The sequence below is a fragment of the Balearica regulorum genome, chromosome 1 (assembly GCF_011004875.1).
Source record: "Balearica regulorum gibbericeps isolate bBalReg1 chromosome 1, bBalReg1.pri, whole genome shotgun sequence".
NCBI lineage: Eukaryota > Metazoa > Chordata > Aves > Gruiformes > Gruidae > Balearica > Balearica regulorum.
Genome location: NC_046184.1, coordinates 206,779,623 through 206,913,714, shown reverse-complemented (window position 1 = coordinate 206,913,714; position 134,092 = coordinate 206,779,623). Strand labels below are relative to the sequence as shown.

General features: G+C 47.8%; 1 protein-coding gene across 6 annotated transcripts; it reads left to right on the top strand.

The window, feature by feature from the left end:
- Positions 1-42,365: 42,365 nt before the first annotated feature.
- Positions 42,366-113,375, top strand: AMOTL1 (angiomotin like 1). 6 transcript variants are annotated; one of them, XM_075742370.1, is made up of 14 exons: positions 42,366-42,477; positions 44,976-45,026; positions 66,313-66,459; positions 68,647-69,532; positions 81,735-82,026; positions 87,068-87,212; positions 88,045-88,134; positions 94,888-95,033; positions 101,303-101,452; positions 105,099-105,289; positions 108,530-108,655; positions 110,503-110,729; positions 111,437-111,706; positions 113,022-113,375. In XM_075742370.1, exons 1-14 carry the CDS (start codon positions 42,393-42,395, stop codon positions 113,123-113,125), a joined length of 2,910 nt encoding a protein of 969 aa, XP_075598485.1. In that variant the 5' UTR covers positions 42,366-42,392; the 3' UTR covers positions 113,126-113,375. The 6 variants fall into 6 exon arrangements, with proteins under 6 accessions (XP_075598485.1, XP_075598486.1, XP_075598487.1 ...); XM_075742371.1 differs by lacking the exons at positions 42,366-42,477; positions 44,976-45,026 and adding an exon at positions 54,552-54,658; XM_075742372.1 differs by lacking the exons at positions 42,366-42,477; positions 44,976-45,026 and adding an exon at positions 59,619-59,673.
- Positions 113,376-134,092: the final 20,717 nt, after the last annotated feature.

Sequence of the window (134,092 nt, the reverse complement as noted above, 5' to 3'; positions counted from 1 at the left end):
GGACTCAGCAGAAAACAGCTCAAACTCAATGGGTCTGGAGCTTCGTACAGCACAATGCTGCTACGCATTCCTGTCGTCCAGCCTGTGTCTTGTGTCCCTAAAGTGTACATATAGGAGCCTGTGAAGGGAGAGTCACCAGGCTGCAGGTAGCAGGGTGCTAAAATTGCTACTCATAATGAAGCCAGTGATGTTTTGGGTATGAGGAGTGGATGGGACTGGGTAAGAGCGTTAGGTTCAGCAGGCTTTTGCAAGTGCACGAGGGAGAGTGGAACAGCTTGGCATCCTGCAAGTAGTAATTAATGTCTGTATGTAGCTGAGGACAGGCAGGGGAAGCGAGTTTAGCCTCTTCCCTCTCTTTATTTTTTTCCCCTCTTTAAGCTTGCAGTTTCACCAACGCAGTGTGTATTGAACATTTGTTTTGTTACCTCTTTCATGTCACTGCTTTTACACTCTCTTGGCTTTGGGGCACTAAAGCTTTCAGTGAAGAGCAAGGTAAAGCTGGGATTTGATGTTCTTGTGCATCGTTTCTTTAGTGTCCTGTATCTATAGCTAGAGTGTGAGAGTCCGGATGGGAGGAGGGAATCGATGCTCACATGTTTTAGCAGAAGGTGACACCAGAGCCAGCCCTGTTCCCCTGTTTCTCCCTGGTATCACAGAACCCAGATCCAGACAGATAAAGCAAGAACAATATGAATTAGGACAGTGTTAATATATAAAAATGACAGTCCTAATTCACTCTCTTGTATTAGTCACTGACGTTATGAGAAGGTCCACTCTACATTCCTCTAACTGCAAAAAATGAAAATAGCGTATTAATTTGGGGTCGACTCACTTTTCTTGTAACTCTTGAAACACGTTACTGTACTGAATATACAGTGAATCTTGTGTTTTGTCTGTGCTGCACAAAAATATATATGAAGAATGGCTATTTATCATCCTTTAGCATAATTTAGCCATGCCTCTCTAGCCAGTTATTTTTAGGATGAGATGAATCATGGCCTGTTTCTGCCCAGTGGTTATAAAAGGAGCCTAAAATGACCATCTCAGATGCAGGTGTCTTTTGTAACCATTTTTGTTGTACTACTCTTCCTTAATTTAGTTTCACAGTTACACTTGGTTAGAAAAAGCTGTTCGTAAACCAGAAGGCATCAGATCTGTTATGCCAAAGCTGAACACGAAATTAATTTATTTTATATAATAAAATATGATCCGGAGAGTATAAAAAAATGGGAGGTGATAAAGTAAGATCTCCAGAGTCGTGATTTCCTGAGGTGGGTGCTGTGGCAGCGCTTGCGTGCAGCGGGTGGTGTGTGGGTACCGGGGCTCTCCCAGCCCATCATCTGGCCGGCAGTGTGCCTTCCCAGCCCCAGCAGAGGAAACTCTCCCAAACTCTCCTGACTTATCTTAGGCATCTGCGCTGAAGTGAGATGAAGTTGCTCAGAGGGCTCGTTCCCATCCCTCTGGGCTCCCCTTGCAGTTGGGGACCACTGTGGAGGTGAGGTGTCTGCAGCATCAGCATCCCTCTGCGACGTGATAGACCAGGTTGCGTCCTTAAGGAGCTTGCATGGGGGAAAAACCACAAGGTGCAACATGGTGGGATGGTGCTGGCAGAAGGGTACGCACCGTACAGCACAGATGTGGCCAGTTGTTATTCGTGGTTTCAGGGATGGATGAACAGCATCTTGCAAGATCACTGCAGAAGTGCTGAACCGGTGGCTGCTCGGGCTTTGCAGCCTGAGAAAGGAGCTTCCACAGGAGAGGATCAAACCTGACGCCAAAACGCGGGCATGCAACCAGCCACCCCGCTTTGCTTAAACAAATTAGTGGTCAGCTACATTATAAGCTCACTGGGCAGGGATCATCTTTTTTTTTCTCTGTTTTTTTTCTGCTTTTTTTCTGACATTGTCACAGTAGAGATAGCAATGCTTTTATTAAAACATATTACAAGATCAGTGTAATGTATCATTTTCTGACCAAAGGTATTGGTATTTATGAACATTAGGCACAGAATGCTGTAAATAAATTAATTTCAATGTATATAAAAATAAAACACTGGGGTTTTCTTGTAAAATAATTTCTTTGTTTTATAAAATAATTTACTATTGTTTATTCCTTTGTAAAATTTTGTGAAGTATTTTGTAAATGAATTTATCTTTGTTTTGTAAAATAATTTATCTTTTGCATTTTTGGAACAAGAATTAATAGATTATAATGCCATACTAGTCATTAAGCCGATTGGGACAAGTTTAGTAAGATTAATTTTGCATTCTGAGGCTGTGTACTCCCAAATGAAAAGCAATTAATTACAATGAACCTTCAGATTTGCTATTCATTTTGCAAAACCAAGAAAAACAGAAGCCTGCAATGCTACCTGTGTCTAAACTTCATTGATCCCACTGGACCCGTTAAGAATGAATAATTTTAGGCTTTTCTCCATATTTCCATTTTCTCCATGCACTTTTTCCACACTGCAGGAGAGATCGGATTCACGATGCCAGAGAGGGGGAGGAAGGCTCACTGTAAGGCTCAGGATTGAGAAATAAATACCAGAAAGACAATATCAGATATCAAAGATCATAAACCAGGTAGAATAAACATTTTTTACTGCATTACTCTGCATTTCCAGGATGCGATGTGGACAGTGGCTGAGCACCGGGAGGAGAGGACCTTGCTGGTTTTGCTGTGAATGGCTCCTAAGGCTGAAGCTTTAAATCGGCACTTGGAAATGGAAAAGCACGCTTGTGCAAAGTGCTCATCTCTGGCTTTAGGTAGTAATTACCCCCGAGAGGGTGCTCAGAACATGTGTAGGAGTTTCCCTCTGCCAAGAGAATATTTTGAGATGTCTGGGTTTTGACATCTCCATTTGCATTGCATGCTTCGACTCATTGGCTTCACTTCCTGACGAGACAGTTCTGTCAAGCATTTGCAATCTTTTTGATTCAAAGGGATTAGTAAATCTAAGCAGGGTGAAATCCTGCTAAAAAAATAATAGAGAAGGCTTTCTATTTCATTTTAGAAAATATTATTTGTCTTTTCAAAATACAAATTTAAAATACACTTTTTTTTTTTTAAAGCCACAGCTGCATGTCATCTTGTCTGTCTCCCAGCATCGCTCAGAATTAAGAAGGAGGTACCAGGATTATTTAGACGTACAGCACCAAGGTGGTCCCCTGTGCATCACCCACCTCTCCCTGGCAAACACCAAGCACTTCCCAAATTCATGAGGCACCCCGGTGCTGTTAGCCCATCAGCAACCTCTTTGCTCCTTAAAAGCAGATGACTGCTGCTGTTTGGCCCCTTGCTTCTACACCAGCACAGGGAAGGGGTGATGAAAAATAGCTGTTTAGAGAAGGTCTGAAGGCTGCGCTGAAGAAATGGGGTTACTTTCCCCTGCTGCTGGCATGCACACTCCTTCTCTCCCTGCTCCTTGCCTTGCCTTGCCTTGCCTTGCCTTGCCTTGCCTTGCCTTGCCTTGCCTTGCCTTGCCTTGCCTTGCCTTGCCTTGCCTTCCCTTGCCTTCCCTTCCCTTCCCTTCCCTTCCCTTCCCTTCCCTTCCCTTCCCTTCCCTTCCCTTCCCTTCCCTTCCCTTCCCTTCCCTTCCCTTCCCTTCCCTTCCCTTCCCTTCCCTTCCCTTCCCTTCCCTTCCCCTTGTCATCCTCTCAGCTCTATGAATATTCCTTCGTTCATATCTCTTATAATAGGTTTTAAATCCGCTCGAGTTATTTTTTTTCATATGGGAATTGTGCAGGATGAAAATGTAGGGCCCATTGCTACCACCAGCGGTTAGCTGAAGGACATTTTGGGTTAGATCTTTGCAGGAAGGTATCTCTAAAAATCACCGTAGGGCAAAAGGGTATCTTGTAAGGAAGCACATCAGGCTGTTTGCTGCTGCTGACTTTGCAGCGTGAGATATTCGGATGGGAATGGCCCCTCTGCGCCTGTCCTAAGCCCTGCTCAGCGGATTATGGCATTGCGCTTCGCGAGGGATGTTGGTTGGTGTAATCCACTGCTACGTGAGAGATTTGCTGTAGGATGATGCCGAAATGCAACGCAGTATTTTTACTCAAAAGATGCTGTTATGTTTCAGCAGGGCTGTTGCATTTGGGGCTATGAAAAAATCCGTGCAGCGTAACGATGTGCTGCTCGTTACAGTGAGTATCAGCTGGAATTTGAGTTTTATATTGCTGAAATTCAGCCCAGTTTCTCTGTTATATTTTAACAATGTGACAATAAATGTTTTACAGCATCTGCCTCCTGTTTGCAGGGCTCTGGATTTCAGCGCAGTTGGTGAGAACCTCCCCATGTTTTTGATCCTGAGTCTTGTTTCCATAGTCCATAGGGCCCTGGAGGCTAGCTCAATGTCCATTTCCCACATTTACCTGTCATTTTAGAGTTAATTTTTTCCATTTCTTCACTTATTTTCACTATCATCTTCATAATTTCCTTAAAGTCATACACGTTGACAGCGGAAAATTAATTTTTTGTTCTCAGTTCAGGTTACTCATATTTTCTTATGCTTCACCAGAGGATACTGGCAGCAAAAGTCAGTAGGAACTAAGATGTTAGTATCGACAGTGTCTTAAACCAAAATGTTTCATTTAAAACTGACATCTGTAGTGGAATTGCAGGGAAAGTGGACACAAACCTCTATAGTTCAGGTGTCCTGAGGATGCTGCAGCTGCATCAATACCCCGTAATGTTTGACTCAAAATTAGATTCAAGGTGCCTGCTACTTGCTTTGCTTTGCAACCCTGAGGAATTTCATGGAAAAGCTGAAGCATTTTTCTGTCTGTCCTGGTTTCAGCTGAGAGGATTGATTTTCTTCATAGTAGCTAGCGTGGGGATATGTTTTGGATTTGTGCTGGAAACAGCGTGGATAATATAGAGATGTGTTTGTTCTATGGACCTGTTATTGAGCAGTGTTTACGCGGGGCCAAGGCCTTTTCTGCTTCTTGCACTGCCCTGCCAGCAGGTGGACAAGAAGTTGGGAGGAGACACAGACAGGACAGGTGACCCAAACTGACCAAGGGATATTCCATACTCTGTGACGTCATGCTCAGTTTATAAGGAGCTTGGGGGAAGAGAGAGGGGGAGCGGCGGCATTCGGAGCGATGGCATTTGTCTTCCCAAGTAACCGTTACGTGTGACAGAGCCCTGCTTTCCTGGAGATGGCTGAACACCTGCCTGCCCATGGGAAGTGGGGAATTAATTCTTTGTCTGTCTTTGCTTGTGTGCATGGCTTTTGCTTTACCTATTAAACTGTCTTTGTCTCAACCCATGAGTTTTCTCACTTTAACTCTTCCAATGCTCTCCCCCATCCTGATGGGGGGGGAGTGAACGAGCGGCTGCGTGATGCTCAGCTGGGTAAAACCACGACACTGTCACAAAAGCTAGAAATTTTTAAGCCTGCTGAGGTAGATAAATAGGCCTGCAATTCTGTATGCATGTTTTGCCTAAAAATTAAAAAATGACGGCTTATCTGCTTTGCGAGTGCCTTCTTAAAAATTACACTTTCTGGGCCTGGGTGTGTGATGGTGCTATTGGCCAAAATGCCCCCGTGCAGCATCTCCCATCCTGCCGAATTCTATAATGTGGCAGTTTTTCCCAACTGTTTTTCTCCTCTTCAGAGCTGACTGTGTTTTATCACGAATGGGCAAATTTTGAGTGTGCTTAATTGAATTCACTTTTTTCCTGTTTGTGTGCTAAGGCACATAAGCTTTAATTGCCAGGGCTGCCTGTCTTTTATTTTCATACATTTGAACCTATCTCAGGATACTTTTAAAAATAAAAAAAAAACCTTGCAGGGGTATGATAAATCAATCAGAGCTGTATCCCATAATTTAAAATGGTGCCACCATACCAGGTTACAGGGCATGGCTGTTTTCAGCTGCTTGCAGGCACTTTTCTTGGGTGGCCTCACCTCCTTAGGAGAAGACAACGGTCCCAGAGCTGTGGTGCAAGGCCTCCTGAGACAGTGCTCAGGAAGTTTGCTATCTATATGTAGTTATTATCACAGACAGCATTCTAGGAACAATCTCAATTTATGTTTAATTTGATTCAAAGGACATTAGTCCTAATATGGACAAAATTTTAAATATATAAGTGATATAAATATATAAAAAAATTTTAAATATATAATCATAAGTGATTTTTAAACCATTGATCTCAGTGTGATAAGTGCAGGTAGCATACAAGAGTTAAAATGTCACTTTTACCCATTTTTGCGCCAGTGGATAAGTTTAAGAACAGACAAATATTTTTTCTTACAGCAGACATTTGTTTCTAATCGTATGTTTGAGAGAACAGAGAAAAAGAATTTCCCTGGTTTATCATGAAAAAGGAGATTAGCATAATGTTTCCCAGTTTAGTAGTAGTAGCAAAATACTCCTTTCATTTCAGTGAAGTCTCCTCTAACTTACATTGATAAAACAGATCAGAATCCTGTCTGTTCTCTGATTCTCCTCACATGGACGTAAAGTATAGCTGGCTAAGAAGATATATTTGATTATATCAACAGGAATAAAATATCTAAATTTTCAGTGAAGATTTTTGTCTGTATAATGAGGTTTGCTGAGGAGATGATGAATTGAACTTTTGCTTAACGAGTACCTGTAAACACAGGGAAAGTCTGGAGCAGCCGCATGTTGACAGAGAAGGCAGCTCGGTGTCTGGAAATGAGTCATTTTCTATCCTTTGGAGTTAAATATAGGAATCTTTAAGCAACTGTTGCCAACTGCCAGATCTTTTTCTGAAGAAGTACAGCCTCGTCTCCAATGCAGCTATGTAAAATAGAGAATTTTTTTTTTTTTTTCTTTTTTGGCTACCTTCAGCTTGCTTGTTGAGAGTTGCTCCTGGATGGTTACCTGCTGACAGCTACAAAGCTGCCTGCCAAGTGTTCAGAAATTGTAGTTGACTGATAACAACATGGGGAAATCCCCATCTGGTACATAGCAATATCATATTGCACCTCTTTCTAATGGGCAAGAGTTAATTTTTTATCTCAAACTTCATGAGGCAGCAGTGTTGATACTCCTCTGCCTTTGTGTTTGTGGTAAAACAGAAGGTGGCCCTCCCCAGCTGTACATACGTTTGGACTCTTACACATACCAGGTTTCCAAAACGGGCATGCCTGTTGCCATAAGCCATGACAAACACAAAGCAGGCAATTCTGAGAGCACTTGGATCTCCTCTGGCTTATCATCTCCAGTGCTAAAAGACCATGTTCCTACAAACGTATAAAGACTGTCCGAACAAGAAGTAGGATATAGATTACATGATAAAAATCCTCCTGAGGATGCAAGTGCTTTAGTCTAAGCAAACAGATTGTAGCCAGAGCATGAAATGAATTCTTTGTATTATTTGTGAGGTTTAAAGAGTGGCCTCTTCCCGTTATAACATCTATAAAATGGATGTGTGTCAGCCTGCAGACCCCTAAGAAGGTGCTGTGCAAGGGGACGGGTGTAGGGCAGGAAATCCCAGCCCCTGCCTGACCATCCGTGACTAAAGTCATGCCATGGTGTGTAAAAAATGCAAATTTCTACATGAATGCAAAATAATTGTATAAATTGAAATGGCTTCCTGTATGAATGTGTTTCAGGAGGCATTTTTTGTTGGTGACATTCAAATGATAATAATACATATTAATTTGTACGCACATGATGCTGGACTTCAGGCTGCAGAGTTGCTATGTGACTCTTGGCATGTGTCTCTGTAGGTTTCTCTGATGTTTTTCCGATAAGGGTTTGGTGTACGTCAGGTTGCTCGTCCTATTTGGTCAGGATTTGGCAGTCACATTTTCTTCTTCCACAGAGCTACTTAAATATCAATGAACATGGTGCTGTCATCATTTATGCTACTGATGTAAAGGCTCATATCTTAGGGATTCAGAAAGGAGAAGATACCTTTAAACTCTCCGTGCAGAAAAGGGGGCTGTTACCTGCAGTCTATATACAAACTATTACACTTCTAAAAATGAACCTCATGAAGGTCAACAGGGCAGAGTGCAAGGTCCTGCACATGGGTCGGGGCAACCTCCGGTATCAGTACAGGCTGGGGATGAAGGGATTGAGAGCAGCCCTGAGGAAAAGGACTTGGGGGTGTTGGTGGAAGAGAATCTCAGCATGAGCCGGCAGTGTGTGCTTGCAGCCCAGAAAGCCAACCGTGTCCTGGGCTGCATCACACAAAGTGTGACCAGCAGGTCGAGGGAGGTGATCCTGCCCCTCTACTCCGCTCTGGTGAGACCCCACCTGGAGTACTGCGTCCAGCTCTGGGGGCCCCAGTACAGGAGAGACATGGAGCTGTTGGAGAGAGTCCAGAGGAGGCCACGAAGCTGATGAGAGGGCTGGAGCACCTCTCCTATGAGGACAGGCTGAGACAGTTGGGGTTGTCCAGCCTGGAGAAGAGAAGGCTTCAGGGAGACCTTACAGCAGCCTTCCAGTACCTGAGGGGGTCTATGAGAAAGCTGGTGAGGGACTTTTTACCAAGCCCTATAGTGACAGGACAAGAGGCAATGGTTTTAAACTAAAAGATGGTCAATTTAGACTGGACATAAGGAAGAAATATTTTATGCTGAGGGTGGTGAGAACAGGTTGCCCAGGGAGGCTGTGGATGTCTGATCCCTGGAGGTGTTTAAGGTCAGATTGAACAGGACTTTGAGCAATTTGATCTAGTGGAAGGTGTTCCTGCCCATGCGAGGGGATTGGACTCAATGATGCTTAAAGGTCCCTTCCAATCCAAACCATTCCATGATTCTATCTTTTTCAGAAGTAGTGAGGTCCAAAGCGCCCATGCATCATATGAACTGAAGACTTTCACTGGCTGCAACTGTACTCAGTAAAGTCTGGGGGGAACAGAGGCAAGAGGGACATGCACTGTGCTCCTCAGTGCTAATCCTGATGTGAACAGAAGGAGCTGAACATTCATTTTCTGAAGTGAGGTTTAATTTTACTTTTTCATGTTGTAGCAAACTGTTCTGCATTCATGGGTTTACTGGATTTTTTTAAAAAAGAAATTGTTACGATTGTGTTTAACCAGTTTAATCCTTCTCAAAGTATTTGATTTTGTATAGCACACACTTAGGTTTATATATAACCAGTACTTAGTGATGGCAACAGGCAGGGAAAATGAAGACTAGAGTAGAACAATACATGGCAAAATTAGATGAAAAATGAAAAAAAAAAAGGGCGGGGGGTGAGAGAGATGTAGTGCAGGTAAAATTAGGAGGTTTTAAGAGCTGTGCAACAAATCAGTAGTATGGAAAAGGGGGGTTTGGGGCAGGAGCAATGCTATCTTATTTAAAAGTGCTGCCCTTCTCACCTAGCGCTGGGCGGCCAGCTGCACATGCCTCTGGTGAGCTGAGACGTGACTAAGTCCCCTAGATGGTGTTAGAGCACTGTAGTTCTTGGTTACCTCTTACTGCTTGCTCTGCACTCTCAGGGGACTAGCTGATAAAACAGGCAATATCCTAAGCACGCCTTGGCTTTGGAGGGGTCATATCACGGTGGTAAATGCCACCCAATCTAATCAGCTAGTATTGGGCTGTTTTTCTCAAGTAATAGAGTCGAATACAACCAGATTCTTTGAAAACTTGAGTTTGCTTATTTGATAGCTGTTTCTTTCTGGATTTGGTTAGTGTGTACTTAAATCCCTGTCTTTTATATCAAATAAAATGCTCCTGCAGAAGCAGGAGCTTGTTTGTATTGGACATCTGGCCATGCAGCTTGTGTGCCAAATATCTTCGAGTGGACAAGCTCTCCCAGCTGAGAAATCTTAATAAAAGAGCAGAGAGTAAGTTCACAAACCTAATTGTCACTATAAATTGCATATTTCTGTGTGTCTCCGCAGTCTGAGGCTGCCCATCAAGTGTTCTTTGTGGTAACACATCTGGGCTTTCACACCCTGGGGAGAAAATCCTGCTACTGGAGAAAGGCCAGCTAAGTCCCTGTCTCAGTTATAAAGAAAAAAAGATGGTCTTTAAACAGCCATAGGGGATTGGTGTTTAATGTTATACAGTTTGTATCTGCAGTGTACGTTCCTATGAACAGAAGTTCCTTGGCTGGAGGAGGTGGCCTTTCCATGCAGGTGTTTAGCTATCATCATCGTGCCTGGGCAGTGCAGCACATTTTAATGTGAAATGATTGATCCATATTGGGAAATTTCATTGTAAGCTGTTGATATGAAAAAGTCAGCTGTGTGCCTTAAGAAGAAGAAAATAAAAAAGGCTTAGAATCACAGAATGGTTTGGTTGGAAGGAATCTTAAAGCCCATCTAGTTCCAGCTCCCTGCCATGAGCAGAGACACCCTCCACTAGACCAGGTTACCTAAAGCCCCATCCAACCTGGCCTTGAACACTTCCAGGGATGGGGCATCCGCAGTTTCTCTGGGCAACCTGTTCCAGTACCTCACCACCTTCACAGTGAAAAATGTCTTCCTAATATCTAACCTAAATCTACCCTCTTTCAGTTTAAAGCCATTACCCATGTCCTGTCACTCCCTGCCCTTGTAAAAAGTCCCTCTCCATCTTTCCTATAGGCCCCTTCAGGTACTGGAAGGCTGCTATAAGTTCTCCCATGGAGCCTTCTCTTCTCCAGGTTGAACAACCCCAACTCCCTCAGCCTGTCCTCATTGGAGAGGTGCTCCAGCTCTCTGACCATCTTCGTGGCCTCCTCTGGACTTGCTGGAGCAGGTCCATGTTTGAACAAGGTGTCTGCAGAGCCTCAGTTTCCAGGGTCAGTGGCTAAAGTGACTGCTGCCACCTCTAGAAGCTGCTGTTGGACACGCTACAGCATGCAGGTATTACTGCAGCATCCTTTATAGACTCATTCTGGAAGCAACTTGTGCCTTTTAAGAACTAGTTACCCCAACAAATCAGATTTTACAAAAAAATCTCCCACCAACCCTGGTAGGTTTCTGAGTATTGTTTTGTGTGGTATCACACTGGTGACTGCTCCTCATCTCATCTCGGAAAATGAACAGCAAACTGATATGTGAGAAGTCAGCATGGCTGGATATGTTTACCTCACGTGTTTTTGTTCGGATTACAAGTGCCTGAGCGCCGGGTGGCATTCCCATGGGCAACACAGCTGCACGTGAATTTTGATGCACAGCTGGGGTTACTGTCTTTTATTTGCTCAAGCACCTGTTTGTACTGCATTTGAAGAAGATGCAGCCTGACTTCTGGCCCTTAGGGAGGGGAGATGGAGAAGGATTCCAGTGTTGACAGCTCAGAGATTGGAAACCTTAAAGCAGTTAGTTTGGATACTGGTACCGGCGTGACTGCAAGGGAGGGGAGCTGCATTTTGCCCTCCAACCTGCACTGGAGGCTTTGCTCCCGTAGTTAGGCTGCGTCTGGTATTTGGATGAGCTGGTTGAAAGCTATATAAGGCATATTTGAGCAAGGCACAGTCATTTTTTTAGGGTAGGCATGAACAGGCTGTGGAGGGAGTGGGGTGGAAGTGCAGTAGGGGCAGAGGTGGCAGCCTGGGGAACACCACGTCCTGCTGCACATCTTCTAATGAAGTATACTTGGTTTTTTTCCCCCAGAACTGGGCTGAAGTAAATGTGCTGTATTTGCTCCCCAGCCTGGTGGTGTTGCTATCATGGGGGTCTCACCCTCTGGTGCTTTGGGTCATTAGATCCTGGCAGGATTTGGCCTGAGGCTAAGTCAATGGTTTATTCAGCATGGTCCATTTAGGCAGATACCTTCAGCCCTGTTATATGGATCTCACTTTCCAGCTGTCATCTTGTATGAAAAAGAAGTTTGCAGAACAACTAATTAAGACTTCATAAATTCTTCCCATTTCATTGGAAAAACTGTGTATGTATTTAAAAAAGTGGAAAACTCTCAAGCAGGAAGATATGTGTGGAAGTGGAGCACCGCTCCATCACCTCCATGCCTCCTGGGGAGGGACATGGATGCTGAGAAATTTTTATGTGTATCTAGTTATAATATTGCTTGAATAATAAAACTGAAGGCATCTAAGACTACCAATGTGAAGGGGAGTATGTTGAGAGCAGCCCTGAGGAGAAGGACTTGGGGGTGTTGGTGGATGAGAAGCTCAACATGAGCCGACAGTGTGCGCTTGCAGCCCAGAAAGCCAACCGTGTCCTGGGCTGCATCACACAAAGTGTGACCAGCAGGTCAAGGGAGGTGATCCTGCCCCTCTACTCCGCTCTGGTGAGACCCCACCTGGAGTACTGCGTCCAGCTCTGGGGGCCCCAGTACAGGAGAGACATGGAGCTGTTGGACAGTCCAGAGGAGGGCCACGAAGCTGATCAGAGGGGTGGAGCACCTCTCCTATGAGGACAAGCTGAGAGAGTTGGGGTTGTTCAGCTTGGAGGAGAGAAGGAGACCTTATAGCAGCCTTCCAGTACCTGAAGGGGTCTACAGGAAAGATGGAGAAGGACTGTTTACAAGGGCAAGTAGTGACAGGACAAGGGGTAATGGCTTCAAACTAAAGAGGGTAGATTTAGATGAGATATTGGGAAGAAATTTTTCACTGTGAGGGTGGTGAGGCACTGGCACAGGCTGCCCAGAGAAACTGTGGCTGCCCCCTCCCTGGAAGTGTCCAAGGCCAGGTTGGATGTGTCTTTGGGCAACCTGGTCTAGTGGAGGGTGTCCCTGCTCATGGCAGGGAGTTGGAACTAGATGGTCTTTGAGGTGCTTTCCAACACAAACAATTCTATGATTCTATGATGATGTTTGGAGTGATGGCATTCGTCTTCCCAAGTAGACATTAAACCGTTATGCTTGATGGAGCCCTGCTTTCCTGGAGATGACTGAACAGCTGCCTGCCGATAGGAAGTAGTGAATGAATTCCTTGTCTTGCTTTGCTTGTGTGCACAGCTTTTGTTGTACCTATTAAACTGTCTTCATCTCAACCCACGAGTTTTCTCCCTTTTACCCTTCCCATTCTCTCCCCCATCCCACCGGGAGTGAGTGAGTGGCTGTGTGGGGCTTAGTTTCTGGCTGGGGTTAAACCATGACACTTAGACAATTAGACAATTATTTAGACAATGTTGTAGATTTTATCAGTGCATCAGTAACAGAAAAAGTTTGTCCCTATGTTATTGACACATCAGCAGTAAATCTGGCTTTCTTTACTCTTTTTCTCCCCATCTTAATTATTAAAAAAAGGATCGTTAGCACTGTAGAGGTTCAAACACCAGTATAATTGGGTCACACAATTTGATTGAAGTGACCTTCACTCATTATTGGCCTCATTACTGAAATCTGCCCATTTGGTTTGACTTCTGTGCATGGGGACATCACAGGTCAACTCCAGAGTCCCACCTTGGTTATAGCCATAAACCCAATTATTTTCTTCAACCCCTCTGACAGCATGCAGAGATTGTGCAAGGTGCAGGAAGTGGCATCAGGCATTATAAAAATCATAATGTATAAAATGTAATAATGTATTAGCAGCTCCTAAACCCAGTTTATCACTAAATCACTCCAAATTTAAATAAGTTATTTCACAGCTCACATCACTCCTGGTGATTGATGCCAATAAAGACCCCGTCAATGCAGAAGTCTGGGTAATGGAGTTGGTGGCCCGCCCTAATTCCAGCATCGTGAGGTAAGGCTTTTCTAACACTGCTGCTATTATCACCGTGTCTGCCTTCCTTATTAGGGCAGTCTGACGTTTAATTTCTACTTGGACTGCCTCAGACAAATCAGACATCACTAAACTGGAAGACTGCAAAATCCTTACTGGTAACACTCACAGCTGACCCAAACCTCAGGAAATGCTTAAAAGAAGAGGGAGAACAGGCTGAGAGGCCCAAATTACCTCTGGCCATGGCCAAATTCTTGCTGAAGACTGGGAGGTAGTGATTCATCTGGTGAGTCTGGTTATACAGCATGGGACTTCTCTCCTGCCCAAGAGCTTTGGGAGGACCCAAGGGCAGCCCCAGTGCCTATGGGGAGGGCATAGAGGAGCTGGAGCCAGGCTCTGTACGGCGATGCAGGGCAGGAGGATGAGAGGCAATGGGCACAAGCTAAAATATGAGAGGTTTGGATGTTTTTTCCCCATGAGGACACCCACCCAGCCACCCAGAGAGGCTCTGCAGCCTCCCTCCTTGGAGGCTTTCAAGACTCAGCCAAGTGAAGCTCTGAGTGGCTGGGACTGATCTTGGAGCCAATCTCCTGAGGTCCCTTCCAGCCTGAATTTTCCTCTCGTCCTATGGAAAAGCCTAATGCCACCAGGGAAAATGCAAGCAGGCAGGAAAACATCAAGTAGGAGTAGATGAGTTAGCATACCTCCTCATTTGGCAGTGTTGTGATAATTCTTGAGCTGTGTTGGTTTCAGTAACCATTTAACACTGGGACAGTTTAAGGGTGAGTCACAGATTTAATGAAGTATTGGGAAAAGTGCCTTTGTTGTGAGGATCTTAATGAGCTCATCTACTTATCTTCAATGAAGTGAAGATTGAGAGTCAGCTTTGATCCCTGTAGCTGTTTATTTAAGGAACAAATTTGATTATGGATTTTCCAGTGTATCAGCTAAAGTCACAGCAAAATCCAGTGGCTGAAGTCATTGTTAATCATTAATAAATCATTTTAAAAAGAGATTTGATTTTTGGAAAAAATTGCTGTGGTCATGATCAGTCTTCCACTTCCATCTTTAAATCAAATATTTATTTGACAGATATGACCTACCTTAAAGGAGAATGCATTCCGGGGAATCCCATGCCCCACAGGATGCAAGCTGAGGTGGTCGAATGGGTGAACCTGAGCACCTAGTGCTGGCCTCGTCCCCTGGACCGGTGTGACCCAGGGAAGGCACACAAAGCTGCGCTCGGGAGACTGGCACAAAACTGCCGCTTTGCCTCTGATGCTCTGTTTAGTCACTTGGAAGGAGATATAGCAAAATACTTGGCCTTGCTGTAAGAGTGTAAATACTTCCATCATCAAAACCCAACTTAAATTACGCTTAGTTCCCTTGACTGGTCGCATGGACGGTCTAGCTTTCCGTGCTTCACTTTCTACAACTGTCAGATACAGATAATGACTCACTACAATGCAGCATTTCATTATTCATCTCCATAATTCACAAAATGTGAAGCACTTTTGATGAAAACCACATATGAACATTACTGTGTTGCAACTAATTGACAGTCACAGGCTTAACCTATAGTTCAAATAATACAAACTTAATGTGAGCTCACGGTAGAAAACGTATGCACTTTGTCCTCTGCATATTTAACCAGCGCTCACTTTATAGAGCAGTTTTCATCATGAGGTTTAAATACATTTAAATATTAACAAGTTGCCTGCCCAGCATTTCTATGAGAAGGATGAGCAATAGTAAGGTAATGGTTTGATTTTAAAAGCATGTGCTGAGGACCAGCAGTACACTGAGCAGAATTCCTGTTGCTAATACTGGTCTATGCAGCCCTGGGCACTATCTTTTCAAGAGGTTTTTTATTTAGAAAAGTGTATTTAAATTTTAATCGACCAAACGTTGGCTATTCTCACAATAATTGTCAGCTAACAGTTGTCAGGGTGCTGCCAGCTGAGGTGTGAATGGGTATTGAGAAGCAGAGATGGATAGATAGATTCACGAGAAATTACTCATCTGGAAGTTGAGGGAGCTAGGAATAGAGCCCTAAACAGGGATCAGACCTCCCAGGCCACCCGCTCCATGTGTTACATATCGCCACCTTCCATGCTGATGGAGAAACATGAAGACATTTTCTTCTTTTAGTCCACAAACAACTCCCATCATTGTTGCTGAACACAGAGAAGTGATTTCTAATAAACTGAGGGCATCAACTTAAGTGATGAGAATGTCTTAAATGTCATATGTAACAGTGGATAATCTCACATATATTATACACCCATTCTGTTCTTTATCCCAATAGTAAAATCAGCCAGAGACGGCCATGGGTGTTGAGGTTCCCCAGCTGGTAAACGTCACCACAGGGACAGGTATCTGAGATTTCTTCTTTTCCTCTTCACACTCTAGGAGCCTGAGCAGGTTCAGCACTTACCTGCTCTGGGAGGGTTTTTCCCCCAGAAAATACACATACAAACACTTTAAAGTTTTAATGTTTCTGATTTCTGTAAGGAAATTGGATGTACAGAGACACTGCCTAGATTTATATCAGTGGATGTCTGTCTTCTCCCAAGTCTAACAAATTGCTTAGCTGCAGAGCTGCATTCGCAGTGAAGGCTCACGGTGTCACAGACATCGAGTGCCTCTGTCTCTGCTCTTAGTGCCACGTTCACCTCCCCATCTCCTGACACACAGCTCACATAACTGTATGAGATGTGTGGCTGCTGTAGGCTCCACCATTAGACGGTGAAGACAACCATGCAGCTCCAGGAAGGTAGCCAGATCTTACAAGGACTGACCCCATCTTCAGTGATGCTCAGCTCATGCAGTGACTGCAGGAGAGGATCCCAGGACTTAGCTGCTTCAAGTGCATCCTTAGGTGAGATAAATCTGAGCTTAAATTCATGTGTATTTAGGAAGTATAATACATGTAAATACGTGGATATATGTGCTTTTGTCTTCTCTGTTGTTTCAAGACCCAAAGTGTCACAGCTGTGACACTCCTGTGGTCTGGGAGAAATGCATCCCTTGGTTCCTTGCACATACCCTGAATGGCAAGGAGAGATTTACATCATGCTGAGCAAATGTTTGGCACCTACATACAGCCCAGAGTAGAGAGCCAAGCTAAGGGGCAGTAATGTTATTCAGAGGGTATCTGCCATCACTCAGTGTTATGAGAAAATGTTCAATTCAAAAACAGGCCATATACCTGGATTGAATGAAGAAGGGTATGGCTATTTTTAGCATTTCTTCATCTAATAAAACTTGTCTTGCCTTACCTATTTTACAGAAATTCTCGTATTTTTAAAATTACAGCTGTATATTAAAATTCCAGTATGGAACTTGCTGACAGAGTCGTCAGTTACATTGCAAAGGGTGCACAGCAATCCATGTTAACTTTTTTATTGCTTTAAGATGATTGCAGTTCATTAAAAATAGAAGACATTGCATATAGACCTATTTCACAGGGTAGTCTTAGATTTTAAAGGTAATTCCTAATACATGTCTCTCCTGGAAGAGAAAAATACACCTGTAGAATTTCTCTTAAAGTAACTCACATAAATCTGATTCCCCAGTTTCTTACAGCTGTTCTGTGTGGCTGCCAATGCAATATGAGACTGAAGTGTAGCAATAACCTTAATGGCCAAGAAACTATATTAAATAGGCATTGCAACAGATAATATATTCTGAAATCATACATGGAAAAAGTCTGCAGTTGGATATTTCATAACATTCAAAATCAGAAATGAAGGCGTCCTGGACAAGAAAGGCTTTCCTAGAATATAAACAAGAGGATTTAATGCCCAAGTGCATGAAAAGCTCTTCCACCTCCTGCAGTGTGCGTTCAGTGGGCACGAGCACTGCCACCTGCTCAGAAGCTCCTTTCTGATGCCCGAGGGGTTCAACGGAGCCTTGAAGGAGCTCAGCAAGATGCAACTTTCTCCATGTGGTTCCTGGTGAATAGAAGGGTGCTGAAAAACTGCTAAACATGCTTGTGGTCTGAACCTGTTGTTAGCATGTCCGTGTCATGGCTTCTGGCTGTGAAGGGCACCTCTTGTAGTCACAGGATGGGGGCTAACAGCTAATGTCTGCTCTTTCTGTGCTAGCGTTCAGGGAAGACTGAAAGGCTCGGTGAGGCCTTGCCTGGAAGCATGGCTTTGGACCCCAGCCCATCTGGGACCATTCCTTCTGGAACAAGACAGAAGCTGTAAAAATAATTATTTAAACATATTTGCATATCTGCACACAGCACACACACACACGCACTATGGTGAAAGAAAAAAAATGACAAAGATTTAAATGCTTGGTCTCACTTGTCTTGAAAGATGACTAAGTGGAGAAGGCATCATAGCAGGCATCCCACCACGGCGTCTCAATGCACACCTCAGCAGGCACCCCACCAGGTGTACTCCAGTACACAGCACAGCAGGCATCACCGCAGGCACCCCACGAGTGCATCTCAGTAGGCATGAGAGCAGACATCTCACCAGACATCACTCCACATCATCTCACCAGTGCATCACAGCAGGAACCACAACAGGGTGGCTCTTTGCTGCCAGCCCTGCTTTTGACCATGGTGGAGGCAGACGGATGAGGAAGGCAGGACCATTGCATGGGCAGAAACAGGCAGCACAGGTGACATTACCCACCAAGTTAGCCTGAGTGGGACAGGGAAGGGCTTGGGGAGGGAGAAGCAGCAGCCTCCAAGAGCATCCAGTTGTTGTGTGGTGCAAAAAAGAGTCCTGAAGATGTCATGCCTGCTCCTCAGCTGACTTTTAAGGAGCTTTATGCATGTTCAGTCCAAAAATGGTAAAAAAAAGGCTTTTCTTCCACCAAGTGTGTATATATACATATCGTGCCCCCAAATATACAGTTTTCATAGTGAAATCAAGCCTCTGGCTGAACATGCAGAGTGTGACTTTGGGCAGCTCATGTCAACAGTGATGGGAAGAGCAATCCTGCGACAGCATTGTATATAGGAATGGTATTTCCCTGAGGCTTGCCTCTCTCAGAAAAAAAAAAAAAAAAAAAAAGAAGCAGCAGCAATGATGTAGATCAGAAGTGACCATTTACTTTCTTCAAATGCTTCTTTCATGGAGTCTGGTCGGCTTGTGAGCGCCCCATCCCCACGAGCAGGGGGATGGAGCGGCCATGGGGAGCCAAGCCTGGAGCTGCCTGACCAGCTTCTCTGTCTAGTGAAGGGAATAACTTCATACCATAAAAATGATTTTCAGAAACCTTGCTGGAATCTCAAGGCTGCCAGCACAGTCTTGCTCCAACTCTCTTTTGCATTAGAGAGGGGAAAATATTTTGGTTTATATTTAAAATGAGGAATAATCTGTTCTCTGCATTAGGACAGCTGAGGACTTTTTGTGCCTGGTGTAGCACAGCGTCAGGAATTATGATATTTAAATTCGCATTCTGGTGTCCAGGAGCAAACCCCTCACTAATGCCCTGAGACGTGGGCCATAAATAAACCACGTCTTACTCTGCAGGCACACACATTTAACTTCTGGGTTCCTTTTCAAGGTCACTTCTCCATTTACAGAATTTTTTTACTGTCTGTTTACAAGAGACTTCAAATGGTTCTTTCAGAAATAAAGTTTCATTGCATCCTAGGAGTATTTTTGCTACATAATATGAACGTTGAATTGCTAAAAATATATTACGCTGAACTTTTTTCTGAGCTCATTCTGTTGTTAATATTGATACTGAGGTAATCTTGGTAAGGAAACAGGCATTGGCACAGATGGTTTGGAAAATGAACCCTCGTGTCGATGCAGTGCAGCGTAGGAACAGATGAAGACATTAAAACACACTGACACACGGGCTGGGAATGGAGGAAATGCTCCAGGTCTTGCTCTGGGCTCAGCTTCTACAACTCAAGAGAGTCATTATATTCTTGGTGTCTCCCCACCACGGTTACTTGAAGGACGACTGTGCTTAGGCAGTGGCTGCAGTGCAAATTTGGCTCCCCAAAGACATAATTTGTAATGATGAACTAGGCCTAAGCCTTTTTTGCAGGGTGTTTATACATTTCCAGTCCAGCCTTGCTGGACACCAGTGAGTTTCTGTCCAACTGTTTCCACATTGTATTGGAGGAAAGCACAGCGTTTGGCCGTGCCAATACGGCGCTGAGTAACACTCCTACTGTGGTTTGAATTTTATGTAGTGCAAGCATTGCTGTTCAGGTAATGAGTCCAAGGAGCTAAAAAGATCAGGTCACACATTTCAAATGGTGGTATTTTGTGGATTTCCTGTTTATATTTCAAATATTAGGAGGCTAACAAGTTGGTCATTTCATTTATAGATGGTTTGGCTGATGCTGGCGTCCAGTATTTGTCCACCCCTGCTGTTTTTGCAGTAGTCGTTTCCTGTGTTTGACAGTCTCCCTGTGTTTTATCCACATGCTGGGCCAAGCCCTTTCCCCAGCTCTTATCCACAAGGTGGTTATAGGAGAACCGAGCTATATGTGACTGTGAGTTTAAATACTGACACGTGAACGGCTGACATGCCGTTAAACAGTAAGAAAACTTTCTGGAAATTATTTTAAAGGAGTGAGTGGGAAAGGATCGCATAAGTTTGTTTATTTGAGGGCGGGGAAGAACTTTCAGGGCCAAGGAATACCTGACTTTATTAATACATCAATAAGAGATCTTTCAATATCCAAACTTATTTCAGTTCTTAGTATCTTGCCATACCCAGTTGCATCTGTTGTTCTTTAAATCAACACGTATTCTTAGTGCAAAGGCGATACCTGCACTTGTGTGCTTTCTTTTCAAATTCTTTTCAAAAGAATTCCTTTAAAAATAGGTAAATTAATTTCAAAATAGTGGTGGGAGTGAGTGGGAGTTTTAACAGGATAAAACTGGATTTTACTCAATGTTTTCAGTCTCTGATAACATTGCAGCATAGTAATTTGTGGATCAAGGAAAGCTATGTGATCTTCAAGCATCAGTATCCAATACTTGATGTTTTTTTTGAAAGAACCTACTTTTATAGCAAACAGCTAACTCAGCCGAGGTGGTTGTCACCTTGCAATATCCCACCTTGCATTTTTTTATCCACAGCCTGAAGGCCCACACGTGGCTCTGGACTCTGCCTTGGCAGTCCCAGGACAAGAGCTGGGTCCAGCAGCACCGACTTCTGGGGACCCTCACTCTTGCCTGGATCGAGCCCCTGTTGGAGCCGCCCGCGTGCGCAGGCACAGCAGCCACTCTGCTTTCGACAGCAGGTTTCCCCATGCAGTAAATTGGTTAATAACTGTAAAATTTCAAAAGCCTTTTTTTTTTTTTTTTTTAAACCACAGAGAATAAATAAAGCCAAGAATCCGAATGTGAGGATGGTTTTATTCAGGACAGGTTTGAATCCAGCATCTAATTTAGCCAATATACTTTGAATTATATATAGATTTAACATTTACTCTTCAGAAGCTTAAGGTTCCTTAAAAGGTCATATTTCATTTTGTATTAGAACATGCTGTGTTGGCTTTCTGCTCGTGTTTTTTTGCACGTATGAGCGCTTAAGGTAAAATGTTTTCTACTTCCAAAGGCAGCAAGTGTACAGACACTTAATAAATTATTTTTTTTTTATATCCATTTCTGGTCAGTAGGAATTTTTCCTCTCTCTATCGAGCAGCAGGGTAGAGGAATTCAGGCTGATTTCTTCAGGTTTCCATCTCAGATTCTCCAGAGAGCAATGAATATCATAATAATACAAAATTATTCTTCATGTTCAGCACCATCCCCAAACGATTTGCCTGTCTAACTCATCACGCCACTCTCAGCTGCCCACTTTGTTTTTATGAGTTCTGTGAAATCAAAACACAAACCAATTTACTTTAGCAATTGTAACTTCAACCAGACAAGAAACAAAGCGTAAGTCCTTCTCCCTTCCCCATCAGGTTTAGAAGAAGCGTGACTGAAGTTAATGGAGTAACACCTGCTTTATATTTATCAGAGTAAGCCAGAAGAGAATGACACCCATGATATTTACTCAAAATTTTACAAGATTGGTCTGGCTTTGACTCTGTTAAACCAAGTATGGACCCATGTCATGTCAAAGATTCAGTGCTAAACCGAAAGACGTATCTGCTTAAATGTGCAGCATTGCACTGGTTGCATTGAACTGGTTTCATTAAAGTGGCACAACGCTGGTGGGCATACCTCTGAAAAAAGTAGCTGTAGTGTGGTTTGAGGGTCCACACCAATTTTTAGCTTTTTCAGATTTAAATGTGTCAAATAGTAGAACTTTGCCAATCATCTGACCTCTTTTGGTTCAAGTGGGCCGAGGGACATCTGCATGTAAGTCCCAGCTGGCAGATGCGGGTGGTTGTGCTCCTCAAAGCAGGGTGCTTGCCCACATGGTCTCTCTGGATGAGGTCATCTGTTTGCAGCCGAGCTACAAAGCTTCGGCTCCTGCATTTGAAGCGGCTCTTAATGAAGCTCCAAAGTAAAGCGGCAGGAAAAACCGGTACAGTCCCTGCAGTCATGGAGCTGTAAAGAAAAAGTCAACTCTAAAGCTGAGAAACCATGAAGTGTCTGAACTGAAAGTGAAATCACTGTTCAGTGATTTACAATCGTGTAAAGTGATGTGCAGTCATGCAAGGAAAGGAACTGGACAATGGAGAAAGAGGAAAAAATGTGTGTGTGTAAGAGGGAAACAGAGATACAGCCATGCTACAAAAGGAGATGCTGTCTTCCACCCTATCCATCAGCAGCAGATAACTTCAGGTTTATTGAAATAGGTAGCACCTTCTGCTAATTGCAGTCCAGAGAATAGCCACAGTTTCCTACTTGCTTCTTTAGAGATTTGTGGATGATTCAACTGAAACATGACATTTTTGTTTAATGTCAGACAAAGGAACATAATTTTTCCATCACACCAGGTGTAGGGAAGCCTTTGGAGCTGGCTGCTGCCTTGTGCAGATGCAGCTACCGCATGGAGCATCCCTCTGTCATGCTCACCGACACATCGGTCTGCCTGAACACACCAGCAGGAAAAACAGACTGAGGAAATGCCCAAAGGGAAAACACAGAGCATCTAAAACTCCAAGAGAAAATGAAATTTGCAGAATGCTGTCTCTTCCTGGGAAAACCCTCGTAGCTCATCAACACGCTTCAACTAGCAGGCATGGGAGAAACACACGCATGCCTAATTTAGCTTTGAAAAGATGTCAGTGGGCACAGGATGGAAATCTACCTAAAGTTTAAGAAACTGAAAGGATTTAAGAGATCCTGGGTTTTAAACACAAGAAATATAAACCAAAGCTGCCTGTAGGTGCCCCAGCTCCAGCCCTATAGCTCCTGGAGCACAGGTACTGCAGGGAACCAGCTACAGCTCATCTAAACTGGTCATCTGAGTGCTGGTGTCAGTGAAGTGAGAGAGACACAGCTTTTGAGGGTGAATCAGCCCATCCCAAGTCAGGAATTTGGTGTGATTCATCTCATCCTGAAAGTAGGCACCTCCGTTCATGTGGGATGAATTTTACTGCTTAAGTCAGGTGAAGCTAATACCATCGATGTACTACTTCTAGATAAGAAAACTTTGAAAGTAGTCTGCAGTTGTAGATCCATTTGGGTGGGGATCACCTCCCCTCTTTAGGACATTCAGAAATCAGATATCCAAGTCTGAAGTAGTTGCTTTAGGCTTTCTTTGTCATCAGTGGAGAAGAATGGGCACATCTGGAGGGAGATTCATCCATTTTAGGAGAGCTGGTAGGCTGGTTGGCTGAATCATCCTCTGGAAATGCTCACTGCCTTCTGTTAAGGCAGGTCACTGAACAAAAATTGCTTAAAAATAAGAAAAAAAGGCCTTTTTGGTATACAGAAAATATTTTATGAGCTAGAAATACAAGGTTTTGCTAGCAAGTGGAGAACCTGCACTGGAGATGCGCTGCTGAAAGCACTGGACAGAAGTGCAGTGGAGGGTAGTGCAGAGATAACTTACACACATGCTGAACAAGTAAAAACCCACAAGTTCTCTGATCTAGGACCAAAACTAGGAATGTGATTCCCAGGGTAGCCTCTGAGGATGGGACTTCAAACACTGTGCGATGAGGCTATTCATGTAGTGTTGGATGCAGCTTCACAGGGCTGACACCTGAGTCGAGGTGTCTACCTGGGAGCTGGCTGTCTAGCCCTGTGTATATATATATATATGTATTTGTATGTGTATACATAGACATAGAGAAAAGTCAAATGGACTGACATGGAAGGAGCTGATGAAGCTCACTTTATGCTCCAGCTTACGGGTTAAAAGAGGAAAGAGCTCAGAATGGTTGCACAACACAGACAATTTTCTCCGCTGAAAGCACTGGGTTGGTTGATGGGAGGAGAAGCTGCCGTGCTGTGCCATGTGTAATTCATATTGCCAGTTACTCCAGGCTGAGTCTGTGCTTGTGCGCTCAGAGTTAGGAATTTTTATTGGTAAAAAAAATCAAAGCTGTTTTATCTAAAATAGGTATTTCTGTATCAAATTTAATTGGCATGTGGCAGAATAATTTAGTTTTGTGCCCAGGTATTGTGTAGGTGAAGCTGGTGGGAGGTGTTAGTTGCCCTATCACTCAATAAATGCATTTGGTTGCTACTAATGTAGTTAAAAATGGTGTATGCTCTAATTTAATTCAGATGTGGCGCTAACTTGGCTGAAGGTTTCTTAGCTCTTTATTATTAAATTGTATGCGAAATCCATATATAGCAATCAGAAATGATCGAGAGCTGCATACCGAGCAATGAGGTACTGTCATTGTTAAGGCTGCGTATCCTTTGTCCTCTTCTACATCTTGCTGGATGAAGGGTTTTGCTGGATGAAGGGGTTTGGGTTTGCTTTTGCATTACTCTTAACACAAGTTTATTGAGACAGCACTACAGCTTTAGATATGCTTGTAACATCTTAAACCTAAGTAATTGTATTCATTTGCCACAGAGCTCTGTAATGTCATCATGAAAGAAGACAAATTAAAGGATATTTGTTTCTATTGACACAAAATGCATATTATAATCCTTATGAAAAGCAGCACAGACTTTTTAGATGCAGACTACACATAGATGCAGTTAATTACACAGCCAGTTTTCCTGCAAAGTTATGCTTCATTTATTTCTGAGTAGTCCCTTTAATTTTAATAGGGCTACATGTTAGAATAAAATTAAGGAGATGAATGTTTGCATGTCACAGCCTTAGGGGCCAGTATATAGCTGCCAAAATGTATAATACAGCTCAGTGCTGTATATACGGGTTGTGACTGTTCTTTTAAAAATAGATTCCTGGGATAGGAGAGGCGATGGGACTGAACTATTTAAACTAAAAGAGAACATAGGCTTAAGAACAAGTGGACACAAACTGCCCAGGAATGTATTTAGATTGGAAATGAGAAGAATGTTTTTAATCATCAGAAGGTGAGAACATCCTTCTAACAGGAAAAACAGAGAGGATGAAACTAGCTGTGAGGTATATATACCTTGGTTAGTTTAGCACAATGTCATGATGTGATTCCTTGTGGCAGATAGCAATGGAGTATGATGACCCAGGAGCTCTGCTCCAGCCATCTTCTGGTTCTAGTATAACAAAATGAGTACTTTTTATGTAAATAACCTCCATGGTTCTTCACAACAAGTGCTCGAATCCACATTAATCACCATCGAGCTCATTATGTTCAAGCACTTCAACATGAAAGCTGTGAGGTAGAATCAGGTCCTCTTCTGCAGAGGAAATTGGGATGGTGGAAATGACTGACAACCTTCAGTGACTGCAGCAGGAGTTGGGAAGATGAGAAGATGAAGGCGCTTGCAACATGTCCCTGAGTGTGAGCGGCATCAAAGAGAACACATTAATCAAAGGAGGAACAAAAGAGGGTAGAAGAATGACTGATCTGAGAACACCGCGTCTTGCTCATTAGTTGGAGAGTCAAATTGCAGCAAACATTCAAAGCAGTCACAGACTGTGAAAACCTGGGCAATGATGCACAGGTTGTGAAATAGGTAAATTAATGTCTAGATGCACAAATAGCAACGTTGGACAGAAAATGAAAGTGATGGTATCTGATCCTTGAAGATGTCAGGTGTTTGTACCTCAAGAGGGAAACATGAGCTTTTCTGTGGAAAGTATTTGAATTTTGCAATGAGAACTCTTCCAGATTTTTGAGAAGCAGATCAACCCCTGATGTGGTGAGCATATTATTCACCTGTGCAGTGCTCATAAGGGCCCATCTGGGCTCAGCTGTGTGGGGAATATCCTGAATGTGAGCCTACCACATCCCATGGGCATGGAGGACCTTCACAGGCTGAAGCTATGGTGATGATTTTCTTCAAAACAGAGAAATTTGGAAATGCAGTCAGCAGCACTTCCACATATCCAATAAATTTGATTAAAATCTGAAAAAAAATTTAATTATACTAGTAATAAGCTCTACCACTTGTTGGGCAGATTACATTAGTGTACTCTTAGGCATCATTAATGTCAGAAACAAGAGGCTGGACTTGAGGACTGTCAGCCTGCTTGGCTCCACTGACTTTTGGCATTAGCATAGGCGGAGGACCAGTACTGAGAAAGCAATTAAGGATTATCTTGTTGCTTACGACCTGGCTTGGAATTAGTTTCTTCCCGTGGCTGCCATTTCACTGGCTGTTTGGTGGCTGCAGAGCTATTCCTTCAGGAAAGCAAACAGATGGCTCCTTCTTCGCACCCAAAATGCTCCAGTCTCTGTTATTCAGGTGCCACACGGCTGCAGCAAAACAAGGCAGTTGCTCATGCAAGATGGTACGCTCAGAAACAGAGAGATGCTGCTTCTGGTCATGTCAAACATGGGTGTCCCACGATCTCCGTACTGAAGGTATGTGAAAATTCAAGGGTATTGCAATAGCTTCCTGGGGTGTTGTTCACACAAGGAATAGAGAGGGATTTGCAAGAATCAACAAGGAATCAAGAGAAAAAAGTAAAGCGTCCACGAAAGAGATCATAAACTGTAGAAGCCATCTTCTGTAAGTACTGAGGTTGCCAAAACCAACCTGAATTGTAATTACACAGCTACAGCTTCCACCCACCTCTACAAACAGTAGACAGACTTGGGATTCAAAGACTCTTTGTAGATTTTAGAGTTTCCTCTTCATCTTTTGAGGGGAGCTGACTCTTTTGTGACTGTTTCCCATTCCTTTCCTTTGGAGGTATGTTCCTCTTGGGGTTGGGCTGGTCGGTGAGAGCTGCAGCATCCCCTGGAGAGGGGACACAGTGGCTGCAGGAGGCTGTTGGGGGAGACCGTGGGCTGGGAGCTGCTCGCCGTTACCTCCTCTCCCACACCACCACCACCTCAGTCCCTCCGCAACCTTCCACCCTGACCAGAGCAGCAGGACCAGCGGCTCCATGGAGCTGTGTGATTTCAAGAGGGTTCCTGGCAAGCCCAGGGAGGCCATCTGCTTTTGTGCTGCAGCAAAGCACGGCGCACATTCCTGGGGGGGTATTTCTGAAGGGGTGACGCAGAGGAGCACTGGGGCAGAAACTCCCAGCTCCAACCCCTGCCTTGTGCTTGGGGTGGGAGATGGTTGCAGGGTGCTGTCTCTCTCCTGCCAGACTGGCAGTAGCTTTCCTCCAGACCATTTTAGGACTGTGCTAATCCCCTAAATTTAACTGGTGATGTCAAAGGCTCACGTTAGTTCCCTGCACCGAGTCCTGTGCCCACACACACCGTGGTGAGCCAGGAATAACTCCACCACCATGTAGATTTGAATCCTGTCCCAAGCAATGCCGCCTGACGCCCGTTTTCACAACACAGACCCCTGAGCCATCGCCGTGCAGGGGGAGCAGCACCAGAGCTGGGGGGGGAAGGAGACGCTGGGGCCGGGCAAACTCGTCGCAGGAGAGCGGGGTACGGCTGACGGGGTGAGGAGAGACCTCTCAAGGTAGGCTGGAGACAGAGCGGTGTTATTTATTGATCCAGTGGTGCCCAGAGAGCAGGCGTGGGGACGCCTGTGTTTGGTTTGGCTGCTGAACTGACAAATTGGAGGAGGAAAGAAAACCCTCTCCAGTGTGGGTTTAAATATATGTTACTTGTTGTTGTTGTTGTTGATTTTGTTATTGAAACTGCAAAGGAAAGAAGAGAAAGTTCTGTTCAAAACAAAATGTTGGATGGGGCTGGAGATGACTGTTCCGGCTTCGGGTTCTGGTAAGGGAAAACAAGGGAAACAAAGGGCTCATTTCACAAAAATGCTGGGCGGGTGGCAGCCCCCCCAGCCAGTGTCCCCTCACCCCCCCTTCCCTTCCCACCCCCGAGAGGCAGCGGTGCAGCACCCCACCAGTGTTTGGGATATGGACGAGTTCCCACCCAGCTCCTCCATGAGCTGCCCTGCCAGGTGGTGCCCAGAAAGACTTTCCTAGCAAAAAGTGTCTGTTTTCAGACAGAATGTGCCAGCCACAGTGGGATGGCCTTTCTCATCCCATTGCCTGGTGTGACCGTCTGTCTCCCCTCACCCCGCTCCTTTCGGGGAGCGCAGTGCTTGCAGCAGAAGATAGGCCCCAGTGTGAAAACCTTTCCCCCCCTGCCCCAGTTCAGAAGAACTGGTGAGCAGGACGAGCTGAGAAGAACGGGAGTTTTGACATGAAGGTGTTTGGGTGGAGGGCTGTCATTTGTGGGGATGTACTTGTTTGGTGCTGTTACGGAAAAGCTGGTCACAGCCATGCATGGTGTTTTGCTGCCTGGGCAGGACATGGATGGGCAGAAGGCTTGAGCCGAGTTAGCACAGGACAACCATCACCTCCACGTTTCAGTCTGGCCCCAGGCTGTTAAACACCCACTGTAGCCTGTAGCGCCTGTAGCCCTTCTCGTCTCCCAGAGCCAAGTGGCAGAGAGCAGCCGCAGCATGGGTGGTGCAATCTCGGCTCACGGCCCACAAACATCATGGAAACATGTGGAGATCATTTCCTGGGAGTAAAACAGCCTGAGCTAGGGCTGGAAAGAAACACTTTTCTAACTTTATCCTTTTTCCCAACTTCTCAGGAGGACCAAATTTCATCTTTGTATTTTTTTGATTTATTGATTTTATTGGGAAAAGAGTTAGAGGCCAAGATCGTAAGCAAGGGGTTAAGGATGTGGGAAGCTCAGGTCTGAGGTCCGCATTTGAAACAGGCCATCTGAGGTCCCACCATCGCTCTGCCCTAACCACTAGCTGCTGGCACCTCCCAGGTGGCTTTTCCACATGTGGACTAAAAATTCCAGCCTGAGAAACTTTTCCTGGCAGAAGTTTTGTTGAAAGTGGTACATCCCGAAAAAAAAAAATTAAAAAATTTGATATTTTCCAAGGAAATATCAATTTCCCTGGCAACTGGGAGGCAGCAGGGTGGGTGCAGGGGCCGGGGGAGCAGCTGCTGACCCCCTTGTGTGCAAGCGTTGGGTGGACGAGGCTGTGCCATGGGTGGGGAGCAGCCCTGGGCCCCCCAGGGCCCTGGGTACTGCTGACACAAATGACAGCCCTTTGGAAAACTGCGGAGGACGGTGTGCAGGCTCCAGCGCCTGGGAAAAAAACAGCAGTGGAAACCCCACCGGCACAGCCCAAGCCACAGATGGCTGAGAATGAGCTGTTATAGCTTGCTCATGGGCAACAAGAGGTTGGTTTTTGTCTCCTTCAGTTCCCATCCAGGGCACACATGCAAGGTTTCATTCCTCATGAAAAAGTCTTGGAGGAAAAGCTTAACTCTTGGCTTTTCAGATAACCCAAGCTGTACATCTGATGTGGTTCACTGTGCCCATAGGAGAGCAGAAGGTGGCTTTGCAGGGGACCCTGCCTGCTCAGTGGGGAGAGAAGGGACCAAGATATGGATGGAATCATGGAGTGCCATCATTTTTTTGAGGGGAGCTTGGGGTTAGTGGTTACTGGAAGGAGGGAAAAGGGAAAAGGCAACCTCTGTCACACCATCTTTTGGGGAGGAGCCATGGGATTCCTCCATGCCCTAGAAGAAGGTGCCTCCAATTTGCTCAGACCCACTGCCCATGATTCCAGTGTGCAGGTCTCCGCAAGCACAGAAAAAGGCTCAAAAGCAGTTGCTTTCTTCGGAGGAGAGGGAGTCAGGCAAAATTTAATGTATTTAATGGAATTTAAAGCTTATTCTTAATTTATAAGTGGTAGCAAAAAAACCCTAAACAAACCTCTGAAAAGAGAATCATAGTGACCAGCATGGATAGGATTGACTGTGACAGTGAACTGCCTGGTAAAGCCACAGGAAGGTTTTTTTAGTTTATTGGCACTATTACAAACATGTCAGTGTTAAAGGAGGTGTCTTCTTGGCTATGACGAAGCGTAGGTCCATGGCTGTGTATCATACAGTAAAAAGATACAGCTATCCCCATACACTGACTTTGTTGCAACTGGGGGATCTGGTCCGTCATCTCTTGAAGTCAACAGGGAGAACATCGTTGACCTGAGGAACGCTCTTTGCCCCACACCTGGAGCTGTTTCCATTTGAGAAGTGCTACCCATTAATGTCGGATTGCTGATGAATTTTTCAGTAATGTGCATGTGAAAGTAATAATCGGCTGTGTATTACCTCAAGGGATGATTAAATCACCCAGTGTCTCAGTCTCCGGGATGCCGCCGGATGGATCCTGTTAGACACTGTTCTTCTATAATTGACCTGAGCAGACTTTCTTTATGGTTGTTTCTCACCAATAGCTCATACCGCTTACACGGCATCACTGTGTTCGTCAGAGTCTCCCATGAATCACCAGACCAGGGGGTGGATAATTGTTACTTTGGTTCCCTGCTGAGAGTTTAAATAACATGCACAAATCAAAAGCCCCTTATTGGTACAAAATGCAAGTCTAAAGAGTACTCAAGCAGTAACGTGAAAGGAGAAGAGGAGCTGGTGTGCTTCACACTTCAGCTAGAACAAATGCCACTGCAATGCTGATATTTTTATGGTGGAGGCAGTTTTGTTTTCTTAAGCAGCAAGTAGACCTGGCTGGAAAATAGCATTTCTCTTTTATGAGTGTCGTGGTTTTACCCCAGCCAGCAGCTGAGCACCACGCAGCCGCTCGTTCACTCCCCCCCCCATCAGGATGGGGGAGAGAATTGGAAGAGTTAAAGTGAGAAAACTCGTGGGTTGAGATAAAGACAGTTTAATAGGTAAAGCAAAAGCTGCACGCACAAGCAACGCAAAGCAAGGAATTCATTCACCACTTCCCATGGGCAGGCAGGTGTTCAGCCATCTCCAGGAAAGCAGGGCTCCATCACGCGTAACAGTTACTTGGGAAGACAAACGCCATTGCTCTGAACGCCGCTGTCCCCCCCTCTCTTCCCCCAAGTTCCTTATAAACTGAGCATGACGTCATATAGTATGGAATATCCCTTTGGTCAGTTTGGGCCACCTGTCCTGTCTGTGTCTCCTCCCAACTTCTTGTGCACCCCCAGCCATCCCGCTGGCAGGGCAGTGCAAGAAGCAGAAAAGGCCTTGGCCCCGTGTAAACACTGCTCAACAATAAGTCCATAGAACAAACACATCTCTATATTATCAATGCTGTCTCCAGCACAAATCTAAAACATATCCCCACACTAGCTACTATGAAGAAAATCAATCCTCTCAGCTGAAACCAGGACAATGAGATATTTAGAAGTTTCAGCTTTTGGGTTTGTTCTGATGTGGAGTAAAACCAAGGTCTTCTCTAGTTTTTCAAAAGAACTGCAGAGAGACAGGCATTTGGTGACAGGTACTCGCTCTCCACCATGCCGTGTCTGAGACTGGTGGCTAAACCCTTGCTCAGTGTAATTACTGGTGGTGACCATTCTCCCACCGTGCCTGCAGGCAGAGGGGACATTGTGTCAGGTGGGGCTGAGCCCTGGATGCATCCAGGTCCTTCTGCAATTAGACCTGCAGAGGATGTGGGGTGGGATGTGGCCACAGCATCCCACTGCACAGTTTGCAGGTAAGGGTGGGCAGCCAGGAGAAAATCGGCTGCATTACCTTGATCCCAGCGGCAAGACATTAGGTGTCTGTGCCATGACTGACCCTGGAGGCAGAGATCATACCCTCATAAATAGGCACAAGCCTCTTGAGGGAAAGAAGACTTATTTCTCTTGGAGAAAGGAGGAGGGAGATTTGTTTCTCTTCCCACCACCATAGCAGGGCTTTCACACTCCATGTTACGTGGTAGCTATGAGCAAGCTTGCATCTTACTGTTCTCTCGAGGTCCCATTTGGTCTGCTTTTTAAATATCCCAGCCTACCCAAGCAAGACTTTAGTCTTCCCTCTTCCACCCACGTGAAACCATCAATGAGCATCTGTCTGTGTGTCTGTCCAACAAGCATGCCACAAGGCCAGGTAGGTGGTCGGCCAGGACCTGGTGGCCCCGCACCAGCACCTCCCGAGTGCCAGCATCTTTCACTGATGGAGCTGGGGCTGGGGAGCCCGGCGGCCCCGCTCCCGCAGCCCGGGGAGAGGCTGAGCCGGGAGCGAGCGTGGGCTTGCCCTCGGATGGTGAAATATGGGCCTGAGGGACGTCAGAGCTGTGTGTGGGTGAGCCGCAGGGAGCAAAGGTGCTGGCTTAACCCTGAACTGGAGGAGGATGGATTAGGAGCCAGACCAGGTGCGGGATGCCATATCCCCTATATGCAGCCAGATAAGGAGGGAAGGACAAGGCATCCTTCACACGGGCCACTGAAGTCTTGTTTTGCCATGTAATTCCTCCAACAGTCACCACCACCACCACCATTTTACCAACCCCTGTTCTGCTCTTGTCTGATCCTGGGGAAACCATTCAATGAGAGACCAGTTGGATTCCTCTTTTTTTTTTCCTTGCAGAGCTCTGATTTTTTTTTAGCACAGAATGACATCCCCAAAGCCAGCTTCCTCTGAAGAGAGAGCTGTAAATATTTTATGTCTAACTCAGTCCTCTGAAAAATAGTGCAGCTTAAACAAAAAGCTAAAGTGTTTCCCATCTGCCAGCAGAGATCCTGCCTGAGCCTCCACTGCATTGAATGACATGCTTGGGTTTTTGAGCCAAGAAGCTTCCTCAGCCTGCTCTTGTCCTTCACCAGGGAGAAAGTTATGATGATTATGGCTGTGGTGTCCGTCGGGGTCTTGGTGAGACAGAGACTGCTCTGACTCTCCCATGGCCAAGTGACCCAAGAGCTGCTGCCTGTCCCTGCCTGCCCCACAAGTAACCCCAGACTCCCCGCTGCCTGTGGCTGGCCTGGGACTTATATTCTTCCTCCCACCAGCCACCCTTCCCTCCTCTCCCTCGCTCAGCTCAGGTAACCCAGCAGTGTTACTGAATTGGAGAGCATGCTGAGCAGGGGGCAGTGCCCAGGGCATGGGGACGTGGGACAAACCTCAGCCACAAGGTTCTGCTGCTGCTTGAGAGGCAGCGGTGCAGCACCCCACCAGTGTTTGGGACACCCATAAGTTCCCACCCAACCTCATCCCTGAGCTGCCCTGCCACGTGTTGCCCAGAAAGACTGTTTTCAGACAGAATTTGCCAGTCAGCCACAGTGGGATGACCTTTCTCATCCCATTGCCTGGTGTGACCCTCTGTCTCCATTCACCCCGCTCTTTTGGGGGAGCACAGTGCTTGCAGCTGGGCAGATGTTTAGCAGAAGACAGGCTCCATTGTGAAGAGTAGGACAAGCTGTGAGGGACAGGAGTTTTGACATGGGTACCTGGGTGCAAGGCTCAGGCGATGTGGCTGAAGAAGGGACAGGAGGCTGGTGACATCCACCACCACCCCAGCACAGGGTGGGAAGAGAGGAGAGACACCCCCTTTTGTGGGTAAACCCTCCTGCAGCGCTGCAAAATGACCGCTCATCACTGCCTTGCCCCATCGCACCCAAGAGCTTGGCTTGGGCTGCAACTGTCTGCTCCATTTGTGTCTGAGGCAGATCAGTGCCGCTGGCTCTAAATCTGCCAGGGAGCTCCTGACTCACAGTGTAAGAGCCGTGGAGCACCGTGAATTACGCAATGCTGGCCGCTCACCTTTCTGAAGGTAGTTTTGGCTCCCCTGGATGTTCGTGCAGGAGAGAACGAGCCTGTGCCCGGCGGGACGACCACAGCCCCGCACGGACACGCCAGGAGGAGGGTAAGAGCGTGCCCCATGTCAGCAGGCCTGGAAAAGCCATCAGGACTCAGTGTCGCTGTAATTACAGGCCTGCTATGTAGGATTATTTTATTTTTTTTTAAAACAAGCTTAATCCAAAGCCGCCATTGCACATTGGTTGACTTCTGTCCAAGTGGAGTGGTTTCTCCAAGTGTCTCCCTCTACAGAGGCAAAGCCTCGGGGCATCCCCATCCTCAGGGTGCATCCTGGGGCACCAGTGTCCCGGCGGCATGGTGGGAGAGCTTTGACGCTGCCAGGGCTGCTCCTCATGCTTTGCAGATGTGGTGGGTGAGTCTGGACATGAGGATATCCTTGGGACATCCTGGGACAGCCAGGGCTCCTCATCTGGGCGCAGGCAGTGGCACAGCCCGAATCTTTCACTGCCCCACACGCTGGCTGCAGCCAGCACCATTGGCACCGCACTGGCAGTCCCAGAAATGCCTCTTGGTATGAGCTCGGATGCTTTCTCCTTCGTGGTCAGAGCTGAGACATGCCTCTGGACGAGGCATGGGAACGTGGGGTCTTTGAGGATCTTTGCTCCCCAGCTGATGTCTGCTGCTCCTGGACCTGCTGGCTCCCTAAATACACAGGCAGCCTGCGACCCACCTCATGCCAGTGTCCCAACCTTCTCACGCCACACAAAGGTGCCAAGCATAGCCAGATACTGTCAGAAGCATTAGGCAATGCTGGCCAAAGCTGGGATGGGGTGATAAAACCAAGACCCAGCTGGAGAGGCCACCAATCAGAGTTGCCTTAAAGGCTGCACAGAATATTTCTCTTCGTCATTCAGTGCACGTGGGTGCTTGAAGCCCTCCTGGTCCTGGGAATGCGAGCTCTTTGTGTCCCAGGTAGGAGGTTTTCTGTTTAACCTGGTGGCTGGAAGTCCTTCACAGCTGAGCTCATAATTTTGAAATCACCTCCTGAGTACCATAATCTGTCAAGAGAGATGATGGATGGAGTTGGTCTTTTAGGAGATGGAGCAAAAACCAATATCCATTCACATCTGTCTCAGGTGCATGGACTGCCTACGCTCAAGTGAGCTTGCTGCTGTCATGCACAAATTGGAGCTTCACTTCTGAGATGTCCTTGTTATAATTCATCTGGGAAAACTGGCAACTCTGACAAAATGTTGCAGGGTGTGAACATCTGCTGGAGTCGTTTGCTCTATGGTAAACCCATATTCTTCCTTGTGAAAATATGATGTAATTAAGACCCCCTTTGCTGTTTGCTCTCCGTTCTCAGCCTTCCCTCCTCCCTTATGCTTGGCACAAGGGGCTTCTCTGGGAAGCTCACCAATGTGGTATCCCATTCTCTTGTGGTATTTATTCCTCTTCTGAGACTGCCTGCGGTGGCATTTGATCATGGCAGAAATCCCTTTTCTGGTGTCACCTTTTCCCCGGTGCTTCTGACTCAACGGAAAACCCAGGAAGATACCTGCCATCCTTATCAAGATGTAACTAGCCCAGACACTGCTGCATCACATCATTTTTTCAGCCTGTATCACCGATGACTCACCCTCCATTTACACCAGTCAGGGACTATTTCACTCTACTTTTCCTCCCGGCCAGAGGCCACCCCGCAACCTGTGCAACCCACCAAGCTTCAGATCAGCTCTTCCAGTGCTGTGGACGCTTTCAAGACCGTGCCACTCCTTCTCCTAGGCACTCCCTGTACGTGCTGCTGCAAACCACCGAGAAAGGCAGGATTGAAAGCAGGCAGCCCAGCATCTCCGTTAGCTTTGATGTTTGGGACATATGAATTAGCAAAGCCTCTCTTCGAGGCGATCTCCTTGCAGGGCCACTGCTGACCATTGAGGTATTTATATGGCCGGTTGGTGTTTTTTTCCTCTCCTGCACTTCCGCAGGTTACTTTCCCAAAGATAATTATATGACTCAGGAAGACAAACGCATACCTTGCATACTTGTGGGAACCATAATGCCGATAGTTGGTGCAGAGCATTTTGAAGCCCTTTGAACACACAAGAGCAGCTGAATTCCCGTGACTTACCTACCCAAACCAAAGCAAGTCCAGGCAATGGCTGCATAGTTTTTGTTGAGCCCTTACCCAACAGAGAACAAGCATCTCCCCAAGAAAGCTTTGGTCTTGCAGCACCGGGACACGGACGCTTTTTGTCACCAGAGAAATCACGGGTATTTTGTCAGGTAAGATTTACCATTTCTATTTTACTGGTTTTTGAAAGATCTTGTCCAAATGGAGTCTGGAACAGGAACATTTTCTACTATGAATGCAAAAAAAAGGCAGTCGTGTGCTTTCTGAGAGGTCATCAGAACAGCACAGAGAAATATCCTCTCTTAAATAGATAAGTGATTGTTATGGGTAAAATTACCTGGCAGCTAAATGCTTGTGAAGATAACTGGCAAAAAATAAGGTGCGGTGGCATCTGGTATCGCTAGTTTAGCACAGACAGGTCTGCAAAAGACACAAAGGGAGACGCAGCCTTTTCTTCAGGCACTTTAACATTTGAATTGTTGAGCTGCTCTTCAATTTTCTGATTTTGGAAGAAAAACAGAGAAGTAAGAAAGAGAAATTTTATTCCATGCAGTAACTTGGAGGACCTTACAGATCTTAAAACCACCCCAAATCAGGGTCGATACATACACCCAGCATCTCCTGTACCTTGCCATCAGAGCAGTGGTCAGTGGCAGCAGCACTGCGAGGTGGCTCCTGGCATCCTGTTGTGCCTGCGGGATGGCTGCTCTTCAGGACTTTTTTGGGGTGTACCTCTGCTCAGGAGTGAGCTTGACTGCAACTGAAGCTAGTATTTTTAAAGCTTTTCGAGCTTTTTTTTCTGGTTCCTGGCTATCTGTGTAGATGTGTGTCCCTAGCTAGGGATGAGCTATTTGAATGAAATCATGACGTGTAAAGAGGGATGTATGTATTGATTTGCCTCCTACCTTTATATCCAAGGGGATATAGAAGATATAGATGAGCTTCTAGGAGTCCCCATCAGTGCAGGTGACTTGAAACTACCCACCTGCCAATATCTGCCCTGATACCAGATAGGTCCTCCAAAAGGACTTCATCATACAGAGGGCTTGTCAGAAGCAAACACCCTGAGGTCCCCGAGCAATGCTGGGAGCCTGCCTGCCACGGCCCCCGAGCCCCTTCCTGCTCCGGCCATCCTCGCAGCCCTGAACGATGGCAAGGGAATGGTGGCTGTGCTTTTGGGAAGGCTCCTTTTGGGGCAGATCATGTGTTTCCAGGCTCCTGAAGGCTTTTGTTCATCGGGGTGAGGGGAGCGATATGACTTGCAGCTTGTCCTGACATGTGTCTGCTGTGTGTAAACCTGCAACTTTTATAAAAAGGGCTCCTGTCCTGGGGACTGTGGAGCCTTCAAGTGCCTCTTGGCTCTGGGCTTCTCCTTTAGCTGTCGTAAGATCAGATTTATGATGTATTAGTTCAAGATAACTGCATGAGATCATGTAATTACCTTGTGATCATGCTCAGTGCCAGTTGGCTGAAACTCGCCGCTTTTAAAAAAACCCCATTTCAGACCAGCAACAAATAGAGTTTTTTGAATGATGGCATTAACAAATAGCTCATTAGTCACTTTTTGGGCTAATTAAGGGAGAGCACATCCAAGGCAGTAAAGAACAGCAGCGGGTGATTAAAGGCAGCCGTCAGGCTGAGCTGTGCAGAACGGGGGAAGCAGTTTATCACCTTGGGCCCTTCGCCACGGCCATCGTGCTCCCAGGTACACAGGTTCATGATAGACCCCTCCAAGGCCTGATCTTGCCCTGCTTGGCTCCATAAGGGTCAATCAGACCTTCTTGTTCCCACTCCTGTTGCCCTTGGGCAGATGAATAGCTGCTGAGAGGCAGGTGCAGAAAGGAGATGCCTTTGCAGGGCAGCAATACCCACCCAAGAGCATCTGCTGCTTGCCCCTCACCTCGGCACCGCTCCCACGTTTGACATACGTGGCCTTTTTGACACATAAAAGTTTTGCTCTGAGCAAAACTGAGGGTCAGGGGGTGTTTTAACTCCTCTGGACTCATTGGGAGTGGGAAGAGTCTGGGTTACCGTGTAGGCACCGTAAGGATGTATATAACATATTGGTGAACATGAGGCTGGACATTTCCAGCCCATGCCTGACAAGAGGAAGGCTGTGTAGCTATCCCAGTATTTTTTCATGGCTGAGAAGCAGCCCAGGGAAAGCGGTCTTTTCTCGTAGCATTTAATCCCATGTGTGGCTGCTGCAAGACTGCTGCTCGAGACCTCCCGCAGTCTGCCTGAGCTCGCTCCCTCTTCTCCAGCTGGAACAAGGTCCTTTCTTCAGTCCCCACTTCTTGCCTCAGCCTCAGTCCTGCCTTGGCTGCCCACCTCATCCCTTTGGCATGGTGAATGTCTGTCCCAAACCCCACAAATTGCCTGGAGGCACAGGAAAGGGTTGGTGTCCTCTCTTGCTGGAAAACACACTAGCAAGGGCCAGTCCTTGCTGCAGGGTTTGCAACGTGAGCAGAAGAAGAGATTTCTTTCCCCCTTCCCACCCTTCCTTGCCAAACTGATGCCCAGCCTCACTGTTATTGGTGTCCTCCTTGGTGCCCCGTCTACCAGTTCTCCCATGGCTGGTGGCCACCTCAGCTGTTGTGCAGCTCTTTCTCTTGCCCCTGTCCCTGCTGATGCTCACTCCCCCTTTACACTTGCAACACACTAGTGGTGGCTCTGTGGTCACCTGCCCTGGCCTGATCACCAAGCCCCATGATGGCATGGCTTGGGACTGCTCCGCTGCGCAACTCCGCCAGGCCGGATCCTGCTCAGTAGGGTTCACAGGTATGAGCTCTTCTTAGGTGCTACAGGGGGTTGGAAAGGTTGTTCATCTAAACAAACAAGTTATTAAGCACAAAGTGCTCCTGTGTGGCAATTTGGGGGCTCAGACCAAGAAGGTGGTATGTTGTTGTCACCAGCCCTAGGTGATCGCCAGCCCTAGGTGGTCACCAGCCCTAGGTAGACACCAGTGCTAGCAATGCACAAGGTCACATTGCGCTAAGCATCTCACGAAACTGTGCCCTCCTTTATTCCTCACGGAGGACAGAAGAAGTAGCTGAGTCTGCATCTTCTGGAAGATGCCACTGATTTTTCCCCTCAAAGTAGGTGGATGCAGCTAGAGCTCTGAATTTGAACCGTATGCAAGGAAATTCTGTAGCTCAGAGAAATGGGAGATCCTTTGTACAGCATCTGCATCTCTGCTCAGCAGCGCCTGGTTTTGGTGAGCCACGTGGACAGAGGCAATTTTGAGGGCAGTGCTTGGGCAAACACTGCCAGCATCTTCTTGTTCTCCAGATCAAGCCCCTGCAGGCTGGAGAGTTTAGGGTTTGACACTTTAACCTCTTATCTGTCTGGGTTAGTCTCAGGTCATTAACTTTTATTTTCCTGCTGCTCTAGCCATGTGAATTCTGCAGTTTATGATACTAAAAAAAAAAATAAATCCCCATGCAGCTGCTGAGTGCCCAGAGAGGCTGCACGGCAGATTGTCTTAAACTGGGAATGATCCAGAAGAGGAGCTTAACTGGGGCTTGTCCTCTGACAGCCACTTCTTACAGATTAGAGAGGTTGTAAAACATGGCTGAAATGGTCATTTCAATGTTACGATATTTAATTCTGCAGTTTGGAAGAGATTTGCAGATTAGGCTGAAAATGGGCAGTGGTTTGTGACCTGTGCGGGTGTTACTGAGGCACAGTGAAAGCTGTGAAGTGAAAGGGGTCTTAATTCACACCCTCCCATTATGTGTTTCTTAGAGGACTGGTGGAAGTTTTAGGCACGTAAAATGAGCTCCCCTGCCCTGAATGAAGACTGAACACAGGATCTGAGTGCAGGCACTTTGGAAAAATCTGACATTTGATTTGTCTTCTTCTTAAAAGATGGAGGTAATAGGCATTGACTATTGACTGCAACAAGTCTGAGTGCTTCATACAGCTGGAGCATACCTCCTAGCCCTCGTGAGGCACCAGGCTGAGCAGCAATGCCTCTTCTTCCAGCTTTGCATGGTAGCGAGAAGTCCATTACACAAACATTAATGCAGCTAGTGGGCCTTGGTCTGTGTTTGTACCCATCCCTGTACCTCCCACCCCATCCTGCTGGTTGTCCGCTCTGGAGGGTGGGTACGACGGATGCTCTGCGGTGAGACAGGGCACAAACCCATCCTTGTCCTCTGCTGGCTCCAAGCTCTGCTGTGCTCTCACGTGAAGGGATGGATGTCCCAAAGCTACAGCGATGACTGAGGTTTATGATCTTTTAGGTGTTTCTCATTGCCAGAATTATTGTCCCTAATAAATTTTGGCTTTTGCTTTCTCTAGTATTGGTTGGACCTTACGTGTTGGTAAAGTCAGAAGTTTTGCATTTGCAATTAATCTTCTGTGTGACAGAAGCTCAGGGCCCGTGTCTATATGATTTCATGTCTATGTGACTCTGAACAGAGGGGGACAGTGGGCAAAGAGCTGAGGTCCGGAGATTTCCTCTTTTTTCTTTAGAAATGAGTGAATATGGAAAAGCCGTTTTATTTTCTATGTTATATTGGTAGATTGCCCTTTCGTTCTCTCTCTTTTATTGAACTTGCAGACAAACCTCTCCCTTGGCAGGTGGGAAGAATAAATTGCCAGTAGTACACATTGACAAGATGCCTTTCAGTAGTGGAGCTGTACAAATAATAGGTTTTTCTTTTCAGTGGCTGAATGGAAAAATTGAAAATAGTTTTTGTTTTGGGTCACCCTCTAAAGGAGAATGTTTCTTTTCTTTGATTTCTTTTCATAAGCATTGCATGAGACATTCTGGTTTGAGATTATTTAGCACTTTTCATAACTTAAAAAAAAGATGAAAAAAGAAAAGAAAAAGCAAACTAGGTCACTTAAAAAATGTCATTGGAAAGAACAACAAAAAAGTTTCATTTTTTAAATATCAAAATGGAGCTTTGCAGGTTTCTCAGAACTTTTTCCCTTCTCTTTCAGCTAAAACTAATTATATATTCAGCCAAATTCACCCAGAGTCTTGGTACCTCTTAATTGCACTTCGGGTGAATTTGCTACATCAAAAATCCCCGGTCAAGCTCCGCCTGCGTGCAGCAGTGACTGGTCCTGTTTGCTGCTCAGCAAACGTGTACGCGCAAGTATTTAATTCTCCTTAATTAAGGTATTGAGCAAGAGAGCAGGTGAAATGACCTCTTGCAGGCCTGGCCAGCCAGGGAAGCACTGGCACAGCCATGATTTGCCCTGGTGAGACCTGGCAGCACGCCGGGGCAGGGGCTCGAGTTGTGCCGTGCCAGGAGCCAACGGGGCTATACACCAACGTGGGGTGCTGCCCCCCCCAGCTTCGGCATCTCCCCCCCCCGGCCCCCGATGGGATGGTGGCTGGGAAGTACCAGTGCTTGGGAAGTGCAGTGGTGTGGCTTGGCCATGCTTCGCTTCCCCATGGAGATAGGGCCCATCCATCTCTTTCTTCACCCGGTTTCCTAAGGAAACAGCACTGGTATGATGGTGTCCTTCCATCACTACCTGCCCATCCGTCCCAGGAGCGCTCTGAATTCAGGGCCCTGGCAGCATTAAATTCCAACAAATTCCTACAAATTATGATGATGAAAAACAGGGGTGGAGTAGAGATGCACAGCTGCCAGTGTGGCAGGTTCCAGGGGCTTCACCCCACCATCAGTGCCATTTGGGGTCTGGGTTTGCCTCGGACAACATTAGGGAAAGTCCCTGTTGTTACCTCCTCTTCGGCATCTTCCCACAGAGGCAAAAAAGCTCTGCAGTACCTTTTTGTTGTGTCTCAACACTGTTTTGTGCTTCCTTAATAAATTAGCAGTTGTTGATGCTGGAAGTACTCCATTCCCTCCCAAATCCATGTAATTCTGAAAATGTAGGGATGGATGAAATGCCCCTGTGTGCCTGCCCCACCAGGGATACACAGGTCCAAGGGGTCAGGGAAGGAAAATGCCTCCATGTATTCCCGTGGACTCCCAGCTGCAGCAAACCTGTAGGTAGCACCGAATGGCTGATAGACAAGAAAATGATTCAGTGTCTACACCAGAAAGGGAGTTTTTGGGGTTAGGAACTCCAGCTTTAACTGCTCAATAATCTATGTCCTCCCCAGCAGCTCACAGCCACAGCTCCAAAGCTGGGGCAGCTGTGAAAGCTGAGCAGCCGGTGGTGGCACCGGTTGGTAACACACGACTGATAACCCCCGGCTTGTAACTCCTGTCCATGGAGGGGTTGAGATGCGGGAGTGAGGGCCAGCATCCTTGCCTGCTGCCCCAGCCAGCCAGGACCCCAGGGCGCAGTCAGGCTGGGCACGCGGAGCCAGGACACACAGACCTGATGGATGCCCTCATGGCACATCACCCTGCTCAGAAATAACCCCCCATTCCTGTAAATATTGTGAGGGATTAGGAATTTCTCAGCATTGGTCAGACTAACAACAGAAAATGGAAGAGGTCCAAGCATCAGTGGCCTTCCTACACAGCAGGGACGCTCATCATTGTGATAAGACAAGGCTTGGCAGAGTCAGCTCTGCCAAGAGTCAGCTCCTCCTTGGTCCAACAGTCCCCTGTAAGCCATGCGATTTTTTTTTCTTGAATTTTTTTTCTTTTCTTTTTTCCTGATATATTGACTAGACATTTTCCTCTGCTGAGGGAAGCTTCTCAGCAGTTGCCCATGGTGTGGACCATGACAGGCACTCAGAGTATCTTCTGGTTATTCTCCAGAGAGAGCAGCAGGAGGCATTGAAAGCAGATCTTTGATGCCGCAGATCAGAGATGGACCCTGGTGAAAACTGGAAGCTGGATGAAACCAACTGGTTGTCTCATGGTGGGATCCATCCCTTTGCCAGTGTGAAAGGAGGTAGGACATGATTGCTGGTTTTTAGTCCACCCAGTGAACACACTGGGAGCCTTCCTGCTGTGCTGCTGCCCTTCACTGTGCTTGCAGTGGTCCCAGGGGTTTTGCTGGGCTGTGTCCAGAGCAAGGCAGTACTCACTGTGAAGGTGGGAAAGGTCTGACCCAAGCTGCAGTGTCTTGCCAGAAGCTGGCAGACTGACACAGGCACTCAGTCTCCAGCTTGCCTTCCTTCTCCAGACTGGCCTTTTGCCAATAAAACTCAACCAACCCACCCCACCTTTGGCAAGTTAATATGCCATTTGTGCTGGATGTGACCACCCTCATTCTCCACAAGCAGGACTCTGCAGATGAGAGCGGTTGGGGAGGAATGAGGAGGAGAGCTGGTAAAATATCTCCTTCTCTCTTCAGTTATATTCATGTGGGACAATTTAGGATAGCTCCAGGGAGGCACACTGTCCCAGTGGTGACAGGAGGGCCGAGGGCTGTCCCAGCTGGGCTTCCCTGTGCAGGACCATTCAAGGTTTCAGCCCACTTTACCATGACCCCAAGGCTGGGATCCATCACTCTCCAGAAATTGCCAGCCTCAGGAAAGCACTGCGGACAGATGCAATGGGAAATAGCTGGCAGAGCTTTTTCTTGTATTGATTCATCTCTACCTCATTTCCAGCCAGCTGCTGGGACAAGCTCACCCTTGTCACTGGAGGTCCCTGTCCCTGGGGCCAGCACAAGCTGCGCCTCCTTGGGCAAAGCTCCTTCTTTGGCTGGGACACGCTGTGCCCCAGACTAAAACCAAAACAAACCCACAGCCTTCCAGATGACAGCACCTTGGGAACGGAAACATTTTCCTTTGGTAAAATGCTTCCCTTATCTCCATCTGTTTCCCTCAGCTTCCCGCTGATAGCCCAGATGCCTGGGGAAGGGGAAAGGGACAGTCTGAGATGTGGCATCGCCTCCTTTTCCGTGAGAGCTGAATTAGATAAGGACGTTTATGCTGTCGAACCCGGCAGCCCTGGGTTCAGTGTCCCCAGCCAAGCACCCCTGGGTGGCATCCTTATGACAGCACATCTGCTGCTTCTGCAGGTACTCAGCCCAGGGTGGCTCAAGGGACCAGCACAGGGATGCTCGCTGCAGTCCATCCTTTTTCCTCGTTAGGACAATCTCTGCGTCTGTTATTTTTCTAAACTCTTCGCCACGTGCCATGTGGCATGTGTTACTCTTTATAGGTTGGGTTATACTGTTGGGTTTGGAATCCCACCGTGCTTGAGTCTATAAAGCAGAGGAGGGTGGTCACTGCCGTCAGAAGTTTACAAAAATCTAAAAGTTAAATGTAGATATACATTGGCCTTTGGTTTTGTATGCAGCCCGTTGCTATCCTAAATTAGTGACTCACAGCCTTTTCTAACTGATAGGCCTAACAGCATTTTATAATAGAGGGCGAGATCTCTTAGAAATGTCACAGGTATGGATTACTATATGATGTCATGCACATACATTTCTTAAACATCCTCCTTGAAACCCCTAGGAACAGTCCACAGATCCCAGACCAGAAGTTGGTTTTTTTTTCCTTCAGTCTAGCCCATGCATTGAGCAAATGCCATGAACCTGGAAAAAAAAAAAAACAAACCAAAAACCAACAGGAAAAAAACCCTCTCTGCAAATTTCTTTTTTTAAATTGCATTGAGTTTCTGCAACTTAGCAGCATTTTGACATTGAAATAAATGTTTGAAATAAAGAAATCCCCACCAACTCCAAGGCACAAATGGCATTTAACGCTTGGCTGCAGATCCTCCTGGCAGTGAGAGATGCCTGTGTGCTGTGCTCTGCAGCTGGGAGCAGCAAGGATGGGTGGGCTTGTGGTGGGATTGGGTTTGGGATCCAAGATAATCTCCCATGAGCTTTTGGTGAGAGATGCCACCAGTTCAGGGGTTTCCAGAGCCCATGATCTGACCTGTCACAAGCACTGAGTTACAGCAGTATTATTATCAGATGACTGAAGGGTTTGCTCAGCTTCTGAAAAATCCTGGCTGGAGCATTTTCCTGCTCCCGCTAGTTAAACCTACGCCAGCTGCCATTGTCAGAGGAGACTGTAGCATGCAGGACAGCTTTGCTGTGGGCAGGATGCTCCTGGCTGTGCCCTGAGTGCTGGGTGAGCTGGGGAAAGGGAGTGGAGAGCCATGGCACAGCCGAAAAGGGGAGCGTGGCCGGGGGATCCCAGTGTGGGCAGAGACAGGACAGCAGAGCTCTTGCTCTTCAGCAGTGCTGGAGGGAGAAAAGGGTTCATCCTGCCAAGTCTCTATCTTGAGCCGATTCCAAGGTTTTTCAATAACAGCTGGATTAAAAAAAAAACAAATGCACAACACATATAAAAGCTGTCAGGGGTGAAGTGGAAGCAAGCTGAGCAGGGGCTTAACTGCAGTGTGATTAAAACAGTGCTGTCACCCCAGCTCTCCACACCTACCTCTCCAGCTGACCTTTCTGAGCATCTGTTCTTCTTCCCACAGACAATGAGCTCTCCGAAGGTGCCCCAGCCCTGTTTGCTCTGGATCAGCTGGGTAAGTCCATGCGTGATACATTTTCCTCTTCCTTTTTTCCTATGTAGAGTAATTAGGAGATGACTTAAAACACAGGGCAGCCACTGAATGCTTTCCGCTGCATAAATTCATCATCAACGGTGCCTCCTTTCTATGCTGCTTTTGAATGCCATCCATCAGAGGGATGGGAGAGCTCGATGCTAGATGTGTTTAGTACCTTTCTGTATTAAATTGATGCGGATTTTTTTCCCCTGGGAGAGAAGCTATCACCTTTCTGGTGCAGAGCACTCTCAGATGCTGCTGCTTCTTGACTCTTGAGGTTTAGCCCACGGCTGGCACTGGAGCTTCTGTGACTTCCTGGTGCCTTGCAACATGATGAGGGTTTTGTTCCCCCTGGGAGGCAGAAGTATAGGTGTGTAAAGCAAGAGTGAAGAGTAAGACATCCAGGGAGAAAACAACCTTAAATGGGCATGCGAAGCTGAAGCCTTCAGAGGCTGAATCCATGGGGGAGCCCTATCTGGCAGTGATGTCCCCTCAATCCTAGGGCCAATGTCAAAAAAGATGTGGTGCTCAGGAGGAGTTAGAGGTACTCAGGATAAGGTGGGAGTGAGGACCTGAGTTGCACGCTGAGAAGCTTCTGCAGGAGGTCTGATGTGTGGGGAAGGGGGAAATCAAGCCCCCAGCCCCTCCTGAGAAAATGGGGGAAGGCTGGAGATGGAGCATGAGGGAAAGTGCAAATTAGATGTGTTGGGAGAGACACCGGGGTCAGGTCTATGCACGCTGCCTTGCTCTTTGCAGCATGGTGGGACCACCCCTGCACACCTTACACGACCGTCACCTTACACGACCAAGCACCAGCCCTTTCTCCCAAGGAAAAGGCACCCTTCTCTTCACTTTCAGGGAAATGAATTCTCCATCCTTGGAGATATTCAAAAGCTGTCTGGACATGGTGCTAAAAGTTGCTAAAGCGACTAGCTTTAGGTGGCCCTGCTTGAGCAGAGGGGTTGGACCAGATGTTCCCTGCCAACCTCAACCAGTCTGTGATTCTGTGACTTCCCCGCTGCTCTGGAAACCCACCTTGTCCTCAGTAAGGATGCTCTGTGTGTGCGCACCAGGCCGCTCACCACGTGCAGCACTGGTGGAGACTTGGGGTAGGAGGGTAAAAACTGCAGGAACCCAGAATGAAGATTTTTATCATGTGCAACTATCTGTGCTGTGAACCTTTGCTGCTAAGAGCCAGGATATTGAAAAAATTCGTATAAATACAAAAATACCTATGAACTGTATGATGGCCCGGTGGCGCTAGGAGGGGCGGTTGGGCCAGCAGCTGCCCTCACGGGCAGTCTATTCACTTCATCGCATTTTAAAGGAGTACTTGTGAGCTCTCTCCACTTGGTGTCAGGATAGAGACTGCTTTGACATGCGTTCACCCAGAGGAGTGTCCAACAGGGAACGGGAATAAATCCAAGAGCCTTCCCTTGGCTGCCTTATTCATTACCCGATTGCTGTTAAAACAGGTCAAGTAACTTTAAAATGCATTTTCTGTGACACAGCTTCCACCAGCTCCTTTTCTTCTTGATCTTCCTCTTCTTATGCGTTGACGGGTGACATAGTGACACATGCCCATTTCTCCAAACTTTGGCAAACTCTCCAAGTCCTAGCAAACTTATTCAGTGACAAAGAACAAGCTCCCTCTCCCAAATAATGAGATTTGGTTGGTTTTAGTTGAGTAGCAAAGAAATGCATTAGAAGCTAGACAGATGTTTTAGATGTGCAAAATGAGGCTCGTGGTGACCCCTGGTCAAGGGGCAGAGATCAAGGCTATAACATGGGACAAGTTCCTGGCATCCTTCTTGTGCTAATCGGGACATAGTCTGTGCCATCCAGTGTGATCCATTGCCTCCTGAGGTGGTGGCTGGCATCTCCCAGGGCTTCTGCACAGCCTTGTTCCCAGCTGAGGGGCAGCAGGAGCTGCTTGGACCCTGCTTTCCTCTGCAGCAGTAGTAGAAATCCCTCAGTCTGGAAACAATTATTCAAACCAGTGCTTGTATCACCTTACATTTCCACTCTGCCTTCCAAACACGGCACAAAACGTGATTGCTCCATCCAAGGTAGACAAGACAGACAAAGGATGTGACATAGCAGAACAAGTAATGGAAATCTGATCTCTCCTCCTGCCTCCCTCCCGGACGGTGAGTTTTCAGCTGGATCAGTCTCCTGACCTGAGTCATGCGCAGCTGCACAGTCTGCGGTGCCAGGCAAGCGAGGGGGTAAGAGCAAGCACATGTTGGAGGGAGAGAGGACGAGACCATCCCAGTAGCAGCTCAGATTTATGCTGTGTTGAAGTGATCATCTAACCAGAGCCTGAGAATACCAGGTAAAAAATACTCATCCCTGGTCAAACAAGCCACCTGACCGGCAGGAGTTATTAGTAGAGGAGCAGAGAATAAAGCAGCATTATAATAGCAACATCCTGAGACAAAACGTCAATATCGTAATGAAGCATCATCACCATGTACATCACAGAAAGGCAGGTCTGAGCGGGACTTTAAGAGGTCAGCTGTGCCTCCCTCCTGCCTGAAGGCAGGGCTAGGGGCTCCTGTTCACCCATCACCCCACATGGAGGACCAACCTGTCCTAGCAGCATTCCCAGGCAATCCACCCCAGCACTTCATTGCACTGGAAGGGTTTTCTTGGTGTCTAATTCAATTTCTGTAATTTAAGCCAATTACACATTGTGCTGCCAAAGGCAAGCATAAGCAGGGAAAAGCCCTTTCATGGGTCAGACTGAGAGTTTCTTGTCCTCTGCGGGGGCTGGAGGAGGATCCCAATGGAGGATCACTGAAATGCATCCTTTTTTCCCTGCTCATCAAGTCTGCCTTGACCTCTAGTCCTCTTTCCGGCAGCTTGTCCCAGCCTGCTGTCAACTGCAAACGTAAAAAGCCGTGCTTGGATTTTGAGTCATTCGTGGAAATGCTGATCAGTACCAGATTTATGAGAGTTGTTTTGCGTCACCTTGTGCCATGAATAACTAACCTCCAAGAAAAGTTTTGACCAGTCATGCATCCGTTTTTTCATACTTTCTTCTAGTCCAGGTGCCCCTCTCTTTCTTACAGCGATACTATATGACACAGCACTGCAAGCCTTACTTATACGCCAACATATATGGCATCTGCACCTCCCCCCCCCATCTACAAGGTTTATTACCTCATTGCAGAAGACTAGATGAGTCTGACCAGCTCTGTTCTTGCTGAATCTGTACTAGCTATTACTCATATCCTCCTTTTCTACATGTTTGCAAAGCTTTCAATTGTTCCAGCGCTTCCAAGGATGGAATTAACAATGACTGGGAAATCACTTCCTAACTCTTCTTTCTCTCCTTGTCTTAAAGACTGGTGCTCTGCTTGCCATGCCCAACCTTTGGAAACCTCTCTGTGGTCTGTGCTGTGTAAGTCAGTGCATGGCTCACCTGTACTGTGAGCAGTGAGCACAGTTCTGAGGTTCCCTGGAGAAGTACCAGGCAAGGGAGGCAAAGGTGACCGAGGGACAGAGCAACTTCTATGAAAGCAGACACTGAGTAAACTACAACTTGATGATGTGGGAAAGAGATGCTTGAAGGAGGATACGGTAGAAGTACAAGAATTATGAATGACATAGAAGTAAATAAGTGCAAGAGACACATGGACGTACTGGAGATAGTCTAGCAATGGGCCACAAGGATGATGAAGGGACTGGAGCATCTCTCCTGTTAGAAAAGGCTGAGAGAGCTGGGACTGTTCAGCCTGGAGAAGAGAAGGCTCAAGGCGATCTCATTGATGTCTATAAATATCTGTAGGGAAGCTGTAGAGAGGCTCTTTTCAGTGGCACCCCGTGCCAGGACCGGAGGCAATGGGCACAAACTGAAACACAAGAGATTCCCTCTGAATATCAAGAAACACTTTTTTACCGTGAGGGTGATGGATCACTGGCACACGTTGCCCAGGGAGATGGTGGAGTCTCCCACCTCGGAGATACTCAAAAGCCGTCTGGATGTGGTCTTGGGCAACTGGCTCTAGGTGGTCCTGCTTGAGCAGGGGGGCTGAACCAGATGATCTCCAGAGGTCCTTTCTGACCTCAACCAGTCTGAGATTCTGTAAAATAAGGAAAGGCTTAAAACAACCCAAAGGAAGTATGTCTTCATACAGTGCACAATGACATTGTGCCACTCGCTGCCAAAGAATGTCCAGGGTGCCAAAAATATGAATGGGCTCAAAAAGTGAACAGAAAACATCATGGAAGAAAGGTCTCTGAAGGGCTGTCAAATCTGATGATGCAGCCACAACCTCCAGCTCAGGAAGGGAAATGGGATCACATACTACAGGAAACAGCATTTGTAGTTGTACTGTTCCTTGTATTTTTCTCTGCAGTCATCTACCAGAGGCCATGTCAGAGAGAGGGCACCAGGGGATCTTGGACTTTGGTATAATCCAGTGTGGTCCTTCTTGTATTTCCTTAGCTCCACAGTGACTAACCAGAAGGAAAAAACAAACCAAACCCACACCTCCTCTTCCTTTCCTTTCTTCATCTGTCTCTCCTCTCCCACAGCTTTGGTTGCTGGATTTCAGCAGATATGAATCAGACAGTGACTGTTGTGTTCCTTTTGTTCTGTAAATTATTAAAACAGAACATTTCACACTTGCTTTGTGGCCCAGCAGAGGAATGCTGCATTGTCTCCTTGGCAAGTCCGGAGGTGGAATTTCTGGCCGTGGAGAAAGTGAGGTCAGGGAGAGAAAAACTCTCCAAACAGGGAACATGTGCAGACTGCTTCGCTGTCTCTCCTGTGCTTGCATGTCTTCTCCCTGTCTTCCATTCCCTCATCCCTCCCCTCTTTTCCACCTCCTTCCTGCTTCACTGGCAATTTTTCTGCTTGCTGCTTTAAGATGATTTAGCTGAATATCAGAAAAAAGAAAGAAGATCGATTGAAAAATGCAAGGTGAAAGCGCCCAGCCCAGAAAGCCTCGGGTAAACTAATGAGAATGTGATGAAATGGAAAAATAATCTGAGAGTGTGGGGTATGAACCCCACCTTGCTGAAATCAAGATGAAAATGCTTATGTAGGAGATGCAATATCTCACTGGAAACCTCTAGGACCTGTGCCTCACATTTCCCGACAGCCGACCAGAGGAGGAATTAGCTGGCTGTGCTATTTATACCTGCACCATGGGTACGGTCAGTCTGCTGAAGGAGGCTCCCCACAACGACGAATCGCAGGAAACACTGCTTTTGTGATACTGTCTGCCTGGGGAATAAATACGCCCAGGAATGAAATCCCATTGGATAAATAAAAAGGAAAGGAAAGAAAAAGCCCTGGTCCCTGCCCTGTTTGTTGTTCCCACTGCTTCATTGCCATCCAGCTGTTTCTTTTTCTTTGTTGTCCTGACCTCATCCCGTACTGGAGTGAATCCAGAGAGCGAGTGCTCTGCTTAGCCATCTTCTGCCAGAAACCAGACAGGTCAAGTTATTAGAGAAAAATGAAAGCTCTTTTTGGCAGAACTGGAAAAACAGATGTGTGGAGATATTTCTGCTGCCTCCAAATACAATGCTGCCTGTTAAGTGCGTATCAGAGGGGTCCTGATAAATATGCACAGTTGTCATTGTGGAAATCTTAACAGTGGCTATTAATTTAGCAGGATGGGTTTCCGTGGGGCTCCCTGAGCCGCTGAGCTCACTGCCTGCCTGGTAGCGAGATTGCTTAAAAATCTTCTGCAGGTGTGGTTTAGAAAGTGCTGCTTCAGTGCTGCGAGAGGATTCGCCTCTGCTCAGTAGTTAGAGATGCTTCAGGGATGCTGAGGATGGGTAGCAGGGTCTCTGCAGGGCTGGTGGAGCCTGTGACTATCAAGAAGAGGTAGGATTATCTCCACTTGAGATAATGGTAAGGCCATCTTTCCTGTCAAAGGCTTTGCAGCTTTTACTTACTAAACTTACCTGGGTGAAGCTTTCTACACAGTGTATTCTGATTTATAGATTCAGCTCTTGCTGTGGTCTCAACATCGCACGGCGGTTACTCATGCCATCCCCAGTGGCGGTGGGCTCTGGTGTCACAGGCAGTGGCATTAACGGGGCTGTAACTCTCCGGCTGCCCATCAGCTGTCATTAAAAGCAGCAGCGACAGCAAGAAGTGAAACTGCATGCAGGCAGTTGGGATTGCCGCAGTGTCAGGTGGAGAGGGACAATAATTTGTTTGCTTGCAGCATTGGGAATCTGTGGGATTACACGCATGGGTGGGTGCAAATGCAACGACTGTCGAAACCCGGCTGCACTTGCAGGTTGGGATGGCTGCGTCCCTTCTGCACAGCCTCAGCGGTCCAGCCCTGGGTCTGGTGGTAGCAACCGCTCAGAGCTCCCCAGCTGCCAGGGATTCGGGGTGGCGCAGGGATGCTGAGTGATCCATGGGGATGCAAATGGCTGAGCCAGGAAATGCTTCTCCCTTCCCACATAGCTCGCTGAAATGCATGGGAAATCCATGAGAGGTGTTTATTTTCTATGGCATGGTATAATAGACCTGTCCTTCCAGCTCGTGGATTATGTGTGTCTGCTGGATCTGTAGTTACCAGGGAGAAGCTGGAGAGAGGTAGTGAAGCGAGATGGCACTGTCAGCTCCACTCTGCTGACCTGACAGCAGGAGCTGTGGTGGCACTTGGCCCCGGCTGAGCAGGTTAGGACCAAAAGGGGTGGAAGGATGAATTTCTCCAAATTCAGTGGGGGAATAACATAAAGAATATAAATATATATATAAATACAAAAATAGTGGACCTATTCCAAAATTAATTGGGGGAACAATATATATATAAATATATAAAAATATATATATATATATAAAATTAGTGGAGCTGCAAAGAGCTGCAAAGTGGAGAAGCGTGAGTGGTGGTTGCCTCACCCTTGCCCTCCTGGGCAGACACAGCTCCTCAGCGGTTGTTATCAGGTGTATCAAACCACAGAGGGATTAGAGAACTCCCTCTCCAATCTGCTATCCTCAGTTTATCAAATCAAAATAGAGTTGAACTGGAAAAAGACTTATAAAATCAATTGGAAACATGCACCAGAAAATGAATAAGGCAGAAAAAGGCTGTTTTCCTTGGAAATATAACAGCATGGTTCATGAGGTCCTTGCGATGCTACTGAAAGACAAGAGAGCAGATAATCCTTTTTCTTGATGTATTTGTTCATCTAGCAGTGAAATCATCACTGACCATCACGCAGCAGTACGTGAAAGGGGAGCATAGACTGTGGGGCCAGAATGAGAAACTAAATAAGCCCTTGGACAGGCTGGGTCTGCTTGGCTGATTCCACTGGATTGCACCGGAATTGCTCAGACCCCCACAACACAGACCATGTTGAAGCACAATAACCAAAATAATGTGCCCCATTTTGCCCAACCAAATGATAAAGCTGGAGCATGACAAAAAGCAGTGCTTGAATTGCCATTTTGAACTGGGCTCGGCGAGCAGTGCCCTCACCCAACTTCATCCACGGCTGTGAACAGGCACCTGACAAGCTGAGGGCAAAATTTCACCTTCATCTACAGCTGAGCAGGTTCATGGTTCACCTGTGTCTATAAGTAAAGCCAACATATTAATCTCCAGGGGAGGTAGGAGAGAGCAGCTATACAATCCGAAAATGACAGGCCAGTTCCTCCAGGGGACCAAGGTGTCTAACTCTATCATCAAGGTTCCCCATGACTTTGGAGAGAATTTAGGCATTCAAAACCCTGAATTTGGGATTAATTTGCTCTGAGATACTCAGGGCATCGGCAGGAGGCAAGGGAAAGTAACATCCCTCACTTGTCCAAGTCTGGTACCCTCAGCACTAGACCGTGTTTTTTCCCCTGAGGCGGCCAAGGACGTGACAGTGCCCTTGCCTCCCCCTCAAACTGTGTGTTTGCAATTCTCTGCTCTCCTGCTTGAGCGTAACCCCAGCCTGTATTAGGTGACCTCAGGGAGACAGCTAATGGCTGCATCAGTTTCAAAGCTTCAGAGAGACACTAGCAGGGACAGCACCCGACTGTCACCTCATCTTGCACACCAACACAGAGGGAAGGGCACCTCTGAGGTGGGAAATGTAGTTCTGCAGCAACTGCTGCCGTAGGAGATGTGTGGATGTGGGAACCAAGGAACCCAATTTCACCATCAATATTTTTTTCCTCCTTTGCCCCTTTCCCTTTTCCTCCCCTTGCCTATAGTTTCCCCTAAGCAACATCCAAACTCCAAGCAAAGCTGGGTTTTGCGGTTCGAAAAAGCAATGCCTCAGACCGATGTGATTCACAGCACGCTCCCACCACCTGGAGCTGCCGGGAGTCCCCGCTGCATCCATCCAGCCCTGCGGCCATGGCACCGGGCCAGCTCCCGTCTTGCCGTGCCCCCTTACAGGGCTGGGGTGGCACAGCGCACGTTCCTCTTCAGCCTGTGCGGCATTTCCATCTGCTTTTACCCCTTCGGTGCCGTATTTTGGGAGGGAGACCCAACTTTGAGGCCTGAAAATCTTGTCTGTGTATTGAGAGCTGGGAGAAACGCGTGCAAATGAAAAGGATAATCCCAGTATCACTGGGCATCTTGTTGGACTGAAGGACGTTGGAGCAATGAGATGGGGAAACCCAAGCAGCGTGCTGGCAGTGCCAGTCATCTGAAGAGAGGTCTGCCCTGCGGGACAGTGCTGGGAAAAGGATGCAGAGGGACTGCTGAACCCAATCTGTGCCCACCTGGCCCCAAGGAGGGGAATGAAGCACAGTGCAAACATCTGAGGAGCTCTGCTGTGCTGTCCCCATGCCAGACCTCGGCAGCAGGGCTGGGGTGGGCTGGGGAGATGGAGCGGTGGCTCCAACGTGCATCTGCTGCTCGTGTGAAAATGCGTGATGAAGCGGGAGGGCAGCGGAGCAAAGGGGCTGCATTTAAGAACGGGGGTGCCCCCGTTCAGCCCACTCGCTCCCCAGACAGACACCCACTCCTCACCTGCGGGGGAAGCGGCTGGAGCCCCGGCAGAGGGACGCTGCTGGGGTTAACGCACGGGCTTGGGACTCGGGGTAACTCCTATCAACTGCACATTGCCTGCAGGCTTGGGGTGGGATCCGGGGAGCCCGCGTTTCTATCTAGGGTAGGATTTAGGGCCCGCGCATCCCCAAGCGTGAGGTGGGGAGGCCGCGCTGCCACACCGCTCACCCCTGGGCGCATCCAGGAGTCTTCAGCGGCTCCGTTTGGGGCTGCGAAGCTCCAGCAAAGCCCGTGGCCCAGCCCGAGTGCCCGGGCTCCCCCGCAGCCCTGGAGAGAAGCACAGCCGTCCACCTCCCCCAGGGCCCCTGCCCGGGCCGTGCTCCGCGGCCGCCCCCCCCCGCGCCCCGCCGCGGGGGAGGTGCAGGGGCCCCGCCCCCGGTCTCACCCCCGCCCCCGGTCTCACCCCCGCCCCCGGTCTCACCCCCGCCCCCGGTCTCACCCCCGCCCCCGGTCTCACCCCCGCCCCGCCTCCGGCGGTAGATCCCGCCCCGGCGGCTGGCCCCGCCCCCGCCGTGCTGCCGGCCCCGCCCCGCCCCGGCCCGCGGCGGCCGGCGGTGAGCGCCTGGGGGCGGCGGGGAGCGGCGCGGATGGCCAAGGTGCTGCCGGGGGTGGCGGGGCGCGGAGCCGGAGGTAACGGCGGCGGGGGGTGTGCGTCTGTCCGCGCGGTGCGCGTGTCTGTGCATACGTGTGCGTGCGCCCGTGTGCCCGTGTGCACCCGTGTGCGTGGGGGTGCGTGTGTCTTTGTCCACGTGCGTACCGGCGGTTGCACCGGGGCGTGTACCGGTGTGTACGGGAGTGCCGGTGCGGGCTGTACCTGCTCGTACCCACCCGTGCGTGGAGCGAGCGCTGCGTGGAGCGCCGGGCCGGGCTCCCCGGGGACCTGCCCCGCCGCTCCCCGGGGACCTGCCCCGTAGCTCCCCCGGGAACCGACCCACCGCACCCCGGGGATGTGCCCCGCTGCTCCCTGGGGAGGTTGCGGGAAGGCCTGGGTAGCCCTCAGCAGGCTCCCGGACCCAGCACACCCTGCTACCCCCGGGCTGCGTGGAAACCCCACCCGGTGTGGGAGCGGGGGCGAGTTTCTCCTTCCCCCTCCCGCTGCACCGTTAGGGCCGAGCAGCCCAGCCCCGCCTGGCCGGCCGCGGGATACTCCATGTTTCTCCTCGCCCCGAACCCTCCCCAAGTATTTCTGCGAATTTTCTCCGCTCCGGAAAGGCAAAACCAGGCGGGTGTGCGAGCCCGGCGTTAGCACCGGAGCAGCCCCGGGTCCAACCGGGCTGTTTGCGGTTTATTTTGAAGGAGGAACGTGTCAGGCGTGGAGGGGGAGTCGCCCCCGGCTTTCCTTTCCCGGGAAAGAGCGAAGCGAGCGGCCGGGACCGCCGGGGGAATATTTCCAGCTGGACCCGGGGCGGCCGCTGGTGTTTCCGCAGCAGCGATCGCAGCGTGCCCGCGGGTCGCTCAGCGCCAGGCTGTCACCGCCGGTCCCGGCCCCGCCACCCGGTGGGGCGGGAGGCCTCGGAGGGTTGTGTGTGTCCGTGCGCGTCCGTCCCCGGCTCGGGAGCACCCCCGGGGTGGCGGCGGATCGCGTCCCGCTCCTCCGCCGAGCACGTCCCGCCGCGGGGTGCGTGGGGAGAGGCGAGCCGCGGGCAGGGTGACATGCAGGAAGGGCCTCCCACGCCGGGGGAGAGGGGTTTTTCACCTTGTTCTTGGGGGGGGTGGGGGGGTGGTGGTGAGGGGGAACTCTTATGTTAAACCTTCCTACCCCTGCAGGGAGAACAAAGATAAACTCCTGTTTAAAAAAAAAAAAAAAAAACCAAAACAAAACCCGACCCTACGTGAATTTAACCCGAATCCTCCTGCCAGGTTTTGTGATTCATGGTTTGAAATACAGGAAGGTCGCTGCTTGGTCTTTTTCCTCTTTCGATGGAAAGAGTTATTTGGGTTTTGGTTGGTTTTTTTTTTTTTTTTCCCCCTCTTTCCTGGTGCTGTGTGAACGTCCCGGCAGCGGGGAGCAGCTGCCTGGGGAGCAGCGCTGGGGCTGGGCAGCCGCCCGCCCGCCGGACACCCGGATCTGGCTGCTAAGGCATCTGCAAGGCCCTTACCGGGCACCCACAGGGCGGAGGTTTTGTCCTTTTTTGTATAAAAATAAGCCTTAAAAAGCCTTCTGAGAGAGGGGTGGCCAGGAAGATGAGGAGTCTCCTGATTTTTTCCTGTGCGCAGCTAGCTGGCAGTGCTGTTCCTGCTCACAGGTGTGCATGGATATATATTTTTTTATAAGTATATATTTACATGTATGTAGAGATATATAAAATATATGTAGATACATGTTTATATATTTTTATATATTTACATATATGTAGATATATATGACTACATCTATATTATATATAAATGTAAAATACACTATATTTATATAAAATATATATATATTTATATATATGTAGTCATTGCTAATGGCCAGAAAAGCTCTTAAAAGGGTCATGTAAGTACATTATCAAGAAATACCCAAGCAGTGAGGGCAGGGACTATGGGGTGGGTGAGAGCCCATAATAAAACCCTCTCCAGGGTTGTGCTGGGTGCTGCCGTGGCCCCGTGTGGAGTGGCCGCATCCTGCCCAGCCTTCTTCATCCCCAGTCCTGCCTGGAGCAGTGGTACGAGGGGATGAAGTCAGGGGGCTGGGCTTAGGTTGTTAAATAGGGAGGGACGTGCCCCCCAGAATTGCTGGGGCTGGGCACCCCAGTTTCCTCAGACTGTGTGGGGCCAGTGGGAGCCGCCGCCCCCCCCATCACCTGCGTGTCCCTCCTCCTGCTCCTCTCTCCTGATGTCCATCGCTCCCCTTTGGTCTCTGCCAGCATTTGCCAGGGGGAGCTTTGCTTTCCCTTTTCTTTTGGGAAGCGCTCGGCTGCTGGAGGAGGGCAGCTTCGGCCAACACAAGCACGTGCTGCCCCTCCGGAGCCCCGATGCCCGCAGGATCGGTGGTTGCTTCACTTTTTTCATTTCCACACACCTGTGGTGTCGCGGGTGGGCGCAGGGGCAGTTCCCGGGGTCCTGGTCGCGCACAGCGATCTGAACCAAACCCTGACACATTGGCAGCCTGGATGGAGGGACTGATGCACGGAGACAGCTCCGGTGCTCCTCGCAAGAGCTCCTCTCTGAGGAACCATCGGCACAGAGCTAGAGGCATTGCATTTCTCCAGCGCGGATGCACCGGAGGGGGTTTGTAGGGATGTGTGCGCGGCTGCCCAGCCGGACTCAGGGATGCACGTGGAGATTTCAGGATGACGTGCAGATGTTACTGCTGACCACTGCAGCTTTCCTTTGGGAAACAAAAGCCTGATCATCCCCTGTGCCATTTTTTAAACGCTGATAGGTGTATAACTTGCTTTAAAGGCCAGATCTGGTATAAATGTTATTTGGTGCTAAGGTGGGAGTACGTGCCTTGCTCAGCTTCCTTGTCCTGGAAACCATTAGGAGGATGGCTGCATGCTCGGGTTTTCGCACAGAGACTATCTGCTAATGTAATAGTCCCAGTGGAAACTTTAGTGTTCAGGAATATTTTGCGGATTTGGGAAAAATCCCAGGAGGATTTTTGGTTTCATACAGCAATTGCTTTTTGGCAGCTTTGGGATAGATGTAATCTGGTTCCCATTTGTGTCCTGAATTCTTAAATGGAACAGCCTGCCTTCGGCTCAGGGCAGAAGCAGAAATAGATGGAAGTAGATAGAAAATAATAGTAATAACAACAAGAACAACACCACCTCTATAAAAAAATCAGTTAGGGCAACTTTTTTATTGAAATGTTGTATTTAGGAAGTGTATCTGTTTGGTTTTGGTCCTTTAAGTGAGTTTTTCAGTAGGTGGGATGCTGCCTTGGGTGTAAATCTGCAGTAAATCTGTAGAAGCCGGTGAAATCACTCTGGATTTGGACAGTGCAGGTGAGAGCAGAGTTTTGCCGTGCAGTAAAGCCGATCCTCGGTGCAGCAGCAGGTCCTGCAGTATTTGCTGGCATGCCCGCTTGTCACTGCCTCTTGGTGGCCTTGCCACAGCCCCGGCACGTCCCACGGCACTCCGTCGCTGTGCCTTTCCCTACACACGTCTGTACCGCGTCTTGAAGTTGTAGTGGGTCCTTCTTGTGCAAAAGCCAGGCGACGATGGCTGGCATAGGTCGAGGCAGCACCTTTCGAGGAGCACGGTGAGAACAAGAGAATGCCGCATCTCAGGAAAACATAGCCAGGGATTAAATAATTGAGCAATACTTGGGATTTTCTACGCTGAACATATTGGTTAGCACAAATATAAATGTGCTTTAGAAAACAGTAACTCCAGTGATCAAGGCTCAGGCTGGAAAATAATGAAATTATTTTATTAATTCAATTAAATGAATAATTTAGTGCATTAAAATGCTTTTAGTAAAATTCAGTCTCCATTTAAGACCTAAGCCAACTGAAATAATTTAAAAACTGTTATTCCTCTGCCCTCCCTCCTCAATGTGTATGTTATGAGCAGATACTTCAGTGAAGTCGCTGCCAGGCTGAGGGATGGCACATGGGTCCCCTGGGGTGCCTGGAGGGCAGGAGGCTCTGGGGTCCCCTCCAGGGACCTGGTCTGGGCTCCTGCATCCCGCAGAGGCGGGGAGGCACTTCTTGGGGGGATTCCCTCCTCCGGGATGGCTACTTGGGTTGGGCAGGGGGTTCCTGCCAGTGATGTCCCTCCCCCTGCACCTGCGACCTGCATCATTTTGGGGCTGTTTTTGAGTTGCAGTGGAGGTGATGGCTCCACACCGTCAGCTGTTACCGTGATTTTCCCTGTTCTAAATCTGAGCTCAGCCATCTGGGAGCAGAAACTAAAGGCAATTATCTTGTTAGCGCTTCTGTGTATAATACCTTTATTAAATTTCTGCATTTTAAAAGTAGCTGAATATAAATTGTGTGTAATGATTTAATAATGGAAGGCCGATAATTTTAATATATATTCTGGTGGGAAGACGGTTTAATTTCTTTTTCCTTTAGACACGACACTTAAGAATAATGCAAAGGCTCCACTCAGTGTAGGGTTATCACAAGGAGTTCTTCACATGGATCAAATGAAGCACTGTGGATCCTTAGCCTATGGTTTGTTGCCTGTGCTAGAAAAAAAAGGAAAAGCTCTAGAAATCTGAAGATCCATACGATAGAGTTCAATGCCTGCATTTTCAGTTAGAGAGTACTGTACAGTCTTTGTACTATTTTTATTCTGTCCTTATCCCAGGCTCCTTTGTACCCTGCAAGTTTGTGGGAATGACTCAGGGAGAAAGCTATTTAACCTAAAGGACACCACTGGCAAAAAAATAGATGGATAAAGAGCGATGTCAGTGACTGCGAGCGGGAACCAAGCAGAATATTTGTGTATATCAGAAGAAGAGAATCCTGAACCCTCCTCTAAATGGGGGGGGGGGGGGGGGGGGGGAAATTCCTCTTCTTCAGATGCTGTTTGTTCAGTTCAAGAAGGGACTTTTATAATATGGTTGCTCGAAGTAACGAGGAACTAGACTGAATGATCCACAGTCCTAGGTCCTGTTTCACTTCTGGTTAATTAATGGAAGGGCTTAAATATCCAAGTGACATGGATCATGCCAGTGCTTTTCTGTAACCTGATCGTTTTTAAAGGCAGTAAGTACAGCAAAGTTAATCATAGCCTAAACTGCTGCTTTGCGAGTGTCTTTTCTGTATGTTGTAGCTGTTCGATTTATGATTATTTTTTTCCCAGTGGAGAAAAAAAAAAATCCTTCCCTAAGAATTTGTGTGATGAATTTTTATCTTGGAGCTTTTTTTATGGCTTGGAAATCAGAATTTATGGTGTAGTGAAAATGTCTGCAGATTCTTTGCTGTGCTGACAAGTGGTGCGGCTGTAGCAGAAGTGTTGTCTCGCTCGCAAGCTCCATGTCAGCCTTTGTATTTCACTCTTTTACCAAGAGTTTCTTCCCTTACTTTCAGCTCTGAATAGTACTTACCCTTTTATCTAGGAGCAGCAACGCTGACATGAGTCGTCATTGTGCCACTGGCACTTTGATCAAAGTAGAAATTTCAATTATTGATTCAATTCTTTGAATAAATTTGGGCTTGCTGCTTATTGTAGACTATTATAGCTGCAGAGGCAAATTTATAGCTTATAGGATAGAGAGGGTTTAAAAATGCACATTCTTATGCAAAAACTAGCGCAGCCACCTAAGGAACATGCATCCCTTCCTCTGTCGGGTTAATGCCCAGGTAACTGCTCGGTGCCTGAAGCTGCAATGAAAATACTCTGCCTACCTTCTGCTTCTCCTCCGGGGGTGAGCCTAGGATGGGGGGAAAAAACCAATGGATTGTTCTAACGTTATAAAACCTGTAACCATCTGAGATGAAAGAGCTGTGATGGGCACCGTTTGCCCCCACATGCCCACGCACCTGATTTCCATCGGGGAGGCACGGGCATCCATGGGGCTTCTCCCGGGCAGGCAGACTTGGCTCCGCTCTTCCCAGTATCCATCTGATCTCATGCCAGCTTTGGGAGCCACTTTCAAGGCGCCTTTGCTTTGCTTCACTCGTAGCTTTTTTGCTCGTCTGCTTTGTTTTTTGCTGAGGGGAAGCATATATGAAAATAAGCGTGTGGGGCTGAAGTTTCACAGAAAGTGTTCATCCCTGTAGGCAGTTAAATTTGGATGTGTCAGCACGATTCCTTGGGAGAGGTGGGATTTGGCTGCCTCCATTGCCTTTTCTCATTAGTCTTGCTGGTGCTTTCTTGGACGATGTACTTTTTGGAGAGTGAAATGACGGTACCCGAGCTGGGAGACTCCAGGAGCAGTTCCTGAGCAAGGGAATAGCACAACGTGGATCCCGGAGCTAATACTGGGATGAGGGTTTCTTTCCCCAGGACAGGGAGCTGTGGAGCGGGGGCTTGGTCTGGTGAATCCTGCCAGGCACAGGCGTGAGGTTTCTCCCAGCTCAGATGTGGCAGATCCCCGGCTTTCATGTGGGAAATGAGAGGTGCTGCTCGCTCACATCTGGTGTGCGTTACGTGGGTTGGATTTCTGTCCTGCAAGATGTTGCTCTGCTCCCGTGAAAATAATATTAGCGATGCTTGTTCAGTCCTCGCGGGACTCAGGAGCCCTGGCAGTGGATGTGAGGTTCCCAAGCAGAATTACGGGGTGCGAGGGTGAGGCGGCCACCCCAGAAGTGACCTAGAAAACTTCCACATCGACCGGGGAGCTGCCGGTGGGAAACAATCACCAACATCTGCCTGAGCTCCTGCACTTTGTTGGAGCCGGGGCTGCAAAGGAGTCCCAGCACCGCTGGAGGAGAGCTGCTGGAGGTACCAAGAACGCCCTTTGAGATGCTGTTGGAAGCAGTGTCTCCGCTTTTTGTACCTGAACTAAGAAGCGGGACACACAAGTTGTTTCTTTTCTGAGCCAAAGGAAACTCAAAGCTTCCTCCCAGCCTTGTGAGAGTGGCATGGCTGTGTGGCTGGGGTACGGCAATTCCCTCTTGAAACTGGGCTGATCCTTGGGAGAGAAACTAACATTCACAGGCCGGGATGTACATGGTGGGGCGTCCAGCCTCGATGGAGGGTCCCTGCACCTGTTGGAGGGCCTGATGGGTCCACCCTGGAGAATTCATGGCAGAGCCTTTGGGCAGCCCCTGGGACCCTGGAGCTCTTCGACCATACTTTCGTTATTTCCCTTAAATAATTATTTTTCTTTCTTGTTGATCTGAAATTTTTTTATGCAGCAGCAGGGCAGGGAAAATGTTTTAAATGTGGAATAAGGTATTTATACTCCTGTCTGGCTTGGCTATGAAACAGAAGGACAGATGTGGGCTTGGAAATGATGTCGTTTTTGTTCTGTCATTTTTGGACCTCCCTTACAAACCACGGCAGAGTTTATAGGAAAGTGTAAAGCTGCCTTACTTAGTTTTTAATTTCAGGTGATTGCTTTGGATGGTATTTGAAACACCTCGGTCTCTTTTGAACCACTTGGTCCGTAGGGTGCAAACTGGAAGAGGATTTTTTTGGAGGACAGCTCCGTGGTTTTGTTTGCCTGGGTAGCTTTTGGGTGGCAGAGGAGGAGACGTCCGTGCCAGCAGCGCGGGCTGTGCTGCAGGCAGTCGCAGAGCGGTACCTGGGCGGGCAGCGGGGTGTGATGCGGAAACTCATCACCCCAGCATTGCCTCGAGGTGTTGCCTCTAAATAGCAGCAAACTGTCTGGGCATTTTTGGTGTTTTACTGAAGGTGATAGTTGTAGTACAGTTTGGCTGTAAGAAAACCATCTTCTCCAAGTATTTTTTTGGGGAGGAAATCTGCTTCTTGGGGATGCTGTTACTACTCTAAAACTGTGGCTTTCCTGTAATGTCGCAGCAATGAGCTTCCTGTTAGGTTTTGCTTTAGATCCTTTTCAAAACCAGACTGAAACCACATCAGAAACAGGAAATATTTCAGTGTTGCTCCTCTGTCTCTGGGTCCTTGCTGACTGTCTGGTGTTAATCTTAGCAAATGATTCATTGAAATAGTTCTGAATCTTCAAATGAATTGCTGTGCTGTTTAGTAACCCTCCAGGACAATATGTCTGCTTCTGCACAGCGTAATGCATGTTTATCTTAAAAATAAAAAAAAAAAAAAAAAAGGAAAACAAATGAATTGGTGTCAGGCAATCACTTAAATGTGGGAGAGTCAATATTGATGCAGGAGTGAAGGCCTGGAGCAGCGGCCTAATTCAGCAAGGACTGACCCAGGCCAGAAAAGTAGTTATGTCTTACAGGGTTGGCTATAAAAGACCCCGTATGTATGGCAATAGAAGAGGTGATGCCTATGGACCGGGCTGGTACGCTGGGGCTGAGGGGACTGGCCTGGCTTTGGATGGGGCACCGCGGAGCTGCCTGCGGGCACCTGTGGAGGTGATGGGGTCAGCTCTTCTTGGCAGCGGCAGTGACAAAACATGGGGCAGCAGTCATAGTTTGTGGCGTGGGACATTTGGGCTGGATGTGGGTAGAAGGCCCTTCCCTGGGAACACGTCCTTGGAGGGGTGATGGTCTCCATCCTAGGTTGCCCTCAACCAGCTGCTTACCTGTGGCCCCTGAGCACCACTGCGCTGGCAGCAGGATACAGTTATAAGGATCAAAATTGCTTTTTGTGGTGAGCATCATAGAAGAATGAGGAGGTTTGGGGAAGGAGCAGGTGCCTGAGCACGGGAAGGGTGCCTTGCACCCAGGCAGAGCTGGGTATAGCAAACCCTTCCCCTCCAGACAGGTGAGCTGGAATTTGGGAGGCTCCAGAGACAGCAAGGGGGAAAAGAAAAAAGGCTCGTGCCTTGCTCCGAATGGGTCTTGAGGCTTAACCGAGCTTTCAGGTGGCACGCTATTGCCCGTGATCTGGATTTTGGCCACACACCAAGCACTGATCTTTCAGGAGCTGTTATCTGTTTTACACATAAATTGGCTTTCTGTGCCAGTTACAGCTGACATTTTATTAAAACCTACTGTGAATGAACATAAAACATAGTTACATCATTTTTAACATCATAAAACATCATTACATCATTTTAGGATGATAAAACATCAACACGGATACAGCAAAGTGCAGTGGTTTCTGCCTCAATCAGAGCTACTTGGTTTTGACTCCTGTATAACAGAGATGGGCAGCTGAGCAGTTTGGCAGATGCCAATATTTACTAGTCCTGATTTTAGTACAATATTGCTTTGCCACGGCCACCGCCGCCTAAGACAAGTGGTTAGGTGAGACTTTCTGCTCTTATCACAGATAAAACAGGTCTTTATTCTCCATTTTGCATCTTGGAAAATTTGAAACCATGACCCAAGTGTGCCTACAGACTCAAAACGCAGACGGCAAGTGTACAATTTTAGTAACTGTTTATTTCTTTTAAATTCTGTTTGGTGAGTGGAGGCTGAGCTGGTAGTTGCTGGCTATTCACGTCTCCTGTAATGCTTGAAATTGCTCGTCTTCCTTGGGTGTGCGAATTTTCTTTGTTTCACTCCAATCCACCTTTTATTCATAAAACACGCGTGGGCTCAACACTCCCCTGTTTCATTCAGGATTCCCAGTTCTGATGCAGGACTCTGTGTGTAGGAACAGCAAATGGTGTCTTTAATGTTATTCTGTACCAGAATAGGCTAATAATGTTGGAAATTAGGGTTCTTGAGATTTTTCTTGGGTCTGTATCGGCATCAGCACAAATTCCAGACCAGTCTACCATACTCATTTTCACAAACATACTCGGCTTAGATCTACTCAAGTGAGCAATCTTTCCCTCTTGCTCTCTAAATATAGATAACTGCCATACACATTCATGCATAATATGAATGGTACAGCGATGAATTCATTAACATTTCGCAGAAATGCCTATTTCCTCTCCTCTGGGCACAGAAGAAAATAGTATCTGCATCTTCATGCTTGTAGAGAGGATGGGCTGGATCCTGCTCTCCGCTACCCCCTTACTCCATGCAGGGGCGTGGGGTTAGTGATGCCATAAGGAGAGCAAAGCAACCTCTCTGTGTGATATTTGCCAGTGAACATGCAGTTAGCTGAGCATGAACCAAGAAGTCAAGATTAGTAAGTCCAGATCATCTGTGGCTGATGGTTTTTCCTGCAGAGCAGGGTGCTCGTGGTCCCTGTGCTCATGGGCTTCCTGCCCCACTGGGATGGATGAATAGATGTTCTGATGGGACAGATAGACGCTTCACTGGTGCCACTGCGAGCCCTCCACCTCCTGCTCAGGCAAGTCCCTTGGCAGTGGCTGGTGCTGTAGGTTGATGGCCATTCCCAAAGTCTAAAAACTATGGCAACTGGTGGTGTAAATGGAGAGTGATTCTGCTGTGCTCTCAGTGCACCAGGAGATGCTCACCTCCAAGGTTTGGACCTCAAAGAGCCTTCTCTTTACAAAAATGAGGTAGTGCTCAGAAAAATAAGTAGGAAGTGGAAAAATCATACAATTATATAACAGTGCAGGTTGGAAGAGACCTCAGAAGATCATCTGGTCCAGCCTTTTGTGGGAAGGGCAGCCTAGATGAGATTATCTATCAGCCTGTCCAGTTGCATCTGGAAAATCTCGAGTGATGGGGACTGTGCCATGTCACTGAGGAGGTTGTTGCAGTGAATGATTGTTCTCACTGTAAAGAATTTGTTTCTTATGTCAGGATAAAACCTCTCTTAGTGCAACTTGTACCTGTTGCCCATTATCTTCTCCATGTAGCTTCCTGTGAAGAGACAGCCTCTGTCCTCCTTGTAGCTGCCCTTTAAGTACTGGAACACTGTGATGAGGTGTCCTTCCCCAAGCCTTCTGTTCTCCAGGGAGAAAAGACCTAACTCCTTCAGCCTTTCCTCACAGGGCAGGTTCTACAGCCCTTTAATCATCTTCCTGGCCCTCATTTGGACCCTCTCCAGTCTGTCTGTGTCTTTCTTGAAATGTGGGGTCAAGCCAATGTCATTCCTGTCTTAACACTGCTGTGATGCATTTTGTATGAGCCTGTTAAAACAAGCACTGCTAGAGAAAGCCATCCCCAAGAGCAGATTTAGGATGAGCCTTGCTGCTTGCCAGGAGAGCTTGTTCCTGCTCACTGATTATGAAAGGGGCTGGGGTCCAGCCGTCGATGCCTGTGGGATGCTGGAGTTCAGGCGTGCGGCTCCTGTGCAGTCAGTCTGCCGGACACATTCCCATGGCCTTCCAGCTACATCCTCTCCTTACCATATTAAGAACATCTGGACAAAGTGATTTATAAACTCTCTCCCTTGATAGCATTGACTGTATTTTATATCTCAGTAATTTTCTGTGTTACTGAACTGTTATTCATGAGCAGATTTTGTGGTAAAGCCTTTCCCAGCCTTCAGCCCTACTGAATGTGTGGCTGGATCCTCACCTATCCTTCTTTCCTTCTTTTTACCCACTCTCTCTTGCAGTTTTACACTGGCTCTGTTAGCTTGATGTCCCGGGGCCGTGCCTTTATTTGTGAGCTTGTCACTGTCAGCTCTCACAAGCCAGGCTGTGCCAGCCTTGCTTTGTGTTTGGTCTGGGGACCTCAATGGCCAAGTTGGGTTGGTGCTTGAAGCAGGACTGATGTCTTGGTGACTGCCTCTTGTTCCTCAGAGCTAATGCGTTATTCGAGTGGTGAGGAGAGCAGATGTGGTTGGCTCAGTGGCCTCAGCTGGGCTTCTCAGGTACCTAACCATCCTCAGGAAAGCTTTTTGGACTTCTGTCATAAGTCATGTCTTTATATTTTGTCATTGAAGTGGTTTGTTTACTGACATCCCATTCTTTCTTGCAGGCTCCACATCTGTTTGTTATAAGCCTACTAGCCCAGTCCAGGTACTGGAAGACACTGGCTTTCTTTACCAGGATCACCAGTTGTTTGCTGGCAGGCATGAAGTTTCTCTGCTAACAGCTGAAGCCGTCAGTGCCAAAGAAAAAGCTGGTAAGTGTGTGGCTGCACTTCCATATGAACCCACTGCATTTACTTCCAGGTTTTTCTGGAAGCGTAAATTGAGCAATTTAGACCTTTTACAGAGAGTATTTACGGAGTTGAAGGCCATCCTCGGTAGAGTCAAGGGGGAGTTACCTTTGACTTGAGTGTTGTGACCTACCATCATTTGTCACCTGTGCTTGTGGAGGATGCAGCCTTTCTGCCTGTCCTTCAGCACGTGGTTGCTCTTCACTGCACAGCTGGACCGAGGTCCAGAGCTTTTTGTTGATGCAGGACCGCAGGCATCCTGTGGAGGGCTCATGGTGGTCGATTCTTTTGGACCTCACTAATAGGCAACTAAAGTACATCTCCCAAATATAAGGATGTTAACAGATGACTAGCACAGAGGTGAAAATCCTTCTGATGTGTGATTAAGAGCTGCCTTGACCATGTGACACTGGCTTTATTGACTTTCCTCAGGCTTATCTCAGGTGTAGTCTAACAACATAGGCTGTGAGCTTTCTGGTATGTTAGGGAGGCTTTTATTGCACATCTGCAAAAACGTCCACTGCGATAACATGAATAAAGCAGTAAGAGTTTGGTGTAACTGCAGGGACATATGAAGTAGATGGATACTTGGCCATTGTGCAGGCAGGTAGATGGAGATGTGTGTCCATGCATCTTGCTGGCTCAAACACTGGCCTGGGGAGCTGACAGACTCTCTGAAAGCTGGTGGCCAGACTGCAACCCCAGTGAGTCAAGCTGGCAGGCAAATGACGTTGTCTCAGGGGAAGCATGAGAAGTGTATTTTGAAGGGCAGGCGTGGAGTGAAACAACCTGGGAATCTTCTCTCCCCCTCGAGCCCCACAATCATCTTAAGGCTTTGCCACAAAAATGTTAGTGGAAATGACTTATTCTCATAGTTAAGAGTCAAAGGCTTTTCTTCCTCTGGGTTGTATATAAGTTATCCCATAGCACATGCAGTAACTGATGAAACTTCAGGGAAATACCAGACCTCAAGAGAAAGTTTGCTTTTAAACTACTTTCAAATACCAAAACCCGAATGTAAGTCCTTCTGATGAACTCCTCTGAGAATTGGAAATAGCAGGAGAGAGAGAGACAGAAAGTTGCCAAGAATGACCTCAAAAAACTGAACTGAAAACAGCACCTCCTTCTTGCCCAGGGCCATGGGAGGATTCTGTCCAGAGCTACAGGCTTATTCTCACTTTCATCCGCACTGGGGACTTTCAGGAGCACCCCTCTGGGCTCAGACACTGTTCAGGCAGACGTCTTACACCACTTTTAGGATGGGTGTAGGAGGAGGGCTCCAGGAGGGAGGGATCCCAGCCTCCCTGCTGTGATTATATACCATTAGATGCTTAGCTCTGGGCAAGCTCCACTGCGTATATAGTGCAAAAATGGTACCGTTGCCTCTGAATGACTTCAGTAGCCTGTGTTAGGGTTACGTAGCTGATCTGTCTGTGCTCTTTTTAAAATGCTGGCGTTACATCTATGACCGTAATGCCTTCCTTGTACTCTCCCAGACGACTTACAAAAGTTATATTGACTCCCTTAGAAATAGCGTTATTGGCCAGAAGGGAAATTGCAGTTTTATGGGAAGATGGCAGAGCACAGATTCCTCTTTAATTACACTTTTAGGACCCTTTTATTTTTAGCACCATTTCAGAGTTTTTCTGCAACACGTTCTGTGTTTTCTTTTATTGTGGCAGGCAGCGCACTTAGGAGGGCATTCAACTCATCTAACTTTGTCAAAAATGCAGCATCTCATTTAGTACTGCCACGCAGGCTGCCTCTGTAAGCCATGCAAGGCATCTCCAGGGGAGATTTACCCCATTTATATCTTAGAAAAAGACCGAATTTCCCTGTGACGCTGCCTGTCCATCTGTTGACTTGGGAGGGGGTTTAGAGCCGTGGGTATGGGGCACATGGAGAATTTGGAGAGGAGAGGACAGGAATATGTGTTTTGGGGTCACTGCAGACATAATTAGGGATGAGCTGGGGTGGGAGGGTGGGCAGGGAGCAGTGCCCTTCCTCCTTTGACTGCTTCCAGCCATGTCCCTTCTGCTTCCAGGGGGACCCTGGTAGGTCACAGCCATAGGGTGTAGCAGGGGAAAAAAGGGGGGGTGTCGGACCTCCCGGGCAGCAGAGCTAATGGCATCTCTCCCTCTCCCTGCCCAGCCGAGGAGGCCCTCTGCACCCTGCGCCCACCCAGCTTCCGCCGGGTCCCAGAGGCGGAGATGCGAGGGACGGAGGAGGTGGCAGCCGGCACCGTCCTGCAGCGCCTGATCCAGGAGCGGCTGAGGTATGGCAACCCCAGCGAAAACATGAACCTGCTGGCCATACAGCACCAGGCGACGGGCAGCGCCGGCCCCTCCAACAGCACTGCCAGCACTCTCTCTTCCGCAGAAAACCTCGTGCCCGAAGAGCCGCCAATGGTCCAGCCTTCGGGGCGGCAGGAACCGCAGGGGCAGGAGCACCAGGGGGACGGTGCTGCGATGGAGAAGCAGCCCCGGGCCCCGCAGCCCCCGCACGGCACCGAGGAGCTCCCCACCTACGAGGAGGCCAAGGCCCAGTCTCAGTTTTTCCGAGGCCAGCCACAGCCGACGGCCACTGCTGCCACGCCGGGTTTTTATGGCGCATCCGGCCAGAAGTCCAGGACGGAGGGGAGGCCGACGGTGAATCGGGCCAACAGCGGGCAGGCGCATAAGGACGAGGCACTGAAGGAGCTGAAGCAGGGCCACGTCCGCTCGCTGAGCGAAAGGATCATGCAGCTCTCACTGGAGAGGAACGGGGCCAAGCAGCAGCCCCCGGCCCCAGGGGGCGGAAAGGGCTTCAAGGCAGCCACGCCGCCCAACAAGGCCACGGACCCGCGGGGCCCGCCACCCGAGTACCCCTACAAAGGCAAGGCGGCGGCTCCCGGCAGCAAGGTGCAGGAGCACGGGCTCTTCTACGGTGAGCAGCCAGCACAGGATGTCCTCAAGGCCTCCTACGCTGCCCCCCAGCCTGCCCGGGGAGAGGTGGCCCTCGTCCGCTACCAGCCGCCCCCGGAGTACGGAGTCAGCAGGTAATGGCCGTCAAGGGGGGTGGAGGAGCTGGCTTCTGCAGGGCTTGGGCCTCACGTAGATGTGGCCCTGTGAGCTGCAGCCTCAGGCACGTGGTGGGGACATCACGGCCCGCACGGGACAGCTGGTGGTGGCACCTGCATCTCCAGGAGGGCTATATGAAGCGTATACACCACTTACGCCCTACTTAAATCTTCCCAGCAGAGCTCACGTGGGGCTTTCATGGTACCAGGCCCCTCGTGCCGGGCCTCCTTGCGAGCACGGGTTTATTCCAAGCGCATTAAAAATAATCTGGAGCGTTTGCTCATTGCGAGCTGATCTCCGTGAGTGGTGCAGGTCCTGCCCAGCACCCAGGCAGGTTTGCTGCCTTAGAGGCGATCCTGTGCTTTGGGAGCTCCTCTTTCCTTGCTGTACCTAAATACAAGTGTTTCTCTGTCTCATCCCTGTCTCTTTATCACCCGGACAGTATTTTGCTGGATTTGGAAGGCTGGTGTTGCCTGGTGTGATTGTGGGTGGTTTTCATGTTGCAAGCTGCCTGATTAGGTCTTTTCTGACCCCAAGATCCCCAAAGATTTTGTCGGCATCGACTGAAGTTGCATGCACTTACTTTGCCACAGCGCAGACACAGAGAAAAGATGGCGCAGCTGACCCGGCTCTTCCTTTCCAAAATTCATAAGACATGAAATGAGGGAGCAAGTGCTCTGCCTTTCTGTGTTTGCAAAAGTGACAGCTTTCGTGTCAAGACAGGGGGGAACTCGGAGCGTGGCTTTGACGAACGCTGCAAGGCAGTTGTGACAAGCGGAGGGCCCATGCTGAGCGCTGCTGGCCTTGCTCCAAATACACATGTGTTTTGATTACCAGCCTACCACTGTGAGCAGTTTGTGCAATTTTTTTGGAGGGAGATGATATTGTTAAGAGCTCTGAAAATCTCTGTTTATGCTAAGAAACAGCTATATGAACTTGAGGGCGATGGGGTTGAGCTGGGGCCATGCTCTGCCGTAGCCATTCGCGGTGCTAGCAAACTTCTCCAGCACCGAACAGATTCATCTCCACAGAAGAGGAGCTGGTTTGGGTTTTTTTTTATTACTCTTAGAAATACAATCTGATTCAACACCCACAGAGTCTCTTCTGCTGAGTCCATGTAAGCCAGCAGACCTGGTGCTGTATGCACTGCTGCAGCTAACCAGGAGCAGCACTGGTGTTGAGTGGGAAACCCTTCAGGACCAGTTCCAAAACCTCATCCAGGCGCCTGATCAGCAAGGTTAATGCTGAGAAACCCCTTGATTTCAGTGCAGCTTTCCACACCGGCAGCAGGGGCCAGCCCACAGCCTTATTCCAAGACGCTGCTGGACCACCCCAGCAGCTGTGGGGAGAAACCCCCTGGCTCGTGATGGTGGTTACTGCTCATTCCCTTAAGGCAGCATCATTTAACCCCCAAATTGCACTGCAGCGGGGATGCCTGCTACCCCTGCGTGCTGTTTTCTTTGCATGACAGTGGAGAAATGTCCCTCCTGGCAGGTTCAGTCCTCTGCTGCACAACACTGGAAGGATGTGTTGTGCAGCAGAGGACTGGCAGCGTAGGAGAGCACAGCCTCTGTGGTTTGCAGACTTACTAAAAAATCTTGGGTGGTGTTTTTCTTGCAACTCAGCAAGGACCTGAATACCCCTTGGTCTGCGTATATTCCTGCTGACTACTCCAGCATGCTTTTCCAGGGGCAGGTTAGGAGGTTGGCATAGCTGAGGGGTGTTTCACCAAAGCTAGGCTTGGTCTAAGGCATATGGTCTCTCTTGAGCTTTCTCTAAGGCAGTTCTGGGTCCTGGCATGCAGACAGGGATTTTCAGGTCCTTCTTAGCTCCTTTCACATGATGCCTGGATTTTGGGGGATGTTTCCTGCCTACATGTTCCTGCTGGCTACATTTTAGGCAGTAATTAACACTGGCAGGACAGTTGCTCACTTGCAGACTGTATCTTGTGCCATTGCTTTGCGTAGCGCCAGCACCTGGGGGGACATTTGACTGTGCAGGAGATGTTGGCAAGCAGTGGCCTTCATCCTCATCTCGGGCTTTTTTCTGTGATATATTTTGATACAGGAATGTCACTTTGCTTGAGCACGCTGAAATATTCGCTGTTGGCATTACCCAGACTTGTTCTTAGTTTGTATGAACTGTTTTGGTTTCTTTTCCTGTGCCATATCCCAGCTTATAACTCGTCCCATGGGCTGCAAGATTCCCTTACGGCCCTGTTACCTGGGAAGATTTGGGTGACAAAAGCCATTAGGAAGTGGCAGTAATCCCAGTGTGCTCATCACTCTCCATTTCTCTGTCTGCAGCAGCTGTGCTCTGGTGCATCCCTGTGCACGTCTCGGGCTGCCATTGCAGGATTGGCTTGCCCAGGTCTGGAATGGCAATTTCACAAAATGGCCTCTGCCCCAAATATTCCTCTCTGTGGCAAGGGTTAAGGCAGGTTACCCGTCCGGGAATGTCAGCCCCATCTCTGCTAGAGGACCTGTCTGGGCAGCAGCCCCTGAGCACTGCTGGAGGAGAGCCGGGGGCTGTGTTACACTGCAGGCGTGCTCCCAAGCACAAACCTTCCTGTGCCTCTGCTTTTGCTCACTGCTTACGCCCTTACCTGGGCTCTGGGGAGGCTCACAGCCAGCCATCTGGTCAGGATGGAGGACCTTGATAAGAGAGGTCAAGGCAGGGGACTACCTGGTTTCATAAAGTTAATGGGAGAGTAGGGTTTGGAGAGGCTGTTTTTTTCTCTTAGAGGAGGAAGTGAGGTGAGAAATTCCAGCTTTCATCTCATCAGGAGGGCCTGGGAAAGAAGCTAATGGAAACAGAGCTTTGTCCCTGGTCAGATGGGAATCTCATATCCTAGAATCTCCTTCCCTCTGTCCCGGCCATATCTGTTCCCCAGCCCATCCAACCTGGCATCCTCTGCTTTGGACAGGGACTGTGCAGCAGGCTTCTGCCCTCCAGAAAACAGCTGTATCGGTCCAGAGGAAGCACCCACAGATACCAGGGATGGAAAAGACCTGTAAGGTCACCAATCACCCCCTCCCCCCCTCCAATCCTTCTGAATCCTTCTGTGATGAGGGAAGTGTGGCTGGAAACCCACAAATGCTGGCAGGGGGCTGTTGAAGGAGGTGGGATAACTGAAGCTCCTGTTTAACTTGCTTTTTTGGTTTGTCTCTTTTTTTTGCATGTGGCTGGTTTTAAAGGGAATGTTGCCTTTATAACCACTGTGGTGAAATCTCACAACTTTACTGTAAATCTCAAGATATTTGGTATTTTCCTGAAGACGACCTAAAGTCATATGATGCTGCACTAATCTCAGCATTTATATAAATTAGACTTAATGACCTCTGCTTTATGGACATCACAACTGCAGAGCAGAGCTTGAACACTGAAGCTTAAAAGGCAAAAAAACCCAGAAGGCAAATAAAAAGAAACCGATATTTGTTCCTGTTTTAAAATATCAGTATTTTTAAGCCAGTTGCATGATGCTTAGAGCCCTGACTCACAACTTCTGAATGCTTTAAGTTGGCCAAGTGTAATAATCTTTAGAAAACTTTTCCTTTCCTAGATGTGCAGCTATTCCTGAATGGTGTCTTTGCTAACTTTCCTTAGGTACATGTTCAGAGAGTCACAGCTTGTCAGGTAAAAGGGCTTGGAAATAATCTATATTAGTCTTTTGCACAACGCCGTGAATTAATTCCAGTTTGCGAAACATTCAGTCCTGGTGATTATAACACTGTCTGTCTGGAGAATCCATCAGGGCCCTTACAGACTTGTTCCACTAGCTAATTGCCATCTCTGGCACAGATCTGCACCTTAGTTTTAGCCTGTATTTTCTGGTTACCAGTTGGGATTTTGCAATATCTTTGTCAGATACAGTGAGGAGCCCTGTGCTAGCGGTCCTTCAATGCATTTAACAGGTTGAACCTGGAGCCCTGTAATTATTTCACTATTGTCAAAACCCCTCTTTTCACTGTGGAAAGCTGACCTGGACAGCATTGCAGTACCAGCTGAACCAGAGGCTAATCAGATATAGTATCACCTCTGCAACGCGACTCAATGTTCCTCATTTATGTAGCTCATTAACACTTGCCGTTTCAGATGTTGGCACCCCGGGAGCTCCCCATCCAGCTTGTTACCCAGTCAGGCATGTGAGGGTAGTCACAGCCCAAGATAGGATTTCCCACCCTTTTACTGTATTTATTCCTTGCTGTATTTATTCCTGGGTGGATGAACTTGGACTTGCTCAAGTCCATGTTGTTTCTCGTGCCCTGCTTAAGCAGTGATCCAGATCACTCAATGCAACGAATCCTCTTCATTGCTCCTGGTGGCCCTTGTCAGATCCTGGTGTCTTTTATCCAGAATGATTTCTTTCTCTGCACCATTAATAGAAAGTGTGTATAATGCAAATGAAGCCTTGAACTGGAAACACCATTGCTTGCTGAGGGGACTTCATTCATGGCAGGCACCTTTTAATTCTGATCCGATCCATACATTTTAAAAGATGGCATGCAACTGAAGAATAAATCTGGGTTGTTTTTAAAGATATCCCAGTTTTTCATGTGCTTCATAAAATTCCACCCTGCCTGGATGTAGAAGTCTATATTTAACTGCCGGAATAGTCTGTGGCTTCTCTGGTTATTTGTGTATTAAGCCCCCACACACATTACTGCTGTTTTCAGATAGCCTGTTGATATTTACTCATTCAGCCACATGTCTGTGGCCACTGAGGGGACTACAAGGAGCTCCTTTTCCTCCTGGAGACACCCCAAGCAGGCGGGTGTGCTGGCAGCATGGTCAAGCCGAGGGGTGTCACACCCAGGCTGACTTCTGCCGGCGATTGTCTGCGAGGATAGCCCAAGTGCACGTGGGTCGAAGGCTGCGCTGGCAGATGATGTGGATGCTGGCAGCCCTGCAGAAGAGCTTTGTATCCTCTCCTTCTGGTCTAATCTGCCTTTCATTAAAAATAAATGAAAGAGAAATGAAGCCATTCCCATGGCTTGGGTGATGCCCGTATCATTTCTCTTTACCTTTCTGTGTTATTATCCTGCTTGGTTCCTCTAGGGGCACAGAGGTTGAGGGAAGCACCTTTTCCTTTGCTGAAAATCAGCTGGCCTGTAGAAAGAGTGTCTCTTCTGAGTGTGGATCCCTATGAAGAAATACAATATCCTGTCCCTCTCTTAACTACAGAGGGTATGTTTAATACAGCCTGTGTCTTTTCAGATGATAATTTTGCCCTGCAAATCTTAATGTAATCACCCCCAAAGCAGCTTTCCAGCACTAACAACCATCACTAACAAAATCATGAATTCTGCAAATCTGCAAAATGATTTTGAAACAAACCTTTGTGTTTATAAGGTGCTGCAACTCTCACTGATTCCATAAGCCGGAGGATACCATGAGGGCTATGTCCTGGCTATGGCAAGTCTTCTCCCATTTCTCACTGTATCAGCATTTAATGATGGGTTTATAACTGAGTTTCCTTGCACCATGACTTGACTGGGCTTAGTGACATTCCCAGGATTCTGTTTTTTTCCCCCCCCAGACTGATTCCTCTATGTTATTCATAGCTACAAAGAAGAGCATTTGAAGTCTGCTTCAGCCTGCAGAAAGCATAGCTGAAGTCAGGTAGACAGCTGGGTCTGAGGTTAGTATCTAGGCTCAAGGCTCTGGGTCAATGGGCAGGAATAAGGACCTTTCACTCGCTTTTTACTCTCTTTGTAAGGTAAAAGCCTAAGGCAGCTTCGAAGAACTGCACCCCAAAAATGCCTCTTTCTCTTTGCTGACTCAGCTGGAGCATCCACGGTAGATGTGTGAAGTTGTGAGATTAAGTCCCTTGGGAGAGCCTTCAAGAGATGAAGTAGGCCAGTCTGCCCTAGAGGCAAAGGAAGGCAAAGTGTTCTGAGAAAGATAAGCTAAATAGGTTAGAGGAGGGCATTTTAATTATGAATGTAAATGTCATGGTATTTTGGAAACAAAGTCCTTTCTCCGCTGGCAGCTCTCTGTCCCTCCATAGAGGAGAGCTGCATTGTACCTGTAGCAAGGCAGAAGTGGACTTTCCTTTTCAGAACATTTATGGGCATTTTTGTTTTATTACTTCCTAATACTGCCCTCCTTTATCGAGCATTTGCTGTTCTGTATTTACAGTTTCCTGATGGTCAACAGCAAGTGGACTTTATCATTAATTGTCTTTTCAGGGTTTCTTATTCCTACATACAGCTAAAAATTCCTGTGTATTGATCATTCTTGCTCCCAAGGGTTCCAGTCCAACAGGTATGTTAAGACCATGCCTAAATTTGGAGATTTAGGTGGCCTTGCTGAATTCTGTGGGTTTTCTCCTGAAAGTGAGGTCTGTGGTCAAGTATTTTTCTGAAGACACTGTATTGCAAGCTATATATAGAAAGTTATTACACATATAGCAAGCTGTACATCACTGCAGAGAGAGAATGCAGTCTGGTGACCCTAGCATGGTAGCACTTGAAAGGCTCACTGCATGGCGCTCGCTCTTCTAAAAGCTGGTTTCCTTTATTTTTTCTTTTTTGATTGTTTGCATTGCATTGCAGAGGTATATAGGAGCTCTACTTCTACAATAATGTCAACAAAAAGATAGGTTTTCAACAGAAACGTAGCTAAGTGTTGCAGAGATATCTAAAACTCATAATGTTCCACAGTTGCATGCTTTTAAGGACAATTTTCGATGAAAAGGTGTTCGGTTGGAAGATTTTAACCTGCTCTAATGCAGAGTAAGATCAATGTTTAAAATACAGTAAAGCATTTTGAGAATGTCATTCTTTACTAAGTCTGAAGGAGCTCAGGATAATCCTGATTGCTTCGTTTCTTTGGAGCTTTACATGAGAGGTCGGATGTGAACTAAGCTGATGTTATAACTCTCCTATTACTACAAATGTTGATTTGTTAGTATGAATCGCTGTCTTGATTTTATTGCATATACACTTGGAGATTTTCCATTAGGCTTAGTCAGAGTTAAATTGGGATAGATGAAACAAGTAAAAGGAAAGTCAGAAACGTGTTCATTATGTTGAACAGATGTGCTTCAAGAGATGTAATGTCGATTTTGCATGTTTAGTTTCCAAGCTGGAAAACACTTTGAAGAATCTCTCCTATGGCCCCGGCTGTGGAGACTCTGCTACTTGGCTGCTGCAAGTCTGCAAAATGACTGGGTGTGAATCTTTAGTAGCTCAATAAGTGGTTTGCAGTTCAAGAAAATGGAGATACTGGGAATCTCTCCTCCCTCTTTAGCATAAAGCCAGACAGATTGAAGTGCATGTGAAAAACTTTAATTGACGGGAGGTTGAGATTTCCTTAAAGTACAGGGTCAAGAGTTCCTTCAAGCATTTAAAGGGTGTATCTATGACCAAACATTGTACTACTTCATTATGAAAAAGAAAAATTGCAATATCTCCACTGGTTTAGATATCAATTTAATTATATTGCTGTAACCTATTTCCATAAAGAAGTGAGAAAATCTGTACCTGTAGCAAATCTGTGTCTTTGTAGTGGTATAACTGTGTCCAGTCAGGCAGGCATTTGCTTGTATAAAATCAGCTGTGGCTTTTATTTTGGTAAAGCCAAATGAACTCACACTTAGTTTAATTAATTGCTGTGGAAAAACACACAAGTGCAGACTGGCTGTGAGCAGCATTGAGGAGGTGCTGTGTGCTTGGCTGCATTTGCACAGCTTGTGGAGCGTCCTTTGCATTATGAGTGACATCCCTTGCTCCACTGCTCATGATGCCCTTTATTGTTCAGATTTTCAAGCAAAAAACCATACCAATCCTGAGATGAGCATGGAGTCCCTTGCTGGGATTTACATTTTGGGGCACTGGAACAAGAGGGGCACTGTGGGATGCTGTGAGAGCTGTGCCCGTGTCGGGCTGTCCTGGCCATTTGCAGAGCAGCTCGGCACAGGGCTCGCTGGTTCACAAGGCCTCAGATTGCCAGGCACTGCTAGGAGACATGGTTTTGGTCTAAGGAAGGTAAACTGAGCCCCCCCAGGTCAGTGTGACTGCCTCAGGGCATCCTGCTGCGAGTTCCCAGCAGGAGATAGAAGTGGTGAGGCTGGAGAAGCAGTAAACTCCAAAGGCAGGTGAGCAGGGAGCAGCATCTTATCCCACTGCCAGTGTCTAGGAGCTCTGGGGCTACCTTGGGCCCACTGCTTTTTGATTTCAGGAGAAGTCGTGATGTGCTTCCTTGTACAGCCCCGGGCTTTCCTGAGCACCATCTAAAGGCCACAGTGCAGATACACCAGCCAGAAAGTCACCTTGGGGGTGGGGATGCATGCCCCTTTCCTTTCTGATGACAAATGCAAGAGAGCATGGCAACCTAACATCCCGAAATTAAAATGATAGCCTCCCTGTTGGAATGACCCCCATCCTGCTAAGGCGATGTCGAGCACCACAGCAAATCACTGCAGTCAGTACAGAGGAGAGAGCTGGGGTAGCATCCTCTCCTCTGGTGGGGTGGAATGGGTTTTGGCTCCCACTAGTGTGGCATTCGGTGAGGGGTGTTTTTGTGTAGCTGCTATAGTTTCCTTTCTCCTGCTTCTCTGTGCTGTTGTGTTGCCACTGTGGTGCATACTCTAGCATGGGACGGGTGAGCGGGGCCAGTGCAGGCAGAGCTTTCACCAGCAACGATAGATAAAACTTTGCAGTGTTTCTTAAGAAACAGTAAGATCATGAAACAGATCCTCCTGGAAGCTGTGTTGAAACATATGGAAGACAAGGAGGTTATTAGAGACAACTAACATGGCTTCACCAAGGGCGAGTCAAGCCTGACTAATCTAGTGGCCTTCTGCGATGGAGTGACTGCATCAGTGGATAAGGAAAAAGCTATGGATGTCATCTACCTGGACTTCTGTGAGGCCTTTGATATGGTCCCCCACAACATCCTTGCCTCTAAACTGGAAAAATGTAAGTGTGATAGATGGACTGTTAGATGGATAAGGAATTAGCTGGATAACTGCATCCAGAGTTACAGTGAATGGCTCAATATCCCTGTGGAAGCCAGTGATGAGTGGTGTCCCTCAAGGGTCTGTACTGGGACCAATCCTATTTAATGTCTTCATCAGTGGCGTAGACAGTGGGATTGAGTGCACCCTCAGAAAATTTGCAGATGACATCAAGCTGAGTGGTACAGTTGATTCACTAGAGGGAAGGGATGTCATCCAGAGGAACCTTGACAGACTTGAGGAAATGGGTCTGTGTGAACCTCATGAAGTTCAACAAGACCAAGTGCAAGGTCCTGCATGTGGGTCGGGTCAATCCCCAATGTCAATACAGGCTGGGACATGAAGGAATTGAGAGCAGCACTGCAGAGACGTACTTGAGGGTGTTGGTGGATGAAAAACTCAACATGACCCAGCAACGTGTGCTTGCAGCCCAGAAAGCCAACCGTATTGTGGACTGCATCAAAAGAAGCATGACCAGCAGGTTGAGGGAGGTGATTTTGCCCCTCTACTCCACTCTCATGAGACCCCCACCTGGAGTACTGTGTCCAGCTCTGCGGTCCCCAGTGCAAGAAAGACATGGAGCTGTTGGAGTGGGTCCAGAGGTGGCCACAAAGCTGATGAGAGGTCTGGACCACCTCTCCTATGAGGACAGGCTGAGAGAGTTGGGGTTGTTCAGCCTGGAGGAGAGAAGGCTCCGGGGAGAACTTATTGTGGCCTTTCAATACTTAAAGGGGGCTCATAAGAAAGAGAGAGACTTTTTACCACAGTCTGTGGTGATACAACAAGGGGTAATGGTTTTAAACTAAGAGAGGGTAGATTTATATTAGATATTAGGAAGAAATTCTTTACTGTGAGGGTGGTGAGGCACTGGAACAGGTTGCCCAGAGAAGTTGTGGAGGCCCCATCCCTGGAAGTGTTGAAGGCCAGGTTGGATGGGGCTTTGGGCAACGTGGTCTAGTGGAGGGTGTCCCTGCCCATGGCAGGAGGGTTGTACTAGATGATCTTTAAAGGTCCTTTCCAACCCAAACCATTCTATGACTCTTATGAATTACTGTATGTTTTGTTGGCCATACGTAAAATGTCATACAGCACTTTCCTGTGTTACTGTCCTTTGGAAAGTTTTATCCACTTTCTGTAGATATTTAGCTTCTAAGTCATTAGACTGCACCTCTGCCAGAGAAGTAACATGCCTGGGGCTGAGAGCAAACCCTCCTGGCCCTGGGAGTTGCCCGGTGGGAATGGCCCCTCTCCTGTGCTCCTGAGCCACCTCCATGGATGTTTGATTTACCAGGGGAGACACAACCTTAGGGTATATCTATGCTGTGCAGGTAAAAGCCATCTTGAGGCCAGGGTGAGCTCAGCACAGGTTTTCCCAGTGCTGGCTGCATGAAGCTTGGCTGGGATCTTCCTCCTGAGGATGTCAAGCCTAAACCAGGGTCTGTCCTGCCAGGCAGGTTAGCAGTGTGCTTGTATTCGTGAATGGACTCATCGCTGGTCTTTGCTCCATTTCAGTACCTTTCTGTGCCATGGTTGATGCATCGGGCAAAACCCAAGAGTTGGGATGGGAGCTTGGGGCTGTGTGTGTGCTGTGTCTGGGGGGCCGCAGGGCCCTGTTTGCTTTCCTTCTAGTTTGGACAGAAGATATGGCTGAATTGCTCATTCTCCTCACTGTTGTGTGGCTTGGTGGGGACAAGCTTGTTAGAGCAGTGCTGTTCGCTTATAGGGTAGGGCTTTAAAATTGCCTTCGCTTTTCATCTTGTTCTGCGGCAGTGACGGGTTATTATCGGTAAAATTAGGCCAACACTGAGAGCTTTTGAAAACCTCTCTTTGAGAAGCTGTGCAGGTGCTGAAGACAACGGTAATCATATTTATTATGTATTTATACAGCACAAAATTGTCTGTCTAAAAAATAGCATTCATGGGTCTTTGAGGCCAAATGGGGTAAATCCACCTGTTCGTTAGGTCTCCTGCCTCGTGTAGGGTACAGAAATAAAGGCAACGGTAGCTACAGCAAGCCTAATAGCTTGTGGTTAAGCTAAAAGACAACTTTCAGAATGTGCTTGATTGCAGACTTCAGATGGGGTCCAGCAGCCAGCTTATTTTCTAGCCAAACTGGTCTCTGACACAGATGTCCCACGTGGTCTGGGTTGAACCTTTTAGACAAACACAGCGTAGAAATTTCACGACTTTGGCATCTGGGCTGAGGAGTGGCTCAGCGTGTGCACAGCAAGGCTCTGCGTGGGGCCGCTCACCCTGGCTGAGGCTCCGAGGCTGCCTGTGTGGTGGATGGAGGGATGGAGATGGGTCTGGTGCAGACAAGCTTTGAGCTGCTCCCTGCCTGAATTTCCCCCTTTTCAAACAGAGGCAGTCTCCCTTCTTGAGCTCACAGGGCTGAAATGCAGGACAGAAGTGAGGGATTCCGGTCCCGCCTGGCCACCAGCCACCAAGGTGCTCTCACTGCTAAGACGTCCTCCTGGGTTATCCTCCAGCCATTGCAAATTGTGACTCAGGTGAATTAAAGAGCCTCCCACTGTCAGAAAGCCTAGCCCACACACAGGTCCACCACCAGCTCGCTTCTTATCCTTCCCTGAGATGAGCCTGGTGTGTGATGGATGCCGTTAGTCAGGGACTGACACAATGAGGTCTCGTGCTGGAAGATGGCTTTAGTGGCTTGCCGTGATTGACCAGGGCTGTGCCTCCAGCAGCTCTGCAGCAGCCCTTCCCTTTGCTGCTTGCTAAAGCCGCTCAGGGACGCTGCTTCGCTCACATCACTTCTTTCACCTCCCAGTTTGGCTGATCAGTCGGTCTCGCTCCAGGCAGGAAGCGGTGTTCGAAGGGTGAGTAATGCATCCTTTGTGTTTCCTCCGTGCCTGCTGGCTTATGCTTCTCAGTGGTGGGACTTGTGGCAAGGGGGAGCAGGGAGAGACTGGCTGGCTGCTGAAATATTAGCTACACGCCTAGGCAAAAACGCCATTTTCGAGTCAATGCTTCCTTTATCCGTTCATACCAGATGTATACATCACTGTCAAGAGCAGGCGAGAAGACAATTTACCTGGTCCCCACTGCAATTGTTGGTATTTAGGAGTGACTAAGGACTGGAATCACAACCGTACAGTTATAACCCTATTAATAAACCATGCAGTCATTAGGCGAAAGCTCCTGTGTGCATTTCAAGGCCGCGTGGCTCTAATGCCTCCCCTGCGTGTGCTTCCCTGCAGCCGACAATGCCAGCCGCCTTTCCCACCACCGCCGGCCCAGCAGCACAGCCCCATGTCCTCACAGGCCACCACTGCTGCTGCCGGCCCTCTCCTCCCAGGAGCCTTGCCACAGTTGCCGGCCCCCACCGCTGCCCAGCCACTGACGCCGACACCGCCGGGCCAGCAGCTGACGCCCGACGCCTTCGCCATCGTGGAACGGGCACAGCAGATGGTGGAGATGCTGTCTGAGGAGAACCATGTGCTGCGGCAGGAGCTGGAGGGGTACTATGAGAAGGCAGACAAGCTGCAGAAGGTACGTGGAGGGGTGGATGGGGCCTAGGCAGTGCAACCATCTTGGTGCTTCTGCATTTGGGTCCCCCAAGCTGTTCTTCATAGTCACATCACTGCAGTGGGGTGCACCAGTGGCCATCTCTAAGCGTTGCCTCTCCATGGTGGTCTGCCAGAACTGTAATCCTCTGCCCCAAGGCCCATGGGCTCCCCTTCCTCTAGGGGAAAACAGAGCAGCTCATCATATGTGCCTCAGTTGGGGATTTTCACCTTCCACGCTGGCCTCACTGGAGCTTTCTCTGGAAGTCTCCCATGGACAGAGTCTGCTCCTGGGGCAGCCACGTCCTGCACCATCTGTACAGGCAGCAGAGTTGCGGGTGAGAAGCATGGCCACATCTGTCCAGATTGGTCTTGTTCACCACAATACGCTCACATAGTGCTTCACGCTCTTTGGAAATGTAACAGCTGTCAGTGGTGGTGTCTGTTGTTTGGACATGCGTTATAGTTTGGTTGTCTCAGATGCTTTCAGTCACCGCTCTATGGGTTTCTAAGAGCCGATGTTAGACACTTCAAAAAGCACTGCCGCCTTATCCGAAAGAACCATTTGGTAAAGATTTTGTTCAAAAACCCTTTTACAAAGAGATCCTGCACCTTTTCTGTATGCAAGTGTGGCATTTTCAGTGGAGAAGGATGATGTCTCCTGCACTGCCCAGTGCGACAAGATGAAGAGTCAAATCAAATCAGTAGAAATTGCTTAAAAATGAGAGCTCCCTGAAGGCAATGCAGAGATGCTCCTCAGATCTGCTGGCTTTAAGTCCCAAGGGCCCAGACCAAACGAATTACTTAGGATCCTACACTGCTGTTTCATTTATGTCTTCCCACCACTTACACATAAATTGGCTTAGGCTGCAGGTATTTTCTCTCTCAATTTAGGAGTCTAAATAGGAGTTCATTTTTTTCTGTGCTGTGTGGGATCAGGGTGTTCTTGGAGAGACCCTTCACAGGAGGAGAGGCAGCTCTGAGAGAGCATGTCCCAGCCTCAGCTTTGGGGAAAATCTGTGACCAGAAAGTTCAAACAGGTTAGAAAAAAGACGTGTTGTTTTGTAGCTGCTGTCATCTTTGCAGTCTCCTTCTCGGCAACCAGATGAGTTTATTCACAGAATTTCCTAAACTTAGTTGAGAAATTTTTGTAGTAATATGTTAACTATTTGTGAAGACGTCTGCAAAGATTTTAACGCTGACTTCCCTGTGGCCTTTGTGGGCAAAAAGAAATATTCCAGCTATTAATTTTACAAAAGCTCCATTGTTCAGTAAAAGGTATTTGAGTGTGATGCCCTAAAAATATTCCAATTTCCTTTTACACTCTTGGAAACAGCTCTCTCTTTATCTTGGATGCCCTGCAAGTCGATTGCATCAGACACCAACAGAAAGGTATTCAAGCATGGGCTGAATTCTCACTTCAGTCAACAGAGTGTGGACTTGAGTCCCATTGACTTTGGGGGTATGTAAGCAGAGTATTAAAGTGAAAAACATGCTCAAGTGCATTCTTTCTTCAGGAAAATGTCCCGAACTCAAAGCCTTAACCCACAGTATCCTTCCCATGCTGTTTTTTTGTGTTTGAACACAAGGACAGGACAGATCCTCCTCTGTTCCCACAGTTTCAGCTGAACATCACCTCTGAAAACGTGACAGTGAATTAAATTACATACTTTGGGTGTGAAAACTCTTCCCTCTTGTTGGAAGTGGAAGGGTCATGAGGAGTACTTCTTGTTTGTCTGTGTGTAACAAGTTTATTCTAGGTAGGGCCACCTTCCCATCATTTTTACCATTATGGAATAGGAGAAGAAATTACAGAAAATCAGCTTGATGTGGAGGGCTCCCGGGGCGTTCGTATGAACAGATCAGCCCTGAGGGTTGTCAAGTTCTCAGTCGTGTCTGAACAGACTTTTTGCAGAGAGGTACAAGGTGCTGATTAATCCCTGTGCTCTTTGACAAGTTGTCTGGTTTTCTTACCTAAAAAGAGTTGGAGGGGGAGAAGGCTTGTACACATTTTATTTTGAGCTTTTTTTTTGCAAAAGTGAAGCGTTACTTTCTGGTTTTGGGGGGTTTTTGCTGTTGTTTTTTGTTGAGTGGTGTTACCTTGCTGAAGTTTAATTGCCAGGCTGAGCTGGCTCTTCCCCATGCCATGTCTGTGCGTTATTTGAGTGGGTTGGCTCTGGGAGCTACCAGGAGGAGAAGAGGCTGAACTGTTTTTTTCCCCACCATAGGAGAAGGGGAAGGAAATCCCAGAGCTGCTGAGAAACGCCGACACAATTTATGGCTGTTCTGCTCCCCTTTAATTTTGTTCAGTGGTGATGGAGGTTCTTTCTTTTCCTGCCTCCGGGGCTGCAGGAGACTTGCGTGATGATATGTTTTGGGAAATAATGGCAGATAATGGGCAGAACAGAGCCCTTGTGGTAATCAGCAGCATTGGGCAGGACTGTAGGGCTGTGGAAGGCCCCTGCCATGTTGGCAAATCTGCTTTGCTGTGGTAGGAGCTCTCTAGAGCAGGCATCTTCTGCAGATAGCGGCTCACCTGGGAGAGGAAAGGTGCGGGAGCCAGTGGTGTCAGGGCACCCAACTGAGCACAGTGTCCAGTTGGGATCATGTAGTAACGATTCAGGAAAGTGCTTTAAAAATTATTTTTGCTAAGACAAACCTTTCTTTCAAGGAGAGAGAAGCTCAGTCTGCTTAAATGATCAATGAGAGCAATGTGAGGTAGCTTGAATATAGCCTCTAACTACTTATAGGAAGAGAAAACTTTTGCTAGTGGATATCACACTGATCTAAAGAAAAAGCTGTAACAGAATCAAGTAGCTGAAACTATGCCGTTATTGGAGTAACTCATGGACGTGTCATTTTGATTATGGAAAATTCACATGAAACAGATTTTTGATTGTAGGTCATAGGCATAAGATAGACTATTTCAACTATTTCAGTTGGAATGGACCTACAAGGATCATCTAGTCCAACTACCTGACCAATTCAGGGCTGACCAAGTTAGGGCAGTGCCCAAATGCATCTTAAACACTAACAGGCTTGGGGCATCGACCCCCTCTCTAGGAAGCCTGTTCCAGTGTTTGACCATCCTGTCGGTAAAGAAATGTTTCCTAATGTCCAGTCTAAACCTCCCCTGGTGCAGCTTAGAACCATTCCCACACATCCTATCACTGGATACCAGGAAGAAGAGCTCAGCACCTCCCTCTCCACGTCCCCTCCTCAGGAAGCTGTAGAGAGCCATGAGGTCACCCCTCAGCCTCCTTTCCTCCTAACTAGACAAACCCAGGGTCCTCAGCTGCTCCTCACAGGACATGCCTTCCAGCCCTCTCACCAGCTTTGTTACCCTCCTCTGGACACATTCAAGGATCTTCACTTCCTTCTTAAATTGTGGGGCCCAGAACCACACACAGTACTCCAGCTGATTTTCTCAAGAAAGTTCAGACTTTTTGATGAGGCTTTGTACAAGGTCGTGTTGCCATGCATATAAGGAAAAATAAAACTTTTTGAACCATAGTAAGGTTCAGTCTGAATTTCAAACAGGTTTGGATTTATGCAGCGTTCCTCTGAGTGTGCTGTCCTCGCGGTGGGAACACACTCGGTGTCTGGGCATGCATCAGCAGGGTGGGGAAGAAGGACCTGCTTTTCTAGATGTGGTTAGGGAAAATGTAACGGGGCTTCCTGGAGCTCCTGCTTTAAAAAAACAAAATGTTTTGTTTGTCAGAATAATCTGACTAAGTTTGTAGTTCACCCAAGAAGGAGTGTCATAGCGTGGGATACAGCCAGTTCAACAGGTCATCCTCTTCTTGGAGCTGTGGAGAATTATCAGCTGAGAACTAATCTGCATATGGTGCCTTTTAATGTCATGTATGTAGGGGAGCAGCTTGTATGTGTGTGAAATACCTGCGAGCTGTTAAATCACACCAGTGTAAGATAGGTGATGTACTAATCCAAAGCTGCTGATGTCACTGGGGCCGCACTGCAGGCTTTGCACATCACCACTTGTTTCAGCTTTTGTGCCTGAGCAAGCTGAAAGCAGAAACTGGGGAGAGAACCGCGCTTCCCCATCATGGCTCTGCCAGGCCTTCCTCACTGTGTGTGGTTTGGAGGTGCCGTGTGCCCACGGCCTGTATCCAGATAGTGGCCCCGGTATCATGGGAAGCACAGGTCCAGGCTGCTGGAGCCTGGCTGCAGGTTCCTACACAGACAGCAGGGTGACAGCTCCAGCATCCCTGGAGCTTTTGTTCTGCAAGTGCTGCAGCTGGCTAATTACACCTAAAGCTTAACGAGCCCTGGAGAGGGATCTACCTCCACAGCAAGTGGAGGTGGGCTCACACCCTGGCTTCACAAATCACTAATCCGTCCCACCCATGATTCAAGAGGCTAAAAAAGCACCAGATTTAGAAAGGTATGTGGGAGGCTATATATATCTCTTGGTTTTCCAGCCTGTGCACATTATCAAGCTTTTCTCCACAAACACAAGGGCTAGGCATGCAGGAGCAGATTCCCACATCGGTGTTAATCATTCCTGCAGCAATGATTTCAGCAAAGCACTTAACAAGACATTAGTTTATTAAAAGAGCTGGATTGGATTGACCTGAACAGCAAAACTCTGCCTGGAACTATCCTCCTGTCAGTTTTTTGAGTTTGGGTCTTAAGATGTAAGTTCACTGCTGAGGGCTTCCTTTGCATCCTTTGCCTGCAGTTAGCCAGATTTAAAGGAGATGAAGTTAACAAGATTGAAAACCCCAAACGATTGGTTTAGTTTGTTATAGTTTCTTTTTGTATAGAGCAGTGTTTGGTCAAGGATGGAAAGGGGTGGACCACAATAGTTTAACTAACGTGAGGTCAGAGCCGAGCATAAAGCTTTTTTGGTGGCACGCAGAGCTTACAGCTAATCTAAATGGTGGCTGGTGTGGCATTTGGCATGGGCATTGCCCCAACCCCTGCACCCCATCGAAACACGCTGGGCAAACACTGGGATGGGATCTGCTCCTGCTGGGCTTTAACAGAAGCTCTCTCTCCTTCAGTTTGAAATAGAGATTCAGAGGATTTCAGAAGCTTATGAGGGCCTGGTCAAGACCACCACTAAGAGGGAGTCTCTGGACAAAGCGATGAGAAACAAACTTGAAGGAGAAATTAGGAGACTTCATGACTTCAACAGGGATCTCCGTGGTATGTTACACTTGCTTCTGTCATTTTTTTTTCCCTCCGGTTGACATAGTGTTCCACTTCTTACAAGCTCCAGAGTAGCAGGCTTTAAAGGAGTGGGTTTTAGATAAACTTGTTGAGAAGTCAGGCCCTGCTCATTGGCATAAGACAAAACTGCTGTCACCCCTCCCCAGCTGCAAAGAAACCTTCTGGCAAAATATGAGAGACAGCTTCAGACAGTGCCTTTGACTGTGACTTTGAGCTATTACCTGTCCAGGTGCCTGATGGGAGTACTTTAATATGTCTTTGGGCAGAGAGATGCCTTCTGCAAGCTGGCTCATGCTTTTTGCAACAGTGCGAGGGGGCTGGATGATCTTTTTGGAGGAGGGAGGCAGGCCCTTCCCAGGGGAAATTGTTCCCTGCTGCAGAAAACTGCTCTTTTCCCAGGGTGTCCCCAGGGATGGGTGTCAGCAGGCTGGGGGCTGCCTTCCCCCATGGTGTCTTGCTATGCCAGCGGCCGCACGTCACTGCGGAAAGACACCCTTTCCCGTGCAAAAGCTAGGTAATTCAGGTTGCAAATACCTCGTGCGTTTTGGACAGCGTGAGAAATGAACTGCTCGGACACATCAGCTATGGATGGCAGAGGCTTTTCCCCCAGTTTCTGTAAATCTGAATGACACAGCTTCATGGAAGAGGTCACAGGCCTCATCTTTTATGTATGTGTCAGCCTCCATTTTAATGTCCTCCTTCAGAGAGTCTATTTATACTGCTCTGCTGGCATGCATCTTATTTTCTTGGTTGGTCTACAATTTTATATACATATATTTATACTTAAAGTATTTCCTGTTTTTTGCAGAACGACTGGAGACAGCCAATAGGCAGCTAGCCAGCAGAGACTTCGATGGGCATGAGGATAAGTCAACAGAAGGCCTTTATGTCACTCAGAGTGAGTACTGTGCTAATCTGTTTTGAAGGTGCATATATATATATATGCACACATATATATGTGCTGGAGTGGAGGTGAATACTTTGCTATTAATTGTTATTGTCCTTATGGCTTGGTTTCACTCAGCTAATTTGCCACATATTCTTATTTAAGCTGCAGACTGGATTGTTTATGCTGGTTTTTTTTCTCTCTGAGCACCAGAACCAGGCAGTGGGAGTTAATGGTAACACAACTTAGCTTATTTTTGATAAATATTTATCTGAAATTATGAAGTATTGCTTGCGGGGATCATCTCTGGAGATGCATGCTTTTTAGAGAAGCCAGATTCTTCTCTTGGCTGGGATAAGCCCAGAGCAACCTCTGCTGACTTGTTGTCAGTGACAGGTTGGCCAATGTGAGGCAGAGCAGAGGTGGACCGTCCTTTTCACAAATGATGGAAGAGAAAGATTTTACAGCTTCTACTGCTATGAAAAACATCCATTCCTGTCAAGTTTTAGGCTCCCGTAATGACTGAGCACAGTGCTGCAGCATTTCTCTGCCACGTGCTAACAGCTCCCTGTGACCAGCCAAACCAAAACCTGAGCACCTGGATGTTGCGTGACAGCACGTGGCTTCTCATGTATCCTGAGCATCTTCAGCATGCTTCCAGAAGGGCTTGACCATCTGGGAGCTGTGCAGTGCCTTGCGGGCTTAAATTCCATTGAAGCTAAATGCTGCGTACAACCGATCCTTCTGTTTTATTTATTGCACCAAGAGCTTCCTTGGAAGATGAGCTGCAACTACAAATCCTTAGGTGGAGAACTGGCCACCTCCGTTAGTAGTTGATGCCACTCAGCATGCCTCACTGGTGGCCCTGCAACATCCACCAGCTCCTCCAAATGCAGGAGAGCCTTTTCCTTGCTCCCACTAGCAGTGATGATGCCAGCACCACAACTTCGCTGATGATTTGGTGCATATGTGCACAAACCAGAAGAGAATCTAATGATCCTTTCCGTGACTCTTAGCTTTGCCATATTAGCAGATGCCACAAGGGCATGTAGATACTGCTGCGAATCCAAGAGTATGATCTGTTAAGAAAATAGCATTGCTATGTAAGTCTTGTCATCCTTGGGAAGAGTTCAAACAGGGTAAGCTGCACAGTGCAAATTGCAGACTGGGGTCTGCTTCTTCATATAGAGAGAGCCTGGCAGTGTTCCCATATGCTGGTAGCTACAAGGGGGGAGTTAAATCCCCAGGATGGACTCAATTTGAGTCATTTTCCAGTGCACAAACATGCTCTGTGCTTCTACTGATAAATATCTAGCAATAAAACTTGGTGCTGTGCACTCAGCATATTACTGCTATCAATTCACAGCTTATGAACAAATATAGCTTCTCGGATCCTATCACATAAGATGGGCTGGATGCTTGGAGTGTCTCCTGGCTAGGCCGGAGAGCTAAATGTTACCAATGCGATGCAGAGTGCTTCCAAGAATAGAAAAATGAGCACATGTAAAACAGGTCCTCTTCAGTCATGTTCTTTGGGCAGCTGGGGCACATGCAGTAATGACCTCGATATCAGAGTATCGGCCTGAAACACCTCTCTGAGAGCCCATAAAGAGTTTTACTTGGAAATCCTCTGCTGGTTACTGCGTTTGTACACTGATGTTTGTGGGTCTTCCCCACGAGTGGAGTGTGACTGGGGTTGCACCCCACTGCCAACCTGGGGGTTTTGCAAGCAAGGTCTCTACCCTCCTCGCGTCTTTTGATGGGATGCTCAGGCAGAAAACTGAGAGGAGAAGGGATGCAGCTTGTTTTAGCTGCCGTGTGTACACTTGTCTACTGAGACTGAAATAGTCATTTTTAGAAGAAGAGAAAAAATGGTGCCTACATGCGCTCCCATCAGCTGCTGCAATTTTGTCGTGAAACTCAGATACGTTTTTTTCCTAAGGGTAGAGGCTTATTAAGTCAAATTAGTAAATGCAAATCTGAGCTTTCATTAGGAAAGCAAAAGTAGATTTCTAGTCCCTACATTTATGGAAAACAGCCTGAAAACATGACCCTTAACATCCCCAACCCAAGTTATATAAAAAGACTCCAACATCAGCAGGTTCTTAAAAGTTGTCACTTGTAAGCCAGTCTCATCATGAGATGAAGAAGTAAAGATAAAACTCATGAGGTTTTTTTAACACTCGTCCTTGGTAATACTGTGAAGACAGAATTAATACTGTGGTAAAACTCCAGTAATAGGAAAAACTCCCTGAAAAAGAAGTCTGGCAAGGCAGGATGTGCAGGAATCATTTCTGAGATCCTCGCAGAGCTCTCCAGTGCAACAGTGCGGAGCGGTCGTGCGCGCTGAGGTGGAGACCAGAGGTGACAAAAACACTTATTCTTTGTAATAATAGTAGACAAAGCCAGGCTGCATGCCTCAAAGTATTAAGTGCTAGGCATTTGTGCTGAAGAAAAATGCTACTGTTGTATCAGGGGTAGGAGAGAACTCACAGCCTATTAGTTTCATGATAATTATGTGATGTTTTGTCAGTGAAAAAGGTTCTTTTGAGGAAAGACATGAAACAACGACTGATGAAGGCATATGGGCCCACACAGGTGAGAGAGGAGCCAGGCAGGAGGAGGCTGAGAAATGTTGTGGAAAGGGAGAGGCAGGAAGAGTGAGGATGGTTTCAAGGGCATAGGGCAGAGAGAAAGCTTATGATACAGCATATCATGGGAAAAATTTGTTTTGGTGGAGTCAGAGTATTTTGTGTGTTTTTCTGGGATTTCTGGACTAACAGACATTCCATCAGAGCAGGGGTTCCTCCAAGGGACTGTTTTTTCAGGTGTCCGAGGCAGATCGAGGTCTGCACCCATCCACGTGGCTCTACATCCATCAGTGGGGATGTGCAGACAGTTTTGGCTGTGTGTTCGTAGAGCCTCATACTTTGTGGGAGCGTGCAGTGGCTGTGCCGCGTACGACTTGTGCATACATCTCTGTCCCAGACATCCCAGGCAAAGAAATATTCCCATCAAATGAATCCAACCAAGGAAAATGCTCCCAGTGGATGTTTTTGAGAGTGGGGCAGACTAAGAGCCATTCGGAATTAAGATAGGAAATAATCAGGGCAGAGGCAGAAGTTTCAGGGGCAAGTAAAAGGGACCTCCTTGCCCTCTCATTTCACAGCCATGAGCTGCATGTGGGGAGGTGGGGAGCCGCTGCCCCCCTGCACCCAGAGCCAAGGACACCTGCGCATGGAGCAGCATCCTGAAGAAACAGTGTCTTCTAGAAAAATGCGTCTGTTCTGCCTGACTTCCCCCTGCCCTCCGAAGGGAAAAGGAGTGGGAAATCTGACTTCAGTTTTCAACACGTGAAGGTCAAATTCTGCCCTAACTTGTACCTCATGACACGTAAACAGATGTGTCATAACTGTAAATCAGACCATGCTTAAACTGCCTGCAATGTTTTGTAGGGTCATGAGTTTCAGTGGAGATTCAATAACTTCCTCTGACAGAGCGTCAAACCTTTCTGCATCCCTGCTTAGGTCGCTGACCACAAGTAACCATGTACCGAACCATTTATTAAGTAGGTTACAATTGATCATAATTATTAATGGCAGTGCAGAATCCCTGTTAATTACCATGTGAGAAAACGGACTCAGGGACCTTGAGCACAACCTCCTGCAACTTCTTGATGGTGATGTGGTCGAAACTCCAGAGAGCTGTTGGGAATGTGCTGTTTGTGAGCGAAACTACGGGAGGAGAAGACTGCAGTGGGCTGTGTTGGTGTTTGGCTGGGACACAGGGGTTAATGGAGCCGCTCCTTGTGAGGCGTGCAGGGTGACCTGTGCTATCTACGATGTAGTGTTTGGTTATGAGTGGCTTTGAGGGCACACTCATTCAACTGGTATAGGTAAATGGTATGTTAAAAACATATTTATTGTTTTTCTTTCAAGACCGATCAGATCAAAACCTTCAGTTAAGCGTGAGGTCTGTGTGAAAAGCTGGGGTTCACATCTGAGTATAGCGGAGGGGGGCAGCCACGGAGTGTATCTTTCTGCCTAATGTTTCTGCTTCAAAGGAGGGCCAAGACCGGTCTACTTTTGGTGTACCTACCCAGCTTGACAACTCAAAAAGCCTGTTTGCAAAGCACCAAAGCAGGCTTTTGGCTTTACCTCCTCTTTCTTCTACCCAGCCACAGAGTATCAGTGTAATGTCCTCATTGTGTTGAGGTACAACAGTCAGAGGCAGTGGATGGAAAGCTGTGAAATAACAACTGTAAACTGCAGCTAGAGAAGCCTCCTGGGGACTGTTCAGTAATGGGATGTAGCAGTGACCTACCAGAAAATAGAAATAGTTACTAGCTGGAGTCTGTTAGGTAAAAAGCACATGCCTGGGCAGAAGGTACATGCAAGTGTAGCACAGTAAAACAGTATTTTTAGACTTTAAGGATACCTGTATGTACTTGAAGAGAATTTAAGGTATGTTCAACAGAGACCAAATGAATGCAATATGGGAAAGTAGTTATAAAATGTGCCTCCAGCATTTTGCAGAGGGAAGCTGACATGGAGAAGTGATGAGAGCTGTTAAGTAAATTTTTCTTGTCAGTTTTCTAGTGGGTTCAGTGGTCATTTTGTGTACAGCATAATCTTGTCCTCCTTTTACGGGGGGATAGAAAATGTAATGCAGCAGAGCAAGTTGAGTGCTTCAAGTTCCTCAGATGAAAGTTAAAAGTGAAGATCTCAAGTCCTGTTTTTCTATGTGCTGTCCTCCTATAATATGGGTTTCAAATCTGGAGCACAGCAAGTGCGGTCCCAGCATGAGACAGCGACGTGTCACAGGGCTGAAATAGCATTCCTCTTCTAGCTTCTTCACCCTCTAATGAAATTAGCTGCTTGATAATTTGTCCAGATTTACACTTTTGTTCCTTCTGGTGAATCTGATTGAAGTAAATGTCTTTGTGTTGAAGGAAGGGACCTACATGTCCAATATAAAATTTCTTGCTGATGTGGGAAGGTTAAGGCCACGTCATACCAAGATGGCTCATGATCATACCAAGATGGCTCGTGGTGGCAGTCAGTGGCGCAGTGTGCACAGCGCTTGCTGAGCTTTGCTCATGGGTTTTGCAGAGGCCAATGTGCTGGTGTTGCTGCCATGGAATGTTTTTGTGAGGTGCTGAATTCCTCCTTTTAGGATAAATGGGAAGCCGGCTGGGTGGGTTTGGGCTCACCTTGGCCACTTGTGCCTTTTTCCACATGGCTCAGCTCAATCTCATCTCACCTCGCTGCAGGCACCTATCGGTAGTGTCTAAATTAAACCTGTTCTCATTCCACCTGTAATTAAGGAAGAATAAGGCCCTTCTGGGGGTAGTTCAGGTCTGAATTTGGCTGGCTTTGGCCACGTGAAGTTTTCTGACCCTTCTCGAGGAGAGGTGGGTGGTGGGGCTTCCAGCTTGAGTGGTCACACTTGGGTGGGATGGGCTGTATATTAGGGGCAGATTTTCCATGTTTCTAAGTTTTTGGAGCAACTTTTCAGTTAAAAAAACTAATAAATTCTGTAATGCTGTGTTTAAAAAGTAAAAATCAAAACAATATTTAATTGATGCCAAATTAATTTTTGGAGGAAATTTTCCTTCCTGAGGGCTTGCCAAAGTGCTCCATTTTTGTTGTCATTCAGAAAGAAGGCCAGATTTTGAAATCTCAGATTTCACTGAATGAAACCTCCATCCCATGCTCCCTCCAATCATTAACTCTTTGCGATCCGATGTGGGGAAGCCAGTCATCTGCCCGTGATGCTCGTGCTCTTTGAAATGGCTTCTCAGCGCTCTCAGGGCAGAGGTTGATGGAGCCGAGCCTTTCCCCAGGCGGCTTGCCAGTGAAGTCAATGGTGGGCCTGCAATTTGTTGCCAAAGAAAAAGATGTGAGCAAAGCTGACTGAATTTAGCGAGTTTGGGTTTAACATCATTGTAAATCTGATCCAAAAAAAGGGATGCTTTTTCAGCACAGAGGTTGTCTACATGTTTTAGTCTCACTCCTGATGCTTTAAAGTGCTTAATAAGGGAGAAGCACTGATTGCTGGACCCTTAGAGGAGGATTGGAAAGTCACCCAGGGGCCCCACAGGGTTGGAATGCCTCCCACAGCCTCTGTTTCTCTGTATGGCCAGAGAAAGCCTGTTCAGATGCCTCCTATCTTATTCTTCATTATTGCTTTCCCCTCTTTCCATTTTCAAGCTGTCCAGCACAGATCTGTGTTTATTATTTGGCTTCTTCACATGTTCTGTATCTCATGATCTCCATCCTTAAAAAAAAAAAAGTACCAGGCACACCACAGCCTGCATTCACATGGCTGAGGTTTCTTGAACCTTAGAGGAGGACATCAGAATCCAAGCTGGCAGCTATAAACAGTCCTTGACGTAGGCTGTCCTCAAGCAGGGCCTGGGCGTTGCATAGGAAAGGAGTAGCTGCTGCACGCCAAAATTTTGCTGGGGAATGTGCTAGTAGTTCAGCAGAATGGACAATTATGAGGCAGTGCTTGGGTCCACAAGCTCTGCTAGTGCAGATGCAGCCCAAGCTGCCACTCATTTCTGCTGCAGGCGTTCGTGTAAGGCCAGGCATTGAGGGGCTGAGCCTTGGCAGTAGAAAATCCTTGCCTGCTGTGTCTCAGCACTGTGTTGTATCACATAATTTTTTCTTTTCTAGGGACATGGCAGCTTACCTCTGGCACATGGCCCAAGGCCTGTGAGCTGTCCTCCTGGAGCAACTCTTGTTCTTGTCTTTGTTCCAGACAAAGAGCACTTGAAGGAGAAGGAGAAGTTGGAGATGGAGCTGGCAGCTGTGCGCTCTGCCAATGAGGACCAGCGGAGGCACATTGAAATCCTCGACCAGGCCCTAAACAATGCGCAAGCCAAGGTCATCAAACTGGAAGAGGAGGTGAGGCATGGCCAGTGTTTCTCTACTCTGAGGCTAGTGGTGGCTCATGGTTAGGGCTTTCTCCATCCAAGCCCTGAATCTCTTCTAGCCATGATGTGGCAGGTCTTCCTGCTCCCCTTGCACTGGCCCTGTTAAAGAGAAAATGCATAGTTATTCAATACTGAGCCAAAGAAGCAAGCAAAGTAGACCAGAACCACAGATGTTTTCAGAGCAGAGCCTTCAACATGTAACCAGGAGCAACACAAAACTCAGCTAACTGGTGGCTGAGGTAATGGTAGGACTTAACAGAAATATCAAATAAAAAGCTGATTGCTCACTGGCTTGGGACTGGCATACAAACATGTGACGTTGGTGCATCACATTTCTCCTCAAAGAATGCCAGGAGACTTTTGAGATGTGCACAATAGTGCACAACTTGGTAACTTTGCATCTGAACAGTGGTCTTAAAAGAACTGACTGATCTGGCTGGAGGCAGACCTTACAGGATTTAGAGCTACAAAGAGCTACAGGTTTTATGTGAGAGCTGGAAAAAAACCTATCATACCATGGCACCCAAGAAGTGCTATCTGTGCAAAATCCCCAAGAGGTCTTTAAGGCTCCTGTAAACCTGATAGTCAAAACATGTATTCAGATGGGAAGAGAAACCTCAGGAGCAGGGGGCTCTTCAAACTGACAGACAAGTACAGAACAACATCTAGTAGCTGAAAGCTGGAGTTACACAAATTCAAAGCTCAGTTTTAACTAGAACTAAGAGTGATGTCAGGTCTTCATTATTGGAGGTCCCTGAATTTCAATTTATTTTGTTCCTTAAGATCTTCAACCAAAAGATGTGGATTTAATAACTAGCTGAAGGTCTACATACTCTGGCAGATCAGGCAAGACTGTCAAAACAGGCCTTTTTGGCCCTCAGATCTCTAGCCCTGTGACCAACAAAGGGGGAGGATGTTTTGTGGGGAATAAAATAAACATAATCTTTACTATCTGAGCGGGCAGGCCGTTGGTGAGGAGAAGGATGCTCACCTAGCAGGTTTGGGTAGAGGTTCATGCTCTGGCACAGACTGCTGGCATGATTTTGGGCAGGTCTTTTCCCTTTCAGTGCCTCATTTCCCACCTGCACCCTCCCGTGGGCTGGCCTGGGGGTGAATCCACATGAGCCCGCTGGGTGTGAGGATGCAAGGGGTCTTGTGGGGAGCAGGGAAGGTCCTTTCTCAGATACCTGCAAGTAACTTAATTGTAGTTCATTGTCTTGGAAAGATGAAGGGTGAATTGACCTCAGTGATATTTGGATGGTTTTTATCAGGATATCCAGCGTGACAGATCCCCTGTTAGGCTAAGTAACCTAGAGTTACTTAGAGTCTGGAAGATTTAAGGTACTGCATGTAAGTACTGAAGGCATTGCTGTTTTGTTCCTGACCGTTAAACCATTCTGACTTCCTGCTTAGAAACATTTAAAAACTCCATTTCCTCCGGTGGATACGCTCAGCAGCAAGACGAGGATCACATTAAGTTTAACAGCTCCTTTGTTAGTTAGACTAAAGCCTGCTCACCCTCCCAGTGTATTTGGGGCAGTCCCCCTGGGGTAGCTGCAGGAGCTAGCTTACCTTTAATCTGTACAGAATTCACCTGACACTGTTTGCCTTAAAGGCAACCAGAGGTTTTCTATTTGCATTTCATTACAAAGTGGCTGAATAAAGGAATGTTTTAGGTGGCAACACCTGTTCCTGCGTTCCCGGCATCATGCAGGGGATGGGAAGAAATACGTTTAGCTCCTGGCTGCTCCACAGACTGTCAGTGTGGTATTGGCAGGTAACATTGACTCGCTGAATACACACCGGTGAAGGCAGTGGAAACGTAAATGCAGATTTCCAGGCAGGTAGTGTAAGAAGCTACCCTGTGCCTGCTGGGTTCTAGTAAATACGTTTGCAGCCTTAGGGGTCTACCTCTAAGAGCTTTGCAGTTGCCAGCTCCTCATCTAGGCATCCAACAAAAATGTGCCTCTGCCGGGGATTGGAGCTTGGATTCTGGATTCTGGACTGGTGGAGCTGGGGAGAGGGCAAATGTTCCCCTCCAGAGAGCTGTTAACCTCCTGCCTGGGGCATGGTAGATGTTACGGAGGTAGAAACCCAGGGTAGGGTAGATCTCAGGGGTGACAACGTGGAGGTGATGCAACTGTATTTGCCAGAGTTTGTCTGTCAGAGCCCTCAGCCTGGGCAAACCCACATTGACCTGGTAGTGTTTAACTGTATTTTTCATTCTAAGGGAAGTTCAAATGAATTTTCTCCCAGCTGTGGTGGTTTAATTATTTAAGGCAATGTCATGCAGCTTGGGTGATGTGTGGTTAGTATGTGTCTGCTGGCATGTGCCCAAGCTCCTGTGCTCCCTTCCCCTTGCTTTTGGCCTGTATCGTCACTAAATCAGACCACCTTTTCAACAGCCACCAGTGTTTCTGGAACTCAATTTGACACTTATGTGGCAGATACCACTGAGGTTTTGAACCTTCATCTTAAAACAGGGATTCTTACTATAATTTGGGTTATATTGAAGGAAACACAAAATCATTCAAATGAAAATAACTATTGTTATTAATAGAGCTCTACCTCATGCACTGCTTTGTAAATCCACACAGATTTCTTTTACCACCAGAATGTAATTAAGTTTAAAAGCTTTTTAAATCAAGGCTTGAGAAATAAGCAGTAGCTACTAAGTTGAGTTAACATAAGATAACGCACTATGTAAATCTACATTATCCTGAGTGCGTGCTACTAGACAGATTTAATTAAAAAATATGTAGGTGGTATTATCACCACATGTCATTTAGGAGACTGCTGCTGGAATCGTGTGTCTGGTCCACACTTTGGATAGAAGACTGAATAATTGGAGAGGGTTCAGAAAACAGCTGTAAAATTTATTTGGGGCCCAGAAGCTGTTCTTTGCTGTGAACAATTCAAGTGAAGAGGTGGCTGAGCTCCAGTCGACGCACATGGACATGGTGAAGGGATTGCTGTCAGCCAGATTAAACATTGCTCTTTAGCGTAAGAAAAAATAATTAGATGCAGTGTTTGGGGGCTGAGGCTGAGCAAATCAGGCCTGAAATAAAGAACTAGAGTAATTAACAGTGAAACAACCTACTTAGGGTGATAGTGGATTCTCCATCTCTTACAGTCTTTAACTCAAATCTCATATCTATAGAATATTCTACAGCTCAAACTGGAGCTATGTTCCTAGTGCAGATATTTTTCCAAGACCCACTTATCTTTACTCAGATTTATTTGCTTGGGTCATCCCCTTTTTAGCTTTAGCTCTTCTTCATCTTTATTTTCCTAATCCCTGGGACAAGGGCAGTGTTCAGGCAAGTTTGTTGATCTCGTGAATATGTGAATTGTTTCATTAAATGCTTCTTGCTCTAGTAGATCACAATTTGGAAACAGAACAAGAAGTAATTTGCTTAAATTGCATAAGAGAAAGCCAGATTAGGCATTAGGGTAAAAGTTTTCTGGCAGTAAAGGAAAATAAGTGAAGTAGTTTGCAGGGGGAGGTTATGGAGTCCCTACCCCTGGAGGGTTTTGTAAACAGATTATAGAGACATGTGCCAGGTTATAGGTAGACTTGATCCTACCTGGCAGTGGGAGGAAGGACTGGTACCTCTCCAGGTACCATCCAGCTTTTTTATTTGAGTCTGTGTGCCTGTGAGGTAGCGGAGCTTAGATTCATGTATTTCTGATTGCAGTCGCCCTCCCTTACGGATGCATGCTGCACTGACAGGCCCATTAATTTAAACATTTTGTACTTGTTTTTTAAATGTGTGGATGCATTTTTTGCTTATGAATCTACAGACAGGATAGAAAATTCAGTAGTGGCTCAAGAACCTCCCTATAAATTTATGAACGTGGGAACTGTCTTGTTGCGTATCTCCAACAAAATTGGTTTCTAAGGCAGCGGATGCGTGTGCATCGCCTCACCCGCAGTGACAGAGGTGCACTCATGCGTGAGTGTGTGAACCCTGGGGCATAGAGGGCTGCTGCAAAGCCAAAATCTTGCTGCTGTGTTATGGATGGACCCTCCAGCATCCAGCAGGACACAGGGGAGCAGATGAGGTCTGCTGCTGAGGAGGGACCCCTGGGGAGCCCCCTTCCCCTCTCTGATCCACGCCGGTGCGGCTGGGAGGTGGCACAGGCACCTTCCTACTGCCCAAATAGCACATTCAGCAAGAAGCCACTGCTGTGCCTGTCTTGCCAAGTTGTGAACTCCTGAGGAATGCAGTCTTCGTGCTGCTGCCAGAGACTAGTGGGGATTATAATCTCATTAATTTTCATGGAAAGCCCCGCAAGCCGTAAACGTTAGCTTGGATTACAGCAGGGCTAGGGAGGTCACACTGCCAGTTGTTGGCTCTGACTGCGGAGGTTTGTTTAGGCCAAGTTTTGCTTTTGCTGTGAACAAGCCTGTATTTCACTTCACCTGTGACATGGATAGATTTAGGGTGACAGAAGAGGGATTTCAAGAAAAAGTGATTTTATTGCCATTGTAATCAGTGGGAGGGAACCTAGATGAATCCAGCATCACACAAGGGAGAAAAAGCTTCTTTGCAGCATGGGAGTCTGGGCTAAGCAGAGGACTCTGGCTGAAGGGGAGCCCCACAGGGCCGCTGGGACCCAGCGCTGGTGTTTATTTGCTCCACATGCCCAGGAACGAGGCAGCAAGCTTCTCACTACATCCCCTAGGTATTTACACACAGATATTTTGTGGCCATTGTTCCTGTATCATAACCCACATGGCAGTTAATTTCAATAGTGATTTAAGTACATAAAAAAGAGGTAGGCACTAGGATGTGGTTTTGGCCCTGGCCTTCCCAGTTTGCAGCACCTCTCCAGCCTCTCTTCTTTAGGTACTTCCCCAGTGTCAGCTGGGGTTAATGAGTTTTTCTGCCTCCTGTTTTGCTTCTGAAAAACTTTAGGTCTCAAACAAGTGTACAAATAAATGAGGGAGACTAGAAGTTCTAAAGAGGATCTTCATGATCATGGCAATGACCTTGAGCATTCCCCATTAACCCCCAGGCTGCAAATGGGGTCCGGCTGATGCTTGGCACAGTCTGCGTGATCCAGCATTCAAACAGATTTACTCTCCTTTTCTGAGTCAAGGAGTTAAGTCAAGAATGTTTTGAGGTCTTCTGGGGTTCATTGAAGTCTCTTGGGGTTTGCAGCTTCAGTTTCTGTGCACTGTTGCTTTCTCTACTACGAGGCAGATATCTTTAGAAAGGTGAATTTATTCATGCTCATGAAGAGAAAATCCATGACATAAGGTTGGGGAAGAAGAGGGGAACTGGGTTTCCCAAGGCCAGGACTGCAGCCTGTGGGGAGAACAGGAAGACACCACTGCCCCAGTCCCGTGGGCGAGTTTTGGGTCAGCGTCCACGCTCCTCAGGGATGAGGACTGCTTGCAGACACCCAGGTGTGCCAGGCCCCTGTGAGCTTGCCCCTTCTCAGTGCCTCTTCTCCCTGAGGGATCCCAAGCGTGCCAGCTGCTGCTGATCACAATACCCTGTGGTGTCACTGAGTGCCCGGTGGCATAGTAGAAGGCCAGAAGTGGGGAGAGCCACTAAGCACCCTGAACACCTGCAGTCCACTTGCAATTTCGGGTATGCTGCTTGAGCAATCTCTGCCCATATAACCCTGTATTGCAAAACCATTTGTGTCCTGTTTAGCCCTTCAATAATTGCATTATGTGCATAAGGAGGGCCTGGCTTTTGCTGCCAGCACATCTATACATTGGCATGGCCAAGCCCGTGAGCAGGGTAGAGCAGGTGCAGCACTTCTGGCTGCTGGCACTCCGCTTGTTCCACCTGCGTTGAGCAGATACACAGTGTTGAAAATAAGAGACTCTGGGTGCAGAGAATGTGCTGAGTGTCACCCGTCGATAAAACCCACAGGGATTCCTCTTAGCTGAGGCCAGCCTTTGTGCTTGCCCAAAGAGTATCCACCAACATGACTGGTCCTGCTTAGAAACGGCCAGGGAGTTTCATGGCCCAGATCCCCAATGGGTGGAAGATCTGGGCAGTGTTCCCTCTGAAAGGGGTCGAGCTGCCCCAGCGATGCCTGCTGTGCCCTTTCCCTGCCCATCAGATTGGCACCATCCTTCCCCTGGAGAAACTCTGCCAAACAAATGGCCAAAGCCATCCTTACACCCAATGCACATCTGCAAGTGCACGGGGGTCCCGGCAGCCCAGGGCGGGTGTGCGGTGTCCCCCTGGCAGTGCTGACCCCCTGTCCCCGCAGCTGCGCAGGAAGCAGGCCTACGTGGAGAAGGTGGAGAAGCTGCAGCAGGCACTGACGCAGCTGCAGGCAGCCTGCGAGAAGAGGGAGCAGATGGAGCGGCGGCTGCGCACACGCCTGGAGCGGGAGCTGGACTCACTGCGGATGCAGCAGGTGAGGACGGGGCGGTCCGTGCAGGATCCCAGCATGGGGCCTTTGGTGTTGCTTTTAAAGAGGGACAGTTGCTTGCAGCCCTGCCAGGCGTCACCTTGCTTTTGGGTTCAGGTCGTTGGGCTTTCCACTTAAGCCTTTCTTTTGGATGGGGTTGTGGGTGCCCCATCCCTGGAAGTGTTCAAGGCCAGGTCGGATGGGGCTTTGAGTCACCTGATCTAGTGGAGGGTGTCCCTGCCCATGGCTGGGGGGGGTGGACTTAGATGATCTTTGAAGGTCCCTTCCAACCCAAACCATTCTATGATTCTAACTCCTGATTTTCAGCGGGGATGGGGGAGCTCTGCAGTGGGGCTGCTGGACACAGCCGAGCTTTGGCTGCTGCAGGGCTGGGGGGGTCCTGGCTCCTCTGCGCAAGAGCAGGCAGGGCTCTGCCCCCATGTGTCCCCCCACACCTGCTGGGGGAAAACATCCCTCCAATTTCCCTCCAGCAGTCACAGATTGTGCAAGATCACCTCCACACTGAAGGAGGAGGGGAAAGGTGCAGTACATGTGGGCATGAGATCTAATCCACAGATTTTGGCTAATCTTTCATTGAAGAAGCGAGGTGGGATGATGTGGGATTTGGTGGGAGCAAGAGTGTGGGCCATGTTTGTTCTGGGCAAAGCTGATGTACGCAGTTCACAAAAATCTCTACCCATGACAGATCTGGAGACAAATGGTGTCATCTTCAGACAATAAATGATTTAAATATCAGTCCAGTCCAGAATGGGCTATAAGTGTAGGTTTGCATTTCTGTGTATGTCCCTTTGGTTTTTGGCAGTCCTTAGAGGGATAGTGTTATGCTTGTATTTTCTGTTACTTGTTATTCCTCCTCCATCTCCAAGTCCCAAAGTCCAGTCATCTGTGAAAAGGAAAAAAAAAAAAAAAACAACCCAAAACCAAAAAAACCCCCCAGCCAAGCATGAGGAGGTTGCAGGGAAGATTTCCAGGCTACAGCCAGCACAGAGTGCCAAATACGTGGGCACTGGAGAGCAGATGTGCTAAGTGTATCAACCCGCTGCTTGGGGAAAAGCCAGCAACATAAGCAAAGCGTGATGCTCTTGTAACTCTTGAAGGGCTCATTTATATCTCTGTCAAGAAACGCATCTGCTACAGTAACCCTTCCTTATTTATGAACCATTAGTAGAGACCAAAGTAGTTGTTACACAGACCTTGTGCTGCCACAAAGCAGAGGGGCCGATCCTGCTGGCAGGACACAGCTGGGAAGTGGCTCTGTGGGTGATATCAGTGGTTTGCAGAGTCATGAGGTGGCCAGACCTGCAAGCATCTCCTTCTCGCTGGCAGCCACAGGGCAGGTCCCCCAGCACCCCTTCAATGGCATCACTGTTGCTGTTGCTCTCTGGAGACCTTTCCCATCCGTCTTGGCTCTCCCTTGCTGCCGTATAAGTGCGTTAAGTCTTTCTTACCCTGTCCACTACGGGGTGGTGTCTTCTTCCAGTAGCTCTTCTTAGTTGCCCCTTAGGCTGCTCTCCTCCAATTTAACAAAGAAATTGCATTGGGTATGACATGCTAATGCTGTTGTAAATGAAAGAACATTTGAGGAAATACAGTTAAAATTCAAGTGAAGGTAAAACTAGAACTACAAAATGTTTTGTTCTCTGGGTTGGAATATAGACACAAATCAATATATTAAGTAACTGGGATGGGCTGTCAACAAAGTCTTTGTCTTGGGAGTTCGCGCTGCGCCTGCTCATTTTGGCAGAAAATTCCTCTGTAACTTACAGATTGCTTCATTTTAAATTTTTTTTGGCACTGTAATCAGCAACTGCATTTTGGGTTGCCATTGTTCTCCAGTGCCTGCACCAGTTCCCTCTAACAAGTTTTAAGAAGAAAGATGCTCTGATTTCACATCTCACCAGCTTTGAGAGGAGACTTTGGGGTATTTTTTATTGTTTATATTTTTTTTCATGAGTCACAACCCTGCAATGAATCACGTTGCTTCAAAATGCCCCAACTTTTTATTTCAGAGCTGAATTCTCTGAATTGTCAAAGTTTTATCTGCTGAAATATTTTTCTAATTGCAGAGAAAAAAAAGAGCTTTTTTTCTGCTTTTTACTGGAATCATCAGAAGGAGATAGTGTGCCAGAGTCACTTCTGTTCCTGGCTTGTCGGTAACCAAGTCGAAATGGCAAATCTTCATTACTGCTGCTGCACAAGCTAGGACAAAAAACTTCCTTTGACTTAGCGTTGCAGGCTGAGCGTGCAGCGTTGGCAGAGGTTTTGACTGAGAAGACGATACGCACCCGTAATGTCCCAAGATGCCATTTACAGACCAGGATCGTGCTTCCAAAATACTACCTTATTGCTAGGGATTTGACAATATCTGAAGCATAAGTGGTGTTTTTTGCAGGAGCGGAGTTGCAGCTGTTGCTCCTAAAGGCTACCCTGTATTGCACTCTTCCAGAAGGCAGCTTCCAAACATATCATTACCGCACCAAAGGCAAAGGCTGTAGCCCTCCCCTGGTATCTCTAGTTTCCTGTAAGAAGGAGATAAGTGTTTAGAAGGAGGAAATGTGGTTTGGAAAATGGAAGCAGCTGCTGCAGCCCTCACTCTCGTGTGCTGGTACAGTGCCAGGGAACTGCTTTGCCAGTGGAAGTTCATGGTGTAGCACGGATGAGAAGCCAGTGCTCCTGAGAGATGATTTCTGCTCTAACACGATCCTGTACGCCTTGGAGTGTAACAAATCTTTTGCATTTTTTATTGAAAAAACCCACCACATTTACTTCTACTGACTTCTCCCAGAGCTTCATGCCTCTCCCCCTGGTGTGGGCTCTTCCCACCCAACGTCTGCTGAGCCAAGGGCTAGATCTCCATCCTCCTCCGCTCTCCACCAGCAGTGAGAGGAGCTCGGGACAGCTACCTGTGCCACTTAGGTGCTTTAATTAAGTGCCTGTAACTGGGTGGGATAAATCCTGCCTAGGTAAGTGCTTTCCTCACAGTGTAGATGCAAAGGGTTACGCACCCGTTGCTGCTTGTCAGCATCTCATGGGAGCCATCCCTCAGTGCCTGGGGATCTTCTGCCCCTCCAGTCGGAAAGTTATCGCAGAAGGCATCTCCTGAGGGCACATGAGAACTAATGTGCCAGGAGAGACAGGCGTAAATTCGTGTCCGGGGTATTTTCTGAGCTGCTGTTTTAAATAGGTTACATGTAGCTAGGTTACATGTTGCTTTTTTTCTGCTTTTATATATAAAAACCCTCTGGTAATAACTGCCTGTCCATACTGAGCACTGCCCAGCCGTGTGATGAAGTCCCAGCAAGAAGAATATCTTTTAAAGCTTCATTGCTTCTTTCTCCTACCAGCTTTTTATCCTACCTTTTCCCTTGGCTTGGAGTATCCCATGAAATCCCTGCACATCCAGGGAGCAGCCAGATCAGATCCCTACTTCTGTCAGCATGGTCCAGAGTGTGCTGGACTGAACCTGCTGGTCCTCCTGCAACCTAAGAGGTTTAACCTGGGGTTTCCCCTTGCCCCTGTCAAAAGACATGGGGATGTCTTTGTGAGGTTCAGAGAAGATGTGGGGAAAAAAAGGGCTCACAGCTCCTGTACTTGGCAAGGGGTGAATATCTGTCACTGTTTCCACCGGCAGAGGCAGGGCAGCTACCAGGCGAGCAGCCTCCCGGAGCACAATGCCCCAGCCCTGATGGAGCTGGTGCGGGAGAAGGAGGAGAGGATCCTGGCCCTGGAAGCCGACATGACCAAGTGGGAGCAGAAGTACCTGGAGGAGAGTACCATCAGGCACTTTGCCATGAATGCTGCGGCCACAGCTGCAACGGAGAGGTAAGGTGGCCTTGCTGCAAGCGGGCAGCTCTCTTCACCATGGAAAGCATGGGGGAATAATAAGAAAAGGATATTTTCTTAAGACTGGATTTTGCTTGCCTTTCCCTGCTGAGTTGCGCTGCCAGGGTTAATGTTCCTCTCTGTAGTGTCATGCCAGTGAGATACAATAATTGGTTAAGACAGGATTTACCCTTCTGACCAGGTCCAAAACTTTATCAAATCCATGCACGAGACTCAAGCAGTCTTGGGCTGCCAAATTGTACAGCATAGGTAAGGCAAGTCCTCCCCCACTGCACTGATGGAGCAAGGAGGGACTGTTGGTATATGGCTGCATCCATCCCATGGTCTGCAACGTGGTTGTTTAACCTAGTTTTAAAAACCTGTAATGAGGGAAGTTTTGTGACCTAATTCCCCTGTTTCACTGCTTCATTAAGTTCAAATGAAAAAGGTTCTCCTGATAGCTAAACTAAACCATTTTACTACAAATTACCTCAATTGATTCTTGTCCTTCCCAGGTGTACATTAGCAACAGATCACTGTTGACAACAGCCTTGTAAATATTGGAAGACAGATAACCCCTGTTGTATCTTCCCTGGCCTGAACTAACTTCCTTCAGCCATTCCTCACGTGTCCTAGTATAAATTCCTTCTTGTTCCCATTGCATTTGCCTGGACTGTCTTGTTTGTGTCAAAGCGTGGTGCCCAAAAGCACACAAAGCTCTGCAGCAAGGCTTTCTAGCGATGACGAGGACAGGATGATTAACTTCTTGCCCCAGTTTCTTAGAAGCCAAATTCCCTAAACACATCCTAAAATCATAGAACCATAGAATGGTTTGGGTTGGAAGGGACCTCAATGATCATCTAGTTCCAACCCCCCTGCTATGGGCAGGGAAACCCTCCACTAGACCAAGTTTCCCAAAGCCCCATCCAACCTGGCCTTGAACACTTCCAGGGATGGGGCATCCACAGCTTCTCTGGGCAGCCTGTTCCAGTGCCTCACCACCCTCACAGTTAAGAATTTCTTCCTAATATCTAACCTAAATCTACCTTCTTTGAGTTTAAAGCCATTACCCCTTGTCCTATCACTACATGCCCTTGTAAACAGTCCCTCTCCAGCTTTCTTGTAGGCCCACTTTATGGACTGGAAGGCCCCAGTAAGGTCTCCGCAGAGCCTTCTCCAGGCTGAACAACCCCAACTCTCTCAGCTTGTCTTCATAGGAGAGGTGCTCGATTTGCCCTTAATGAAGTCATGTTGACTGTTACTGATCACCTCCTTATTTTTCATGTGCCTGAGCATAGTTTCCAGGAGGATCTGCTCCATGATCTTGTCAGGCACAGGGGTGCGACTTACCAGCCTGTAGTTTTCTGGGTCTTCCTTTTTTCCCTTTTTAAAAATGGCAGTTATGTTTCCCCTTTTCCAGTCAGTGGGAACTTCACCAGAATGCCACAGCTTCTCAAATATGATGGAGAGTGGCTTAGCCACTTCATCTGCCAGTTCCCTCAGGACACACAGATGGATCTCATCAGGTCCCATGGACTTGTGCACCTTCAGGTTCCTTCAATATTCTCGAACCTGGTCTTCTCCTACAGTGGCCAGTTCTTCATTCTCCCAGTCCCTGCCTTTGCCTTCTGCCACTTGGGCAGTATGGCTAGAGTACTTGAAGCTTGAGGCAAAAAAGTCATTGAGTACCTCAGCCTTCTCCATATCCTGGATAGCCAGGTCTCCCGTTTCCTTCCAGAGAGGGCCAACATTTTCCCTCGTCTTCCTTTTATCACTGATGTACCTACAGAAGCGTTTCTTGTTACCCTAGATGTCCATGGCCAGATTTAATTCTGTCAGGGCTTTAGCTTTCCTAACTTGATCCCTGGCTGCTCAGACAGTTTCTCTGTATTTCTCCCAAGCTACATGTCCTTGCTTCCAGCCTCTGTAGGCTTCCTTTTTGTGTTTAAGTTCCCAGGAGCTCTTTGTTCATCCATGCAGGCCTCTGGGCTTTTTTGCCTGACTCTTTTCCTCTTTGTTGGGATGCATCACTCCTGAGCTTGGAGGAGGTGACCCTTGAATATTAGCCAGCTTTCTTGGGCCCCTCTTCCCTCTCGGGCTTTGTCCCATGGTATTCTACCAAGCAGGTCCCTGTAGAAGCCAAAGTCTGCTCTCCTGAAGTCCAGGGTAGTGAGCTTGCTGCGCACCCTCCTCGCTGCCCTGAGGATCCTGAACTCCACCATTTCATGGTCACTGCAGCCAAGGCTGCCCTTGAGCTTCACATTCCCCACCAGCCCCTCCTTGTTGGTGAGAACAAGGTCCAGCATGGCAGCTCTCCTCGTCGGCTCCTCTGTCTCTTGGAGAAGGAAGTTACCGTCAATGTATTCCAGGAACCTCCTGGATTGTTTATGCCCTCCTGTGTTGTCTCTCCAACAGATATCGGGGTGACTGAAGTCCCCCATGAGGACCAGGGCTTGTGAATGTGAGGATGCTCCTATCTGCCTGTAGAGGGCCTCATCTACTTGGTCTCCCTGGCCAGGTGGCCTGTAGCAGACCCCCACTATAATATCCCCTGTCTCTGCCCTCCCTTTAATCCTGACCCATAAGTTCTCGGTGGGGTTCTCACCCATCCCCAGGCAGAGCTCCATGCACTCCAGCTGGTCGTTGACATGGAAGGTGACACACCCTCCTCGTCTGACCTGCCTATCCTTCCATCCCAGCACTCCAGTCACAGGAGCCATCCCACCATGTCTCTATGATGCCAATAAGATTATAACCCTGCAGGCGTGAAAATGAGATTTGCCTTTGAAATGCAGTTAAATGCGTGACTCAGGATGATCCTTTTCTTTTGCACTCCAGTCTAGGCAGCAATTCCTGTGTTTTTCACCTTCCAAAATGTAAAATTTTGTTTGTCATTTGCAATGTGGTCTTGTTGACTTGGGACCATTTCCCTGTTGAGTGTGTCCCTCTGATGTACGACCTTGCCCTTTAGGATGGTTGTTAGCCCCATGTGGATCACCCACGGGTTTAGTGTGCTCCTGTTCCATCAGCCCAGTTAATGGTGTTAATGACTTAACCCAAGCCAAGAGTAGCCCGCAGCAAGACAACCTAATGCCAGATAGCCATCCACTTGACAGGCAAGCATCACTAGCTTGCTCCTCAAACATGGGTTTGGGGTTTTCTTTGCAAGTGCCAATCTCACTTGCAAAGCCACGTCGCGGTCTCAGGAGCCTAACTCACCATGTTGACCCGCTTTACCAGGGACGCCTCAGCCCCGAGCCACTCACGCAACGGCAGCTACAGTGAGAGCGCGCTGGAGGTGCGGGGCTGGCAGGAGGAGGAGGAGATTGTGCAAGCCAACCGGCGCTGCCAGGACATGGAGTACACGTAAGGGGCTGTTGTGCTGTACCTGCTCTTTGTGGGGTTTGGGATGCGTTCAGATAAACCAGGATGCCCCTTGGTTCCTTCATGCATGCCTGGAAAGAATGGGCTTAGCTTTACTTTGACTTAGTTTTGCTCTTCAGCGTTAAAAGAGGGATTAAGGAGTTGCTGCTGTTAGATAACTTCCTCCCTACCTTCCCGTTAAACCTTCTCTGTGCCAAAACCGACCTTCTTACAGAACAGAGGCTGTTCCTCTATTAAAAGTAGGTTGGCATGCGAGGAAGCTGAATGCTTGTTTAATCTCGGTGAAAATCCCCCTCTGGAAACAAGAGCGTCTGGTCGTAAAAGCTGAAGTTGTAATCCCACTCCTACATAATCAGCAACGCAAGGGCTTTGCTTCGCTCTTCGCTCCCTGCCTGCTTATTGCTCTTTCTAGATACACTGTTTCCCACATTCACGTTGTGTAATGATCACGTTGGCATTTAAGAACAAACCTGCAAAATTTAGCACCACGAGCACCCCTAAAAAAGATGCATTTACAAGTAGTAGAAGATAAACTTTTTTGGGCACAGGCAGTCAGTGAGAGTAATGTTCGTTGTTGCAGATACTTCTGCATTTTCAGCACACAAGTGGACAGGTAGCCATGGAGTTCAATGAGCATTAGACCTGGGCGGTATTTTTAATACAGACTTTTTTCCTGGTGATGAGTAAAAATCCCTTGAAAAAGTTAATGTATTCCTCTAGACTTTTACTGAAAAACTATTTAAAATCTGTTCTTCAATGTTAGCTTCTGCACAAAAACACCAGTCTGCAGATACTTTCATAAAAAGGTGTATTTGTGGAAAAAACAAATGATTGTTTTTTACTGCATTTGGGTTTTGTTTTCTACTCACAGATGCAAGCTAATCCTGCTTCCTGTGAAGTAATGGAGTTTTGCTTTTGGCTTCATTAAAGATAGATTAGGATCTTGTGGTTTCATTGGAAATTAGACACCTGATTATGAAAACTAACACCATCATGAAGTTACTCTTGAAGCTATCTCCCTTGTACGTAAAGGTTTTCCAGATGCGGCATTTTAGCTTTCACTGCTTCACAAAATGCAGCTGCATTGGACTGTATGTTGTACATCACAGTCAAGCTGTTGTCATCTGGCTGTCATACTGTACATGTACAATTATTTTTTTTTAAATGTGGTTTTGTAGTCTTTCTGTATGATTTGGTGTTAATCATTCCTGAAGAAAAGTCTCAGATAATCCTGTTTTCTTTTGTGATTTGAGAGTCTTCAGGGTCTGTGTGAGAGAAGTAGCGAGCTTTGCTCACTGATTGTTTCTGCAGTGCTGAGGGAGAAGCAAGAGCCCAGTCTAGCTGTTAGAGAAAGCAAAGGGAACCTTTCTGCTTGCTTCAGCAGGTCTTTACTCCAGCTGACCACAGACCCGAATCGTGGGGTTAACTCAGCCTACCAAGGGAGGGTTTCCAGATTTGGCCCCGAGGTATTACGGAGGTGGAAATTGCCTGTGTGTTGGTATTCTGGTGAAGGTGACAATCCACAGCTCAGTCAGGATACTGCCCTCATTGCTCCTGCTGGGTTGGAAAAGCCACAACAATAGATGGGTTCAGTTAACCTTGCAGAAAAGAGTTCCCAGTTTTGGCTTAATAGCCAGAAACACTCCCTGTTCGAGGTGCATGGTTATCCTCAGAGGAATTGGTGGGAGTCGCCTTGTCCAAGTCTGCCTGGACGGGACAGAGCAGCAGGGCATGTACCTGGGGACCCATCCTGCTCCCCCAGGGTGGGGAGAGCAGCCTGTTTAAACGCTTCTTCCATTCCTGTAAGCAGAGCGTTCATGTTTTGGCAGAATAAAGAATCTCCATGCAAAAATAATTGAGAAGGATGCCATGATCAAGGTCCTTCAGCAACGGTCACGGAAGGACCCCGGGAAAGCCGACAGCGCCAGCCTGCGACCGGCTCGGTCCGTCCCCTCCATCGCTGCTGCTACGGGTGTGCATTCACGCCAGACCTCGCTCACCAGTAACCAGATAGCTGAAGAGAAGAAGGAAGAGAAGATCTGGAAGGGAAGCATAGGTGAGCTCAGGTTTTGGTTAAGCTTTGTCTCATCCATCACTTCATCCTGATCCTTTTGCTTGAGCTTTGCAGAAGTGTCCTGGCTATGGCACACGTTGCCACAATGGCTCTTTCCATGGGAAGAACATTTGTCCTTGTGCTGAAGTAAAAAATGTCATTTTTTAACCTTGCATTGTATCTTAATTATATTTTTAATCAACTTAATCGTTCTGTACTCATTATAGAAAGCCATAATCAGGGGAAATCCTCCCAGACACATGCAGATGATATTTGTAACTTTGTGGGACTAAATAACAAATTTGGGCTAGAAAAAATTCCTGGATAAACAAGAGGGTGAGCATCCCTTTGGGTAGGAGTGCATGATGCGATGTGGCAGCTAAATGGGAAAATGATTGCAGGACTGTGGTGAGGGGCTGCATGGCACGAGGGCTGCAGAGGCATGCAAGTCTGTGCCAGGGGTAGGTACCACTGCGATGGGTGTGCAGAAGGGGATGCAGGAAAGGGCAGCTGCTCTCAAAAGGTTGTTTTTGTAGGAAAGTACCACATGGATGTCAGGAGAAGAGCAGCAGACGGTGTCAAGGGGAAAGGCTAAGCTGAACTAAAAGGCCGGAGACATACCCAGACCAGCACCTTGTAGCTCTGGGGTGGGATGAGGGGACAGCACTTACGTTCCAGCCAGGATGTGACTGACCTCCATGTATTTTCAGGGCTGCTCTTGGGGAAGGACCACCATGACCACCCATCGGGCCCCTCGCTGCCTCCTCCACTGCCCTCTTTGTCCTGCATGCCTGTCCTGGTGCCGGCGGTCTCCCACGCGAAAACGGGCAGCAAAGACAGCAGCACCCAGACGGACAAAAGCACTGAGCTCTTCTGGCCCGCTGCCGCCTCTTTCCCCGGCCGTGGACGGCTGGGTACCACCCCGTCACACAGCCCGGCCCCACGGCCCCCAGGGACACGAATGGCCGGCGAGAAACTGGGTGAGCTCCACCAGATCCCCACGTTGGTGCAAAATGCCAGCACGCCCAGGGCTGTCAGCAGATCCCCAGAGACACCCCAGTATTGATGGGGGGGGGTGGTGATACCTTTGCAATTTGTGTGGAGGTTTCTTCAGGGAAACTAAAATCATAGGGAGAGAACTTTCCAAGCCTGGTCTGGCTTTGCAGAGCTTCATGCTTGACAGCTTCTGTAAAGTTCCGCTTGCCTGCGGTGGGCAGAATTTCCAACAAATGCAATTATTCATGCTGCCAAAGATAAAATTACAGAGTTTCACACTCCACACCTGCTCACATACTCAGACCCTTCTCTTTTTTCAGCTTAATCTATGGTTAGTGAAGGCACCATTTTCTCTCTATATTTTAAAGGAAACCTGGGGGGAAATAGTAAGGAGAAAGTGGAGATTTTGGGAGGAGGGTTGTTAAAGAAATACAATTTTAATTATTTTGGAAAGGTGGAAACTGCTAGTTTGCAGTCTTAGCAAGGGAGACATTTACTTTACACACATTATTTTGAAAAAGTCAGTTTCCTACACATTCATCTTGTCTCAAAAGCAAGCCTTCCCTCAAAAAACATGCGATGTATCATTAATAGGGCTGACTATCACTGATTCCTTGAAACTCTGGGTTACTGTGTTTTGGGCAATCCAGATTGGAATTTATTTCCAGATACTCTTACCTTTCAAGAAATACCTTTCAAGCTATTTCTGCCTTTAAGAAATTAGAGTCCTCCTTCTCCCTGAAATTGACTTTCAAGAACTATGGTGATAAACATAGCTAACAGCTAACATCATCTATCATACATTGTGATAATTGGCCATATACATTCTCTTAGCCCATCCCACTGACAAAGTAACACATTTTAGATTAAACCATCTACCTGATTATTTGTGTACTGCCCTCATGATGTTTTAAACTCCTAAATTTTGTACCTGATGCAGAATAGGACCATACATACGGAGAGCTACCATGGCTCAGATGACAAGGAGCAACTTGGTAAAGTGATGTAGACCTTTCACAAATGCCCATTTCTCTCTAGGATCACAGCTGAAGAGGTACTTTGGTCTGTATCTCTTAAATACCATCTTTATGCCTGCCCTTGGGGTCTGTGCACACTGTCGTTGCGCAGGGAATTAAGCATGACATGTTCTCTGCCTCCTGATTAAATTTTACTTTCAGTATGTAGGACATAGACTTAAGATGTGCTCCACCACCACCCCAAAAATGGTTTTAAATTTGCATGGAACAATTTGCTGTTGAATTTGAGCTGAAAATCAACTTTCCCTTCTTCTTGTTGCAGAAAACTCAAGCCACGGGAAGCTGCCTGACAGCAAAGGCAGAGTGAGCAGCTTGCTCCACAAGCCCGAGTTTCCAGATACGGACATGATGGAAGTCCTCATCTGAGCAGAGGACAGCATCTCTGGGGTTTTGTGTGCATACAGCCAGGTCCAAGATGGTCCTTTGTGTGCCAAGCTTAAAAACTAACCCTGAGAGTTTGAAGAAAGATAGAGAAAGTTTTTGCCCAAAACGAAGCTTGAGTCTGATATGTTGAGACTTTGGACCAGGCAAGAAGTTTAGAGCGCTGAAGAGGAGCGATGAAATGAACATCTGGGATTTTCTGAGCAGAAAGGGGAGTTGAAAATGGAAAGTGGCGTGAAAAGGGGATCATTGAGGGAAAAGAAAACTGCATTTTCTGGTGTAAAGAGAAGGTAGCGAAGTTACAGACTGGGTGTGAACTGCTGCTCTGTTTTCCTGCCTCTCTGCAACCGGGACAGGGAGTGAAATCCCGGCTCTTTTGAGGCAGAGGGAGTTTCTGAATAACCCAGGATAAACTTGCATCTTCCTCAGTATCAATTCACTTCTCAAAAGTATTCACTGCTTAATTTTGGTCTGTAGATGTACACGGCGGGTTCTTGTCAGTATTTGTTTGAAGTGGTGTGGTGTGGTTTTCCTGGGCAGGCAGGTCAGGTGCCTTTTTCCTGGCTGGACAAGTGTTGCTCTTGGAGCTGGATTTACAATGCAAATATTCCGGTCTTGCAACCTCAGAGCTTGCTGAGACTTCTTTTTTTGGTAGGAGCAGTTGTTGGCTGGAATTCCCATGGAGGGTGAAAGTAGAGGCGGGGGAGGAGGACCCTGCTGAAGCAATCCCTTTTGTAAGGATGGGAAGCTTTCAGGAGGGAAAGTCCGGGAAGGATCCTGGCAGCTCCCCAAAGGGCTGTGTGGTGCAGAAGCTCATTCAGAGGACGTTGCATGGGTGCATTTCTAGTGGAGTTAAGCTGGGCTTGCATGTGAGATCGGAAGATGCCTTTAACTGTGCCACTGGTTCATAGTAGTGGAAGAATCAGTGTGTTTGTGGTAAGAACAGGATTTTTCCTTATTTTCAGTGCCTACAGCCAACTCCTACCATCCTTCAGCATACAAACCTGCCATTCAAGCTGATCTGGGACTGGACATTAAGGGGTGTAGGATCAGGCTGGGAAGGGTTTAACTGCAAAGCAAAGCATGAGCGTCATCTGTTTTCTGTGCTGAGCTGCAGCTGCTTTTCACCTTGTTTTACCCAGGATGGAACATTTCCCATTTTCAGCTTAGTCCCTGAATTCTGTAGAGGTGGCGGCTGTAAGAAAGCCACCTCACCAGCTGTTTTAATCATGGCATGCTATTTGCTTCATGCATTGCACATGCCGATTGGGAAATTTTTCTTTGAGGTATTTTTGTATTGGCTTTGGGAAAAGGGGTGATGAGCTTTTATGTGAAGCTGCCTAGAGTAAAAAACTGATGGGTGCTGGAAGTAACCATGTGCTCAGAGCTGGCTCAAGGTCACCCCTTCCTATAGGTATTGGATCAGAGCCCTTGATTGTGAAAATACCAGGCACTTTAAACTCTGCTTTCGACTGAAAACTGAAGTCCTTGCAACCTCAAAAAGCCTTCAGGGCCAGAGCCCTGCGCTAAATACTGCCTGGCTGATACATTTTTTTTTTTTTTTAATTGTTATGTTAAATCTATGCACTTATTTTTGCATGTACATAGAATTAGACATACGCTGGTGTCGCCCACTTTCTGATTTTTGCACTTGTTAAACTAAGTAGTGGTAGGTAGGTTGTGCGGGCAAGTGAACTGTGTGTTTCGAGTATTAGCAGCTTTGCATTGTGAAACCAAATGTGTAAAACCCTTGGAAGATGTTACGCAGCTTAATATATGCTTTGTAAAATAATTTTATTTTTTTCTCTAAAGTTAATTTAAAGGTTGTAACTGTTTGCATAAAAGCCGGGTTCACGCGTGGCAGCAGCGCTGACCCACTTCTGTCGCCCTTCCTCGAGTGTCTGTGGTGGGAGCGGGGCAGGAGGAAAAACAAGGGAATACAAGTAAAACAACAGTGAATATTTAATTTCATCACTTCTCTCCAAGAAATAAGGTTACCCAGGTGCTTGGAAGTCCCTAAGCATTTTATTACCAGCTGTATTATTTCTTTTGATGAAACTATTTAATAATTTGTGTACAGGCAGACAGCCAGGCGTCCAGCAGAAAGTGTTGGATCAGTGTGCGTGATGTGGCTTGCGGTTACGTTTGGTAGTGGTGCAGCTCAGCTTCTCCAAGTCAGCTGGAGTACAGCACTCTTTCTCCTCCTCCTCCTGGGGGAGACCACAGTCCCTCCAGTTTCTGGTATCCCAAGGTGTGTTTACAACCGATGCTGCCCTGGGTTCATGGTCACGTATAGGAAACTGTTTGTTAGAGACTACGGTGTAGGCAACCTCTCATTTGCTTTTGGAGTACCAGCTCAAATAAACTCAAAGATGTATTCTGCTAATTATGTTGAATTCAAGAGATGTTAGTTTTCCTGGAGGGAAGTTCTGGAGGACCAGCGGGTCTCCCCCCAGCCCGAGATCTAGCAGGACTTGCGTGGAGCACTACTGCCATAAATCAGTCCCTCTCAGTAGAGCGGTGCAACTCCATTTGTGCTGGTTTTCCCAGCTCTTTGAACCATTTTCTGTTTTGGGAAACTGTGCTGTAGCCATTCCAGGTGACATTGGTAACTAGTTGTAAAATACTGTCATTTTTTGTTGTCGTTGGTTGTATAGAGAAGTTGGTGTACAGTGTTGTACAGCTGGAGGGTTATTTGTACATAGGGGGGGAAATGAAGAACGTTATGTGTCACCCACAGCAAATATTGATATTGTTGGTCAGCCAAAGATTTCTTATTCTTTGCTGTTTAAACTTGTGCCTTAATATTGTATATAATAAATGTATAAACATGTTTCTTTTCTCACTTTTCCAGTGTGAATATATTCAGTCCCCCAGAAAAAGGACTTTTTAAACAATCCTCTAAGCTTTGCACACAACATGCTAAGTGATACCTCGGGGACTTTAAGGTTGCCTCTCCTCTGCTTTTCGTAGCTGTTAATGAAAGGCCCCACAGCAGGTGCCATCAGTAGGTGTATGTGGGCATGAAATCAGTGGTTCTGCAAAGCAGAGAGTCACACTGAGAGCTTTGCCAAGCAAGGAGAGCAGGATTTTAGTGAGATCATCTTCGCCTGAAGGAAATGAGGGTGGAAACTTCGGTGAAGATCTGAAGATCCTTTAGCCCTACATTCCAGCTAAACATAGCACTCCCATTGATTTTTATTTTGTTGTTGTTGTTGTTCTTGAAGGTCTAGGGCTTCTTTATTTGACAGGTGTTGGATCAGTGTGAGATTGCTAAATACCTTGTAGATCTGGATATTCCTGAATTAGTCTAATGTCCTCAGTAAGGAATAAAGATCAGATCCCATTTCAAGCTGTTGTGCAGGCAAGGAGAGTGCTCCAGCCCAGTGGAAATACTGCTCCTGTGTTTGCTCATGCAACTGAAATAAACGGGGGGAGGGGAGCAAACGTTACCCAAGTGTCTGGCTTTGAGTAAGGGAGGTTTGCTCAGCAGACTCTCACATGCTCTTGAAAGTGTCTGTTTGAAAATTCCTGAATCAGGTCCCAGGGAGCTGCAGGCATGAAAGGCATGAAAGCCACTAAGGGCATCTCTCTCCTATGGGTTCTCCTCTGCCTGTCCCAATCTCCTCTCCCCAAATTCTCGCACACGTTAAAAAAACCACCTGCCCTGGGCAGGAGTGTGTCAGCAAAGATCCAGGGGCTTTGCAGAAACTCGAGCAGTGTTTTGCTTCACCCACATCCCAGCACCTCATGTTCCCCATGCAAGCACAGGTCAGCCTGACCCATCTGATTACTTCATCTTCAAGGCATAGCAGCTGGAAGTATTTGTAGTGCCCTGGCTCTTTACCACCAAGAACAAAAATTTGGTGATTGCTGAGATTGTGACTTTTCAAGTTTCTTCAAGTTGAGATTTGACAGTAAAATTTGGGTCTTAGCTTGGTTCATCAAGGCCATGAGAGAAAAGAAACTAACAGAGGCCAAACCAGTATTAGGGTGGGAAAAGCCTCATTGCCAGCTGTGTTCAGGCATAACAAGGAGGGGTTTTATCTTATTTTTGGGTTGTGTCTTCACAGATGCTCCAGCCAAAAACCAAGAACGTCACTGTAACGCTGTCTCCAGGTTAAGTACACTTTGCATATTAACCTCAGGAAAAAAATATGCAAAGTATCATAGAACCATAGAATGGTTTAGGTTGGAAGGGACCTCAATGATCATCTAGTTCCAAGCCCCTGCCAAGGGCAGGGACACCCTCCACTAGACCAGGTTGCCCAAAGCCCCATCCAACCTGGCCTTGAACACTTCCAGGGATGAGGTATCCACAGCTTCTCTGGGCAGCCTGTTCCAGTGCCTCACCACCCTCACAGTAAAGAATTTCTTCCTAACATCTAATCTAAATCTACCTTTTTGTAGTTTAGAGCAATTACCCGTTGTCCTATCGCTACATGCCCTTTCCATCTTTCCTCTAGGCCCCTTCAGGTACTGGAAGGCTGCTATAAGGTCTCTCTGGATCCTTCTCTTCTCCAAGCTGAACAATCCCAACTCTCTCAGCCTGTCCTCATAGGAGAGGTCCTCCAGCCCTCTGATCATCTTTGTGGCCTCTTCTAGACTCGCTCCAACAGCTCCATGTCCTTCTTATGTTGGGGGCACCAGAGCTGGATGCAGTACTCCAGGTGGGGGCCTCACAAGAGCAGAGTAGAGAGGGAGAATCACCTCCCTTGAGCTGCTGGTGACGCCGTTTTTGATGCAGCCCAGGACACAGTTGGCTTTCTGGGCTGGAGGCACACATTGCCAGGTCATGTTGAGCTTCTCATCCACCAGTACCCCCAGGTCCTTCTCTTCAGGGCTGCTCTCAATCCATTCTCCACCCAGCCTGTAGTTGTGCTTGGGATTGCACTGACCCACATGCAGGACCTTGCACTTGGCCTTGTTGAACTTCATGAGGCTCGCATGGGTTCACCTCTCCAGCCTTGATCGCATCCCTTCCCTCCAGGAAGGATGCTGCCAGGTGTCTGCTTGCCATCAGGATCCCCATTCTGGGGTCTGGATGCAACTCAACAAACCGGGCTGGGTCTGAGCATCCCACTGTGTTCCTTGACCCCCTTACCCAGGTTTTTGGTATCCTGTGGCAGATGAGCTGTTCACCCAGAAAACAGACAGCATGGGGGTGGGAGAGAGCCCTGGGGGGTTGGTGGTACCCAGTGGGGTCTGGGCTGGGCTGCCCTTCCCACCTGTCAGCCGGCACAGATGGGGGCTTGAGAGACCAACTGCATGTGGATCCCAAACCCCATGTTCTTACAGGTCTGTAGCTCTTGTATCACAGAAACTTGGGAAATGCTCCTCCTCACACCCATGGTGCAGGAATATGGTTCAAACGGCAGCCTGGGAGGGAAAGCAAAGTGCAGGGATGTGCCTGAGGCCAGTGCTGAGCTGTATCCCATGCTGGTGCTGCACCAACGTGCTGGGCATGGACCCACCCCGTGAATCCCGGTACTAAAACCAGTGGACCTAGTGGTCCTGCAAGCCTGAAGCATACACACACACACACAGACCAAAGCAAATGTCTCAGACGAGTGGGGAAAACAGTGCAATGTGCAGAAGTGCGATACCCGCCAGAAAGCCGGGTAAAACATGAGCAGCTGTCATCATCTCTGCTGTTGATTAATGCTTATCCAGACCTTAAGCCGTGGCTTCACAGCCTTGTAAAACCAACCAAGAGTGCCCGGCATTCCTGAGCTATAAAAGGCCCAGGAATTCATTGACTCGAGGTATGAAAGACCACAAGCTATTTTCTTTCATACCGACCACTTCAGCTTCAGATGAATAAAATATCAGCGCGCATATTTTCCGGAGTAACCCTGCGTGGCCCTGCCGCAGCCTGGACCTTGGTCCTTTGGCAGCATCCTCCACTTTGACGCAAAGCATAGCCGCGATGAGAGATGAGACCCAGGTCAACATCAGCCCCCCGTCTTGTGAGGGGCTGAGGACCCACGGCAAAGCTCAGTGCTGGACAGGAGCTTGTGTTTTCCTGGGTACTCCTGGGAGAGGCAGCGACGAAGCTAACAGCAAGCTAAAAGGTGGGGGATGGCAGTGCCACCACCTCTCCTAGGAGGTCATACCCATGCCTAGACATTGTGGTGGCTTTTCTGGCTGCTTGGTGGCTTCTTTGAGTCTCCATTCACAGCCCCCATGGTGCCTGCGTGCCTTGGGAGCACCCTCGGGCCCCTGCAGAAGCCAGGTGGGCAGTCAGTGACCCTCCAGGCATGCAAAGCGTCCCATGAGACAGCTGGGCTTGGGGCAAGGACAGGGGACCATGGCGGCAGACGGCATCCCCCAGGTAGTCCCCAGCTTGGGTCTTGATCAACCCAAGCAGGAGAAATCCCACTGGCAGGAAGCACCAGGAGGGAGAAGAGTGTCACAGGGCACGAGGAGATGGAGGTCCCCTCCCTTGGCCTGGTTATTCAGAGTATTTTTAAGAAGACCCTTTCTGGTAGGCTCGCTCTTACAATCACACTGTGATTTGGTACACAAAAAAAGCCCCAGGTCTGGGGTGGGCATGACGCCAGGGGCAGCAGTAACCTGTCTGCTCCCTCGGTGGGGAGGGAGGTGAGCAGAGGGGCTCTGGTGGGCTGTCCCTATCCATGCCCTGCTGCTCCTCAGGGACATGTCCTCACCCATGCCCTGTTTTCCTGCAGGGACACGTCCCCCCTGCATGCCCTTCTCCTCTGCAGGACATGTCCTCATCCCCCACCCTGCTCACCAGTGCTGCCGCTGTGGGCTGGCAGGCTCGTCCTTGCAGCACTCATCCCACCCTGCCGCTCTGCTCCATCCCTCTGCTCACCCTGCTGCCTCCCACGTCCTTTTCTGTCTCAGTCCTGCCAGAAACAGGCAGGGAAAGCCCAGGCTTTCAGGTCCTCGTGTGCCACCATTTCTTAGATTTAAGATTGAATGGCCAGGGGAAGGGGTTGCCCTCATTTAGGTGTTTGTACAGTGCCTTGCACAGTGGGGCCATTTGTAGTGGCCCAAAAGCACTTTCTCAACCTGTAAATAATACTAATACTCTAATATACTAATACACTAATACACTAATACTAATATTGATACTATTATTGCTATTATTACTGTTATTACTATTATCTGCACAACAGCTCGGTGCATCTCTGCTTTTAAAATGAAATTGTTGTACAAGATCCCCAAACCTAAATCTGGCACAGAAGTCAGAGCCCTTTCACTTAGGTGTTAAATAATGCCTCTCCCCCACCACAGGGCTTTTTTTAGATGGATGAGCCTTTACTTTCGGATGCCCTGAGCTCCTTATCATGTTACCCAGATGGCTGCGTGCACTGGCTCTTCTCCTGCCTGTGGGGCCCCACAGCCTCACCCGACCCTGCACCACCAGCATCCCTCGTCCCCATCCACCATCAACAGTTCCCCGGTGCCGGTGTCCAGCGCCAAAGCCATCTGGCAGCGAGGGGTCTGCCCGTGTGCCAGAGCAGTGCGGGAGCCACTCGCCCCGCTGCCCTGTCCTGCCTGCTGTCCTGTCCTTCAACTGGGAAGGCTCCAAGACAGGGCTTGTGGACGTTTTGTGTTCGTGCAGCACACAGCACCATTGGATTTTGGCCCGAAGGGTGGCTCCAGTCTGTAATGGTGGTGATGATGCTAATATCAATAATGATATAGTAATAGTTGTAAGAGCAATAGTGGAAGAAGAGATACAGCAAGAGGAATAAGACCAAGACTAAGATTAAGAGCAACCTGGTCTAGATGATGATGTCCCTGCCCATGGCAGGGGGGTTGGACTAGATGACCTTTAAAGATCTCTTCCAACCCAAACCATTCTATGATTCCATGATTCCATGATTCTATGATTCTATGATTCTATGATTCTAAGAATAAGTGAATAAATTCAGTTCATCACAGGGAACAAGAAAATTAGTAAGAAAAAGAAAAAATAATAATAATAATAATATAATAAATTTGTTCACCACAGGTGGCAAAAGAAGGATTTGAAGGTGAAGAATTTTATTGCACATCCATGCTAGGGGAAAATAATCTGTTATCCCCCTGTAACCTCTGGCTGTGGCCAGGCCATCTCAAACTTAGGCCTTTCCAGGTGAAAAGCTCAATCCAGGCACAGGGCTTTGAGTTTGCATGGAGAAAACTGGACAATGTGCTTGTGGGAACTGGGCTGCACTTGAAAACTCTTTATTACCCAGCCTCTGGGCGTGTAAGTCCTCCTCGCCTCATGATCCAGTCAATCTGTTCAGACCTCAAACAGCTACCATGGACTGGGTTCATTTCAGTTTTAGAGAAGAATTTCATACACCTCTTTAGAGCAAACATTTCCCAGTGCTTGGCAGCCTTCACCTGGCTTATGTCAGCTTTCCCCTTAGATCCTTCACCAGCGGCAAGATTTTTTTCCCATGTGAAAAATGCACTTGAAGTCCTAAGTAGAAGACACTTCTTTGGACTCACAGAGTCTCCCCCAGCTCACTGGAGAGGGGAGTGCCGTTTCAAGGCCTGCCCCAGGAGCAGCTCCAGCATGGCACTGCGCTGGGCATCCATCAGTGGGACCCTCTTTTGGGGTCCCAGAGCCCCTCAGCAGCGTTGTGTTATCATCACATGCAAAAATCCTGACCCATGGCTAGTCCCTCCTGATCCCTGCAGAGGCAGCATGGAAGGGCGCAGCAGCCCCGGGGTTGCTTGGGCACTGACCAGCAGCTGGGAATCCCCTCGGCAATCTCCCTCTCACCCCACCAGCTCCCTGTGTCCCCTGTGCCAGCCTGTGGGACCATCAGGGAAGCACCATGGAGTCCCACCCATCACGAAATGCATTTGCAAGGACTATCCCATTGGATGCTGTATGCTTCGAAGATTTCGCTTGGCAGACCATCATAGAAAGAGGGACAACTGGAAGGGACACGTATGACCACGCATCATTTTCTGGGCAGCGTGGGGCATTGCTGGGGTGAGCACTGCAGGAACTCCCCCTTGTGCTGGCAAAACATCTCTGTCGGCCCCCTCTAGTCTCTTCTAAACCTTTCCTTCCAGACTGATGAAGCAAATATTGTTCTCAGTCATATTAATGTTTGTTTGGGCCTCAAGTTAGCGGTGTGCCACTGGTAAAGAGAACCCTGTGTTTGGGAAAAATGTCAGAGGAGTCAGCCCCAGTGTGGTGGAGGCAGAGCACATTCCTGCAGGTTTCAAAATGTGGGGCAGAGATGGTCTAAGGACCTGATCTTATTTCCAGAAAGCCAGCAGAAGAGAAGGAGCAGGGATGGGTCCTTGGAGAGTACTAAAGTAACACACAGAAAAGAAGATGAAATGGTTCAGGATAATTCAGTCATTAATTGAACTTTGCAATCATGGTGCTGAAAAACACTGGAGAGAAGTTGGTAATGTAGAGTTTCTCCTAAATTATCAGCAGATAGATACTAACTTGTTGCAGCAGTGGAGTACCTATTTGACATCCCATTTGTACCTAGATTCCAATGAATTCAGCCTTTCAAGACCCGTAAGCCTCAAAGTTCCTAAAACATGCCTGTTCCTGTGGATTAGGAGGATTACAAAGCTTCACAAGATGACAGTAATGAAGAGGCAAAGGAAGCCAGAAGATGAGTGGAGAGAGAGCCTAGATCAGTCACCCTTGGCCCTGAGGTCGAGGATAGGGCCTGGTTTCCAACCAAGTAACTACAGGCACTTCCAATCTAATGAGCTTAGATTTGACTGAGACCTGGTGAAGGAAAGGCAAAGTCAACAGAATTATTTCAAAAAGAGGTTGATTTTATATCAAGCAAACCAGCTGTTTCTCATGGCAGCTTCCAGGGTGAGTCTGCACAAGATCAGAGAAGCAGTTGGGTCAGGCTGGGGAAGCATGTGGGAACTGATGTGGGAATCAATGATCAGAGGGCTGGAGCACCTTTCCTATGAAGACAGGCTGAGACAACTGGGGTTGTTCAGCCTGGAGAAGAAAAGGCTCTGGGGAGACCTTATTGGGGCCTTCCAGTACCTGAAGGGGCCTACAGGAAAGCTGGAGAGAGGCTGTTTATCAGGGAGTGTAGTGACAGGACAAGGGGTAATGGGTTTTAAACAAAAAAGGGTAGATGTAGATTAGGTATAACAAAAAAAAATTCTTCACCATGAGGGTGGTAAGGCATTGGAACAGGCTGCCCAGAGAAGTTGTGGAGGCCCCATCCTTGGAAGTGTTCAAGGTCAGGTTGGATGGGGCTTTGGGCAACCTGGTCTAGTGGAGGGTGTCCCTGCCCATGGCAGGGCGGTTGGAACTAGATGATCATTGAGGTCCCTTCCAACCCAAACCATTCTATGATTCTAACTGATGAGTGGGACATCAACTCAGCAGCAGGGATGGTGAGGAGTCAGCAAACCTCGTACCGTCTCTGCAGAAACAGTGTAATGAGAGCACTAGCCTGGGAGGGAGGGATCACATCCTTCGGTGCTTTGGCTGGGAAGTATCTAGCAGGTGTCAGCAGTGACAGGAAGGAGACAGGAGCATCAAAAGGCCGTACGAGGATAGTGATGGCCCTCCCCCCTAGATCATTAGGGTCAGATGTGGGAATGGAAGGGGATTGCTGTGCTGTTGTTATAGAGCTGATACTGTCAAGCATGGGAGTGGTGTCTTTTATGAAGAACTTCCCATCATGCTGCTAGCAATGATGAGATGCATCTACTCCTGGACACAACAGTCTGGTTTCTTCACTAAAGTGTCATTAAACCAAAAGGAAGGAAGACTTTTGCTTGGCTTTGGTAAGAAGTAAGGACATTAGGAATTTGTCATAGAAAATATATTGGATTGAATGCTCTCATGGTATTTCAATTTAAATTAAGAATAATTTAGCTTTCTGCTAACTTTTTCAGAGGGGAAATTTTGAGAAATTAAAGGAATTAATCAGGGAAATCAACTGAACTTACAACAATCTGGAATGCAATCCCAAGCAAGAGAGGAAACCTCCCAGGGGAAAGGTCAAAGCCTTAACTGGATGAAGAATTACCACAGAAAGAATATTAGGAATAACCACAAGCCTGCAATGGATGGAAAAAAGGGATTAACCAGCAAAGAGAGGTTTATGTTAAAGGTCAGGCAGTGCAGGGGTAACATGAGAATTGCCAAAGTCAAGCTGTGTTAGATCTTGCAAAGGAAATTAAAACAACTAGCAAAATGTTCGTGAGTCATAAATGAGAAAAGAAGAAAGAAATGTGGTTTCTGCGCGCCCAGGGTGTGGTGGAGTCTAAAGATACTAAAACTACATCCCTCAAACCAGGTGGCTGTTTGGTGTCAGGTTTTGGGAAGAAAGAGGATGCTGAATCTTAGGCCAAACTGAAGATGGATGGACATCAGGATATGGAAACGACCACATGTAAAGGGGAAAGAAATCTCAAAGAGCTGGGTGCATGCAAATTGGAGGAACTGGACCAGCTCTACCTCAGAGTCGGGGAAGAAATGGCCATGAAATTGCAAGTTCAGCAGCAAGTATTTGAAATCAATATCTATGGCGGTTTAGAAGAGTTGCTGGAAAATAGTAATTTAAGAAAGGCAAGAAAGATGCCCCAGGCAACTACAGCTCTGCTTTTCTGCAGTAGGTCTGCCAAATTAAATTCTTGCCAGAGAATTCCGCAAGCTTTCCTGAATAACTGATTTTCTAGGCAAAGGAGAGGCATTCAGTCATATTTTGCTGGACTTCAGCACTTTTTTTTTTTTATGGTGTCCCATGTGAAATTATTAGTTAAAATGTGGAAGACAATACCTGGTGGGAGGAACCTGTGAGATGGGTAGCAAATGGACTAAGAGACATACCGGAGCTCTGTCTCAGTAAGGGTTTTCTCATGCTGCAGGGAGGTAAGTCCTGGTGATATGCAAAGATCAGTCTTGGGGATCACTTAGTATTTCTAGCAATGCCAGTGGCACAAGAAACAATATGCTAATGAATTCGTGGTAACATAAAGATGTAATAGTTTTCACCAAAAAAAAAGAAAAAGAAAAAGGATTTGCATACCATTTTGGAGGAACTGAACAACCCTGTGGAGTGCAATAGTAGAAATGGGATGAAATTTAATAGGACAAAAAGCCTGAATTCATGGACAATGGCAATGTCCCCTAGCAGACAGGCATATATATACATATATATCTATATCTGCGCATATATATATATATATCAGTTTCAGATGCTGAAGAGAGATGATGATGAGCCATCGGCACAATGGTGTCCTGGCAAACCCAAGTATTTCCACAGCTCACAGGAGTATCAAGCACTTAACAGCAGCCTTCTGCTTTCGGAGGACACAGCCATGAAGGGGGGGAAATACGGCACACCCACATTCGAGGGAAAATGAATTGAAACTGGCACAGGCCCCGCGCTGAGTGAAGCAATGCAGAGCGCACCAAAAGAGAAGCAGGAGCTCGGTGTTTCCATCTTGCAGGACAGGGGCTGGATGGATGCTCTTGCCTTCCATTGGAGTATCACTGGAGAAGGTTGGAGAGATGCTGAACTACCAGACCACCCTTGGGACAGGGCCCTGCAACTGCGGTTTCATTTCCTTCAGCATCCCATTTCCCACCCCAGCCTGCTCCAGGAGGGTCAGAAGTAATCTCCTTCAGGGATAGATCCGTCCCCATCTGCACATCCCTCAGTTTATTCTGCCATCTGTATGTTACGTAGCAGGACGATGCTGAACCAAGTTGTGCAGGTAATTTGAGATCGCATGGGCTTGAAGCATACCCCCAGCTACCCCCTTGCATCATACCGCACACCGGGGTTTCTGCTGTTCTTCTCATGTAGCCGAGCTGCCGCAAAGATGCTAGTGTATGATGCACCATGCATGTTCCGTGTGGTGCTCAGCTCAGCCCTGGGAAGTCCTGGTAACAGGAGCCGCTTCCCTGCCACTGCTCCCCAGTGGAGAAGCTGTCAGGAGCATCTCCTGCTGCAGCAACCTCGCTCTTTTCACCTCGTTTCTAGTAGGAAGTGTCAGGAGAAACCTCTGGGATTTGCTTCTCTTAGAGAAAGCACTACAGGAGCACATTTTATCCCAGTGTTTCCAGCTGTAAATACTCTGTCTCCCTCCTGGGACCATCGTGGCCAGGACATCCTCAGGCTCGGAAGAGGACCCAGCAGTACATAACTGAGCATGGATCTGCAGTGGGGAACTGACATGATGGAAAGCAGCCCTAAATGGATGGAAACCACCAAAAAGCTGTTTAAATGGAATTGCTTTTTCCTCCCAAAGAAGAATGTGTTGAACAACCACACCTTGGGGTGCCCGTTTCCACCCTCCCCGGGTGGACACTGCTGCAGTGGTCAACAGGTCCTGGGGCAGTGGAGCAGGAGATGGTGCCCTGAAGATTTGAGTGCTTTCCTGGACCCCTTCCAGAAAGTTCTGAGGGGATTTGGGCAAAATGTGCTGTGAACCAGAAATCCCAGGAAAGCTGTGGATTGGGCAATGACTTCTGACCCCACCTGGGAAGGCTGAGCCTGCCAAGTGTTTGGGAGGGGAGAGCAAGAGCCATGTGTGACCCATATCCTTCTTTTAAGGATGAGTAACCTCGGCCTCAGAGAGGAAAGAAAATTGCTTAAAGGTCAACAGTCAACAGGAAAATTTTACAAAATTAAAGTTTATGATGCCAAAGTCCACCCCCCAATCACTGGGCACTCTTCTTCAAAAAATAACTTCTTCTGAAACCAATTATTAATTGTTAATTATTTGGCAGCTCACCATGGCCTGGACGCAGAGCCCACAAGAAGGCACCTCTCCCACCACGCACCTGGAGCACCGAGCCACAGGCTTTGAAGAGCTCCCTGAAACACTAAATAGCAACAAGAACCTAGAGTGAAATAACTGAAATGGGGTCACCCAGAAACCAAGACATCCAACACCATGAGTCACTTCTGCACAGCTCAGCCCATCAGAAGACACATTCTGCCAAAAACCTCTGAGCTGCCTGTCAGGCAGCAACGGTCGTGAGCGGGAACCTCGCCGAGGAGCATGGTCCCTGGAGACTGGCGGCACATCACACAGCCCGAGCATCAGTGACGCGCTGCACTGTCCAACTGCCCCGGATGCACTGACACACATACTTTTTTTTTTTTTTCTTCCAGGAAAAAGGATTCCCCACTGATGCAGCAGGCCTCTTCCCACCAGATCCCTGCCAAGAAAAGCAGTCGTGTAAGCAAGAGGAGAGAAAGCAGATCTGCTGTGCTTTGGGTGCCTCTGGCCCAGCCTGTTGTGCCCTGAGGCTTGCAGAGGTGCCGTCCGGGTGATGCTGCTTTTGAATTGCACACCGCTGCATCCCTAACCAAAAATAGTTGCTGCAAGGCCCCCAAGGCTATAAATAATAGTGGTAGTAGAAATAGTAATAGCAATAATAATAATTATAACAATATCAACCATTCTTACATATCCACCAGCAGACCTATCCGTTTGTCACAGATCACTTATTTTCAACCAGGAGCTGTTGCTATAGGCAACATGGCAATGCAATCCGCCGTCTGGCAGAGCAGCATTGAAAAGGAAGTTGCAAATGTGTCATGATATGTAACATTTCCACAGCAAAAATCCACCCAAGGATGACTGAGCACTCCCCCAAGGCAAAGGGACCTACCTCTGCGGCACCCTGAAGAGGCAGCTGCCTGCCATCCCCAGGGAGGGAGGTGCTCAGAGCAAGACCCTTATATTTGTGTTGTCCCCTGGAAGGTGCAAAATTTGTCCTGGCTCCTGCTAACACACCTACAGGCCTTGGGACAGCCAACAAAGATGGAAGCAAGCCCACCGCTAAAGTGGATTTACTTGCTGTCCGTGAGCCTGGCCCAAAGCTCCTCCACGACTCACCCTTCAGCATGTCTCAGCCTGTGGATAAATCATAAACCTTTTATTTTTTGATCCACAGAGCCATAACAATAATCCTTGAAGAGGAGTTGGAGGACTCTGGAGGGGTTCCGGGTTTGGGACCCTCCTTTTCACTCTCAGCAATGTCACTCCTTGGTGCTCCCCAGCCACCACACGCCAGGCACAGCCTGGGGCACCTTGTCCCACCAAGACCTCCACGCCAGATGCAGGAGGTACCTCTGCACCGGAGGAGCAGGCAGGCACCTAACCACCAGCTGGGCGCAAATGCTACAGCAGCCCCACCTGGGATGTTACACCCCCAAAAAAAGCAGGCAAGGGGGTAAGCTCTAACACTGGACCCTCAGTTGCCCACAGTGTTTGCCCATTGGCCATCTCCAGTGTAGCAAGCTCCAGCCACCTCTGCCCAGGGTGAAACCACAGCCCAGCTCCAGGCACGCTCCAGGGGCCACGTACAAAAGGCACAGGGCCAGATTGGCACAGCCTGGCTCCTTCTGCCCCGCATGCTCCTCCAGCACTATCCCAGCAGACTTCACCCTCTCAAACAGCCACGTGTGCTTGCGAGCCACCACCCAGACACCCACCGCTCCTCAGCCTTGCGCTAGAAAACCCCTAGACCAGCAGACTAAGGCACATCCCTCACTTCATGGTGGAAACTTGAATAAAAGTTAAAAAACAAACAAAAACCCAAAGTAATGATAATGCCTTTGAGCCCCAGGAGTGCTGTGGAGGAGACCTGGCCCAAGTGGCAGATGGTGGGGATGTGGCTGTACAGGGGGGAGCAACCCCAGGAGTGGAAGCATCTGCAGCGCCTGTCCCCCTCCTGCTGGGTCACACAGCCATCCCCCCATATCCCAGACATGTCATCACCTGGCGAAGCCACCATGGATGAGTCATGTCCTGCTAAGCTGGGCTGGCAGGATCCATCCATCCCACAGCACTGGTCCAGCCTTACCATCTTGGTCAGGAAATACAGTGGGAAACAGGTGCTGAACATTACCTGGGTGGTACACACTCAAGACACATCCCTCCAGGTCCAGGAGCACCAGCACGTGTCGGCATTTGCCTGAGCTATTAAAATGGTCCAACGAAGCATGTTCTGAAGGAGCAGGAGGTGGGGAATGCAGCGGGGCCAGTGCAAAGCCACTGGCCGCAGGGGCTGCGGGAGGTGAGGGAGGTTGTGGGTTTGGGAGAAGCCAAGCCCCCAGCCCACACCAGGGGCACCAAGGGAGGAGGAGGAGGAGGAGGAAGGTGCAGGAGGAGCAGCACTGTGGAGCCTTTGGTTTAATAGTGGCAAGCCATTAGTTTACTGCTTCATCAGTGTGAGAGGGCTTTCTTGGTCACTGTCTGCTGTGACGCTGCTAACGACTTCTGCTAAACATTGTTCAATGCTCTAAACGCACAAGGTGATTCTGGTAATGCAGTGCCAAAACCAGGGGAGGTGGATGCTTCCAAAGTCAGCAAAGGTCCTCAGGGTTGGACCCAGATGTGGAGTATGGTCATTGTTGCATGGGCGGAAGATTGGGTTGGAACTCAATTATCTTTGAGGTCCCTTTCAACCCAAACCATTCTATGATTCTGTTTAAGCTAAAAGAGGGTAGATTTAGATTACAAGTTAGAAAGAAATTCTTTACTGTGAGGGTGGTGAGGCACTGGAACAGGTTGCCCAGAGAGGTTGTGGAGGCCCCATCCCTGGAAGTGTTGAAGGCCAGGTTGGATGGGGCTTTGGGCAACCTGGTCTAGTGGAGGGTGTCCCTGCCCATGGCAGGGGGGTTGGAACTAGATGATCTTTAAGGTCCCTTCCAACCCAAACCATTCTATGGTTCTATGATTCTATGATTGTGCCTTCCCATCCATGGTTCTGAGCCAGTGTGCCAGCACAGGGGGACAGAGGGCATGGAGCTGGGATGGAGCTGTGTCCTATGGGCAGGGAGGCACTTTGGTGTGTGATGGGGTCTGAGGGGGGGGAACTGCCTCTGGCAGAAATGTGGTGATTCCTGGGTGAGATGCCAGGGCTGCCAGGAGTCGCTTCATTTCCAAAAACAGCTCATTGTTTCCGAAAGCCAACAAAGCAAACCTTCCCTCCCATTTAGCTGGCCCAGGGCAGGATGCTCGGCTCCAGAGTATGATCAAAGGGAAGCAGGGAGAGGAAATGAGTTGGGAAAAGAGCATTTCTTCAGCACAGGGAGGCAATGGGAAGATTTTGCACTGGGGATGGGCCAGTGCTATGGAGCAATGGTTGCCCTGCTCGCTGCCCCTCCAGCCCTCAACCACCCCAGGGCTGAGAAGAGTACTAGAACTGATCAGTCTTACATAAATAACAGCTTTTGCGCTTTTCTTCTGGTTTTCCAAAGAAAGAGAGTTCTATTCCTGGAAAAGATACTGACTTAACAGAAATGACCCTCACATAAAACATGACTTCTGTGTAAACAGATTATTCTAAATATTATTAAAATATTAGTCTGTGTTACCATGACCCAACATGATTCATAAGTGCCAGCCAGTTTTGACAGAAGCTGAAAGCTTGCTTCTTTTTTGTCTCTTGGAGATGGGCTTTCTCTGACTCTTCTGAATCAGTGAGTTGAAATGTTTTACTTGACTCAATGGTTTCTTTAACTCAATGTTTTATTTTCCCCTCAAACTTTTAAAATAGTTGGAGGCACGTGAAAAGGGAGCCGGGTACTGTAGCCTTGCCTCAGTTGCTTTTGAGCCATTCGCTTGATTGTTTTAAAAGGAAAACACAAGCAAAAGATACTGTTTAAACAAAGCACTGAAAAATCCAATGCTGCCCTTCGTTGCTAATGAGAGTTGTCCCCTGCCAGATAAACACTGCTTGTCAGCGAGAAGTCAAAAATGCAGCGTGTAAATCGAGCGGGGACAAGAAAACATATAGTTTATATTAAAGGGGCTTGTTTTCATTTCTTTCTCTTGGGATCTCTGGCCTTGCCTTGACCCACCACGCTGTGTCTTACAGCCTGTAACGTGGAAGAGCTCCCTGGGCTGCAACAACAAAGAGGCTGTTGCAAGAGATATCCCTGATGGGCAGGCGAGGTTGTTTTGTCTTCACCGTGATCTCTGCATCTCTTGGGGTAGCATTAAAGGATTGCAAAGATGCAGCCGAGCGAGCCCAAGGCTTGGCTTTGGGATCTGAATGCTTCAAAGCAAGGAAAAAAGTTTTGGAGTGTTTTCATGAGCACTGGGCTCCTTCCATCTGCCTGGCATTGAGGAGAAGGGGTGACCCTGTGTTTTCACACAGGCTTTTGCCCTCCCAGCTGCCCCCCCGGTAAGTCCTGCTCATGGTGGGACCCTTGTGGGGACCAGGTTTTGGCTAATGGAAACCCAGTGGGTAGCCCTGGGTGAAAACACTTTGAGAAGAAACAAGGTACTGGCACAATGATGAACACATGGACTTGGGGAAATTCAAACACCCCAGCTCAAAACTTGTTAAAATGTCATAGATAAGTGGGCAGGAGAAAATAAATGAGAGGGCTTCAAAGCAGTTTCTTGAAAATGAGTTTTCCTGATGGGTGGGGATGAGGGTCTGCAGGGCTGGTTGCAGCGTGCTGGGTTTCCCCATCACCGTTGTACCCACGCTGGAGGGCTTCGGCACATGTCCCCAGGGAATGGCATTGTCCCCTGTGGTACACAGCGTCCTGGAAAGTGGCTTGGTCAGTCTCTCGATACTGAAGTAATGACTCGGTCTCAGGGGAGAGGAGCGCAGCTGCGCTTTCTCTTCTCCTTCCACATCCCCCTTTTTGGGTGCTGTCTTCAGCTCTCCAGCCCTGTGAGAGCTGCTTAGCTCCCCTAAAAGAAACTCAGCGAAGCAGAGGAGAAGATAGGTGGCATGTTTGAGGGTGCTTTCCTCCTTCCCCAGAGGTGCAGTATTTGAAACTCAGGCAGAGCAAACACTTGCCAAACAGCAATACCGCCAAGCTCCCCTTTCTGCTCTACCAAAGCCACCATGATCCCTTCTCAACTCAGCCATCACATAGTCCTTGCTTCTGAGGGCAACCGAGAAGCGTTATCATTAGCCTCAACCCTTTTGCAGAGACAGAAGGAGCCGATTTCAGTTTCTCTGGCCATTTACCCTTCGGGAAAAGCCAGCTCTTGGAACTGGATTTCAGTGCTGCATTAACGTAACCCTCCAAGGAGGTGTGAAGCCAATGATGCTACCCTACCAAAGCCAACGAGTGTCCCAGTGGTTCCCAGAGACTCTGGTAGGACCAGGCCCTCATAGTATAGACATTCCTCCCCCTGAGGCTTAAAACCTCACCTTGTCCCACCTGATGCTCACCCATGTATGCCAGCGATGCACTCACACCCCTGGGGAGCTACCAGAGGTCCTGGTCAGGGATGTATCTCAGGCTCTGTGACCTTCCTCACAATGGAAAGGAGAGCACACTTGTAAAATCACACATTGCGTTCACTGGGAAGAGTGAGGAGGCGCTTACAACTGTTTTAGAGGACCAGATTAGATTTCAGCATACTCCTGGTAAACAAGGGTGTCTCCTCCACCCCAGTCAGCCTGAAGACAGCCTTAAAAGACAACTACAATATTGGAGGGGTCCATCCAAAGGTAGAAACTCTATCAAGGAACAAGCAGCCCATGATGGGGCAACCATTGCTCCATACCACATCCGAGATGCACTGCTCCACTGCATTGGCATTCTGCTTGACAGCAGCTCCATGGACAAGTTCAGGACCTCAAATTCTGGGTGTTTCATGTTTCCTCCTCATTCCTCCCCTCCAGCTGTGCCTCAGGTAATACCATCGTGGAAGCACCAGAGGTTGAGGATACATCTGCTACAGGAGATGGCAGGTAGGAGGAGCTGGAGCCACCAGTCCTGCTGCATCTGTCGTGTTCGGCTTATGGGCATTAATTGTTACAGCAAAGCTCTCTCTAGCTATGGTGCCCAGTGCCAATTTATGTTGGCTTGCACAAGACAGCACCAGCCTTTCCCAGTTCCCAGCTCACAAATAAAGAGAAAGCTTGGTACTATCTACATACTTTCTGAGCCCCCTGGGTATCACTTTAAAATTACCAGCTATATTCTGTCCTACTAAGTGCTGGATGAAAAAAAAAAAGAAAAAAAAGAAAAAAGAAAAAAAAGAAGTAACTCCATTGCTTTGCCTTTCTTTAAAATTTAGGCACTACAGATGAAAGAAGAGAATTAAAAGCCAGGAGTAGAAAAGAAGCTCTGGACTCATTTCTCTGCTGGTAGAAGCTGGCTTAGTTGAAGGCTTAGTGCTGGTCCCACCACGTCCTTCACACCCTCACCCTGCTCTCACCACCTCTCCCGTTTCTGCTGCATCGGCAAAGAAAACTTGCAGGGAGTTTTCAACTTGCTGACAAATCTCTTTCCTTAAGAAGAGCAGCTGCTGGGTTAGGCCTGTAATGATGCCATTCAGCATCAGCCCATCCCTCTAGAGCGCAGCTGCCACCTCTGATTTGCAGCTGGTGCTCTCAGACACTGGGTTATTCCCCATCCCTGTGGCTGGCAGGGGCAGCTCATCCCACCAGACTCCCTGCACTCAGCAGGAAAAGACACAGCTGACTCTTAGGATGCTCAGGATATTCCAAAAAAAGTCTATGGTTTATTGTTATTTCCACTTAGAAAACATGTTTTGCTAAAAAAAGAATTCCAAGTATTTAGAAACATCCTGGTCTTACTCTCACATTTATAGCAGTGAAGACCAAGAACAACTCCACTGCAGCCAGGGGTGTAACTACTCCACTGTAACAGTGGTGTAAAACCAGAGCCATGCCGGTCACGGGATAAATGTCTCAGCCCTGGTTTTAGAGCATCCCAGGACAGAAATTAGATCTTCAAAAGCTCCCAGCCCCCTTTCAGAAGCTTCTTAACCGACCACAATTTCAGACATTGCTCAGCATTTTCCTCGCAGATGTCGAGCGCTTTGGAGAACCTGTTGACAGGCCCTGAACTGGTTGTCAAAAGACCAACGATCTGTGCTGAGACACTGAAACTCATCTCTTGTGGCAGCTGAAACAAGTTTTCCTGAGCTGTCAAGAGCAAACAAGTCCATCTGGTCCTAGATAGTGAGTTATCACCTCTTTGGCTAAGGCACATTACAGGAGTAGGA

Excerpts from the sequence above, each read along its gene's own strand:
- AMOTL1 (XM_075742370.1), top strand. The coding sequence starts at position 42,393 with ATGGACCCTGGTGAAAACTGGAAGCTGGATGAAACCAACTGGTTGTCT. Across the intron at positions 105,290-108,529 it reads GCCACAGCTGCAACGGAGAG|GGACGCCTCAGCCCCGAGCC; the intron begins GTAAGGTGGCCT and ends CCGCTTTACCAG. Across the intron at positions 108,656-110,502 it reads TGCCAGGACATGGAGTACAC|AATAAAGAATCTCCATGCAA; the intron begins GTAAGGGGCTGT and ends ATGTTTTGGCAG.